This window comes from Heptranchias perlo, chromosome 14, assembly GCF_035084215.1.
Source record: "Heptranchias perlo isolate sHepPer1 chromosome 14, sHepPer1.hap1, whole genome shotgun sequence".
Lineage (NCBI taxonomy): Eukaryota > Metazoa > Chordata > Chondrichthyes > Hexanchiformes > Hexanchidae > Heptranchias > Heptranchias perlo.
The window spans coordinates 29,614,883-29,759,061 of NC_090338.1; the positions used below are offsets into that span (position 1 = coordinate 29,614,883).

The window sequence follows — 144,179 nt, forward strand, 5'->3', positions numbered from 1 at the left end:
CACAGTCCGGACCTATCCGCCCAATCAGAGACCAGGCACCTCTGCCCAATCAGGGACCAAGCACCTCCGTCCAATCAGAGACCAGGCGCCTCCGTCCAATCAGAGACCAGGCGCCTCCGCCCAATCAGAAACCAGGCTCCTCCGCCCAATCAGAGACCAGGCACCTCCGCTCAATCAGAGATGAGGGGCCCATACATAGTGCCAGCCAAAACTAATGAGAGCTGCAAGATGTACAATTGGAATGTAATAATTTGTTAAACCCTGCTGAGGATTCAATGGAGAGAGGAGAGGAGGGAGGAGGGGGTAGGAGGGGGAGGAGAGCTTTAATTAAACTGTTCCCTATCCTCAAATTCGCACTGACTGATTTGGCAGCTGTTTTGCATTTTTGACTCAATTTAAATATTCTGATTGCACACAATTTATTTCTGTTTGAATCAGAGTCATTAAGCTGATTCAACAAAAAAGTTGATTGGAATCGTTCCCATCAGATAATTTTTAATAAAATATAACAAGACTGGTCTGCTCAATCCTAGTGCAACTTAAGAAACACATTTCATAAATTATATAAATATCAGCCAATATAACATTACATTGTTACAGTTATCCATTGTATTGTACATTTGTTCTGTTTGTTATTTACCCTGAATAATGTTTTCTAAAATGATGTTTTATTTAAAGTTGTGATTTCTTTTTACGGTGGTGCACACAGCCTTTATATTGGTGCACAAACCCAAATTCATTCCGCACATGGCTGAAAAAAATTAGAGGGAACCTTGTCGTGGGGGCTTCTTTATTGTATCAACATCTACCCGATTCCAAATTGACTTTCCTGTTCTGAATACCCCGTTATTGTACCTACCCATCCCAAAGCATCCAACTGTAATCGTCTTGTCCTGAAGATGCCCTCCTCTGATCTAGATTCTACCCTCCTTATGTTATCTATCACTCTCTACCTCTCGTCCCGTTTTTTCTGCATGTCTCTTGTGGGCATTTACCACAGTACTGTAAATTGAACGTTATTCACTTATGATACATTTTACAGTTTTTAAGTCACTGTCGTATTATATTCCCCAATAATAAATGTAATTAATATCACATTATCCATTTTGTTTCATCTGTGGAGAAAGCACAAATAATTATTTCTTCCGCTTCAGTTTCTTTGGAGACTTGGAGTAGAACACCCTACACAATCTTGACTTGATGTCTCAGCTGTCTGCCTTCTTGGATGCTCTGTACTTTGCTACCAATTAACATCCCCCATTGGATGGCTGTAGACCCATAGGGTCAAAGTCATCCCAAATGTGGAACTAACTTTGTGTAAGGCAACTTGATTTTAAAACTTCTTTGCAGTACTGACTGAAAAGAAGGTGGAACCAGCTTCATCACAGCAGCTCCATAATCAGGCAGATTTCAACAAAATTTAAAGAAACTTTACCGAATTGTAAAGAAAACAATCGATTTGGATCTCAAATCTCACAGACATAAAATAGGACATAGTCCCATAATTGTATAATAATTCACCAAATTCTTTTGACCTCTTCTTGTACAATTAACAGTGGTACTATGCTTAGAAAACACAATGATTGAAATGCTTATATTAAACGACCGGGGCCACAAAGGCTGAATCATAAGCAAAATATTGGGGATGCTGGAAATCTGAAATAAAAGCAGAAAATGCTGCAGAAGCTCAGCAAGGGAGGCAGCATCTGTGGAGAAAGAAACAGAGTTAACATTTCAAGTCGAAGTCCTTTTGTCAGTTCTTCGACTTGAAACATTAACTCTGTTTCTTTCTCCACAGATGCTGCCTCCCTTACTGAGCTTCTCCAGCATTTTCTGTTTTTACTACAAAGGGTGAATGCGGCTTCAGTTTTGTGAAAAAAGAGGAAATGGAGCCAGCTGCAGTTTGCATGTTGCAGAGTGCAACACACTTAAAGAGACAGTACACTAAAACTAAAGAAAAATCCAATAGCTTGTAACAGTAGGAGAGACAGAATCTTCCCTTTTCACTTTTTCTCCTGTTTTAAATCATTTATCCATTATCTCTGGACTCTATTTTCAATCTCCAATGTTTCCTACTTAATTCAATTTTGTACCAATTTAAAATCTCATGTGGGTAAGACCACTTATCAGGTTTGTATTGGCTCTCCTGTTTAAAAATGTTCTCCTTCTCCTCCTTTGCTGGAAGGATGGGGTATAGTGAATGAAAAGAGGGTACTGGGGAACCAGACGGGAGTTCTAGTCTCTTTCTCGGTTCACTTTCTAGAACTTCTACGACTGCCTCTCTCCCTTCTGTTCTTTTACTCTAACACGCTTTGGGTTTGCTTAAATGATTCTTTGACTTCTACGACTTCCATTTCGCAGTCCTCATCCAAGCCGTCAAAATCTACTTTATTCTCATCATTGGCTCCTTGTGTCATTGTGTTGTCTTGGAACGATAGTTCACAGCCTCCTCTGCCAACCCTTCCCCGTCTACCTCGTTTCCATCACCACCCACTTGGGTCATTGTACATATACTATCTCTCTTAATTCTCAACTGTTCTTGGAATCATTGTATCTGTTTCTGTTGTTGGGTAGTCAGGAAGGTTATTCAATTATATAATTTTTGTTCCAACGCTCCCGGTTTTTGGAGAGTCATGGTCCGATTTCCCTCATTGTTTCTCTGCCAGGGGGCCGCTACATTACTCCGGCAGTCTATGGCGTAATGATTCACTTTCGTTATGCCTTCTGTTCCTCCATGACTCCTCGCATTAGAGCAGCCACCACAGCCCCTTGTCAGCCCAATTTGCCCCGTAACTCCTGAATCATTAACTTACACCATGTGTGATCTACCGAATTTATGGGTCGACACATAATCTCCCTTAAAGCCCCTCTACAGTCGGCGAGTTCTGACTCTAGTCTCCCATTTTTCTCTATAAGTTTATCTTTCTCTTGTAATATTTTCTGACTCTGTAGTCCCTGTGCTGTTGTAGTTTTAGCCACCAGCTGCAAACTCTCTAGCATAGTCATGACATCAGTTCTTTCAACCTCTCGTTTTCGCCTGACTGTCTCTTAATTTCCCTGTCTTTTTCATCTGACTGTTTATTAATTTCCCTGTCTTTTTCATCTGACTGTCTCTTAGTTTCCTCTAACTGTTTCCTATTTTCCTCTTTTAATTGTTTAACATGTTCCTCACTCTTAAGTGCACACAAGTTGGCCACCCACATATGGGTCCTTTGAACAACTCTAACCTTCATCTTTTTATTTCGAACTTGACCCTTAACCCATTCTACGGCCATCTCATAAGCCTCATCCTTCTCCCACATTTTGGAGATTAATTCTAAAGGTTCCTCGGACCCCTTTAGTTTCTTTTTCAGTTTCTTTTCTAACATTTCGTGGACACTTGCCATGATAACTTATACTAAAACAAAACCTCACTTCTGGAATTTGAACACTTCGTGTCTTTTGTGATCAAAATTAAAATTATTTTAGATGCTTGATTTTATGGCAACACGAAACATTGATTAGTCACGTCCTGCCGCAGTCGCCATTGTGTAACAGATTCGGACCTGATACCAAATGATAATCAATGTCTCATTTATTAATAGTTAAATTAAACATATAAAAGTATCAAATATTAGGCAACAAAGATCAAAACAATATTACCCCATTTCGATCTCTGGGCAGAGTTCATAATTAAGTTGGTGACGTGGCCGTTTTAAGTTTTCCCACAGTGAAGTAGTCTTCTGATCGTCATGTGTTCTTCTGACAGCTGGGCGATCTTCACTGTTTCTTCTATCCTGAGCTCAAACGATGCTGGTTTTTTATGTAACCCCTGGCAAGAACCTCAAACATTGTATGGAACAATATTCATAAGACCCTTATAGATTAACAAAATGGTTTTTCAAAGAATTCAAGATGGTCAGCTTGTTTTAACATTACTCTCATCTAACCACAAGACCCTTTGCAAGGTAGTTTTTCAAGGTGGCCAGTTTGTTTGACTGCACTCGTCTAGCTATCTCGTCATGGTCCTGATCTTATCGTTATCTTTGGATTATTGTTCTGCTCTTTGGGTCATTGTTCCTCTTTTACCACATAGCTGCTTTGCCCCACAATGAGGGTAACAAGGGTCAGTCACTAGTCAAAGGTTAACAGTTTACAATTTAGCAAAATAAGCTGCACACTCAGCAAAATATGCAGCACAGTCTGCAGAGCATGATGGTTAGTAGCATTAAGAAAAAGATGTCAATTTTTCCCTATTTCCAATATTCTTACACTTTGCTACTCCTAACTGGAATGTTAAGCAGGCTCATTTGTATTTTGAACAGTCAGTAGCCAATCAGGTTATGAATAATTTCAAAGGTGTGATTGGAATTCCTCATTTTCAGAATAAATGACTTTTTAATGTATTTTTTTGTATTCAGGTTCTCAGGACAGTTTCCCTACATAATCATCTTTCCCAGATGTGGTGGTTTCAAATCTTCTGTTTTTGTGAAGGAAACGTGAAGGATGTAGTCCCACAATCATACATGTGGCCTTTCTCCTGCCCAGACAAGAGTACATGCTGTGAGGCCTATGGCATCACGGACTAGGCTGGATCAGTACTGGACTATGCCCAACAATTTCCTCCTCTCTCTGATATGCTCTACTATGAATGGAAATCTAAAGCCAAAATCTGCAATAAACACATGCCAAGGAAGTAAATGATATATATTTAAAATTTCATGCCTATTTTCAGACGTTCTTCCAAAGTCCCAATTCATTGCCAAGACTGAAGATCAAAGGGCTTGAAAACGGAATCATTTGGTTGAAACAAGGACAAGATTAACAGAAGAACAACTGTTTAGTATTCCAAAACCTGATTATTTATTAATTAATTCATACATATAAAAGATATTAAACTGTCATCTCTCACGTCTTTGTCAAAAAACAAACAGTGGAAACCATATGTGTATATTCGCGCCAGACAAGTGCCAGGCAATGACCATCTCCAACAAGAGAGAGTCTAACCACCTCCCCACCTCCCCTTGACATTCAACGGCATTACCATCGCCGAATCCCCCACCATCAACATCCTGGGGGTCACCATTGACCAGAAAATTAACTGGACCAGCCACATAAATACTGTGGCTACAAGAGCAGGTCAGAGGCTGGGTATTCTGCAGAGAGTGACTCACCTCCTGACTCCCCAAAGCCTTTTCACAAGGCACAAGTCAGGAGTGTGATGGAATACTCTCCACTTGCCTGGATGAGTGCAGCTCCAACAACACTCAAGAAGCTCGACACCATCCAGGACAAAGCAGCCCGCTTGATTGGCACCCCATCCACCACCGTAAACATTCACTCCCTTCACCACCGGCGCACAGTGGCTGCAGTGTGTACCATCCATTCTGCAGCGAGTGACTCACCTCCTGACTGCTGCAACTCGCCAAGGCTTCTTCGACAGCACCTCCTAAACCCGCAACCTCTACCACCTAGAAGAACAAGAGCAGCAGGTACATGGGAACAACACCACCTGCACATTCCCCTCCAAGTCACACACCATCCCGACTTGGAAATATATCGCCGTTCCTTCATCGTCGCTGGGTCAAAATCCTGGAACTCCCTTCCTAACAGCACTGTGGGAGAACCTTCACCACACGGGCTGCAGCGGTTCAAGAAGGCGGCTCACCACCACCTTCTCAAGGGCAATTAGGGATGGGCAATAAATGCCGGCCTCGCCAGCGACGCCCACATCCCATGAACGAATAAAAAAAAATGTTTACTGCACCAGTCACTTGGAATCTTGGGCTGACAGTGTTACAGTTGACTTCGGAACAACCATGAGAACAGAATTCAATTGTAAATTGGCCTTTTCCAGTTCACTTTCATTATACAGAATGCCTGGCAAAGAAATAGGAACATAGAAACAGGAGTAGGCCATTCAGCCTCTTGAGCCCATTCTGCCATTCAATGAGATCATGGCTGATTTGTATCCTAACTCCATCCACCTGTCTTGGCTCCATATCCCTAATACCCTTGACTTGCAAAAATCTATCAACCTCAGATATAAAATTATTAATGAGTTAGCATCTACTGCATTTTGTGGGAGAGTGTTCCACACTTCTGTCACCATTTGTGTGAAGAAGTGTTACCTAACTTTTATCCTGAATGGCCTGGCTCTGATTTTAAGGTTATATCCTCTTGTCCTAGACTCCCCAACCAGTGAAAAAAGTTTCTCCCTATCAACCCTATCAATTCCTTTCAAAATCCTAAAGACCTCAATCAAATCACCCCTTAACCTTCTATATTCCAGGGTATACATGCCTAGTTTACGTAATTTCTCCTCATAATCTAATCCTTGGAGCCCTGGTAGCATTCTGGTGGATCTGCCATCACAAATTGGATTGTATCAATCTGAAAACACTAAACATATTCCTTAATTATATGTGTTTTTTTAAAGCTCACTGAAAGTTTAGTCACTTTTTGTACCCCTAATAACTTATTGTAAACATTTAAAAGAGTGAATATCATGTGGCTGATTGGAAGCAGATTGTTTGTTTTTCTATTTTTCACCTCTTGTCTCATTTCTAAAAGGAGCGGCTCGTGCTGGGGTTTGTTTCTGCCATCAGTGGCGGCCAATTCTTCATCCAAATCACCTCATCCTTTGCATGCGAGCCCAGACAGAGAATGTTGGAAGGCTATTTGAACCATTGAGGGCATTACTGGAAAGCCAATTTCTGTTCTCACCTGATCTCAAATACATATGTTTTCCATCCAGAATCAGAAGCAGTAACTTGGCCCAAACATCTTCAGCTGATTCCTCAATGACCTTCCCTCTGTAAGATCAGGAATAGGGTTGCTTTTTTGACGATTCTATAGCATCCAGCTCCATTCACAATTCTTCCGATAATGGAACAGCTCACGGCAGCCTATAGCAGGATCTGGACAAGCTCCAGCCTTGGGCTCACAAGTGGCAGGTAATATTCGGCCAGACAATGGCCATCTTCATAATGTATTGCATATAGTCTAAGGAGATTCACTTACACTTTAGATTTTTTTTTATTCATTCATGGGATGTGGGATTCACTGGCAAGGCCAGCATTTATTGCCCATCCCTAATTGCCCTTGAGAAGGTGATGGTGAACTGCCTTCTTGAACTGCTGCAGTCCATGTGGTAAAGGTTCCCCACAGTGCTATTAGGTAGGGAGTTCCAGGATTTTGACTCAACGACGATGAAGGAACGGCGATATATTTCCAAGTCAGGATGGTGTGTGACTTGGAGGGGAACGTGCAGGTGGTGTTGTTCCCATGCGCCTGCTGCCCTTGCCCTCCTAGGTGGTAGAGGTTGTGGGTTTGAGAAGTGCTGTCGAAGAAGTCTTGGTGAGTTGCTGCAGTGCATCTTGTAGATGGTACAAACTGCAGCAACGGTGCGCCGGTGGTGGAATGAATGTAGGTTTAAGGTGGTGGATGGGGTCTCAAACAAGCGAGCCGCTTTGTCCTGGATGGTGTCGAGCTTCTCGAATGTTGTTGGATCTGCACTCATCCAGGCAAGTGGAGAGTATTTCATCACCCTCCCGTCTTGTGCCTTGTAGATGGTGGAAAGGCTTTGGGGAGTCAGGAAGTGAATCACTCGCTGCAGAATACCCAGCCTCTGACCTGCTCTTGTAGCCGTGGTATTTATGTGGCTGATCCAGTTAAGTTTCTGGTCAATGGTGACCCCCAGGATGTTGATGATGGGGGATTCAGCAATGGTAATGCCGTTGAATGTCAAGGGGAGGTGGTTAGACTCTCTCTTGTTGGAGATGGTCATTGCCTGCCACTTGTCTGGCGCGAATGTTACTTGCCACTTATCAGCCCAAGCTTGGATGTTGGCCAGGTCTTGCTGCATGCGGGCATGGACTACTTCATTATCTGAGGGGTTGTGAATGGAACTGAACACTGTGCAATCATCAGCAAACATCCCCACTTCTGACCTTACGATGGAAGGAAGGTCATTGATGAAGCAGCTGAAGATAGTTGGGCCTAGGACACTGCCGTGAGGAACGCCTGCAGCAATGTCCTGGAGCTGAGATGATTGGCCTCCAACAACCACTACCATCTTCCTTTGTGCTAGGTATGACTCCAGCCACTGGAGAGTTTTCCCCCTGATTCCCATTGACTTCAATTTTACTAGGGTTCCTTGATGCCACACTTGGTCAAATGCTGCCTTCATGTCAAGGGCAGTCACTCTCACTTCACCTCTGGAATTCAGCTCTTTTGTCCATGTTTGGACCAAGGCTGTAATGAGGTCTGGAGCCGCGTGGTCCTAGCAGAACCAAAACTGAGCATCGGTGAGCAGGTTATTGGTGAGTAAGTGCCGCTTGATAGCACCGTCGACGACACCTTCTATCACTTTACTGATGATTGAGAATAGACTGATAGGGTGGTAATTAGCTGGATTGGATTTGTCCTGCTTTTTGTGGACAGGTCATACCTGGGCAATTTTCCACTTTGTCGGGTAGATGCCAGTGTTGTAGCTTTACTGGAACAGCTGAACAAAGAAAAATGTTGACAGTTCCAACATCTACTTTCTTCTTTTTGATCTGTGACACTTTAATGGTCTCATCTGTCCATGTGATCCCGCCAGCACCTGATAGCATTTTCTTTGGATTGGAGGTGGAGTAATTTAGGGTCGCTGTAGACCGGAAATCCCACACCTGACTGGTTCTCCACTGCTGGAATAAAGGGAAATTGGGTCTAGCTGCAGCAGTTCAACGGTAACTGCAGCTTAAGAGGCCAGAAGCATTAGAAGGGAGAAAGACAGCTCAAGTAACAATTCCAATAGCTGAAGGGGGAGCAACTTAAGGAGATTATAATGGCCAAAACCCTGAGATTTTCGAAAGCTGTGGTAGAGGTCATGTTAACTGAGATTAAGGCAAGAGAGAAATGCTCTTTTGCACCCAGAAAAGGAAGCCCCAGGAAAGGGATGCTCAGGCAATTTTGAGGGAGGTAGTTCTAGCAGGCAGAACCATCAGAACCATCCCACAAATGGCCATTCAGTGCCATTAACTTTTTAGTAACCCACCTGGTTGGCCAAGATTAGTTAAGGTATGAGTGTCCATGCAGATGCTGGAAGCATGACTGGCCTCCACACCATTCACGATCACATAATATAAAAGAGATGAATGAGACAGTTATTAAGTACAAAATATCTTCAACAACACCTGCACTCATAGACACACATACCTCTCCTACCATTCCATTCCTTTGTCACATATCATTTTTCCTGCAGTGTTTCAGTAAAAAGTGTGAAGTGTAGAAATTGCTGCATTGACTACACCTGAAAGAATCACAATGGAATGTTTGGATACACCTGAGTGAAACAAAAGTATCTAAATCATTGACGCTTTCAGCCTCCATCCTGAGATAATGGAAAGGAGTCATCAGCCATGGTGGAGTGGGTACCCCTGGTCTTCTATCAACCATCCTGACACACTGCTCTGGCTGAGCATTGCAAATATCCTGGATTGTCTGAAAACAAAAGAATCATGGCTGTTTCCTGGATAGCATATATTGATATGCATCACTCACTATCTGCACATTCTTCAGTGAATGAAATTCCTTTCTGTTCTTGAAATTGATGGCTCTTTCAGATGGGGCCTTTATTGCCACATGGGTAAGATCAATGGCACACTGCACTTGGTGAAATCCAGCCACTCGAAAGAAATTGATTGCTCTCTCTCTTTCCGCTTTGCTACGTCCATGGGCACCTGTCACCTGTGTAACACACCAATGCATTGCTGATTGACTGAAGTGATTAATGTCACCAGAGGCTGCTCAGAAACATCTGGTTGCATAAAAATCTACTGCTGTTGTTGCCTTTACAGCCATTGATAAGGCTGTGCCCCTAGTGGAAAGAGGCTGCATATCAGGTTCGAACAGCTGTCATGTCTCAGTTACTGTATCTGGGGGAAAAACACAACCTCCTCAGTTACTGCCTATAAAAGAAACCAGAGAGGACCTTCGTGATTTGTAGACCCTATGGAGTGGATATGGGCTGGGTATTGCCTGTGTGCCTGATGTACACTTTCCTGGCTTCCATCCTTTCCTCCTCCATGTCCTTGTAATCATCCTCTTCAAAGGACAAGAACAATGGAATCCCAAGGAAATCCATCGTTTTCTTAAACAAAACTCTCTTTAAATTGCCAGCAAAATTCAGCAAATACTTTTCAATACAGAAATCCTGCAGCTTTTAAGTACTGTAAATTATTTCTAGCAAAAGTACTGTTGCAGGATCACTACCCAGTATGACCCATGACCTTCCCGATTCTCTCCCACCTCTAAGACATTGACCCAACACTGCCAGCTTTGGTTTCCAGAGTTAAGTCATGGGTGGTAAATCAGGGAAATCCTGTGAACAACTAAGAAATGTTCTCCCACCTTCATCTGCATTTGTTGAGACAGGCAGATCAGGTTACACTGGGGTCAAGGGAGGGAAATCGTGCTGACCATTTTTGGGGGAGTTGTTTCAGTGGAAGGCCTCTCCATAAGAACGTAAGAAATAAGAGCTGGAGTAGGCCATTCGGCCACTCGAGCCTGAACCGGCATTCAATAAGATTGTGGATGATCTTCGACCTCAACTCCACTTTCCTGCCTGATCCCCTTGATTCCCTTAGAGTCCAAAAATCTATCGATCTCAGTCTTGAATATACTCAACGAATGAGCATTCACAGGCCTCTGGGGTAGAGAATTCCAAATATTTACGGCCCTTTGAGTGAAGAAATTCCTCCTCATCTCAGTCCTAAATATCTGACTCCTTATCCTGAGAAGGTTTGGAACTGTCCCTAGTTCTAGACACTCCAGCCAGGGGAAACATCCTCTCAGCATCTACCCTGTCAAGCCTCTTAGAATCTTATATGTTTCAATGAGATCACCTGTCATTCTTTTAAACTTCAGAGAGTTTAGGCCCATTCTACTCAGTCTTTCCTCATAGGACAACCCTCTCATCCCAGGAATCAATCCAATGAACCGCCGTTGCACTGCCTCCAAGGCAAGTATATCCATTCCATCTTACTTGCCAGACTGCCTCTATAACACTAGAAAACTGGAAGCTTCAACAAGGAAAATCCAGGCCATCATAGCAAGGAAAACAACTGGTCAGGCATGAATAGAGAATATAAGGTTCGATAGATATTCTAAAGTTTTGTTTGATTTGCCTTTAGGGAACAGTGAGAAACTTTAAGAACATAAGAAACAATCAAGGATGGGAAAATGTTATTCAGTCCATCGAGCGTATTCCTCTAGTATCTCAATTCACTTTGCTTAGTATTTAATTGTATCTTGAACCCATCTAATGTCTTTAATTCCACTAGTAGATAATTCCAAATATTTATCATTTTGAATATTTTTTTTCTGAGTTCTGTTTTAAGTTTACTTTTCACTAATTTAAATTTCTGTTCTCTTGTTCTACTAGCCTGACAAACCTTAAAGTAATATTCTGGGTTCACGTATCACGGCCATTTCATACTTTATATACCTCACTAGACTGTAGAGTTTTTGCCTCTCTAATCTTTCCTCATAGTTCATTCACTTTACATTTGAGATCATTCTTGGTGTACCCTTTCTAATGCATGGAGTCTCTCCGAAAGTGTGATGATCAGGATTGCACATGTAAATCAAGTTATTGGACAGAGCTGCTGAATGGCAAATATACACCAGCTTTCCTACCACAACAAAATAAATGCTTCCACTTGCTATTGAAGACTGCTCAACATGGTATTAACGGCTATTCAGAAACTATAGAGACAAAAAGTAAAAAGGGTAAATTCTGGAAATCGAAAATAAAAGCTGAAAATGTTGGACACACAAAACAGGCCCGTCATATTCTGAAACTAAAACATAAAAGACATTTCAGGCGCAGAACCTTTTGGTAAGAGTTCACAAATATCATCTCTTGAGTAGAAGGGTACGGTAGCATAGTGGTTATGTTACTGGACATGTTACTGGACTAGTAATCCAGAGGCCTAGACTAATAATCTTGGAAGCATAAGTTCAAATCCCGCCATGGTAGCTGGGGAATTTAAATTCAATTAATTAAATAAAATCTGGAATTAAAATACTAGTATCAGTAATGGTGGCCATGAAACTACCGGATTGTCGTAAAAACCCACCTGGTTCACTAATGTCCTTCAGAGAAGGAAACCTGCTGTCCTTACCCAGTCTGGCTTATATGTGACTCCAGACCCACAGCAATGTGGTTGATTCTGAAATGCCCTAGCAAGCCACTCAGTTGTACAATCTCGCTAAAAAAAAGTCATATTAAGAATAAAACCGGACGGACTACCTGGCATCTGACCACTAGGCACCGGACACGACAAAGGCAAACCAAGTCCAGTCAACCCTGCAAAGTCCTCCTCACTAACATCTGGGGACTTGTACCAAAATTGGGAGAGCTGTCCCACAGACTAGTCAAGCAACAGCCTGACATAGCCATACTCACAAAATCATACTTTTCAGCCAACATCCCAGACTCTTCCATCACCATCCCTGGGTATGTCCTGTCCCACCGGCAGCAGTACAGTGATATACAGTCAGGAGGGGGTGGCCCTGGGAGCCCTCAACATTGACTCTGGACCCCATGAAATCTCATGGCATCAGATCAAACATGGGCAAGGAAACCTCCTGCTGCTTACCACCTACTGCCCTCCCTCAGCTAATGAATCAGTCCTCCTCCATGTTGAGCACCACTTGAAGGAAGCACTGAGGGTAGCAAGGGCACAGAATGTACTCTGGGTGGGGGACTTCAATGTCCATCGCCAAGAGTGGCTCGATAGCACCACTGCTGGCCGAGTCCTGAAGGACATAGCTGCCAGACTGGGCCCGCGGCAGGTGGTGAGCGAACCAACACGAGGGAAAAACTTACTTGACCTCGTCCTCGCCAATCTATCTGTTGCAAATGCATCTGTCCATGACAGTATTGGTAGGAGTGACCACCGCACAGTCCTCATGGAGACGAAGTCCCGTCTTCGCACTGAGGACACCATCCAACGTGTTGTGTGGCACTATCACCCGTGCCAAATGGGATAGATTCAGAACAGATCTAGCAGCTCAAAACTGGGCACCCATGAGGCACTGTGGGCCATCAGCAGCAGCAGATTTGTATCCAAGCACAATCTATAACCTCATGGACTGGCATATTCCTCACTCCACCATTACCAACAAGTCAGGGGATTAACCCTGGTTCAAAGATGAGTGTAGAAGAGCATGCCAGGAGCAGCACCAGGCGTACCTAAAAATGAGGTGCCAACCTGGTGAAGCTACCACACAGGACTATATGCATGCTAAACAACGGAAGCAAGACGCTATAGACAAGGCTGAGCGATTCCACAACCAACGGATCAGATCAAAGCTCTGGAGTCCTGCCACATCCAGTCGTGAATGGTGGTGGACAATTAAACAACTAATGGGAGGGGGTGGCTCTGTAAACATCCCCATCCTGAATGATGGCGGAGTCCAGCATGTGAGTGCAAAAGACAAGGCTGAAGCGTTTGCAACCATCTTCAGCCAGAAGTGCCGAGTGGATGATCCATCTTGGCATCCTCCCGATATCCCCACCATCAACAGAAGCCAGTCTTCAGCCAATTCGATTCACTCCACGTGATATCAAGAAACAGCTGAGTGCACTGGATACAGCAAAGGCTATGGGCCCCGACAACATCCTGGCTGTAGTGCTGAAGACTTGTGCTCCAGAACTAGCTGCGCCTCGAGCCAAGCTGTTCCACTACAGCTACAACATTGGCATCTACCCGACAATGTGGAAAATTGCCCAGCTTTGTCCTGTCAATAAGAAGCAGGACAAATCCAATCTGGCCAATTACCGCCCCATCAGTCTACTCTCAATAATCAGCAAAGTGATGGAAGGTGTTGTTGACGGTGCTATCAAGCGGCACTTACTCACCAAGAACCTGCTCACCGATGCTCAGTTTGGGTTCCACCAGGGCCACTCGGCTCCAGACCTCATTACAGCCTTGGTCCAAATATGGACAAAAGAGCTGAATTCCAGAGGTGAGGTGAGAGTGACTACCCTTGACATCAAGGCAGCATTTGACCGAGTGTGGCACCAAGGAGCCCTAATAAAATTGAAGTCAATGGGAATCAGGGGGAAAACTCTCCAGTGGCTGGAGTCATACCAAGCACAAAGGAAGATGGTAGTGGTTGTTGGAGGCCAATCATCTCAGCCCCAGGATATTGCTGCAGGAGTTCCTCCGGGCAGTGTCCTAGGCCCAACCATCTTCAGCTGCTTCATCAATGACCTTCCCTCCATCATAAGGTCAGAAATAGGGATGTTCGCTGATGATTGCACAGTGTTTAGTTCCATTCCCAACCCCTCAGATAATGAAGCAGTCCGTGCCCGCATGAAGCAAGACTTGGACAACATCCAGGCTTGGGCTGATAAGTGGCAAGTAACATTCGCGCCAGACAAGTGCCAGGCAATGACCATCTCCAACAAGAGTCTAACCACCTCCCATTGACATTCAATGGCATTACCATCACCGAATCCCCCACCATCAACATCCTGGGGGTGACCAGAAACTTAACTGGACCAGCCATATAAATACTGTGGCTACAAGAGCAGGTCAGAGGCTGGGTATTCTGCGGCGAATGACTCAACTCCTGACTCCCCAAAGCCTTTCCACCATCTACAAGGCACAAGTCAGGAGTGTGATGGAATACTCTCCACTTGCTTGGATGAATGCAGCTCCAACAACACTCAAGAAGCTCAACACCATCCAGGACAAAGCAGCCCACTTGATTGGCACCCCATCCACCACCAAAAACATTCACACCCTTCACCACCGGCGCAGTGTCTGCAGTGTGCAACATCCACAGGATGCACTGCAGCAACTCACCAAGGCTTCTTCCACAGCACCTCCCAAACCCGCGACCTCTACCACCTAGAAGGACAAGAGCAGCAGGTACATGGGAACAACACCACCTGCACATTCCCCTCCAAGTCACACAACATCCCGACTTGGAAATATATCGCCGTTCCTTCATCGTCGCTGGGTCAAAATCCTGGAACTCCCTTCCTAACAGCACTGTGGGAGAACCGTCACCACACGGACTGCAGTGGTTCAAGGTGGCGGCTCACCACCACCTTCTCAAGGGCAATTAGGGATGGGCAATAAATGCCGGCACGGCAATCGACGCCCACATCCCGTGAACGAATAATAAAAAAGATGGAGTTTGATGGTGGGGATGGGGGGGGGGGGCAATGTCATGTTCCACTCATGAAATGCATTCTTTCAATTTAAGGGATTGAGTGCACGGACTCAAAACAATTTTACAGCACAGAATTTACCAGTCTGTTTACACTTATTATGATTCATGAAATAAAAAAAATAAAGCCTCTGTTTGCCGCGGCCGGCGGGGAGCGGTCGCTCGGGACCGCCCGCCTCACTCCCGCGGTCTACTCCGCACCCGGGTGGCCCTGGGGAAGGAGCACGCGGTGTCCGCCTGAGGCCGCAGGGACTGGAGTGCGCGCTGGACACGGGTGATACTGTTATTATTTTAATTTGCAAAGTTTCCTTTGTTTTTACAGTTTAGTTCCTTGTTAGCTGTGCAACACCTTTCGTTTGTTTGGGTTTTTGTTTTGTTCGATGACTCTCTGCGGGGCAACGCCCCTCATGGGTTTGATTGACAACAGACATCGCTCCTCCACCTCCGCGCGCTGCTGACGTCACGCGCCGTGACGTGGCGGGTGGGGACTCGACGACGACAACAACAACATGGAGGAGGAGGCGGCGGGAATGGCAATGGTCGGTCACTACTTGGCGGCGGTCCTGCTGGCGGTGACTGTTTTCTTCCTGACCCTCTACCTCATGAACCGAAAGGGTCGGAGCGGGGGCAGGCTCCCCGCCGGCCCGCCGTGCTGGCCTCTCATCGGTTCGCTGTCGACCATGGCCTTTAAGTCGAGCTCAGGGGCCCAGCTCCCTCCGCATCTGCTGCTCACCGCCATGGGCAAGGCTTACGGCAACGTTTCCAGCATGTACCTGGGCAGCCGGCTCCTGGTCGTGCTGAATGGCTTCGAGATGGTTAGAGATGCCCTGCAGCGCAATGCCGAGGTGTTCTCCGACCGACCTACCATTCCTTTGATCACCATCATAACTCAGCGCAAAGGTTAGAGAGAGTACAACTCGATTGAGTGCCAGTGGATGACAGAATACCAACCGGTTAAATAGAGAGAGTGCCAGTGGATGACAGAATACCAACCGGTTAAATAGAGAGAGTGCCAGTGGATGACAGAATACCAACCGTTTAAATAGAGTGCCAGTGGATGACAGAATACCAACCGGTTAAATAGAGTGCCAGTGGATGACAGAATACCAACCGGTTAAATAGAGAGAGTGCTAGTGGATGACAGAATACCAACCAGTTAAATAGAGAGAGTGCCAATGGATGACAGAATACCAACCAGTTAAATAGAGAGAGTACTAATGGATGACAGAATACCAACCAGTTAAATAGAGAGAGTGCCAATGGATGACAGAATACCAACCAGTTAGATAGAGAGAGTGCTAGTGGATGACAGAATACCAACCAGTTAAATAGAGAGTGCCAGCGGATGACAGAATACTAACATAGGAACAGGAGTAGGCCATTCAGCCTCTCGAGCCTGCTCCACCATTTGATAAAATTATGGCTGATCTGTGATCTAACTCCATATACCTGCCTTTGGTCCATATCCCTTAATACCTTTGGTTGGCAAAAAGCTGTCTCTATCAAATTTAAAATTAGCAATTGAGCTAGCATCAATTGCCTTTTGCGGAAGAAAGTTCCAAACTTGTACTACCCTTTGTGTGTAGAAGTGTTTTCTAATCGGTTAAATAGAGAGAGTGCCAGTGGATGATAGAATACCAACCAGTTAAATAGAGAGAGTGCCAGTGGATGATAGAATACCAACCAGTTAAATAGAGAGAGTGCCAGTGGATGACAGACTACCAACCGGTTGAATAGAGTGCCAGTGGCTGACAGAATACCAACCGGTTGAATAGAGTGCCAGTGGATGACAGAATACCAACCAGTTAAATAGAGAGAGTGCCAGTGGATGATAGAATACCAACCAGTTAAATAGAGAGAGTGCCAGTGGATGACAGACTACCAACCGGTTGAATAGAGTGCCAGTGGCTGACAGAATACCAACCGGTTGAATAGAGTGCCAGTGGATGACAGAATACCAACCAGTTAAATAGAGAGAGTGCCAATGGATGACAGAATACCAACTGGTTAAATAGAGAGAGTGCCAGTGGATGACAGACTACCAACCGGTTAAATAGAGTGCCAGTGGATGACAGAATACTAACAGGTTTATTATCAAGAGAGTGTCAGTGGATGAGAGTACCAACTGGCTAAAAATTGAGAGAGCACCATTGGATGAGCGAGTGCAAAATGGTTAAATATAGGGAGTAATTCAGTCTTTGGTTCAGATGACTTAAATTACGTTTGTGCCTCAGGATATCCAAATCCTAAATTGACTGGATGTCAGTTTTGTAATCCACACCCACCTATTCATTATCTGCATACATGTTTTGGACCAGTATGTGCACAAATGGTAGAACTGAGTCCATACGGAAGCCCTATAACAGACATAAGCATGCAGACAAAGTAGAGTGCCACATCAAGGTGTGTATATGGTGTGGGGAAGCTGCCCCTAATATGTTGAATGTTTGGCATTGCGTGCAGATGAAATGCCATGCATTATTACAAAATATATATGTGATTTAAATGGACATGATAGGAAGAGGTGCAATTTCTCAACAAAAAAAGCAAAAAGATAGTCCATTTTTCTCTGCAATTAATGACTTGTTAACAAAATTGCATTCTCAAAAAGCCCACATTTTTATAGCTGCATGTTCCCTTGATTTTGTTATTGGCTTTGTAATTAGAGAAAAATTCTTATTTTTCTTTAATAGAAGAATTTCACTCCATTGTGTCATTTGCAGTTATGTAATTTTAATAAAAATAGTCATAAAGAACCTTGTATATCATTTCACATTCCAAATACAGACAAGGGATTAATGTTTTCCAAATTCTGAACATCTACATCGCCACCTGACTTCTAAAACAGTTTGCCAAGATGTTTGTGCACTTTTTATGCAGTATGCTATTTGGCCATTGGCTCTTTGGGGAGTAGTTGAGGGAAGAAAGGAAAGAAACAGTGAAACAAGAGAAACAAAAAGAGACTAAAAATGATAACAAAGGAAACTGAGGGGGAATGTTATAAATGTTGCATTACTTGATTTTCCCTGCAAGCTGAGCTTTTCCTCTCAGCTTTGCCAACGTGGGGAGGTACTAAGTGGAAAGCCAAGCATTTCCTAACTGGGAAAGACTGAAATTTGAAGACTGAAGAAAGTTTCCTAACTGGGAAAGGCTGAAACCAGGCTGAATATAGAAAGTTCAGAGGGGAAGTGAAAAAGGAAATAAGAGGGGCAAAGAGAGAGTATGAGAATAGACAGGCAGCAAACAAAAGTCTCTATAGGCATATAACAGTAAACGGGTAGTAAGAGGAGGGGTGGGGCTGATCAGGAACCAAAAAGGAGATCAACTCATGGAGGTAGAGGGCATAGCCGAGGTACTAAACGAATACTCTTTACCAAGGAAGAAGATGCTGCCAGAGTCTTAGGAAAGGAAGATATAGTTGAGCTACTGGATGGGCTAACAATTGATAAAGAGGAGGTACTGGAAAGGCTAGCTGTACTTAAAAGTAGATAAGTCACCCGGTCCGGATGGGATGCATCCTAGGTTGCTGAGGGAAGTGAGGGTGGAAATTGCTGCGGTACTGGCCATAATCTTCCAAACATCTTTAGATATGGGGTGGTGCCAGAGGACTGGAGAATTGCAAATGTTACACCCTTGTTCAAAAAAGGGTGTAAGGATAAACCTAGCAACTACAAGCCAGTCAGTTTAACCTCGGTGGTGGGGAAACTTTTAGAAATGATACAGAATTAGCAGTCATTTGGACAAGTGTGGATTGATTAGAGAAAGCCAGCACGGATTTGTTAAAGGTAAATTGTGTTTAATTAACTTCAGAGTTTTTTGATGAGGTAATAGAGATGGTAGATGAGGGCAATGCGGTTGATGTGTACATGGACTTTCAAAAGGCGTTTGATAAAGTGCTGCATAATAGGCTTGTCATCAAGATTGAAGCACATGGAATAAAGGGGGCAGTAGCAGCATGGATACAAAATTGGCTAAGTAAGAGGAAAGCAGAGAGTAGTGGTGACCGGTTGTTTTTTGGACTGGAGAGAGCTGTTCCCCAGGGGTCGGTACTAGGACCACTGCTTTTCTTGATATATATTAATGACTGACTTGGGCGTACAGGGCACAATTTCCAAATTTGCAGATGACACAAAACTTGGAAGTGTAGTGAACTTTGAGGAGGATAGTGATCGACTTCAAGAGAATAGAGACAGGCTGCTGGAGTGGGCGGACACGTGGTTGATGAAATTTAATGCAGAAAAATACGAAGTGATACATTTTGGTAGGAAGAAGAGGAGAAGCAATATAAACTAGAGGCCACAACTCTAAAAGGGATACAGGAACAGAGAGATCTGGGGGTATATGTGCACAAATTGTTGAAAGTGGCAGGGCAGATTGAGAAAGCGGTTAAAAAAGCATACAGGATATTGGGCTTTATAAATAGAGGCATAGAGTACAAAAGCAAGGAAGTCATGATGAATCTTTATAAAACACTGGTTCGATCACAACTGGAGAATTGTGGGCACTGCACTTTAGGAAGAATGTGAAGACCTTAGAGAGGGTGCAGAAAAGATTTACTAGAATGATTCCAGGGATGAGGGACTTTAGTTACGTTGATAGACTGGAGAAGCTAGGTTTGTTCTTCTTAGAAGAGAGAAGGTTGAGAGGAGATTTGATAGAGGTATTTAAAATCATGAAGGGTCTAGACAGAGAAGATAGAGAGAAACTGTTCCCATTGGCGGAAGGGTCAAGAACCAAAGGACATAGATTTAAGATGATTGACAAAAGAACCAAGGGTGACATGAGGAAAAACTTTTTAGGCAGCGAGTGGTTAGGATCTGGAATGCACTGCCAGGGGGGTTGGTGGAGGCAGAGTCAATCGTGGCTTTCAAAAGGGAACTGGATAAGTACTTGAAAGGAAAAAACTTGCAGGGCTACGGGGATTGGGCGGGGCAGTGGGACTAGCTGGATTGCTCTTGCATTGAGCCGGTACAGACTCGATGGGACGAATGGTCTACTTCCTGCTGTAACCTTTCTATGAGTCTGTGATTCTAAGGGTTACTTCTAGTGGCATATTTGCACCTCTGTTCCTATGTATGCAGGAGGTCTGAAATGAAAACAGAAAATGCCAGAAACACTGTCAGTCTGCCAGTTCTGAAAAGATTATTAAGGGTTGCAGCAGAAAATACTTTACGCTTCAATTAAATAGCATAATTGAAGCCACGAAACACGAGAACAGTGAGCACTGTTAACTTAAAAAGACAGAAAAAACTGGGAGGTAGAGAGACAACACAAGAAGAGGTCCCCAAGGAAAAAAAACAGCAAAAGCCCAACCAAAAAACCCAAAACGTAAAAAAGAAAATAAAAACTCCAGTGGCCTCCCCACAAAAACCCAAAGGGAAAATAAGTTGCCCTCACCCACCTCCTGCCTCAAAAAGTATTGACTGGTTCCTGAAAAAATCAAAATTGTAAAAGACTAGAGCTGTGTAAAATCACAGGGTAATTTACAGGACAGATTAGAATCAATTTCTTGTGAAACTAATTCTGTAATGACTTGGTGTAATAATGATTTGAAAGCACTTTGTTTCACAGTACTGTGGGGGCAGATTCCAGTCATAGCAAGAACTATTGCTCCATCTAGTAGACACACGAGTCACGAGCCGTGTCACTGCTCAGCCAGGTTGCTGAGTGCGGTGTCTGACAGAGGTTGGCTCTCCCCCTGTGGTTAGAAAAAAAAGGTGGAAAGTCTGCCTCCTCACACAGCATTGTGGCTTTGATCAAATAAGTAATTGGGAGAGGGTGAAGGTATGGGGATGGTGAGAAAGCATGTTGGAAATAAAGGGTGTTACATTGTGCTCGTATAGAATTGTTTTGTTTCATGCTACGATGGCACAGCTTGGTGCACCAACATGCCCCACAACGGAGTGTTAAGTCATATTGTTATAGTTTGGGCTTTCTCCTATTTTGCACTCATAGCAGAAAGTCTTTTTCCATAAGCAGACTGAGTCTCCTACAAATCAAAATCTGTGCGGTTAGGCATGGGATAGCATGTCATGGGACTTGATTATATAATTTAGGTGACACTTCTGCGCAGTACTGAAGGAGTGCTATATTATCGGAGGTGCCATCTTTTGGTCAAGATGTTAAACTGAGGTCATGTCTGCCTGCACAGGTGCACTTATAAAGGTCCCACGGAACTATTTGAAGAAGAGCAGGGAATTCTCCCAGTGACCAGTCCTTTATTTCTCAATATAGACCTGCTGTATTTTTGTGGAGTCAGGAGGAGGGCTATTGCTCTCTCTGGCTCCACAGAGACAAAAGTATAAAGAAGTTACTGACGTTTTTGTGGGCAGCCTCTAGCAGTCCCTATTATGGTCCGCTGTAGACCTGGAAAATCCGAGTGGCACGTGCTCTTTCCAGCTGATGACATATTTCGAGCAGGGTCCTAAAACAGGCAGTGGGACCCTAATTTGCATATTCAAGGTGCCTAAATGCAAGTTTCTGGCAGACGCCCTGGATACTTGAAGTTGCTGGCTTTGAATTTGGCAGCCAGTGCAGTTCAAGGGGGGCAGATTGAACACGAGAAATTGTGGCCTTAAATTGGCACCCTACCTCCCCCTGGCCCCCCGCAACAAACACATATTTGATGCCCCTAAAAATGGGTGCGACGAGGACCAATTTCATCCTCACTATTTTCCCAAATTATTCCCAACATGCACGGGACAGGTTATATCTATAAAAACTCTTTTAAAAGATAATCGGATAATAAAAGTTTTTGCAGCAATCCACCCTTTCTGATGCATGGGCTACCTTTAATAAATATTGATGCCATTCTTGAGATAATTTCATCTGTTGGAACACCTCCAGTTCCTGCCCCTCAACATGTTGTGAGTAACTTAATGTCTGAACTCACATGTTGTCTAGTGTGAGGTCAGTCACACTAGACAACAGTCTAGTTGTCTGCAGTTCACCCTATCCAGGATCCCGTGATCAGTTGTATTCTGCAACATATTTTGAAGGGATTCCTCTGACGCCTCGCAATTTTGAGCCCATCATTCCTCCATATGGAAAGTTCTTCATCACAGAGATGACGAGCAGAGACCATATGCTTCCTTTTAGACAAGGAGGGTGAATCGTAAATAATCACCCTGAGCTGCTGTTATGCACCTGCCAGCAAAGTTCAAGGCTGCACTGAAGGAGGCCTGAGAGCAGCTTGCCTGCCCATCTTCTCGTCCAGTACTGGTTGGTAGCAAGGGCAGACCCAAGAAAGGAGAAGAGAAAATGGATTAACAACAACAATAACGCCTTTAACATAGTAAAATGTCCCAAGGCGCTTCACAGCAGCGATTATCGAACAAAATGTGACACCAAGCCACATGAGATATTAGGACAGGTGACCAAAAGCTTGGTCACAGAGGTAGGTTTTTAAGGAGTGTCTTAAAGGAGGAGAGAGAGGTGGGGAAGCAGAGAGGTTTAGGGAGGGAATTCCAGAGCTTAGGGCATGGGCAGCTGAAGGCATGGCCGCCAATGGTGAGTGATTAAAATCAGGGATGCGCAAGAGGCCAGAATTGGAGAAGTGTGGAGATATCAGATATAGGGCTGATGGAGGGACGAGGCCATGGAGGGATTTGAAAACAAGGATGAGAATTTTAAAATTGCGCTGTTGCCAGACCGGGAACCAATATAGGTCAGCGAGCACAGGGGTGATGGGAGAACAGGACTTGGTGCGAGTTAGGATCCGGGCAACAGAGCTTTGGATGAGCTCAAGTTTACGGAGAGTGCAAGATGGGAGGCTGGCCAGGAGAGCATTGGAATAGTCAAGTCTAGAGGTAACAAAGGCATGGATGAGGGTTTCAGCAGCAGATGAGCTGAGGCAAGGGCAGAGACGGGCAGTCTTGGTGGTACTTATTCATAGTTATACTACAGTGCCATAAGATGCAGTGGATTTGCAGTTATAAAACACTTGTATTCTGAGGTATGAACAGTTATTTGTAGTTTTACTCTACTTTGGAATCTGAGGTTGACTGAGTTGTTTGTTGCTATTGTGTAAGCTGGAAGTAATACTGATGATGTCCCATGATCTCCAGTCACACGGTATCATGAACATTACCGGAATTTTAATGGGTCTGGAGCTACAAATGTTATAGTACCAAAAAACACAGTATAATGGAATTGTTAACTGTTGCATGATGAGATACTGGAAAGCACTTCATGATTCATGATATCAGGAAACTTGTAACTTGCTTGCCCTTCCAGCTTGTGAATTGCCTCTTCCTAAATCATTAGTGAATATTTTCTTGAGGCCTATTGGTCAGCATTCTGTATGCATTAAAGAGGAAGTCCATTCAACTGAAAAGTCACGTAATCAAGTGTTATAAAGGGGAGATACATGTATACTTAATGGCCTCAGTTGGCCCTTGTTCCTGTGTTTTATACCTTTAAAGCTGTATTTTACAGCTCAGTTTTACCATTTTGGGTAGGACACCCCTTCTGTAACATGCAGTCCCACTCCAGTGATTACATGATTGTGGATTGCTGGGACCAACCTACTGTTCTCATTCATAGTGTCATTAAAGAAAAGCTTTTTTCACAAAATGTCTGTTCCCAAGTTCCCTTTAAACAGCAGTTTTAAAACAGAACATGATGAAGTGCAACTGAGAGATACTAATCAGTGCACAGGCATCTGGCTTCAGAACATTTATGCTTATGTAACTGTTTAGAATTATGTAATCATTTAGAAGAATGCAAGTGCTCTTTAAAGTAATAAATAAGTGCTCATATGTGATTATTTTCAGGAATAGTCTTTGCACCATATGGTTTGGTCTGGAAGCAACAAAGAAGATTTTCCCTCTCGACTTTGAGACACTTTGGTTTTGGGAAACTTGATCTAGAGCCTAAAATCATAGAGGAACTGCAGTTTGTGAAGTCAGAGTTTTCTAAAGCAGTGGGGACAGCCTTCTCTCCTTTTCATATCATTAATAATGCTGTGTCTAACATCATTTGCTCAATGTGCTTTGGAAAACGTTTTGACTACGATGATGAGGAATTTAGAACCATGCTGAGTCTGATTGTCCGAGGGATGAAATTAGCATCAAACAGCCCTGCAATGCTCATCAATGTATTCCCTTTACTTCAGTATTTACCCTTTGGACCTTTCAAGGAGGTTATCCAAATAGTAAGAGATGTAACCTCATTCCTGAAAAACATCATTGCTCAGCACCGAAAGACTATGGACCCTGAAAACCCACGTGATTTCATTGATTTTTATCTGAAGGAAGTAGACCGTGAAATACAAAGAAACCAAAATACGAGCTTCAGTGAAGATTATTTATTTTATATAATTGGGGATCTCTTTGTTGCAGGGACAGACACAACATCCAACACTGTGTTGTGGGCTATTCTCTTCATGGCTACATATCCAGAAGTTCAAGGTACAAAATTAATTAGACATGCATAATAAAGGGAATCATCAGGGTAGGATTTGTAAATATTGGCATGGGTGGAAAGAGTGGTGCATTATATTTGTTATGTGCAAGTAACACAATGATGCTTTTCAACACACATATGAAAACTTGCCCAACTATTTTTCAAGGGTGATGATGCTCTTTGAAATATACAATTGTAAGTACCCAAAGGTGGTACAGTGCATTGACAATCCTCTGTGCCATGAGTTACATGATATGCTTGCTATTTTCCCTACAAATTGTTTTCAAACTCTAGAGCAAAGATCTTAAAATGGACATTTGGTGTTTCCCATTGAAAGAGAGGAACAGTGAAAGAGTGAGCCAGATACTGACTGCTTGAGCTCTGCTATTGGCTTTCTGAAAAGTGGCATTAATGGAGTCCAAATCACCACCATCCTTTGATGATGGAATGATAGGGAACCTTACAGAACAGGAGAAAACTGAATATATTTTAAGAAATAGGAGGGGAGAGAGGACAGAAATTATTAGGAGCTAATTTAGATTTGTCCTAACCACTAAAGGAAAGTTTGAACAATTTATGAATATCACCTGAACTTTAAATCCAGTCCAAGAATGTAACAAAGTTAATTTCTCCATTCCAAAAAAAATGTACAAAATTTGCAGGACCTATTTTTAAAAAAATATTTTGTTGAACTTGGTGAGAGGAATCTGAGAAGCAAGCTGACGAATGGGACCAGATAGGAGAGCTGACAGGATTTGGAGACTCATAGAATGGGACAGCATTGACTGTTGTGTCATGACAACTGAACTGCAATGATTGGTCAAGCCATTTGCCCAGCGGTGTTGCATTTATTTTACTGATGTGCATTGTTTAGAGACTTAATTCTTTAAAGAGCAAATATAATTGTCTGGATTTCCATATAATCCCAAATATTATGCCCAAAGACGATAACAATCACCCTCGGTTGTCCTATTTTAAGCTCTGGAATTGTTTGTTAGAGTCCTTCTAGCTGTTAAAAACAGACATGCTATGTAGAACTTCTTTTTATCATCATGAAGTTCTACTCCAGCAGTTCTGTCATGAATTATAATGCTGCTCTCAATCATCGCTCCCATTCATAATCTAACTGGAACAGAATTTTATGACATCATACACAAAATATCTGCTCCCAAACTATCTCTAGCCAAATATTCTAATGCAAGGTAGGATGGAATGTTCTGTGAACATACCCTTATTTCCTCTTTTTTGTAGAAAGGGTTCACAGAGAGATCAGTGCTGTTGTTGGTGAGTCCAGGCCTCCTTCCCTCAAAGACAAACTTCATATGCCCTTCACAGAAGCAACATTAATGGAAATACAGCGGATGACCACGGTGGTTCCACTTGCCATACCACATATGGCATCAGAAACAGTTGGTAAGGGTGCTGCTGAATTAACAATTATTACATAAGAAGGTTCAAATGCATGCTGCTAAAAGTATAAATGAAAGATCCGCCAGGTTTTATGCTGGAATAGGGACAGAGTTAACTAAATAATGCTCTGTGTGCCACACTTTTACATTGTTAATCTGACTGAAACTGACAAGGCACAAACAAAATGATGATTACAAGACTGTCTCCGTTTCTCTTTCTCACTCTCTGGCCCCGATTTTAATACCTGGCAGAAACTGGGCAAGGGGAGGCAGTTAAAATGAGGGCAGCGACTTACCCCCTCTGATCCCACTGCCTTCCCGCCGTGTCCCAATATTAACTTGCTCTTTTGAGCAGACGAGCGGGACACCCACAGGAAGGCACCAGGGTTCTTTATATATGCAGATTGGGTCTGATGATATAATCGGGACCTGATCTGTAATTTTAGTTGGAGCCCTGAGTGGGGGAGCAGCGACGGCTTCTCCAGCAGGCTAGACCTGCTGGGAGGTGGATCGTGGGCCAGAAGAGGGCCCAGCAAGATAGGTTTTAAAATTTTATTTTAGATTTCTTTGTGGGCCAGGAGGAGCAGGAGTGCTACTCCGGGCCCCACAAGGAAACCTCGATCCCTCCCGCCCTGATCGCATCCAGTGCCCCCTCACCACTTATGTGACTGCTGGGACCATTCCCACGGTTCCTTGGTTGCGGCCCCCTGTTGCCAAATTGCCGCTTCCGCTCGCTGGCCAGGTAGTGGATCTGGGCAATGAAAATTTATGGAAATGAGGCCCGGCCATTAAGAATTTTTTGAAAATTATGGAAAAGGTTCTGGAGGGAGGTCAGAAAATGGCAGGATGCCTCATCATCTAGTCCACAATATATTAAAAAAGATACGCTAGATCGTGGTTCCTGTGTGCAGTGCTCTCGCATCTCGCTTCCTGGACTATGCTTTGGGATCACTTTTTGATTGGCTGAAATAAGATTCCCAGGCCTTCGCCTTCACGCCACGTGAGAGGAGGTGAGAAGGCCCGAAACTGCAGGTAAGTGTCTTTCTGGCACAGCTTATGGGCCCGGAGGAGCAGGAATGCTTCCCCCAGGCACAACAAGCCTACCTGCAGTGACCCCCCGATGATCGCAGACATAGCCCCCCCCCCCCCCACGATCTCTGCTCCTCCTAAACCATCGCAGACCCCACACCCCCCAAACGATCACAGACACCCACACCGACCTCCGACCCCCCCACCCCCCAATGATCGGGGGACCCCCCCCCCCCCAACAATCACAGAACCCGGTCAAAATCATGCCCCATAACTCTAACCAGATCTACCTGTAACTATGAGGCCTACACATATCTACCAAGTCTGAATCAATCAATTAGGTTGATTGAAATATTTTCAAACTCCTTACAGTGGCCAATTTTTCTCAGTGATTGAAATTTCTAATGTCCAAAATAAAGTGTGTAACATAATAAAGACGTAAAAATGCATATTTCAGAATTAAACTTACCTATAAAATTGTAGTTTGAGCCTTTTTACAGCTTCATTAATGTATTTACCACAGGGCCTTAGCCTCTCTCAAAAGCTTTGGCATGAAGTTGATATTTTGCCCCAGACTATCACTCTGTCAGCTTCAGGAAGATGGCAATCTGAGCGTGTGAAGAATTTCCCATCATGCATCAGTGGGATAACCGGCATTTTGCTCGATGCCTGAACGGGTATATTTCCTCAGTGTGGGAAAGAATTTTTGAGTTTCTTTCTAAATTTCTTGAAAGCTAGCTGCAGAATGAATTTTTCTGGTAAATATTTAGTTATTTATTTAGCTCAGGGGGACAGACAGAGAGAACTCGTGATATTTCTTTGTCTTAAGCTTTGTTTTTCCAAAGAACAAATGAATATATTTTGGAATCTTGCCAGGTAAACACAAAGGTTTTAATTACCATTGCCTATGTTTTCTTGATAGATAATGTGAACATTCCAATTAGTTCCATCTCATAGAATCATAGAAAGGTTACAGCCGGAAGGAGGCCATTCGGTCTATTGAGTCCGTGCCGGCTCTATGCAAAAGCAATGCAGCTAGTCCCACTTCCCTGCCATATCCCCATAGCCCTGCAACTTTTTTCCTTTCAAGTACTTATCCAATTCCCTTTTGAAAGCCATGATCGAATCTGCCTCCACCAACCTCTCTGGCAGTGCATTCCAGATCCTAACCACTAACTGTGTGAAAAAGTTTTTCCGCATGTCACCTTTGGTTCTTTTGCCAATCACCTTATATCTATGACCTCTGGTTCTTGACCCTTCCGCCAAAGGGAACAGTTTCTCTCTATCTACTCTGTCTAGACCCTTCATGATTTTGAATACCTCTATCAAATCATCTCTCAACTTCTCTCTTCCAAGGAGAACAAACCCAGCTTTTCCAGTCTATCTACATAACTAAAGTCTCTCATCCCTGGAATCATTCCAGTAAATCTCTTCTGCACCCTCTCTAAGGCCTTTACCTCTTTCCTAAAGTGCATTGCCCAGAACTGGACACAATACTCCAGATGTGGCCAAACCAGTGTTTTTGTAAAGGTTCACCATGACTTCCTTGCTTTGTACTCTATGCCTCTATTTATAAATGTAAGGAATCTTACACCACCAGGTTATAGTCCCAACAGTTTTATTTGAAAATCACAAGCTTTCGGAGCTTTCCTCCTTCGTCAGGTGTGACGAAGGAGGAAAGCTCCGAAAGCTTGTGATTTTCAAATAAAACTGTTGGACTATAACCTGGTGTTGTAAGATTCCTTACATTAGTCCACCCCAGTCCGTCACCGGCATCTCCACATCTATTTATAAAGCTCAGGATCCCGTATGCTTTTTTAACCACTTTCTCAACCTGCCCCACCACCTTCAACGATTTGTATACAAATACCCTCAGATCTCTCTGTTCCTGTATCCCTTTTAGAATTGTGCCCTTTAGTTTATATTGCCTCTCCTCATTCTTCCTACCGAAATGTATCACTTCACATTTTTCTGCATTAAATTCCATCTGCCATGTGTCCACCCATGCCACCAGCCTGTTTATAACCTCTTGAAGCCTATCACTATCCTCCTCACTGTTCACTACACTTCCAAGTTTTGTGTCATCTGCAAATTTGGAAATTGTGCCCTGTACACCCAAGTCCAAGTCATTAATATATATCAAGAAAAGCAGTGGTCCTAGCACCGACCCCTGGGGAACACCACTGTACACCTCCGTCCAGTCCGAAAAACAGTCGTTCATCACTGCTTTCTGTTTCCTCTTACATAGCCAATTCTGTATCCATGCTGCTACTGCCCATTTTATTCCATGGGCTTCAATCTTGATGACAAGCCTATCAATGTTACTTTATCAAACGCCTTTTGAAAGTCCATATACACCACATCAACTACATTGCCCTCGTCAGCCCTCTCTGTTACCTCTTCGAAAAAACTCTATCAAGTTAGTTAAACACAATTTGCCTTTAACAAATCCGTACTGGTTTTCCCTAATCAATCCACACTTGTCCAAGTGACTGCTAATTCTGTCCTGGATTATCGTTTCTAAAAGTTTCCCCACCACCGAGGTTAAACTGACTGGACTGTAGTTGCTGGGTTTATCCTTACACCGTTTTTTGAACAATGGTGTAACATTTGCAGTTCTCCAGTCCTCTGACACCACCCCCGTATCTAAGGATGTTTGGAAGATTATGGCCAGTATCCCTGCAATTTCCACTCTCACTTCCCTCAGCAACCTAGGGTGCATCCCATCCGGACCGGATGACTTATCTACTTTAAGTACAGCTAGCCTTTCTAGTACCTCCTCTTTATCAATTTTTAGCCCATCCAGTATCTCAACTACATTTTCCTTTACTGGGACTCTGGCATCTTCTTCCTTGGTAAAGACAGTTGCAAAGTACTCATTTAGTACCTCAGCCATGCCCTCTGCCTCCATGAGTAGATCTCCTTTTTGGTCCGTAATCAGTCCCACCCCTCCTCTTACTACCCGTTTACTGTTTACATGCCTTTGGAAGACTTTTGGATTCCCTTTTATATTGGCCGCCAGTCTATTCTCATATTCTCTTTGCCCTCTTATTTCCTTTTTCACTTCCCCTCTGAACTTTCTATATTCAGACTGGTTCTCACTTGTGTTATCAACCTGATATCTGTCATACGCCCCTTTTTTCTGCTTCATCATACCCTCTATCTCTTTTGTCATCCAGGGAGTTCTGGCTTTAGTTGCCCTACCTTTCTCCCTCATGGGAATGTACCTAGACTGTACCCGAACCATCTCCTCCTTAAAGGGCGCCCATTGTTCAATTACAGTTTTGCCTGCCAATCTTTGATTCCAATTTACCTGGGCCAGATCTGTTCGCATCCCACTGAAATTGGCTGTCCTCCAATTGAGTATTTTTACTTTAGAGTGGTCCTTGTCCTTTTCCATAGCTATTCTAAACATTATGACACTATCGCTGTTCCCTAAATTTTCCCCCACTGACACTTGCTCCACTTGGCCTGCCTCATTCCCCAGATCCAGATCCAGCAAATCCTCGTTGGGCCGGAAACTTACTGATCAAGAAAGTTCTCCTGAACACACTTCAAAAATTCCTCCCCCTCTGTGCCCCTTATATTATTACTATCCCAGTCTATATTAGGATAGTTGAAGTCCCCCGTTATCACTACTCTATGGCTTTTGCACCTCTCTGTAATTTCCTTGCAAATTTGCTCCTCTAAATCCTTCCCACTAGTTGGTGGCCTACAGAATACACCCAGTAGTGTACCAACTTATGTATCACATGCAGTGTGTTTGCAAAAATGATATGCTTCTTGTATTCTACAGTACTTTTTACTGCCCAACACCCATTGCCCAACTCCTAACTATTTCTAACTGCCAACTGCTCTGCAGGTGCCCACTACCCATCCTTCACACTGCTCACTCAACTCTCAACTACCCACTGCCCCAATACTAACTACCCATCCCTCAATTACTTACTACCCCAATACTCATTACCTTCCTTCAAGTCAAAAGCAAAATACTACGGATGCTGGGAATCTGAAATAAAAACAGAAAATGCTGGAAATACTCAGCAAGTGAGGCAGCATCTGTGGAGAAAGAAACAGTGTTAACGCTTCAGGTTGATGACCCTTCATCAGAACCTTCCTTCAAGTACTAATTACTCCCTTCCCAGTTACTCACTACCCAACAAATTTGCCCTAGCTATGCACCCAAATTCACCATCCCACATCCCACCCAACGTGCTCACTATACCAAACCCCACAATATTCTCTACTTCCTCTATTACTTACTGTGCTCTCCTGCCTCTTCACTACTCACTTCTCCCAAATCCTAACTTCTTTCCTCCTTGACTACTCATCACCGTCCCGAAACTATACACTGTTACCCACAACTGCTCACTTTGAGTCCTCTTGACTGCTCCCACATCCCCTCTTGAATCCTTATAAACCCAGCCCCTCTTTCCCAAGCAATGTATCCGCTCATTTATCATAATGCTACATGACTTGCTCTCATATAAACAGTTTCCTCCAACTTCTGAAGAACAATGTCACAGGAGATCAATTAGTCATATATTAAAAACCATATGTCAATATATCACATTTTGTTCCAGTCTTAAAATGCTGACTACATCTCAAACAGAAACTGACAATCAGATTCTAGTCTCTACACATCCCTGACCAAACAACAATTAAACTTTTTCTGCAATACTAGTATCTGCTAGTATGTAACTAGTATCAGACTCAAAAGACTGATGTGACTTTGTTGCTCATTAGCATCGCTCATTAATGGTGTCATTAATGAGGGCCATGTTTTAAACAGTATGGGAACCAATCTAGGGCCAGTACCTTTATTCTCAGCAAGCATTAGCATTGAACTGCTTGGAACATGGACAAAAGAGCTGAATTCCAGAGGTGAGGTGAGAGTGACTGCCCTTGACATCAAGGCAGTATTTGACCGAGTGTGGCACCAAGGAGCCCTAGTAAAATTGAAGTCAATGGGAATCAGGGGAAAAACTCTCCAGTGGCTGGAGTCATACCTAGCACAAAGGAAGATGGTAGTGGTTGTTGGAGGCCAATCATCTCAGCCCCAGGACATTGCTGCAGGAGTTCCTCAGGGCAGTGTCCTAGGCCCAACCATCTTCAGCTGCTTCATCAATGACCTTCCCTCCATCATAAGGTCAGAAATGGGGATGCTCGCTGATGATTGCACAGTGTTCAGTTCCATTCGCAACCCCTCAAATAATGAAGCAGTCCGAGCCCACGTGCAGCAAGACCTGGACAACATCCAGGCTTGGGCTGATGAGTGGCAAATAACATTCGCGCCAGACAAGTGCCAGGCAATGACCATCTCCAACAGGAGAGAGTCTAACCACCTCCCCTTGACATTCAACGGCATTAGCATCGCCGAATCCCCCACCATCAACATGCTGGGGGTCACCATTGATCAAAAACTTAACTGGACCAGCCATATAAATACTGTGGCTACGAGAGCAGGTCAGAGGCTGGGTATTCTGCGGCGAGTGACTCACCTCCTGACTCCCCAAAGCCTTTCCACCATCGACAAGGCACAAGTCAGGAGTGTGATGGAATACTCTCCACTTGCCTGGATGAATGCAGTTCCAACAACATTCAAGAAGCTCAACACCATCCAGGACAAAGCAGCCCACTTGATTGGGACCCCATCCACCAGCCTAAACATTCACTCTCTTCACCACTGGTGCACAGTGGCTGCAATGTGTACCATCCACAGGATGCACTGCAGCAACTCGCCAAGGCTTCTTCGACAGCACCTCCCAAACCCGCGACCTCTACCACCTAGAAGGACAAGAGCAGCAGGCACGTGGGAACAACACCACCTGCACGTTTACCTCCAAGTCACACACCATCCCGACTTGGAAATATATCGCCGTTCCTTCATCGTCGCTGGGTCAAAATCCTGGAACTCCCTTCCTAACAGCACTGTGGGTGAACCTTCACCACACGGACTGTTGCGGTTCAAGAAGGCAGCTCACCACCACCTTCTCAAGGGCAATTAGGGATGGGCAATAAATGCCGGCCTCGCCAGCAACGCCCACATCCCATGAACGAATAAAAAAAAAACACTCCAGAATGCATTGGGCCATCTCATAACCAATATCACAGGAACAACTGAAGAGGGAAGCAGAGGAAAAAATGAGGGTGGGAAAACGAATAAAATCTAAAAGCTCTCAAATACATTGAAGAAAATGCAAAGAATGTACTGAAACCAGAAATAAAACAATTTTAATTTATAAGTATATGAAGTATTAAACTGACAGGGTCAGGGAAGATGGGACTAAAAAAGTAAAATCAGATTGAATTCAAGTTCTGCTACTAATCACTCTCTTTCATGTTTGATGTTAATTTGTATTTGACTTTTTTTCCAGGCTTTAAAGATTACACTATACCCAAGGGAAGTATAGTGGTTGCAAATCTGTGGTCAGTGCACAGAGATCCAAGCATGTGGGAGCAACCTGATGAATTTAATCCTTCTCGTTTCTTGGATGCAGATGGAAATATTGTGAAAAATGAAGCATTTATGCCTTTTGGAATAGGTAAAGTTCATTTTTTTGTGTAATGTTCCCTTTTTAAATTTTGTTTTCCTAATTTTTTTAATTTGAGCTCACTGCCATTAATCAGCTAAGGAGCCAGGTGGCAACTTGTTTGTAGCCATCTGTGAATGCTACTCCAATGCTCAGTGCTTGGAATTTGCATGAGTTGCAAGTAGACTGACACCTCTGTCGATACATTTAAGATATCCAGACTTAATACTGCAGGCCCCCATGTTGCAACTTGTGCCCTCAGCTACCATGCTTTAGTATTCTCTCTCCACCTCTTGACTTCCCTCTCCTCCTTAAAACCCACCTCTTTGACCAAGAGAGGACTGAAGCACAGAGCGGGCATCGCAAATAGAACCGAGTGGGAACTTGAGAATTTGGTGAGAGTGGGACTCTGGTAAAGTAGTGGGTGAATTGAAATTAAAATTTAGTTTAAAATTTAACTTAGAACTTTAAAATTTTAAAAGAAACTGCAAATTAGTAACGGTTAACAGAAACTGCAAGTCAGTGACAGTTTACAGTTAACAGTCAATCAGCTGTAGGTGATTGCCTGAATAGAGGGTAATTACTGGAAGCTGATTGAGCAGTTGTAACTGCTGTTCTCAAAAGGTGTATAAAGTATCTGCTGAAGCACAAAGTGGGCATCGCAAAGAGAGTGGATCGTGAACCAAGTGGGAACTTGAGAATTTGATGAGAGTGGGAATTAGTGGGGGCGGGGGGGGGGGGGGGGGGGGAGTGCTAAATTTAAAAAAGCGATAAAAAAACAAAACAGACTAAAAAGTAATTACCTGTAAATAAATAGATAATTTAGTCAAGAGAAGAGGCGTTGAGCACCAGGGGAGGAGCCCCAGGTATCAGTACAAAAGCAGGAGTGGAGTGGAGTTGAGAGAAGCAGCGCTGAGCACCAGGGGAGGAGCCCCATTCACTAAGAACAGAGAGAGTGACATTGCAGTGATGTCTCAGTAAACAGAGAGGAGGCACTCTGGGAGACCCTGAATAAAAGGGTAGGGTAAAAGGGGTAAGTAAACAGTAAGTAAATTAATAATAGAATAAAGGGAGTTTAGAAAAAAAAAGTTTCTAAATATAATGGATGGGCAGCTGAGACCCATTGCCTGCAATTCCTGCGTCATGTGGGAACTTCAGGAGGCTTCACGTATCCTGGAGGGCCACATGTGCAGGAAATGCCTCCAGTTGCTCGAGATCAAGCTGAGGGTTTCTGAGCTTGAGGGGCAGCTGGAGTCACTGCAGAGCATAAGGGAGACTGACGGTTTCCTGGATCGTACGTTCCAGGAGGGTTCACCCTGCAGCCACAGAGAGTTCAGGATAGCAAGTGGGGGGCCATCTGAAAGGGTAGGAAGAGGCGGACAGTGTAGGAATCTTCTGGGTGTGTGGCATTCTCAAATCGGTATTCAGAATACCAGTGAGGGTGACGACACCTTGAAGGAGTGCAGTCCAAAGGACTGCACAGGGGGGCACAGTGAAGTGTAGAAGTGTAGTAGTCAGGGGATTCGATAGTCAGAGGGACAGACAGGCGTTTATGTGACCGCCAACATGAGTTCTGCATGGTGTGTTGCCTCCCTGGTGCCAGGGTAAAGGACATCATGGAGAGGGTGCAGAACATTCTGCGGGGAGAAGGGGAACAGCCAGAAGTCGTGGTCCGTGTGGGTACCAACGACATAGGAAAGAAAAGGGATGAGGTCCTGTGGTCAGAGTTTCAGGAGTTGGGGAAGAAGTTAAAAAGCAGGACCTCAAAGGTAGTAATCTCTGGATTACTCCCAGTGCCACGCGTTAGTGAGTACAGAAATAGGAAGATAATGTGTGGCTAGAGACATGGTGCAAGAGGGAGGGCTTCAGATTCTTGGGGTGTTGGGACCAGTTCTAGGGCAGGAGCGACCTGTTCAAGACGGACTGGGTTGCACCTTAACAGAGCTGGGACCAATGTCCTCGTGGGGAAGTTCACTACTGCTGTGGGGGAGGATTTAAACTAATTTTGCAGTGGGGGGGTGGGCACCAGGATGTAGCATTAGAAAGGAGAAACAAGGTGCACAAAGATTTGGGAGAGACAGATAGCACTAGAGTAAGAAATAGTACAGTATTAGGTAGGATCAAACTAAGAGAGATTACGAGAAGGTCTAAGATAGGTTTAGAGTGCATGTGTGCAAGCGCACAAAGTGTGCTAAATAAGATTGGTGAGCTGCAGGTGCAAATAGCCACATGGGAATATGATATAGTGGGGATAACGGAAAACTGGCTTAAAAAAGGGCATGATTGGGTACTAAATATTCCTGGATACAAGGTGTTCAGGAAAAAAAGGAGGGGGGTGGCAGTACTGATTAAGGAGAATATTGCAGTGCTGAAGAGAGAGGATGTCCTTGAGGGGTCAAGGACAGAATCTATTTGGTTAGAGTTAAGAAACAATAGAGGCGCCATTACACTACTGGGTGTATTCTATAGGCCACCAACTAGTGGGAAGAATACAGAGCACATTTGCAGGAAAATTACAGAGAGGTGCAATAACTTTAGAGCAGTGATAATGGAGGACTTCAATTATCCTAATGGAACTGAGATAGTGATAGTGTAAAAAGCAAAGAGGGGGAGGAATTTCTGAAGTGTTCAGGAGAACTTTCTTGATCAATATGTTTCCGGCCCAACGATGAAGGAGGCGTTGCTGGATCTAGTTCTGGGGAATGAAATGGGTCAACTGGAGCAAATGTCAGTGGGGGAACATTTAGGGAACAGTGATCATAGTATCATAAGGTTTAGATTAGTTATGGAAAAGGACAAGGAGTAATCTAGAGTAAAAATACTTAATTGGAGGAGGGCCAATTTCAGTGGGTTGAGAACGGATCTGGCCCGGGTAAATTGGAATCAAAGATTGGCAGGCAAAACTTTAATCGAACAATGGGTGGCTTTTAAGGAGGAGACGGTTCAGGTACATTCCCATGAGGAGGAAAGATAGGGCAACCAAAGCTAGAGCTCCCTGGATGACGAAAGAGTCAGAGAGTAAGATAAAGCAGAAAAAGGGGGCATATGACAGATGTCAGGTTGATAATACAAGTGAGAACCAGGCTGAATATAGAACGTACAAAAGGAGAAATGAAAAAGGAAATAAGGGAGACAAAGAAAGAGTATGAGAATTGACTGGTGGCCAACATAAAAAGGAATCCAAAAGTCTTCTACAGGCATAAAAACGGGAAGTGGGTAGTAAGAGGAAGGCTGGGGCCGATTAGGGTCCAAAAAAAGAGATCTACTCATGGAGGCAGAGGGCATGGCTGAGGTACTAATTAATACTTTGCATCTGTCTTTACCAAGGAAGAAGATGCTGCCAAAGTCACAGTAAAAGAGGAGGTAGTTGAGATACTGGATGGGCTAAAAATTGATAAAGAGGAGGTACTAGAAAGGCTATCTGTACTTAAAGTAGATAAGTCATCCGGTCCGGATGGGATGCATCCCAGGTTGCTGAGGGAAGTAAGGGTGGAAATTGCAGAGGTGCCGTCCATAATTTTCCAATTCTCCTTAGATATGGGGGTGGTGCCAGAGGACTGGAGAATTGCAAATGTCACACCCTTGTTCAAAAAAGGGTGTAAGGATAAACCCGTCAATTACAGTCCAGTCAGTTTAACTTCGGTGGTGGGGATGCTTTCAGAAACGATAATCTGGGACAAAATTAATAGCCACTTGGACAAGTGTGGATTAATAAAGGGAAGCCAGCATGGATTTGTTAAAGGCAAATCGTGTTTAACTAACTTGATTGAGTTTTTTGATGAGGTAACAGAGAGGATTGATGAGGGCAGTGCAGTTGATGCATGTATGGACTTTCATAAGGCGTTTGATAAAGTGCCACAGAATAGGTTTGTCAGCAAAATTGAAGCCCATGCAATAAACAGGTCAGTGGCAGCATGGCTATTACAGAAACAAGGCTTAAAGAGAGGCAGGATTGGCAGCTCAACATTCCTGGTTAAAGGGTTTTCAGACGAGATAGAGAAGGGGATAAAAAAGGGAGGGGGGATGGCAATTTTGGTTCATAAAATAATTACAGCTGTGAGGAGGGATGATATGTTAGAAGGATCTTCAAATGAGGCCATATGGGTTGAGCTAAGGAACAAAAAAGGGACAGTCACACTACTGGGAGTGTACTATAGACACCCAAACAGTCAGAGGGAAATAGAAGAGCAACTATGTAGGCAAATTTCCGAGAAGTGCAACACAGTAGGGCGGTAATAGGGGATTTCACCCTAATATTAACTGGGACACAAACAGTGTGAAGGGTATAGAGGACACAAAGTTCTTAAACTAAATTCAGGAGAACTTTTTTAGCCAGTACATAACAAGCCAACAAGAGAGGGGGCAGTTCTGGATTTAGTTTTAGGAAATGAGGCTGGGCAGGTGGAAGGAGTATCAATGGGAGAGCATTTTTGTAGTAGTGATCATAATTCAGTTAGTCTTAGCATAGTTATGGAAAAGGACAAAGATGGAACAGAAGTTAAAGTTCTCAATTGGGGAAAGGCCAATTTTACTGAACTAAAAAGTGATTTAGCAAAAGTGGACTGGAAACAGCTACTTAAAGTCAATGTCAGAGCAGTGGGAGCATTCAAGGGGAAGATTCAAGGGGTGCAGAATAAACATGTTCCCACAAAGAAAAAGGGTGGGGCTGCCAAATCTCGAGCCCCTTGGATGTCAAGGAGCATACAGGGTAAGATAAGGCAGAAAAGGAAAGTTTATGTCAAACACCGAGAACTCAATACTACAGAAAGCCTAGAGGAATATAAAAAGTGCAGGGGTGAAATTAAAAAGGAAATTAGGAAAGCAAAGAGAGGGCATGAAAAAATATTGACAAGTAAAATCAAGGAAAACTCAAAGATGTTTTATAAATACATTAAGAGCAAGAGGATAACTAAGGAAAGAGTAGGGCCCATTAGAGACCAAAAAGGTAACCTATATGTGGAGGTGGAAGATGTTGGTATGGTTCTTAATGAATACTTTGCGTCCGTCTTCACAAAAGAGAGGGACGATGCAGACATTGTAGTTAAGGAGGAAGAGTGAGTAATATTGGATGGGATAAACTTAGTGAGAGAGGAAGTATTAAGGGATTAGCATCTTTGAAAGTAGATAAATCACCAGGGCCAGATGAAATGTATCCCAGACTGTTAAGAGAAGCCAGGGAGGAAATAGCGGAGGCTCTGACCATCATTTTCCAATCCTCACTGGATACAGGCGTGGCACCGGAGGATTGGAGGACTGCTAACGTTGTACCATTGCTAAAAGGGACCGAGGGACAGACCGAGTAATTACAGGCCAGTCAGTCTAACCTCGGTGGTGGGCAAATTATTGGAATCAGTTCTGAGGGACAGGATAAACCGTCACTTAGAAAGGCACGGAGTAATCAAGGACAGTCAGCATGGATTTGTTAAGGGAAGGTCGTATCTGACTAACTTGATTGAATTTTTTGAGGCGGTATCAAGGAGGGTCGATGAGACTAGAGCATTTGATGTAGTCTACTTGGATTTTAGCAAGGCTTTTGACAAGGTCCCACATGGCAGACTGGTCAAAAAAGTAAAAGCTCATGGGATCCAAGGGAGAGTGGCAAGTTGGATCCAAAATTGGCTCAGTGGCAGGAAGCAAAGGGTAATGGTCGACGGGTTTTTTAATAACTGGAAGGCTGTTTTCTGTGGGAAAGTACTGGGTCCCTTGCTTTTTGTGATATACATTAATTATTTGGACTTAAATATAGGGGGCATGATTAAGAAGTTGGCAGATGATACAAAAATTGACCGTGTGGTTGATAGTGAGTAGGAAAGCTGTAGACTGCAGGAAGATATCAATGGAGTGGTCAGGTGGGCAGAAAAGTGGCAAATGGGAATTTAATCCGGAGAAGTGTGAGGTAATGCATTTGGGGAGGGCAAACAAGGCAAGGGAATACACAATAAATGGGAGGATACTGAAAGGTGTAGAGGAAGTGAGGGACCTTGGAGTGCATGTCCACAGATTCCTGAAGGTAGCAGGACAGGTAGATAAGGTGGTTAAGAAGGCATATGGAATACTTTCCTTTATTAGCCAAGGCATAGAATAAAAGAGCAGGGAGATTATGCTGGAAATGTATAAAACACTGGTTAAGCCACAGCTTTAGTACTGTGTACAGTTCTGGTCACCACATTACAGGAAGGATATAATTGCACTAGAGAGGGTACAGAGGAGGTTTACGAGGATGTTGCCAGGACTGGAGAATTTTAGCTATGAGGAAAGATTGGATAGGCTGGGGTTGTTCTCTTTGGAACAGAGGAGGCTGAGGGGTGATTTAATTAAGGTGTACCAAATTATGAGGGGCCTAGATAGAGTGGATAGGAAGGACCTATTGCCCTTAGCAGAGAGGTCAATAACCAGGGGACATAGATTTAAAGTGATTGGTAGAAGGATTAGAGGGGAGCTGAGGAAAAAATGTTTTCACGCAGAGGGTGGTAGCGGTCTAGAACTCACTGCCTGAAAGGGTGGTAGAGGTAGAAACCCTCAACTCATTTTAAAAGGACCTGGATGTGCACCTAAAGTGCAGTGTCCTACAAGGCTACGGACCAATTGCTGGAAAGTGGGATTAAGCTGGTGGACATGATGGGCCAAATGGCCTCCTTCAGTGCCTTAAATTTTCTATCATTCTAGGGATACGAAATTGGCTAAGTGCCAGGAAACAGACTGTAATAGTGAACGGTTGTTTTTTGGACTGGAGGAAGGTATGCAATGGTGTTCCCCAGGGGTCGATTCTAGGACCACTGCTTTTTTTGAGATATTAATGACTTGGACTTGGGTGTACAGGGCACAATTTAAAAATTTGCAGATGATGCAAAACTTGGAAGTGTAGTAAATAGTGAGGAGGATAGTAATAGACTTCAAGAAGACATAGACAGGCTGGTGGAATGGGCGGACACATGACACATGAAATTTAATGCAGAGAAGTGCAAAGTGATACATTTTGGCAGGAGGAATGAGGAGAGGCAATATAAACTAAATGGTACATTTCTAAAGGGCGATGGAGGAACAGAGAGATCGGGGGGTAAATGTGCACAAATCTTTGAAGGTGGCAGGAGAGGATGAGAAAGTAGTTAAAGAAGCATACGGGATCCTGGGCTTTATAAATAGAGGCACAGAGTACAAAAGTAAGGAAGTTATGTTGAACCTTTATAAAACACTGGTTCGGCCACAACTGGAGTATTATGTCCAATTCTGGGTACTGCACTTTAGAAAATGTGAAGGCCTTGGAGACGGTGCAGAAAAGATTTACTAGAATGGTTTCAGGATTGAGGGACTTCAGTTAGGTAGATAGACTGGAGAAGCTGGGATTGTTCTCCTTAGAGCAGAGAAGGTTAAGAGGAGATTTGATAGAAGAGTTCAAAATCATGAGGGGTCTAGACAGAGTAGATAGAGAGAAACTCTTCCCATTAGCGGAAGGGTCGTGTACCAGACGACACAGATTTAAGGTGATTGGTAAAAGAACCAAAGGCGGCATGAAGAAAAACTTTTTTACGCAGCGAGTAATTATGATCTGAAATGTGCTGCCTATAAGGGTGGTGGAAGCAGATTCAATTGTGGCTTTCAAAAAGGAATTGGATAAATACTTGAAGGGAAAGAGCTACGGGGAAAGAGCAGGGGAGTGGGACTAACTGGATTGATCTTACAAAGAGCCAACACAGGCTCGATGGGCCGAATGGCCTTCTTCTGTGCTGCAACCATTCTATGATTGTAAGCTTTTATTCATCCTTCCCAATGTCTCCTTCTTTGGCTTGGGGTCAATTTTTTGATTACACTTTTGTGAAATGCCTCGGGACGTTTTTCTATGTTAAATGCACGTTATTGTTAATTGAATGAAATATCTCTGATTATTCATTGTAAATTCACCATATGTCACTCTAATTAGGGGACTCATCACTATAGAATCATATAGCACAGAAGGGGGTCATTTGGCCCATTGTGTCTGTGCAGGCTCTTTGAAAGAGCTATCCAATTAGCCCCACTCCCCTGCTCTTTCCCCATAGCCCTGCAAATTTCTCTAGGCACTGCATTCCAGATCATAACTCACTGCGTAAAAATATTTCTCCTAATTTCCCCCCGGATTTTTTTGGCAATCATCTTAAATCTGTGTCCTTTGGTTACTGATCCTCCTGCCAGTGGAAACAGTTTCTCCCCATCTACTATATCAAAACGCCTCATAATTTTGAACTCCTCTATCAAACCCTCAACCTTCTATGCTCCAAGGAGAACAATCCCAGCTTCTCTAGTCTTTCCACATAACTGAAATCCCTCATCCCTGGTACCTTTCTGGTAAATCTCCTCTGCATACTCTCCAAGGCCTTGACATCCTTGCTAAAATGTGATGCCCAGAATTGGACACAATAATCAATGAGGCCTAACCAGTGATTTAAAGGTTTACCATAACTTCCTTGGTTTTGTACTCCATACCTCTGCTTGTAAAGCCAAGGATCCCATAGCTTTTTTTAAAAAAAATGCAGTTTTATCAGTTTGTCCTGCCACCTTCAAAGATTTGTGTATGTGACCCCCCCCCCCAGATCTCTGTTCCTGCACCCCCTTTAAAATTGTACCAGTTTATATTGCCTCTCCCCTTGCATTTTTCCTTCCAAAATGCATCTCTTCACACTTGTCTACATTAAATTTCATCTGCCATCTGTCTGCCATTTCCCCACTCTGTCTATGTCCTCCTGAAGTTTGCTGCTATCCTCCTCACAGTTTACTACATTTCCAAGCTGTGTAATATACAAACTTTGAAATTATGCCCCCTATACCCAACTCCAGTCATTGATGTATATCAAAAAGAGCAGTGGTCCCAATAACGACTCCTGGGGGACACCACTGTATACTTCCCTCTAGTCTGTTAAACAACCATTCACCACTACTCTATCCTTTCTGTCTCTTAGCCAACAATTGCTTCAAAAACTGCATTTTGAAGGAGTTGGTGATTTGGGAATAAATATTAATGATTTGGTTCTGCAGGAATTGAATGGTATTTTCATTGTACATAGTCTCAGCTTTAGCAACAGGCATGAAGACAGTCATCCATACTTGGCAGTAGTATCACTTTAAGATGTGAATTCAAGACTCCTTTCATAGACTGCAGCATAAAGCAGTCCAGTACAGAGGAACAATGGGGACGCCTCAATCCAGTGGAACATTCTACCATGTCTGTACTCCTTTCTGCTTTCAGTTTCAGCAAATGAACAGCTGTGTGTGTCTTTATAATGACAGTGGGTTTCATTTAGTCATCAAGGAAAATGTGAAACCAGGCTTTATAAAGTAGTGCCAATTCATTAAGTCAGTACCAAACTGTATTCACGATCAATTATATAATTGAGAAGCTGTACTTGTTTCAATTGCCTTGCCATTCTATATGGTATAAAAGGGAAATATTATATACTTGCCAGTGTTTGTCAGTCCTTCCTTGTTCCTGTATTTTAAAACTGCTGACCAGAGGCAGCCTGTGAGCAGACATTTTGTCTAGAGATTCCCCTCCAGTTACATCACAAGGTTCTACTACAGCGGTTGTACTCATAATACAGTCTGGGGACCACTTGCAGTGTATATCCTTTTCATCTGCACAGCCCTCAGTAGACTTGCTACTCCATATGCCTTCACCACCTTACTGATGGGGGATGTTCATTGAGTTGGTCTTGGGTGCTTTTCTCTCTCCCTTTCTTGCTGTCCAGCAAAAGGCGGCAAGGAAATGTTAAGGTATAGAACTATGCCAGCTTTCCGTACAGTAACTGAATATTATAGGGAGAAAAAAACTAATGGGGCCAGAAATCGAGCAGAGCGGCGAGGCAACGCTCACCGCAGCTCCTGTGAATTAACGAAAATACTTACTGCGGGCTCTGTAGCGCAAATTGCTTGAATTTAAACTTTAAACAAAATGTGTGCAATCAACCCAGCCTCCGCACAGCATGAGTTGCCGTGCGGCTGGAAAAGTCTGAGAGGAGAAGACACACCCACAAAATCTGTCAGTAAGAGAAGTCTCGCCCACAGATTCAGGCTGCATTGCTCAAGCAGGCTTCATTCATTTAAAGTTAGTATTCTGCCTGTCACTGTAAATAAACATTTTACATTTTTTTTTAATAAAAAGCCAAAGAAATAATTGAATTAAATTAGAGACAGAAGGGAAAAGTAAAAAAATAAATAATTTTGACTTTAAAAAAATTTAATGACCAAGAACTATTAAAATAAGGCATAATATGAGACTCCACATTTTTAAAAAAGTTAATTTTTAGTTGTTTGGCAATCATTAAGACTTACTGTTAAAAGTTAGTTTAGACCGGATATTTTTAAGCATACCCGTTTGGTGGCGTGATTAGTTACTTTCCAGCTGGGCAGATAAGCAAGTTGGTGCTTTTTCAATGATTTCTCTGATTGCAACATGTGATGGCCTTTTAATTTGAAGCTGTCATCTTGCCTGCAAATCACTAGGAGCAAGTTCACGATTTCTGTGTTTTACTGCGCATGTACAAACACAGGAACTTGCTCCTTCAATTCACCACTAAAAACTGAGCGCTGTTGAGCTCCTCCGTTATTAAGGGAGCGATTTCTGGCCCTAATGATCCTATAGTCTCATTTCCTGTGGGGAATGCATTTGACTAGAGACAGTAGAAGTGCTGTGTTACGATCCAAGTCCATTGTATTTTAGTGGAGCCGAGACACAGATTCCATGCCACTAGTGCCTGCACTTCAGTTGCCAACTGACCGGTGTGACACATGAGTAAAATCAGAAGCTCATTGTGGGGAATTAGACCCATCTCCCCATTCTGTTGTACAACACATTGTAGTGTTTGAGAGAATGGCCCTCGAATAACACATTGGTTGAGGTTGTGGCCCTTGACAAAAAGTTAGCAATGCTGCACTACAATGTCACCTTGGATAGAGAAAAGTGGGCTTTGAGGTTTTGGGCATAAAAAGTGGTTAGTTTGACAGATTATTTTGTTTTCTTCACCTGGTTATACAGTAGATGGGGAGTAGTGCTGTGTTATGAAAGGAATCCAATGCATTTCAGTAGAGATGGGAGTGGAGCTATATTTTAATATAAGTGTGATGGGGAGTGATGCTGTGCTATGATACAATTCCAATGCATTTTGTATTGATCGGTTCTGTGTCTTTTTGATTAGGAAAGCGAATCTGTATGGGAGAACAGATGGCAAAGATGGAACTGTTCCTTATCTTCAGCACCCTCCTGCAGTCATTCTGCTTCAAACTTCCTGAAGATTGTGATGCACCAAACATGATCGGCAAGTTTGGTCTCACTTTGTCTCCACATCCTTTTAAAATCATTCCCGTCAGTCGATAAATGGCTTGTTGGAACGGGTCACAGTCTTCAATTCTGCAATAGTAAAAAAAAAGGCAATGAATCTCAAAATATTGGATATCTCCTACATTCCCTAGATGTTATGGCCATTATAACTCAGACACAGTCAGTACTATGTTGACAGTTTATTTTGCATAAGATGCTAATCTCTAGCTTGTCTGTTATTTGTAAGATGTCTGCAATATCCATAGCTCAAACGTATCACCAATGGTGTTGCTTTGCTGCTGCCTTCAATTAACAAAACAGCTATGATAAACTCCAAAAAGCATCCAAACTCATTCCATGATAGTATATTTATTGTTCCTGTGCAGAAAATGGCTATACAACACTAGAAAGTTTCCTATTTCCTGTCTTGGATCTGACATCTCTACTTAAGTCAATCAAGATTGTATCATAAGATTATGCTGGGCACTAATCTGTGAGTCATGCAAGTTTCTGTTCCATTTTATGTATTTTATTCTTCAAGACTGTCTACAATTTACAATGAACACGTGGAGCATGCAGTGCAAACTCAACGGGAGTTGTACAGTTTTTATGCCTTTGTGAACATGATTGGCTTCATCATTCAGTGGTTATTCAAGGACAGGCATAGGTTCATGTAAATGTAAATCACTGGGCTGTAGGGTGAAGCATATTCTCCATTGTATTTACCGTTTTGCATTTCACTGAAAGAAAGAAATGACCATTAGCTACAGAGCCAGTTGCTGTCGTCTTTTTTCACTTTGAAAATCCTTTTCCCTCCCACTAGCTAAGTGGCTCAGTACCATGGCTCAAGAAGCAGTGTATTCTAAAACGTATGTAATATGCAGATCATATTTATATTTGGTACCAACATTAAGTCCATCTTGCCTGAATACAGCTTTCAAAAATAGTGGAATCATGTGGCAGCACTGATCAATCACTTATGAACTTGTTGCAGATGTGGATAGTGATTTTTTATTTATTTTTTTTAAAAAACAAAAGGATCTTGGACATTTTTTTTTAGGTAATACTTCAGGTGAGGTAGATTTGCCCCAGCCTTTATATAGGTGACATTACAAATGTTTATTTTGAGATGTGTTTTGTTGCTTGGAATTAACTTAACATTGTTGGAACATTTAATCCTTGTCCATTAATTTTTAATGGAACAATGTTAGAATTGTCTTTTTTGCAAGATGCTGAATAATGTAAGATTTCCTGTGCACACAGTAATGGTCCTTGTCTTTTTTGATGCAGATGTATTATTTTTGATCTTGTTGAATGCAGGTTTCTTCAAGAATATTTTGCTAAATCATATGGTGTAAATTAGGTTCCCTGCTTTCTTAAATACTGCTGTTACTGAATTATTCAGGACTGTGGACTCTAATTATGGTGCATTTCTCCCTTCAACAAGACTACTGAGGGATATAAGTGTCTCATTTGTGATTGGTCATTGTCCTCATTGTAGCCTTAGGGAAGCTAAACCTAAATGTAAGTAGGGATCACAGCTTTAGTCTCCCTATGAAAGAATTTTCCCCAATAGGGTCCCTCAGAAAAAGGGTCTTACCATTAGGAACAGTATTAAAAAGGATCAAATAAATAATGCCTTTTTTTAATATGAAAAATGTTGCTATCAGGGAAGGGACCTCACCACCATGACCTTTTGTTTGTTTTTTTAAAAAGTAGCTTTCACGATCAAGATCCATTTTAGGAGGGGGGAAAACAGGTTTTACTTTTTTTTTAAATTGTAAGAACCAAATAGTGTCTCAATGCCTTTTAAATAGACACCATCAAAAGACATTAACATTATAGCCTAGAAATTCCTGGAAGTGAAAGTGCTTGCACCAGTGAAAAACTGAGGAAGGAGGGTGGGATGCTGGAAAAATCACAAGTTCAGAAACTCACTAGATTCATGCCTGTTCATCCTTAAATTTTCCTGATCTGATTAAATGCCCATAATGTATTGTCTTGCATAGAATGAGAGAGACTTTTGTTGCATAGTCTCCATCAATGCAAATAAGCAGAATTGATTAGCCATCAAAATTCTTATTTTCCTGCCCATTCTACAATGCACTCAGATCACCAATTTAAAAATGAGCATTAAAGGCCTGTCAAGAAGGATCCCTTGAAGCTGTCACCAAAAAAAAGCTTTTGTACTTAGCTTATTGTGGAGCCAGGAGGAACAAGAGTCTGAGCCAGCCAAATTCACTCCTCTTCAGTGACCAAGGAGCTGCCTCTGGCACCCACAGCTGACCAGTATGAAACCAATGAGGCCAGCAGACGAGTTTGTCACGGTCCTGCCACCAGCCTCATTAGATGCATACAGTGTGCACTGCACAGGGATCATACCCTGATTCAGGGCTTGGCCAACTTGGCCAAGCTGAATCCACCCAATTCATTTGAACATTAAGATTTACTTACACTTTCTAATGCATCTTAGTTAAACCAGTCAAAACAATTAAATGCAACCTTTCACTCAAGCATTCATCTATTCAACACATCAAACTAATAACATAACAGGCAGAGGTCAACAACCACAGCAGTGCTAGCTTACAATGTCACTAACAGAGACCTGAGGAAAACCCCTTCCCCTTAGCTTACCAACAAAGCAAGCTCATGATTTGAATTCTCGCAGGACATTTCACTATAGAACCTGAGGCTCACAGCATCTGTAACTGGAAATTGTACTTACTACCAATGTACTAAGTATAATGAGTCATGTTAGGAATAAGTACACTATCTGAGATAGAAAACTGCATCAATTTCAATACTAATGATGTACAACTGTTGCAGAATCAACATGACCAGTGAGGTCCACCATTTTGATGTAATACCAATAGCCACAGGTATCTTCTCATTACTTCTCACCAGATACTATGCTTTATTAACAGTCCTCACTATCAGCCAGATTATCTCTTCCAGAACCTTCACCCTGAATCTCAATTCCAACCTAAACAGAAATTTCTACAACCTCACAACATACTCAACTGAAACTCTTCCTGTTCTACATTTAAATAATATTAAGGTGAGTGACATCTGACCGGGTTAAACCAAAAAAGAACAATTGGCCAATCCGCTGTCTGGCATTGAGCAACAGTAATGACCTGCCCAATCAAAGTTCTCGGATCTTATTGCACTGCAATTTAACTCTTTTGCTAATCTGTCTCATTTCTTCCACCTCCTTTCCCCAGTATCTGCCTCATGTATCGTCACCCAGCTTGTGCTGATAGTCCATACTGGAATGTAGGATGAGTACATCAAGAGTTCACACCTGAACTGCACTCCAATCAGAAAATATGTCCCACTATCCAAATTGTGGAGCCACTTAGCCATGTTTTTGGTGCATGAAGTATATTGCATAGGTCAATGCCACTTGACATATCAAATGACAATAACCCCGCTTGTGTGGGAAAGAAGGTAACACTCATGGATCAGGGGCCTTTATATAATGGGAGAGTAGGACACTATGTACAATGCTAGTGTGTCATGCTGACATTTTCATACATGTGCTATGCCCGTGGATTCCCAAAAATCAAAGCAATCTGGGTTTTACTCCATAATTAAATGAAGAAGAGTCTTGCTAGTGTCACTTTGGCTCAGTTGGTATAACTTTAAACTCTGCCTCGGAAGGCTGAGGGTTCAAATCCCACTCCAGAATTTGTACCACATAATCTAGACAGACACTGCAGTACTGAAGGAGTGCTACATTTTTGGAGGTGCCGCCTTTTAGATGAGATGTTAAAAAGAGGTCTCAGCTGCAATGCAGGTGGAAGTAAAAGATCTCATGCCATGATCCGAAAAAGAGCAGGGAGTTATTCTAGGATTCGGCCAACATTCCTTCCTAATCCAACATTGCCATAAACTACATGAATGGTCATTCATTTCATTTGTAGTTTGTGGGTCCTTGCTGTGTGAAAATAAGCTGCTGTGTTTGCCTGAAACAGACTACACTTCAAGAAATAATTCCCTGTCTGTGAAGTGCTATGTAGCACCCTGAAGATGTGAAAGGTGCTCTAGGAATTCAGGATCTTCCTTACTCTCTGTAGTATCTTTTTCTTTAACAAAGTTCTCAAAAAAAAAGGTTCCAGTGATTAGACATGTCAACTCCATGAAACACGCAGCTTTTAAGCAGAAATGATTGTACTTATGCCGACATTGCAGGACTACACACCCAGCTGCCTGCTTAAAGTATAGAATCAGGACCCACCAAGTTTTTCTGCTCCATTCGTTAGAAGCGACCTCCAGCTTTGCATTTTTTTTCTGTGCACTTGACCAGAGCATCTGGAGGGTGTAATCAAAGCAGGTGTGAAATGGAGAGACAGCTTGTAGCATAAAGATGGGCCCTCAGTAATAATCCAACAACAAATCACCACGGGGACTGCAGTGCAAAACACCTCCTCAGGCAGTGCAACCTCCAAGTCCCCTTCAACACAGAATGAAAGCTGCAATTGAAGGGAGGAGATTGAGATGTGATCTGATCGAGATGTTTAAAATGTTAAAAGGATCTAATAGGGTAGATACAGAGAAACTATTTCCTCTGATGGGGGAATCAAGTACAAGGGGACATAACCTTAAAATTAGAGCTAGGCCATTCAGTGGTGAAATCAGGAAGCACACTTTCACACAAAGGGTAGTAGAAATTTGGAACTCTCTTCCCCCAAAAGGCTGTGGATGCTGGGACATTTGGAGCTGTCAAGACTGATAGATTTTTGTTAGGTAATGGTATCAAGAGATATGGAGCAAAGGTGGGAAAATGGAGTTGCGTTGCAGATCAACCATTACCTAATTGAATGACAGAGCAGGCTTGGGCGTCTGAATGGCCTATCTTGTTTCTAATGTACCTAGGGGACTATTATATCACAACTAAAAGCCTCAAAAAGAGCCAGGCTGAAGAGTGACATGAATAAACCGATTGCTTTATTTGCTGTCCCCTCCTCTCCTCTCTAGAAGGTGCTGACTTGTGGTGGAGGTTTCCAAAACACTGCCAGCCATCAAGTACTTCAACTAAATGGCCACTCTTCAAATGTGAACCCAGATGGTGAATGTCAACAGGGTATTATACCACGAGTGGTATCACAGCTTAGTCCAGTCATGTCATCACATGGCATCCAAGTAATGTATACAGACTTTTCAGCAGGACTCACTGGATAGTGATCAGGAGTTGCATCTCTGGCAAAGTTTTCCCTCCCTAATCCAGGGTACTGAGACTAAATGTGGCCCCGCCACAGCTGGTCTGGTGCAAATGAGCCAATTCAGCCACACATTTACCAAATGAGTCAGCAGAAGAACCAAACCCATCACTGTGAAAACCATAGGAGCCATTCTGCATGGAACCCAAGATTAGCATTTACGCCTCGTGAAATTGTACTGGGGGTAACTCCATCTCTCATGTGTAGCACTGCCTCACACCTGACTCTTAGCATCATGTCCCATTGGGATACTTACAACCAAATCAACTTTGAACAAGTGAACAGAATAAAATCCTTTGTTCTGCCAAACATGTCCTCGGATTCTATACTCAGCGCAGTCTCATTTCTGGTAGGCTTATTCTGCAGGGTGCACATCTGTTTGGCTGCATCCAAACATCTTGTCAGTGTTCCCTGAAACATTTTAGGATAAGTTTAATTTCATTTTCCAAACTTTTGCTTCCGATGGAGGTGACCTTTATAGGACGGGAAAGGGAAATCTGCAACACTACTTCAAATTAAATCATGACAAGAGAGAGGAGGATAGGTTCAATCTAGCAAAAAGTAAATTCAGGATGAAGTGAGAAAATTGTTGTTTGCACAACCAGGACTCAACCTGAGGAATTTTTCTTTTATTCATTATTGGGATGTGGGCGTCACTGGCAAGGCTGGCATTTATTGCCCATTAATGGTTGCCCTGAGAAGGTGATGATGGGCCACCTTCTTGAACCGCTGCAGTAGTCGACACTGCTCCCCCACTCAGGCCTCAGGTTGAAATTGCAGATCGGGTGCTGATGACATAATTGGACCCATCTTCTTATTTAAAGTAGGACCCTGCTTCCTTCCTGCGGGTGTCCAGCTTGCCTGCTCAAAAGAGCAGGCTAATATCGGAACACAGCAGGAAGGCTGCGGGACCAGAGGGGGTAAGTGACTTGCATTATTTTAACTCCCCCCCCACCCCCCCCCACCCCGCCCAGTTTCTGCCAGGTGGGAGCAGTTAAAATTGGGGCCACTGCCTCAGCAAGACCACTGATCTGCTTAGGATCAGAGTGTGGCAACGTTGAGATCTTTAAATCTCTGCCTCAAAGACTTTCAATCTGATCCCCTAGCATGTTGAAGATGGACAATAGAGCCTCTTGCAGATTGGAGCCTAAGACCTCTACATCAGTAGTATGAGCATTCATGAGAGATATGCTCACTGTGCTTAGGATCCAATTTACAGATGGCTTTTCCATGATAAATTTGGACATGGGAATTTATAATTGCAAAGTTGACACAAAGGTGTGACAACAGCAAAAAAAAGGTTTTATAGGCAGGAAGATTGTTGTACTTCTCATAACATTTTTATGGATAATTGTTTTATTTGTTTGCTGCATCAGAGCTAACTATTTTTACTTTAAAAATAAATATATATCTTAATTTTGCCTTTGAATTATTTTTGTGAAAGCTAATGACATGCAGAAAGTATGATAAGTGTCACAGTGAAGTCAATCTCATTATTACAACTTGTGAAGGACTGTCATTTGAATCTGTCTTATTGAGGCCGAGGTTCTTTGTTGACTGCAGTAGAGCTACTGCCGAATCAGGGAAGAAGTTCATTATCATGAGAGATTTATAATGAATTTTCTCCAGTGAGATTCTGCTGTGTAAAACTGTAATTTGGACTGTAAACACCATCAAGCATCTAATATAAGTCAGCCTGCCCAGAAGAGGAAAGAATGAGCTTAACTAATTTCAAAAACAACAAGGGAAAAAATGTACAGGGCTATGGGGAAAGAGCAGGGTAGTGGGATTAGTTGGATAGCTCTTTCAAAGAGCTGGCACAGGCACGATGGGCCAAATGGCCTCCTTCTGCACTGTACCATACTATGATACTATGTTGTTTGTATTGATTGCTTTAAATGGTTGTTTTAACATCAACTGATACTAAAACTGGAATTAATTTAGAACTTAAATATTAAAATTAAAATTCTTAGTTTGTTATTTTTTGTTCTGAAATTCAATTTTAAATAACATTCTTGAGCCATCTGTGGTTCAGTTTTAATCCCTGCACATTTAAGATTTGAAATATATACATTTGCGACCAACGGAAACAACCAGACATGCAAAAAAAGTAGAAACCTGCTCTGCGGGTTCCTATTTCATGGGTCCCAGCAGCCCTCCAAATGCCATTATACAAGTAACCATTACCCTTATGTATACCCGGATAGTGAATATCAGCTTGTAATTCAATTATGGAATAGATCACAGTTGAGCCTGATCCCAACCTAACCAGATGTCCACACATGTGACCTATCCAGCACGGGTCACTGAATTTTAATTTTTTTCCTCTATGGCCAAGGGACCCAAAGGCCAACTGTCGTGCTTCGTGACTGGTCCAGCTGAGATTCAGTTGTCAGCACTGACCGGTTATAGTATTGCTCAGTACCACACCCAGTAGTGCATCTAACCATGTGCATCACTAATTCTGTGAAGAAAATTTCAATAACAAGCCATTTCTCTGGTCAAGCATAAATTATTGCTTCCGTATCCTTACTTCACACCCTCTCTAAAACAGGATTGAATGCACTGGACCGTTACTGAGCAAGGGTTTTTGGTGAAAAAGTCCACTAGGTATCACTGGGACCAATGCAGTTTATAATTTATTCATAGATAACTGGCCTGGTGAATCAGAACCATATGTCATTTTTGTCATGGTGATGTTATTTCCAACTGATGTGACAGTGTGATTTGATGTAATGTATATCATCATGTAGCATCTTGCAAACCAGAAAAAGGTTAATCAAACACTTCTATCATGAGATTGGGTCCCCTTTAATATTTAACTAATACATTATTAATTAACCACACAAATTTATTTCTCTAAATTTCATTTTACCTTTTGGAAATCCCAGCCTTAATGGATGGACAAAACCATGAAACAAAGAGCACATTTGAGCAGAAAAGAGTTTGGATAACTTCAGACATCAAACACAGGAAGCATAAAAGGAGCTGTATTTGATACCTAATTTTAACATATAATCTTTTTCAATAAGTATATGTCTTCCACTTGACTCTTCAAAGAAAAAATATAACCATTTAAATTAGTTGTGTGGTAATTATAACCCATATTTCGTGTTTATATATGCTTTGTAGGTTAAAACATCTTTTATGTGCAAAACACTATGATCAGTCTGGAGCAGCAAATAGATACTAGGGATGAAAGTTGGTTCATTTCATTTAATTACTTAATGAAGCACAATTTCTTGAGTTCTAAAACTTTCATTCCCCCTCAGGAGACAGACTGAAACTGTCAACAACTTTTTGATAATGATATTCAATAAAGTATAGCACTCGAGTAAGTCCCATCAGAGTTTGCATACAACTTTAGGGATGTGGTAAAGTGTCAGCTGAAATATTGCCAAAATTATCTGACTTCCTTTCATGTGCACTTAGAAAATATGCAATAAACAAACAAGACTTGAGGGCGCCATAATGGCTCAGTGATTTTTGTGGCTCATGTTAATATAGCCTTTTGCCAGGAGGGGGTGCTGTTTGCAGCTCTCTTGGATGCTCAGCGTTCCTCTGGTCTAGTTTGAGAGAATATAGAGTGTTCTGTGTTTACACTTCCTTCTCCGAAGGAAAAAAATACTTGCAGCCAGTTTTTCTCTTGTTTCAGCCTTGCCACTCACTATGATTGTACTGTACATGTCTCCAGTCCCTCTTTATCACTGTCTGAACCAATGAACTACCTGATGGGCAAGTAGGCCAGAAAGATGAGAAAATAGTGGTGTAAAATTCTGTTTCACAACAGCACTTTGCTATGCTACATTGTGTATCCTTATTTCACACCCTCCCTGGAACAGGATTGAATGCACTGGACCATTACTGAGCAAGGGTTTTTGGTGAAAAAGTCCACTAGGTATCACTGGGACCAATGCAGTTTATAATTTATTCATAGATATCTGGCCTGGTGAATCAGTAATTAAAACAATTGAAAAAGTAAAACTGAAGACAAGGTGAATCAAGAGATAATGATGAGGCGAGGCCAAGCTTGGGCTATAAAAGCCTGTAGGAGGAAGTGACAACTGAAGGAGATATGGGGGCAAGTTTCAACTTCACTGCCTGGGTGGTAATGTGGTGGAGCAGACCACCTGCCCGTTACAGAACTCATCCAATTGTCATCACATATCAATGAGATGACAAATGGATGAATTTATAACAGGCAGACAGTCTGCTTCACCACCTTAATGCCCAGGCGGTGAGGTTGAAAATGATGCCCAGCGCTCTCCACTGACTTGAGTTCTTTATAAATTTATGATTTTACGAACAGAAGAACATAAGATAGAGGAGCAGGAGTAGGCCATACGGGCCCTCGAGCCTGCTCCGCCGTTCAATTAGATCATGGCTGATCTTCTAACTCAACTCCACTCTTCTGCCCAATCCCCATATCCCTGATTCCCCTAGAGTCCAAAAATCTATCTATCTCAGCCTTGAACATATTCAACGACTCAGCATCCACAGCCCTCTGGGGTAGAGAATTCCAAAGATTCACAACCCTCTGAGTGAAGAAATACCTTATCATCTCAATCTTAAATGGCTGACCCTTTATCCTGAGACTATGCCCCCTAGTTCTAGACTCTCCAGCCAGGGGAAACAACCTCTCAGCAGCTACCCTTTCAAGCCCCCTCAGAATCTTGTATGTTTCAATGAGATCACCTCTCATTCTTCTAAACTCCAGAGAGTATAGGCCCATTCTACTCAATCTCTCCTCATAGGACAATCCTCTCATCCCAGGAAGCAATCTAGTGAACCTTCGTTGTACTGCCTCTAAGGCAAGTATATCCTTCCTTAGATAAGAAGACCAAAACTGTACACAATACTCCAGGTGAGATCTCACCAAAGCCCTGTACAATTTTAATAAGTCTTCCTTACTCTTGTACACCTTGTATACCTTGCAATAAAGGCCAACATGCCATTTGCCTTCCTAATTGCTTGCTGTATCTGCATGCTACCTTTTTGTGTTTCTTGTACGAGGACACCCAGATCTCTCTGAACACCAACATTTAATAGTTTCTCACCATTTAAGAAATGTTCTATTTTTCTATTCTTCCTAACAAAGTGAATAACTTGATTTAGTTAACAGCTTAACTGTGCGTGAACATCTATCCAATAGCGATCATAACATGATTGAGTTCAATGTAGTGTTTGAAAGGGAAAAAAGTGAATCAGCTGCTAAGATTCTAGACTTGGGTAAGGCCGACGTCAATGGGATGAGACAGAGACTGTCCACAGTAAATTGGGTAAAACGACTGATGATCAGTGGGAAATGTTTAAAGAAACATTTAACGTGATACAGAATCGGTTTATACCCCTGAGGGACAAGAACTCTACTTGCCAAAAAAAACAGCCATGGACAATTAAAGAGGTAAGGGACGGTATAAGACATAAGGAAAGGGCATACAAAAAGGCAAAAAATGGCACAGATCCTGGCGAATGGGAAAGATACAAAGATCAACAAAGAGTCACAAAACAGATAGTAAGAGCTACAAAAAGAGAGTATGAAAAGAAACTTGCAAGGGATATCAAAACCAATACGAAGAACTTTTATAGTTACATTAGGAAAAAGAGGGTGGTCAGGAGCAGTGTTGGCCCCTTAAAAACTGAAAGTGGGGATATTGTCATTGACAATGGGGAAATGGCGAAAATGTTGAACGATTTCTTTGCGCCAGTATTTACAGTAGAAAAAGAGGCTAGCATGCCGGAAATCCCAAGAAAACTAATATTGAATCGGGGACAGGGACTCGATAAAATTAACATAAGTAAAGCAACAGTAATGAAGAAAATAATAGCACTAAAGAGTGACAAATCCCCAGGACCAGATGGTTTCCATCCCAGGGTTTTAAAGGAAGTAGGTGAGCAGATTGCAGATGCCCTAACTATAATCTTTCAAAGTTCTCCAGATTCAGGAACTGTCCCTCTAGATTGGAAAATTGCACGTCACTCGCTTTTTAAGAAAGGAGAGAGAGGGAAACCGGGGAATCATAGATCAGTTAGCCTAACATCTGTTGTGGGGAAAATGCTGGAGTCTATAATTAAGGATAGGGTGACTGAACACCTCGAGAATTTTCAGTTAATCAGAGAGAGCCAGCATGGATTTGTGAAAGGTAGGTCGTGCCTGACAAACCTGATTGAATTTTTTGAAAAGGTGACTAAAGTAGCAGACAGGGGAATGTCAATGGATGTTATTTATATGGACTTCCAGAAGGCATTTGATAAGGTCCTGCATAAGAGACTGTTAGCTAAGATAGAAGCCCATGGAATCGAGGGAAAAGTACGGACTTGGTTAGGAAGTTGGCTGAGCGAAAGGCGACGGAGAGTAGGGATAATGGGTAGGTACTCACATTGGCAGGATGTGACTAGCGGAATCCCGCAGGGATCTGTCTTGGAGCCTCAATTATTCACAATATTTATTAATGACTTAGATGAAGGCATAGAAAGTCTCATGTCTAAGTTTGCCGATGACACAAAGATTGGTGGCATTGTAAGCAGTGGAGATGAAAACATAAAATTACAAAGTGATATTGATAGATTAGGTGAATGGGCAAAACTGTGGCAAATGGAATTCAATGTAAACAAATGTGAGGTCATCCACTTTGGATCAAAAAAGGATAGAACAGGGTACTCTCTAAATGGTAAAAAGTTAAAAACAGTGCATGTCCAAAGGGACTTAGGGGTTCAGGTACGTAGATCATTGAAGTGTCATGAACAGGTGCAGAAAATAATCAATAAGGCTAATGGAATGCTGGCCTTTATATCTAGAGGACTGGAGTACAAGGGGGCAGAAGTTATGCTGCAGCTATACAAAACCCTGGTTGCTCCGCACCTGGAGTACTGTGAGCAGTTCTGGGCACTGCACCTTTGGAAGGACATATTGGCCTTGGAGGGAGTGCAGCGTAGGTTTACTAGAATGATACCCGGACTTCAAGGGTTAAGTTACGAGGAGAGATTACACAAATTGGGGTTGTATTCTCTGGAGTTTCGAAGGTTAAGGGGTGATCTGATCGAAGTTTATAAGATATTAAGGGGAACAGATAGGGTGGATAGAGAGAAACCATTTCCACTGGTTGGGGATTTTAGGAGTAGGGGGCACAGTCTAAAAATTAGAGCCAGACCTTTCAGGAGCGAGATTAGAAAACATTTCTGCACACAAAGGGTGGTAGAAGTTTGGAACTCTCTTCCGCAAACGGCAATTGATACTAGCTCAATTGCTAAATTTAAATCTGAGATAGATAGCTTTTTGGCAACCAAAGGTATTAAGGGATATGGGCCAAAGGCAGGTATATGGAGTTAGATCACAGATCAGCCATGATCTTATCAAATGGCGGAGCAGGCACAAGGGGCTGAATGGCCTACTCTTGTTTCTATTTTCCTATGTTCCTATAACCTCACAATTCCCCACATTATACTCCATCTGCCATCTTCTTGCTCACTCACCTAACCTGTCTATATCCCTTTGCAGACACTTTGGCCCTGATATTAGCAGGGTGGCAGCAGGGGGGTGATTGGGCATGTGGGTAACCAGCCCAATGAAATCTGTCCATTCCCCACGCGATCGTGGGTCAATTGGAGCCACTTAACGTGGCTTCTGGGTTTGCCGTCCGAAAGCTGCGCAGCAGGCGGACTGCGCACCCGCATTACAGGCTGTCCGCTAGAGGTGCTCTACTTAAATGGGCAGTCCGCCAATGGCTGCTCCTGGGGCAAACACACACAGCACAATGGAGCAGCTCAGGGGAAAGGCTGCTCCTAGATTTAGTGATGCCTCACTCCAGGTGCTACTGGATGGAGTGAGGAGGAAGAGGGATGTCTTCTACCCGGCAGACAAGAGGAAGTGGCCTGCCTCTGCCACCAAGAAGGCCTGGCTCGAGGTGGCAGAGGAGGTCATCAGCAGCAGCACCATCTCCTGCACCTGGATCCAGTGCAGGAAGCGCTTCAATGACCTAACTAGATCAGCTAAAGCAAGTACACTTACTGATTCTCCTACATACCGTCGTCCACATCACCACCCCCACCCCCCAACTTATTCTTCACTGCCAACTCTACTCTATCACCTCACACCCACCGAAAGCTCATCCTCAACTTATCTGCACTTCCTCACCTCCCCATTACTCACTCCATCACTACCACTCAACCCAATCCTCATACAATGTCATGGCTCTGTCTTATACTCACCCTCTGATGCATCTCTTTCACGGTCAGCCGCAACCAAACCAATGCATTCATCAGTTGCCACATCACCATCACTCACTCATACATCTGTACTTTCTCTCCTTATAGGAGAAGAGAGCCCAGAATGCATGGGAGAGGGCGAGGACCGGAGGGAAGCCGCAACAGATAGTTGTCCTCATAGACACGGAGCAGGAGGCGCTGGAGCTGAGCCGGACCCTCAAGCGCCTGTCCGTCAGGGACGCCGAGACTGGCACCCAACAAACGTCTGGTGACAGAACTTTAACATTCAGCACACACAATATGAATTGATGTTAACATGCCTCGCCACCTTCAGCACCTCAGTATGCTCATCGCAACATGACACATCTGTGATGACACATCTGTGATCATGCTTAATATTGCCTTCTGTCCTCTTACAGGGCCTTCAGTGACCGCTGTGACGGCAGAGGGCAACTCCTAGAGGACCTGCCAGCCTCTGAGGGTGCACCGTCATGTCTCAGCAAGCCATCCACCAGCGCAGATACACACACCTCGGTGGGTCCCAGTCCGCAGTTAGTTGGGGTCGCACATGGTGAGTTACCACACACGTGAGCACGAGCAGACACTGGTGGCAGAGACAACTGTGGAGAGTCTGCGTCAGTGCGAGCACTCTTCTCCAGGCTTTGCTCAGCTGGACGCAGCACATTTGCAAGGTGCTGGAACAGGTGCCACTCTCCACAATCACGCAGAGGATGGAGGAGTCCAACTCCTGCATGATTGGAATGGTGGCACAAATACGGGAGGGAATCTCTGAGATAGTGTCGCAGGTAAGTGCGGGAATGTCTGCGATGGAGGGAAGGCTAGCCTCCATGGAGCTTCAAGCACAGTTCACAAATGAGTCCATTCAGGCCCTGACAACGGCCATTCGGACTCAGGGTGAGCAACATTCTGCCACCTTAAACAGGCGGGCAGATACACAAGCACTGGCCTTACAAGGCATCACACATGTCCTCCAAACTTGTCCAGCAGAGCGGTAGGACTGGTGTGGGCCTGGCCCAGGGGACATGGAAGTGGGGACACCACTCAAAGCGCCCCCACGTCTCACCCGTTGCCCCCTTCTCAACCAGTACCCGCAATGCTGCCTCCTCTCCAGGTTGCTGAGTCTTCCCCTGCACAGGTGCAGGTGGAGCAGTCTTTGGAGGGGCCCTCACGGGCACCAAAACCCAGAAGGCATAGGCCCAAAGCACCTAATCGGTCAGGGTATGAACAAGAGCAACCTGCCACTACCTTTGCTGCAGCCACAGGGGATGCACCTTGTAGAAGTAGCCGGAAGCGAAAGGCGAAAGTTTTGTAAGTACGAAGGGGGTGCACAAGGGTGTTTGACAGTTCGTCATGTTTTTTATTTATGTTTGCTTTTTGTTAAACTCACATTAAATATTATTATTGCCATCACTACTGCCAAGTCTTGGCCATGCTTGACTGGCTTCTGTAATAAGGCCCTTTCATGAGGTTCACCATGAACGCCGACACTTGATGCCACCCATTGGGTCACTCTACAGTGGCTGTATGTGTAGTTGCAGGACTGTTTTGTGCGGGGTTGGGGGGGGGCTGGTGTGGCCGCTGCTCTGTCCAGGTGGTGAGAACTGGACTCTTCACACTGTCTGAAGTTCGGAGAACCATTCACATATCAGTAACTCCCTGTCTCACGAGCAGCCAGGTGAGCCGCTGTTCTGCCCATGGGTTGCTCCTGCTCCTCCTCCACCCCCTCCTCCTCTTCCTCCGCCTCTTCCTCCTCAATGTGGGTGGCAGATGTGGATGGGGTCTCCTCAAGCGGCACCCCTCTCTGTTGTGCAGGGCAACACACTATAATGTGTCCCACTCTGTCTGGTGCGTATTGAAGCGCTCCCCCAGAACGATCAAGGTACCTGAAGTGCATCATGAGCAGCCCTATAGCATACTTAATTGTAGATCTGGTAGTGATGTGGCTGTCGTTGTATTGAGGCTGTTGGTCGGTGATGGGGTTCCTCAGAGGTGTCATGAGCCACGTGTGCAGCGGGTATCCCTTGTCCCCGAGGAGCCAGCCCTTACGGGTGTTCGGTGCGTGGAAGAGGGGCAGGATGTTGGATTCCCGGATGATGAAGGAATCCTGGCAGCTGCCAGGGTATCTGGCGCACACGTGAAGGAATCTCTTGCGGTGGTTACAAACGAGCTGAGTGTTGATGGAGTGATAGCCCTTCCTGTTGATGAACAGTCCTGGCTCTGTGGAGGTGCTCGTATTGCTATATGGGTGCAATCGATTACACCCTGCACACGTGGGAAGCCAGCCACAGCATGGAATCCCACTGCCCTCTCCATCTGGCTGAGATCGTCCATGGGGAAGTTGACGTAGTGCAAGGCCCTGCGAAACAAGCCATCGGTGACCTACCTTATGCACTTGTGTGCAGACGACTGAGAGACCCCGGCGATGTCCCCAGTGGCACCCTGGAATGATCTGGAGGCGAAGAAGTTGAGGGCAGTGGTGACTTTGACAGTGACAGGTAAGGAGATGCTGCTCGGCCCAGCCGGGAGCAGCTCGGTATGAAGGAGGCTGCAGATGTCTGTGACTACCTGGCGACTGAATCTGAGGCTCCGTATGCACTGTTCCTCAGAGAGGTCCAGGTAGCTGAGCCCCAGTCTGTAGACCCTGTTGCAAGGGTAGTGCCTCTTGCGACATCGCTCTCTCTGTTGTTGCCCTCTGCTCTTGTGCAGGTGCCTGTGGCGCAGCACTGTGTTGTGGAGCTCCATGTGGCGGAGATGGATGCATGCCTGGCAAGGCGGATGAAGTGATGAATGCAGCCATGGCGCCCCCCCCCCCCCCCCCATCCAGACCGTGTGAGTTTGAGGGATCCGCAAAGTAGTTAAATACGTTTACACAGCAGAGTTTTGGGTGGAAAGTAAGAATTTTGAGTGAAAACACAAAGGTTTGCAGCCAAAACTTTGTCTGAAGTGACAGAGTGTCCTGCTACAATAAATGACGTTTTCTCTCCACCTGTCAAATAAGCATTTGCATTTCCCACTGGCTGCTGGCTGAAACACGTCTGTTGCGATAGGGAGTGTTTCCTACAGCACGAGAAACACACTGAGGATGCTTTAAATTCTCACCCCTGTCAAAATGTTACTCAATCAAGTAGTTCAAGTATGTAAATTATCACCCCGCCAGCTTTACTTGCCGGTGGGATTCCCGCATTCAGGAGGCGCATGCAGGTCTGGACGCGTCACTGGGGAACCCAGAAGTCAGCGGGTTGGAGCCGGGCTCAGAACCCGCTCGGCATTTTAGCGATTTTCGGAGCCCCCAATGCACCTGCTCCATCACCCAAAAATCAGCCCCTTTATGTCCTCCTCATAGCTTACTTTCCAACCTAGCTTTGTATCATCAGCAAACTTGGATACGTTACACTTGGTCCCTTCATCTAAGTCATTAATATAGATTATAAATAGCTGAGGCCCAAGCACTGATCCTTGCGGCACTCCGCTAGTTACAGCCTGCCAACCTGAGAATGACCCGTTTATCCCTACTCTCTGTTTTCTGTCCGTTAACCAATCCTCTATCCATGTTAATATATTACCCCCAACCCCATGAGCCTTTATCTTGCGTAACAACCTTCTATGTGGCACCTTATCAAATTTAACAGGCATACACAGAACATCAAATTATCAATACTCAGAATAGATGATAGCCCCTACCATACGTGAACACACATACTAAGAGCATTGCTGCACTGCACTGTTAAAATATTCATGATGTGAAATGCATTAGATGCAGAGAAATCTGCAAGAATTTCTTTTTAGAACCAGCTCCGATTGTAATAGTAAATATGAAGGCATGCTTTTTATTATGGCAGTGATTGGTTTAGTGCTTGGCTTTGTCTTGTACTAAAACTATAGCTGGCATGGTACGCCCCTTGATATCAACGACTCATTTTACTTGTTATTGTTTAATCAGCATGTGTTTGAGTAAAACCTAAGGATATGATTTTTCTCACCAGCCATTGCTAATTCCTGATGTTACCCCAAAGAGCAGAACTAAGAAGTAACATTGCATTTATAAATTTATATTTTTGGTGCTCATCAACAACAACTTGTATTTATATAGCATTTTGAAAAAAATCCCAGAGCACTTTACAGTCAGAGAATGAAGTGGACACAGTACGAGGGAAAGGAATAGGTAGAATGTTAAGGGGCAGGGCTGAAAGAGCGGTTCAACAGAAAAGTATTTAATAGGCTTTTGTTAAGAGGGAGGAATGGCATAAACTGAAAGAATGTTGGGAGGTAGTTCCAGAGGGCAGGGGCATGGAGGCTGAAGGAACAGCCACAAATGTTGGAGTGAAGACGATGGAGAAAGTGGAACAGACCAGTATCAGGAGTGAAAAGTGTGAGCGGGGATATGGGTTTGAAGGAAGTCGTTGAAGTAGGGTGGGGAAATGCCATGGAGGCATTTGCAGGTGAGAATAATGGACCTTAAATTGATTCATAGGGTACAAGCAATCAATGATGCCTAGTAAAGATTGACGGAATGGAAGTGTGGGGCTTTGAGTAGGTAAGAATAGAGGCAGCAGCATTCTGCATATGTTGCAGTTTGCAGAAGTGGAGGACAGTTGGCTGGTAGAGCATTAGAGAAGTCAAGTCTGAGGATAGTAAAGGTGCAGATTAGCGTATCTGTGGCAGTGGCGACGGAGGGGTAGAGGCAGACAAGTTTGCAAAGGTGGAAGAAGGCAGTCTTGGTGATGGAGCAGCATGCCCAGGTTTGCACTGAGCCTGCGATGGCATTTAGGGAGGTGGATGGAATTAAAATCAAGAGGCACATAGGTGCTAATAGAAGCCAAAAAAGAATAACTTTGCTTGGAGAAATTTTGACACATCCAAGACTTAATATTAGACAGACAGTTTGAAAGTTGAGCAATGAAAGTTGAGTCCTGGTGAATGGAACATGTTTTCACATTTTGTCCCCATTTTCACAACAAAGTGCTTCCAGGTAAAGTAAAGCGTGTATTAGGTGCTGAATTCTCGCTCTGCTTCAACAACATACCTTATCTCCAACCTCAAGAGTGTTCCCTGTTGCACCATTCTAATATTTCCATCTCTCACACCAACCATGGTTTTATTACTTGTCTGAGTGAGATGGTCAGTTTGTGCTGAATTATGATGAATTTGTTTTGCTGTGTTCAAGCACATTCCACAGTGGACAGAAATCCGTCCCATCTGTATGGGCTGGATTCTGCCGAGGTCATAGAGGTGAAAGGATTGTGTGCTAACCTACTGTTCATCTATTCTGAAGGTGGTATTTTAGGATTCATGATGTTACAGCTCGCAGAAGCGGCCCAGGGTCTTCACTACGCCTATTTCCTGTTCAATTTTTAAGATTTTTATTTATATGTAAGTATTGGGGGAGGGGCAAAAGTACAGAGTGTGAATGCAATAGACTTTTCAAACTTAAATATTGTATGTAAATAACTGTTTTATATTTTATTCTGCCAAATTAATCAATCCATAATAAAACCATTATTTCTTTGGAAAATATGCTTTCCTTAATGTTCTATGAGTGAAATTTAAAATTATGTTTTAATATACTGTTAGAATAATAGAATCATAGAATGGTTACAGCACAGAAGGAGGCCATTCAGCCCATCTTTGTGAGAGCATTCCAGGTAGTCCCACTGCCCCGGTCTTTCCCCGTAGCCCTGCAAATTTTTTCCCTTCAAGTATTTATCCAGTTCCTTTTTGAAAGCCACGATTGAATCTGCTTCCACCTCCTTTCAGGCAGCGCATTCCAGATCCTGTCGCCTTTGGTTCTTTTGCCTATCTCCTTAAATCTGTGTCCTCTGGTTCTCGACCCTTCCACTAATGGGAACAGTTTCTCTTTATTTACTTTATCCAAACCCTTCTTGATTTTGAACACTTCGATCAAATCTCCTGTCAAGCTTCTCTGCTCTAAGGAGAACAACCATAGCTTCTCCAGTCTTTCCACGTAACTGAAGTCCTCCATCCCTGGAACGATTCTAATAAATCTTTTCTGCACCCTCTTGAAGGCCTTCACACCCTTCCTAAAGTGCAATGCCCAGAATTGGACACAATACTCCAGTTGTGGCCGAACCAGTTTTATAAAGGTTCAACATAACTTCCTTGCTATTGTACTCTATGCCTCTATTTATAAATGATGCAGAGATGCCGGTGATGGACTGGGGTGGACAAATGTACGGAGTCGTACAACACCAGGTTATAGTCCGACAGCTTTATTTGAAATCACAAGCTTTCGGAGCTTTGCTCCTTCGTCACCTGACGAAGGAGCAAAGCTCCGAAAGCTTGTGATTTCAAATAAAGCTGTCGGACTATAACCTGGTGTTGTACGACTCCGTCTATTTATAAAGCCCAGGATCCCATATGCTTTTTTAACCACTTTCTCAACCTGTCCTGCCACCTTCAAAGATTTGTGCACATATACCTGTTCCTGCACCCCCTTTAGAATTGTACCATTTAGTTTATATTGCCTCTCCTCATTTTTCCTGCCAAAATGTATCACTTCGCACTTGTCTGCGTTAAATTTCATCTGCCACGTGTCCGCCCATTCCACCAGCCTGACTATATCCTCTTGAAGTCTATTACTATCCTCCTCACTGTTTACTACACTCCCAAGTTTTGTGTCATCTGCAAATTTTAAAATTGTGCCCTAAACACCCAAGTCCAAGTCGTTAATATATATCCAAAATATATGTATATCAAAAAAAGCAGTGGTCCTGGTACCGACATCTGGGGAGCAAGTGATCAGCTATATGATGCCATATTAATATTCACACAATGAATTAACAACAATTACAATAAATATGAACTTTCAATCTTACTAAACACCATAATAGTCCAGTTAAAACATTCTTTTACTATTTTGTTACTTGATCATTTTATTAATTTATTTTATTAGCCATTATAAATCCATTCTGGTACAATCTGTATCCATTGTGATACAACTGTGCATCACTTTCTTTATCTTCCACTTTTCTCCCCATTTCCCTTGAAGCTACAGTACGGGTACGGTAGCATAGTGGTTATGTTACTCGACTAGTAATCCAGAGGCCTGGACTAAAAATCCAGAGTCATGAGTTCAAATCCCGCCATGGCATCTGGCAAATTTAAATTCAATTAATTAAATAAAAATCTGGAATTAAAATACCAGTATCGGTAATGGTAGCCATGAAACTACCGGATTGTTGTAAAAACCTATCTGGTTCACTAATGTCCTTACCCGGTCTGGCCTAAATGTGACTCCAGACCCACAGCAATGTGGTTGATTCTTAATTGCCCTCTGAAATGGCCTAGCAAGCCACTCAGTTGTAAAATCTCACTACGAAAAGTCATAACAAGAATAAAACCGGACAGACCACTAGGCACGGGACACAACAAGGGCAAACCAAGCCCAGTCGACCCTGCAAAGTCCTCCTCACTAACATCTGGGGACTTGTGCCAAAATTGGGAGAGCTGTCCCACAGACTAGTCAAGCAACAGCCTGACATAGCCATACTCACAGAATCATACCTTTCAGCCAATGTCCCAGACTCTTCCATCACCATCCCTGGGTATGTCCTGTCCCACCAGCAGGACAGACCCACCAGAGGTGGCGGTATAATGATATACAGTCAGGAGGGAGAGGCCCTGGGAGTCCTCAACATTGACTCTGGACCCCATGAAATCTCATGGCATCAGGTCAAACATGGGCAAGGAAACCTCCTGCTGATTACCACCTACCATCCTCCCTCAGCTGATGAATCAGTCCTCCTCCATGTTGAGCACCACTTGGAGGAAGCACTGAGGGTAGCAAGGGCACAAAATGTACTCTGGTGGGGGACTTCAATGTCCATCACCAAGAGTGGCTCGGTAGCACCATTGCTGGCCGAGTCCTGAAGGACATAGCTGCCAGACTGGGCCTGCGACAGGTGGTGAGTGAACCAACACGAGGGAAAAACTTACTTGACCTCACGACAGTATTGGTAGGAGTGACCACCGCACAGTCCTCGTGGAGACGAAGTCCCGTCTTCGCACCGAGGACACCATCCAATGTGTTGTGTGGCACTACCACCGTGCTAAATGGGATAGATTCAGATCGAGCAGCTCAAAACTGGGCATCCATGAGGCGCTGTGGGCCATCAGCAGCAGAATTGTATTCCAGCACAATCTGTAACCTCATGACCCGGCATATTCTCACTCTACCATTATCAACAAGCCAGGGGATCAACCCTGGTTCAACGAGGAGTGTAGAAGGGCATGCCAGGAGCAGCACCAGGCGTACGTAAAAATGAGGTGCCAACCTGGTGAAGCGACAACTCAGGACTACATGCATGCTAAACAGCGGAAGCAACATGCCACAGACAGAGCTAAGCGATTCCACAACCAACGGATCAGATCAAAGCTCTGCAGTCGTGAATGGTGGTAGATAATTAAACAACTAATGGGAGGAGGAGGCTCTGCAAACATCCCCATCCTCAATGATGGCGGAGTCCAGCACGTGAGTGCAAAAGACAAGGCTGAAGCATTTGCAACCATCTTCAGCCAGAAGTGCCGAGTGGATGATACATCTCGGCCTCCTGCCAAAATCCCCACCATCACAGAAGCCAGTCTTCAGCCAATTCGATTCACTCCACGTGATATCAAGAAACAGCTGAGTGCACTGGATACAGCAAAGGCTATGGGCCCGAAAACATCCCAGCTGTAGTGCTGAAGACTTGTGCTGCAGAACTAGCTGCCCCTCTAGCCAAGCTGTTCCAGTACAGCTACAACACTGGCATCTACCCGACAATGTGGAAAATTGCCCAGGTATGTCCTGTCCACAAACAGCACGACAAATCCAATCCGGCCAATTACCGCCCTATCAGTCTACTCTCAATCATCAGCAAAGTGATGGAAGGTGTCGTCGACAGTGCTATCAAGCGGCACTTACTCACCAATAACCTGCTCACCGATGCTCAGTTTGGGTTCCACCAGGACCACTCAGCTCCAGACCTCATTACAGCCTTGGTCCAAACATGACAAAAGAGCTGAATTCCAGAGGTGAGGTGAGAGTGACTGCCCTTGACATCAAGGCAGCATTTGACCGAGTGTGGCACCAAGGAGCCCTAGTAAAATTGAAGTCAATGGGAATCGGGGAAAGCTCTCCAGTGGCTGGAGTCATACCTAGCACAAAGGAAGATGGTAGTGGTTGTTGGAGGCCAATCATCTCAGCCCCTGGGCATTGCTGCAGGAGTTCCTCAGGGCAGTGTCCTAGGCCCAACCATCTTCAGCTGCTTCATCAATGACCTTCCCTCCATCATAAGGTCAGAAATGGGGATGTTCGCTGATGATTGCACAGTGTTCAGTTCCATTCGCAACCCCTCAAATAATGAAGCAGTCCGAGCCTGCATGCAGCAAGACCTGGACAACATCCAGGCTTGGGCTGATAAGTGGCAAGTAACATTCGCGCCAGATAAGTGCCAGGCAATGACCATCTCCAACAGGAGAGAGTCTAACCACCTCCCCTGGACATTCAACGGCATTACCATCGTCGAATCCCCCACCATCAACATCCTGGGGGTCACCATTGACCAGAAACTTAACTGGACCAGCCATATAAATACTGTGGCTACGAGAGCAGGTCAGAGGCCGGGTATTCTGTGGCGAGTGACTCACCTCCTGACTCCCCAAAGCCTTTCCGCCATCTACAAGGCACAAGTCAGGAGTGTGATGGAATACTGTCCACTTGCTTGGAAGAGTGCAGCTCCAACAACACTCAAGAAGCTCGACACCATCCAAGATAAAGCAGCCCGCTTGATTGGCACCCCATCCACCACACTAAACATTCACTCCTTTCACCACCGGCGCACTGTGGTTGCAGTGTGTACCATCCACAGGATGCACTGCAGCAACTCGCCAAGGCTTCTTTGACAGCACCTCCCAAACCCGACCTCTATCATCTAGAAGGACAAGGGCAGCAGGTGCATGGGAACAACACCACCTGCACGTTCCCCTCCAAGTCACACACCATCCCGACTTGGAAATATATCGCCATTCCTTCATTGTTGCTGGGTCAAAATCCTGGAACTCCCTTCCTAACAGCACTGTCGGAGAACCGTCACCACACGGACTGCAGCGGTTCAAGAAGGCGGCTCACCACCACCTTCTCAAGGGCAATTAGGGATGGGCAATAAATGCCAGCCTCGCCAGCGACGCCCACATCCCATGAACGAATTTTAAAAAAAGATACCGACCAGTAGTAGCTACAGTTTTACTGGCACCAGCTGCCTGGTTGTACCTCACCCAAATGCTAATAGAACTGTTAATAAGGAATCGGAGGTGTTACTGGTCATAATTACAATGGTTTGATCTTTCCAGTGCATGTAGCAAAATATATAGGAGAATCACCATGAAATGACAGAAAAATAACTGTGATCTAACCAGACTCATTTACTTTCCAATATTTGAGATGTTTATTCCTTATTTTTTTCTGTGCAATGCGCAAGTGCCAACATCGGAAAAATATGGAGAAATTGAACTGCCTCACTACCATTCTTTTATTTCCCTTTCCTTTTACTCTGCTCTTTCATTCTTGGTTTCTGTTTCATTCTTATTTCTTTTTTGTCTCATCTTTCTGCTATTTGTCTTTCCTTCTCCTGTCTCTCTCTTGCTGCTTGTTCTTTCCCCTTTTGACATGATCTCTGTAGTTGTCTCTATATCTATTTCAGTCTCACTCTTTCCTTATTTTCTCTCTGTCTAGCTGATCACTTGCTCTGTCCGTTTCATTCCCTTTCTCTTCAACTCCATCTGTGTCACTCATTCTCTTCCCCTCTCATGCATTTCTAGCTTCTTTCTTTCTCACTTCCTGTTCCCTTCTCTTGTTTTTTACTCCTCCCTCTTTCTGTCTCCACGTACCTAAATTTCAGACACACCTGGGATCTCAGTGCTCTCCACTGACTTGAGTTCTTTATAAATTTATGAATTTAAGAGCAGAAGAACATAAGATAGAGGAGCAGGAGTAGGCCATATGGCCCCTCGAGACTGCTCCGCCATTCAATCAGATCATCGCTGATCTTCGACCTCAACTCCATTTTCCTGTCCGATCCCCAAATCCCTTGATTCCTTTAGAGTCCAAAAATCTATCTATCTCAGGCTTAAATATACTCAACGACTCAGCATCCACTGCCCTGTGGGGTAGAGAATTCCAAAGATTCACAACCCTCTAAGTGAAGAAATTCCTCTTCATATAAGTCTTATAGGGCCGACCCCTTATCCTGTGACTATGCCCCCTAGTTCTAGACTCTCCAGCCAGGGGAAACAACCTCTCAGCATCTACCCTGTCAAGCCTCCTCAGAATCTTATATGTTTCAATGAGATCACCTCTCATTCTTCTAAACTCCAGAGAGTATAGGCCCATTCTACTCAACCTCTCCTCATAGGACAACCCTCTCATCCCAAGAATTAATCTAGTGAACCTTTGTTGCACCGCCTCTAAGGCAAGTATATCCTTCCTTAGATATTAGAATTTATATTTAGACCGCTTAAATACAATTGAGAACAAGTTGGATTGGAGCCAATGCACAGTAATTTGTCTCTGGGGGCCTATTTTCTATCTGACACACATTTTCTGTCAGCTTTTTCCTATTTTTGTCTTTATCTCTCACTCTGTATCTTTCCCTTTCTTTTTCTTCCTATTGCTTTAACACTCCCATGCTCACCAGAGATGACATCTGCCTATATTTAGAGTTGTTTTGCATCCATATTGAAAATCCCCTACGATTTTGGTCAAAGAATGTGGGCTGTTACAGCTCCAAATAGAAGGTTTTTTTTAAACTTGGTTACAGTATTCGTTAAAACATTTAACTGTATGACTCAGTAGTGATGTTAATGTTTAAAAAATAGTTTTAGAAAGATTTCTATATCTTACTTGTGAAAGACAGTCACTGTAAATGCTGGCGTCGATTTAAAAATAGTATTATGGTTATTCAGGGAGTGTTCTATTTACACCACTCTCTTAAAACTTGTTCTTTTTAAGAACACAGGTTCCTTCACTCTCAATAACCGTGTATGTCGGTACTCCCAGTTGTCACTGATGCTTCGATGACATATTGGAAATCCCTAGGGCAGGAGTTGCATGTGAAGGGACATAAACTGTTACAGCTCCAAATAGACAGTCATGGGGTTAGATAAAACTTTTCACTCAAGACTCAGTATGCCATTAATACTTTATTCAAATATTGCTTAAAAATACTAGCGATGCTCCCACGCACTGAATTTTTTACTTCTGCTGTGTCACCATGGGACAGTGTCGGGCGCCTCCCAATGAGGAGGACAATCAGAGGGAAAGTCACATCCTAGCTACTTAACTGAACGTGCTAGCAGTTGATTTAAGATCGGTACTTAGGAGAGGCCTGGGAATAGGTCACCCACCCAACCCTGTTGACCAAGGTGAAATGAAGCAGAGAGACCTAAGAAAGAGGAAGGAGTGGAAATACTTTAAAAAGAGGAAGTTTCACCCTGAATTAGAAAAAAATGTAACATGTGAGGGCAAAGTAATGAACTTTTAGGCTGTGTTTTTAAAATATTAGCTGGTACCACTTAATCCTGGAACCTAAAAGTTTTGCCTAAAAAAAATTGACATTTATCATGGTGACTTCTAATATGGCTTCCAAACCAGGCACTTTGGAGGGGTTGCTTGAGAAAAGCACAAGTAATGTATTTATTTTCACAGGTACCCATACTAAGTTAACATTTTTTTTAAAATCCAGAACTTTCAAAGCTATATGAGGGATATAGATTTAAACATTAAGGTTATGAGTGAGTTATAGTCAGATTCAGCTTGTGGAAACAAAAATTGTATTTCCATGAGGGAGGAAGGGGAGGAAGGCTTTGAGTGTTCTGTACTGTTTGTTCTTTTTAAATGCAAAAATAGATGTTACAACCATTGGGTGATGTCATTAAAAGCCACAATGACAATGTGCCGAGTAATTCCTCAGCTGCCAACCCACGTAGGTGCATCAAATCCAGACTGACTGTTTTTTGGGTTTGTCTGTAGTCTTCCTCAAAAGCTTTTTCACCTTGCTTTGTGAGAATTCAGAGAACATGTGTGCATGAGTTGTCTAAGCATGATACTGTAGGTAGTTTCTAAAGAGGTTTTGTAAAGGTCACAATGGGGCTGAAGTTCTTGTCTTTTCTAATTTTAGAAAATAAGTAGACTGCTGTTGTACTATTTTTTACTCATATATACCTTTTTGCTAAAATTAGCAACAACAGGAATTTCAGCCCACTGTTCCTTAAGAGACATAGTTCCAGTTGGTTCTGACTCATGTTTGTTTAAGAGGCAATTTTTGACAAATGCTATATTCTGGTAGAGAAAGGGACTTTTTATTTGCATTTGCACACCAACAATGAGTACATACCTATGTCACACCAGGGAAGTTTGGAATAAGTGCACTTCCAAAGCTTGAAGGCACCAACAGATATCTCCAGCCCCCTCTCGCCTTCTTCCCAGCTATATGATCGCACCGTTGGATTAAGAGTGACCCACATACCAGTCTCATAACTGGCGGTCCCTCAGAGTTTCTTAGTGTATTAAGATATTTCAACTTTACATGATCATTGAGATTTGTGTTATGAGACTGGTAAATAATGTTTTGTTTCTGTGCAAATCCTTATTGTGTTGTTATACCTATTTATTGTCAAGCCCTCCCCTTACACAAGAGAACCCATTTGTGCTTCCGTAGGTTAATCTTGTTGGTTTCAGCTGTAGCCAGTAAAACAGATCTTGCTTTCAATTAGAGTAAATTGGTAGTTGGCATAAATAGTAATTGGATTAATTGGACTAAATGATGGGTTATATACAGAATAACACATGTTCAGGGGAAGAAGTACAGTATGTATTTATGGTCCTGACCCGGTCTTTGAACCCCTCTGTCACCTGCAGGCCTCGAACCAAAATAGATTCCTTGCCCTTCCCCCAATACTTATCTGTAATTCAGCCCCTGATTGCTGGTTATTTTAGATAATATGTACCAATACTCCTCCCCCCTTCCTGCCTCCCTCATGCGAAATGGCTGACGAAGTGTCAGGCTGGCAGTAATAAATAACAGCTGGTGTATAATGTCCTAGACCCCCTAGAAGAATGAGTATCTAGTAGGTGAGGGATGCTAAACTTCCAAAAAATCCTGGACATATATTTTACTGTATCACTTTTCAGTTCTTTTATTTGCTGTCAACCCAATGCCCCAGTTATACTGTGGTGCAGTATCAGTTTTTTTTAAACTGATATGAATGGGCAGCCACAGTTGCAATGTCTGCTTATGTCAAGTGGAGGCAGAGCTCCAATCATAGGCATTTAACAAATCCAAGCAGCCCTGCTCATTACGCCCTTCCGTACCTTGTTTGAGTGACCGTCATTCATGTGTGGAGCTTGCCGGTGAATATCAGCAGGCTATTAAACTACAGAGCGAATTGCAGCTGAGCCCAAAACTGCCTGAAAGCCATATACATGCATTCCAGTATGGGTCACTGGATAACGAACTGAAGCAAGAACTTGAGCTGATTTTCCCATCTCTTATCCCTGCCCTGGCTGACATCAGTTACCTTAGCACTGACTGGGGATCAAACCAGGGAACTTCCTGGTCTGTATGGCTCCATTACGTACTGGATACATTTATGAGGCATCAAGAAGCTATGTTTAATTTTAAATAATAATATATAGTGCAATAGACAGTAATCAATAGAAGAAAACATAGGAACTGCTAGATGAAAAAAGACTAAGGTCCATCTAGTTTGCCATTTACCACCTGGTAGTCACAATGATACAACAATCATGGAGTTGTTGACTAATCATGACAATCAATCTCTATCAATTAGTCTACAACAGACTCAGACACGAGGCAAGGAAAACCCCAGTGGTGGAAATCTAAGGGAACCAGAGGTCCAAAGTCACCTGTTCTTCCCAACCGTGCTACACTTACCATAGGTCATGTCTCAAATTACTCATATACTGTATCCCAAAATATTATTTTCTGGAAGAAATCTATCTAATTTGCATTTTAATGAATCAACACTATCTATTGCAAAGAAGCATACCGACAACTGGACAACCAGGAACACTACAGACGGTTACCCGCAGATCCGACCAAAGAACACACCCACCAGCTCAACAAACTGATCAAGACCTTCGATCCAGACCTTCAAAGCATCCTACGCATTCTCATCCCACGTAATCCCCGCGTGGGAGACTTCTACTGCCTCCCAAAGATACACAAAGCCAACACACCCGGACGTCCCATCGTATCAGGCAACGGAACCCTGTGTGAGAACCTCTCTGGATACATCGAGGGCATCCTGAAACCCATCGTACAGGGAACCCCCAGCTTCTGTCGTGACACTACAGACTTCCTACAAAAACTCAGTACCCACGGACCAGTTGAACCAGGAACACTTCTCACCACGATGGACGTCTCGGCACTATACACCAGTATCCCCCACGATGACGGCATCGCTGCGACAGCATCAATACTCAACACCAACAACAGCCAATCTCCGGAAGCCATCCTACAACTCATCCGCTTCATCCTGGATCACAATGTCTTCACCTTCGATAACCAGTTCTTTACCCAAACACACGGAACAGCCATGGGGACCAAATTCGCACCCCAATACGCCAACATTTTCATGCACAAGTTCGAGCAGGACTTCTTCACTGCACAAGACCTCCAACCAACACTATACACCAGATACATCGACAACATTTTCTTTCTATGGACCCACGGCAAGGAATCACTAAAGAGACTACACGATAACATCAACAAGTTCCATCCCACCATCAAGCTCACCATGGACTACTCCTCAGAATCAGTTTCTTTCTTGGACACACGAATCTCCATCAAAGACGGGCACCTCAGCACCTCACTCTACCGCAAGCCCACGGACAACCTCACGATGCTCCACTTTTCCAGCTTCCACCCTAACCACGTCAAAGAGGCCATCCCCTATGGACAGGCCCTGCGAATACACAGGGTCTGCTCAGACGAGGAGGAACGCGATGGACACCTACAGACGCTGAAAGACGCCCTAGTAAGAACGGGATATGACGCTCGACTCATCGATCGACAGTTCCGACGGGCCACAGCAAAAAATCGCATAGACCTCCTCAGGAGACTAACACGGGACGCAACCAACAGAGTACCCTTTGTCGTCCAGTACTTCCCCGGAGCGGAGAAACTACGCCATGTTCTCCGCAGCCTTCAACATGTCATCAATGAGGACAAACACCTCGCTATGGCCATCCCCACACCTCCACTACTCGCCTTTAAACAGCCACCCAACCTCAAACAGACCATCGTTCGCAGCAAACTACCTAGCTTTCAAGAGAACAGCGTCCACGACGCCACACAACCCTGCCACGGTAACCTCTGCAAGACATGCCAGATCATCGACACAGATACCACCATCACACGAGATGACACCACCCACCAGGTGCATGGTTCATACTCCTGTGACTCAGCCAACGTTGTCTACCTCATACGTTGCAGGAAAGGATGCCCCAGAGCATGGTACATTGGCGAGACCATGCAGACGCTGCGACAACGGATGAACGGACACCGCGCAACAATCGCCAAACAGGAGGGTTCCCTCCCAGTCGGGGAACACTTCAGCAGTCATGGACATTCATCCACCGACCTTCGGGTAAGCGTACTCCAAGGCGGCCTTCGAGACACACGACAACGCAAAATCGTCGAGCAGAAATTGATAGCCAAGTTCCGCACCCATGAGGACGGCCTCAACCGGGATCTTGGGTTCATGTCACGCTACACGTTACCCCACCAGCGAACAAATGTTATCTGTTTTTAATATAATGGGTCATTTGCTGGCTCTCTCTGCCTTCCGGATGTTTCTGCCTCTCTCTGTGTTTTTTTTTTCTCTGTTTTTTTTTCCCTGTTTGTTTTTTTGTTGAATGTGTATTCGGAGGTTCTGCAGGTAACACCTCTCTGTCTGAACACGGTGATTGCCTTGGCAACGGGCAGTTGCAGGGGCAGTCTGTAAACACCATGTATTATTGTTCAATATGTATAAATGCGTAGGCTTCAAGGAGATCTTGAAACATTTGCCTGAGGAAGGAGAAAATCTCCGAAAGCTTGTGAATTTAAAATAAAATTGCTGGACTATAACTTGGTGTTGTAAAATTGTTTACAATTGTCAACCCCAGTCCATCACCGGCATCTCCACTTTATGAACCCATATTGGCTATCTTTTATCATTTAATTTCTAACCAGATGGTCCATGGTCTTATCCTTCATAAGGGTTTCCATAACTTTACCCACAATGGACGTCAAACTCACTGGTCTATAGTTTCCTGGGTCACTTTTGGCACCTTTTTAAAAATAGGAGTAACATCTGCCTTTCTTCAGTCTCTAGGCACCTCTCCAGTATTCAGTGATTTCTGGACTATTTGTGCTACTTCTTTATGAGCTGCTTGGTAGTGTCGTTAACCAAGCAGGAGTTCCTTTAAGCTTAGTACCTTTGCTTTGCACGGGTACACATTGGTCCATTGCATTCGGAATAACCTCCTTGAAGTACTGAAGGAGTGCTATACTGTCGGAGGTGCCATCTTTTGGATGAGATGTTACACCGTGATTCAGTCTACCCTCTCAGGTGGATATATAAGACCCCTGACACTATTCGAAGAAGAGCAAAGAATTTTTTCTGCCCCTTTTGGCTAACATATATCCCTCAACCAACACCGCCAAAAAAAATGTTGATCGGTCATTTATCTCATTGCTGTTTATGGGACCTTGCTGTGCATAAATTGGCTGTCGCGTTTCCCTACATTACAACAGTGACTATGCTTCAAAAGTAATTAATTGGCTGTGAAACAGTTTGAGGTCACGAAAAGCATTGTATAAATGTAAGTTTTTCTTTTGTCCACTCCACTAGCCATATTCAAACTTGCCAGGCCCACTTTCAAGCTCACAAAGTTGGTCCTCTTAAAATTTGGCACTTTTGTTTGGGTTTTAATAACCTCACCAATTCTTGTAATGTTAAATGATCACTAGTACTTAAAGCCTCACCCACCTTTGTGTTGGATTGTCCCTATTACTCATAATCAAATCCATGTTTTCTCCCCTTGTTCGCTCTTTTACAAACTGAGTCATAATACAGCCTTCCATTAACTTTAGAAATCCCCTCCCTGTCTTACCAATAGTTACGTTATTGTCCCAGTTAATTTCTGGTAAGTTAAAATTTCCAACTCCTATGCAGTTGGTCCTTCCTTATCTCATCCCACAGTCCCACATCAAGGTTTTCACCCTGGCCCGGGGGTGTACAGCATACTCCCACTAATAGTTTATCTCTGTTACTATCTATTAATTCTACCCAAAGTGATTCTGTGTCTGCCCTTTCATTTTATATATCCTCTCACATTTGTGCCTCAATACTGGAGTTTATAAATACTGCCACACCACTTCCTTTACTCCCGATATGGTCATAAGATCATAGGAGCAGGGGTAGGCCGTATGGCCCCTCGAGCCTGCTCCGCCATTCAATAAGATCATGGCTGATCTTTTACCTCAACTCCACTTTCCCACCCAATCCCCATATCCCTTGATCCCTTAGTGTCCAAAAATCCATTGATCTCAGTTTTGAATATACTCAAAGACTAAACATCTACAGCCCGCTGGGATAGAGAATTCCAAAGTTTCACAACCTTCTGAGTGAAGACATTCTTCCTCATCTCAGTCCTAAATGGCTTATCCTGAGACTATGACCCCTAGTTCAAGACTCTCTAGCCAGGGGAAACTTCCTCTCACCATCTACATTTCAAGCCCTCTAACAATTTAATACATTTCAATGAGATCACCTCTCATTCTTCTAAACTCCAGAGAATATAGGCCCATTCTACTCAATTTCTCCTCATAGGACAATCCTTGCATCCCAGGAATGAATCTAGTGAACCTTCATTGCATCCCCTCTAAGGCAAGTATATCCATCCTCAGGTAAGGAGTATTCCAGGGGCATGATTTTGACCCCGAACCGGGAAGGAGGTGGGGACAAATTGCAGACGGGACTCCCGGAAGTACGGGTTTCCCCGACGTCCTTACGATTTTGATATAAGGACGTCTTTTATTTTTTTTGTCAGTTTGCCCTCCGACTGACCGGCCTGATTGACAGGCTGGTCTCAGTCGGACAGGGAGAGGACCTCTTCAGGTAAGTCTTTGTTTGTATGGATTTGGGAGGGGAATTGAGGTTCATGGGTTGGTACTGGGGCATGGGTGGGCACAGGCATGGGCAGCCGCAGGGACATGGGTTGGCACAGGGCACTGGTGGGCATGGGGGTCACGGGGACGGAGTCAGTCATGGGGGGAGGGATCAGGGGTCAGTCACTGGGGGGGTGTTGGGATCGGGGGTTATCGCAGGGATCCGTGATCGTAGGGTGCGGGAATCTGGGGCCATCGCGGAGGCCCGTGATCTTTGTGGGGGGAAATCAGGTCATCGCGGGGGTCCGTGATCATTTGGGGGGGGTCCATGATCGTTGAGGGGGGGGCAGAAATCGGGGGTGGGGGGGTCCGCGATCGTTGGGTCGCTGCAGGTAGGCTTGTTGGGCCCGGGGAAAGCACTGCTGCTCCTCTGGTCTCACAACCTGTGCCAGATAGGCACTTACCTGTTAGTTTTGGGCCTTCTCACCTACTTTCACATGGTGTAAAGGAGAAGGCCCTGGAATCCCGGCCCCCAGGGGTTGAAATTGGAAACTCTGGAAAAATGGAGGCCCGCAGCCTCCTTGAAAGGTTTTAATCACCAACCTGCCTCCTGGGAGCGGGTTGGTCGCCCGCCCCTCTTCCCACTCTGGTGAAAACTGTAAGTGGGCGGGTTGGGGGCGGGTCCGAAATGGTTGCGATTTTGAATACCCCCCTCCCCCAACCCACCCATTTTTCCCTTTTAAAATCGTACCCCAGGTGGTGGTCTCACCAAAGCCCTATATAATTGCAGCAAGACTTCCTCATACTTATACTCCAACCCCCTTGCAATAAAGGCCAACATACCATTTGCTTTCCTAATTGCTTGCTGTACCTGCATGTTAACTCTCTGAGATTCGTGTACAAGGACACCCAAATCCCTCTGAATACCAACATTTAATAATCTGTCACCTTTTAACAAAAAATTCTGCATTTCCATTCTTCCTACCAAAATGGATAATTTCACATTTCCCCACATTAAACTCCATCTGCTACTTTCTTGCCCACTCACTTAACCTGTCTATATCCTTTTGCAGACTCTTTGCGTCCTCCTCACAGCTACTTTCCCACTAGCTTTATATCATCAGCAAACTTGGATACATTACACTCGGTCCCTTCATCTAGGTTGTTAATATAGATTGTAAGTAGCTGAGGCCCAAGCACCGATCCTTGCGGCAACCCATTAGTTACAACCTGCCAACCGGAAAATGACCCATTTATTCCTACTCTGCTTTCTGCTTGTCAACCAATCCTCAATCCATGCTAATATATTATCCCCAATCCCATGAGCCCTAATCTTCTGTAACAACCTCTTGTGTGGCACCTTATTGAATGCCTTTTGAAAATCCAAACGTACTACATCCACTGGATCCCCCTTATCTACTCTGCTAGTTGCACCCTCAAAAAATTCTAATAGATTTGTCAAACACAATTTCCCTTTCATAAAACCGTGTTGACTCTGCCTAATCATATTATGAGTTTCTAAGTGCCCTGTTACCATGTTACCATGTCCCTAATAATAGATTCTAGCATTTTTCCTACTACTGATGTCAGGTTAACTGGCCTATAGTTGCCTGTTTTCTCTCTCCCTCCTTTCTTGAATAGCAAGGTTACATTTGCTACCTTCCAATCCATGGGGACTGTTTTAGAATCCTTCCAGATATCTATCTTATTGATTGGAATCATTCCACCATGTCTCTGTGATGATAATGATGTCCAATCTGTCATCCCCTGCATTGGAGCTGAGCTTACATTAATGTCAGACATCTTGCATTAATGTAAGCTCAGCTCCAATGCATTTACCTTTGCCATTTACTTTATTAACATTTTTACTTTGTTTTTCTTCCACCATTGGAATTAGACTTATTAAACTTTGATTTATGTTTTCACTGCCACACTTTAAGGTTTGCTCCAATCAGAATGGGTTCTTTCTTACACCCACCACAACCATCCCTACAGCAAGTGTCAGCCTTGGCTCAGTGGCAACACGCTTACCTCTGAGTCAGAAGGTTGTGGGTTCAAGTCCCACTCCAGTGACTTGAACACATAATCTAGGCTGACACTTCAGTGCAGTTCTGAGGGAGTGCTGCGCTGTCTTTCAAATGAGATGTTAAACCAAGACCCCGTCTGCCCTCTCAGAGGGATTTAAAAGATTCCCAATGCGTAGGCTTCAAGGAGATCCTGAACATTTACCTGAGGAAGGAGGAAAGCTTGTGAATTTAAAATAAAATTGCTGGACTATAACTTGGTGTTGTAAAATTGTTTACTATTTGAAGAAGAACAGGGGAGTTCTCCAAGGCATCCTGGCACACATTTATCCCTCAACCAACAGCACTAAAACAGATTATCTAGTCATTATCTCATTGTTGTTTGTGGGACCTTGCTGTGGGCTAATTGGCTGCTGTGTTTCCTACATTACAACAGTGACAACACTTCAGAAGTACTTAATTGTTTGCAAAGCACTTTGGGATGTCCTGAGGTCATGAAAGGTGCTGTATAAATGGAAGTTAGTTTTCTTTAGTTTAAACACTCCCCCGCCATTCTATCTATCCTGCCTATCAACGCCTCTACTCTCCTTTTGTTTCGGTGAAGCCCATCCATTTTGTATTGGCTTCCCCTATTCTAAAAGGTATCCCACTGTTTGAAGAGCTGAAACCCTGATTCCCTATAGCAAAGCTTTAGCCACACGTTGGTCTGCCTATTTACCCTGTCTCTCTTCATCAGCATGTGGTACGGGTAGTATTTCAGAAAATACTACACTTGAGACCCTTCCTTTAAGCTTCCTTCCTAATGCCCTAAATTTAGCATAAAGGACCTTTGGTCTACATCTACATATGTTATCTGTTCCACCATGGACAACAACAATTGGTTCCTCACCTGCTCCCTCTAGCATTCTGTCAACCCGGGACGTCAAATCATCAACCCGAGAGGCAACATACCATTTGTTTTTCTGGGTCCAGTTTGCACAGAATTCTCTCTGTAAAACGAATAATCAAATCCTGTAACACCACAAACTTATCTGCTACTCTTTCTCTTTTTTCCTCTTTCCCTGACAAGCGGCTGGATTGCCACAGTGCATGGCACATCCTCACCTATTGCAGCCACCTTCTGATTCTCCACATCATCTCTTTCCAGAGGAGAGAAACTGTTGGGAGAGCACCAGGGATGGCCTCTCCTGCCCCACTACCCGACTTCTAACCCCTTTACTAACAGTGACCCACCCTCTAGGTACCAGGGTCTCATCTCCTACTCCGACCCCCAGAGTGATGATCTCTAATACCTCATCTATAAAAGCTTCTCCCTCCCTAATATTTTATTAGTCGCTCACTAAGACTGACCACTTCAGCCTTGAGTGCATCGACCAGCTTGCAGTTGTTGTAGATGAAACCCTCCAGAAACTGGGCCTGGAAGGCAAACATTTCACAACTTCTACAGCGCACAAAAGCTAGCAAAAAGTACATAGGTACAGAAGTAGAATATATAACAGTACACTGTACTTTTAAACACTGTATTCTACACAGCAGTGAAAGACAGAATGTTGTGAATATAGAATATTGGGAATTTCTGGGTTTTTTCCCTCTCCGCTTAAACTGCTGTTCAATAATAACAGGTTATTTTAAAATTCTTTCTCATATGTGTCTGCATGTCATTACTGATCTGTTTAATTTGATGTACCTAATTATATGGTAGCTTAGTTAAAAGAAAAGTACAAGTCAGCCCTTTGGTTATGTACAGCAGGAATGTAGATGGTTTAGAGACAGCATACAACCAGGAGCTAGAAATGGACAGTTGGGGATAAATTTTAACCCCGAAGAACGGGTGGGTTGGGGGCGGGGGGGGGCAGTGAAAATTTTAAAAGTTGGGAGCGGGAACAAATCCCGGCTCCAACGCACCGGCTTCCGCGTTTGACCCAGACGCATCTGGGTGCGCGCGCACTTCTGAAACCCGGAAGTCCCGCCGGCACTTAAAGCCGGAGGGATGAGATTTAAAGGGACAATTAAGGTATTTGAAGTAGTTAAGGGAATTAAATTTTAGTGTATTGAGGCAGACAAACGATTTTAACTGTAGCTGAACGTGTCTCCTGTGGCCTCGGAAAAATGCAATGGAAACAGAGGCGAGTTGCAGCCGGCAGCCATTTAAACCAGTGATTGACACGTGAGAAAAAGGTGAATTTTTGCAACAGGGCAATCAGTTCTCTCGGACAAACCTTTGGCTGGGAGTTCTTTGTGTTTAGACTGAGATTTCTTTGTTCACAATCAGAATTCTTGTGTTCAGCCATATTTACTTACATTTTGGATCCCCTCAAACTGATGGGGGGGGCACAATGGATTTATTCAGCAGCGCATCTGAGGAGGAGGCACATCACCATCCGTGGTAGGCACGGCGTGCTGTTCTGGGAGTTGCAGCTCCACAAAACAGAGCTGCGCCACAGGGACCTGCAGAAGAGCATAGAGGGTCTACAGGCAGAGGCTGAGCTTTCTGGCCTCTCCGAAGAGCAGTGCCTGCGAAAGCTCAGATTGAGTTGACAAGTGGTCGCAGATATCTGCAGGCTGCTTCGTGCATAGCTGCTCCCGGATGGGCCTGGTGGCCACGCATTGCCCGTCGCAGTTAAAGTCACCACTGCCCTCAATTTCTTTGCCTCCAGATCCTTCCAGGGACCACCGGTGCCATCACCAGGATCCCTCAGTCGTCTGCACATTAAGTGTATTTGATAGGTTACGGATGGCTTGTTTGCCAGGGCATCAGACTATGTCAACTTCCCCATCGATGACATCAGCCAGACTAAGACGACAGTGGGTTTTCACACACTGGCTGCACACACGTAGCAATCCGAGGACTTGCACATGAGCCAGAACTGTTCATCAACCGAAAAGGATATCATTCCATCAATGCGCAGCTGGTTTGCGACCACCGGAAGAGGTTTCTGCAGGTTTGTGCCAAATTCTCTGGCAGCTGTCACGATTCCTTCATTTTACGTGAATCCAACATTCCGGCCCTCTTCGACGCACAAAACAGACTTAAGAGCTAGCTCCTTGGAGACAAGGGATAGTCACATCACCACCAGTTCTGTCATTGAACAAACTGTAGGAATGCTCAAGATGCACTTCAGGTGCCTGGATCAATCTGGGGGAGCCCTCAGTACTCACCAGCGAAGGTGTGTAGAATAATAATCTTGTGTTGCGTCCTGCACAACATTGCTCAACAGAGAGGGTTACTGGTGGATGAGGTCTCGTATGTTCATGAAGCAGCCGCATCTGCCAACAATATTGAAGAATGAGGAGGAGAAGGAGGAGGACGATGGACAAACCATCAGCAGTGCAGCGGCTCACCTGGCTGTTCGTGATGCCAGAGAGTCACTCATACTTGATAGATTCTCATAGGGAGGTCTACAAAGTGAAGATAGTCAAGTACTCAGACATCCTGGAATGACGACGACCACCATCACCACCATCAGCACCCCCCAGGTTGCACAAAACAGTGGACAATGTGGAAAATTGCCCAGGTATGTCCTGTCCACAAAAAGCAGGACAAATCCAATCTGGCCAATTACCACCCCATCAGTCTACTCTCAATCATCAGCAAAGTGATAGAAGGTGCCGTCGACAGTGCTGTCCAGCGGCACTTACTCACTGATGCTCAGTTTGGGTTCTGCCAGGACCACTCGTCTCCAGACCTCATTACAGCCTTGGCCCAAACATGGACAAAAGAGCTGAGTTCCAGAGGTGAGTGACTGCCCTTGATATCAAGGCAGCGTTTGACTGAGTGTGGTACCAAGGAGCCCTAGTAAAATTGAAGTCAATAGGAATCGGGGAAAACTGTCCAGTGGCTGGAGTCATACCTAGCACAAAGGAAGATGGCAGTGCTGGTTGGAGGCCTATCATCTCAGCCCCAGGACATTGCTGCAGGAGTTCCTCAGGGCAGTGTCCTAGGCCCAACCATCCTCAGCTGCTTCATCAATGACCTTCCCTCCATCATAAGGTCAGAAATGGGGATGTTTGCTGATGATTGCACAGTGTTCAGTTCCATTCGCAAACCCCTCAGATAATGAAGAAGTCCGTGCCCGCATGCAGCAAGACCTGGACACCATCCAGGCTTGGGCTGATAAGTGGCAAGTAACATTCACGCCAGATAAGTGCCAGGCAATGACCATTTCCAACAAGAGAGAGTCTAACCACCTCCCCTTGACATTCAACGGCATTAACATTGCCGAATCCCTCACCATCAACATCCTGGGGGTCACCATTGACCAGAAACTTAACTGGACCAGCCACATAAATACTGTGGCGAGTGACTCACCTCCTGACTCCCCAAAGCCTTTCCACCATCGACAGGGCACAAGTCAGGAGTGTGATGGAATACCCCCCACTTGCCTGGATGAGTGCAGCTCCAACAACACTCAAGAAGCTCAACACCATCCAGGACAAAGCAGCCCGCTTGATTGGCACCCCATCCACCACCCTAAACATTCATTCCCTTCACCACTGGCACACCGTGTCTGCAGTTTGTACCATCCACAGGATGCACTGCAGCAACTCACCAAGGCTTCTTCGACAGCACCTCCCAAACCCGTGACCTCTACTGCCTAGCAGGACAAGGTCAGCAGGTACATGGGAGGTTCCCCTCCAAGTCACACACCATCCGGACTTGGAAATATATCACCGTTCCTTCATTGTCGCTGGGTCAAAATCCTGGAACTCCCTTCCTAACAGCACTGTGGGAGAACCTTCATCACACGGACTGCAGCGGTTCAAGAAGGGGGCTCACCACCACCTTCTCAAGGGCAAATAGGGAAGGGCAATAAATGCTGGCTTTGCCAGCGACGCCCACATCCCATGAACAAATTTTAAAAAGTCCTTCAACCACATATACACCTATTGTAAACGTGCCCAATCAATGGCATCAAGTCTCGCAGTTCATGATGAAGCACATGTAAGGACACTTTCACAAGAGGAACTCAAAAATGGGCAAGACGTGGCAGTGGTGGCGAGAATCATATTTGATGTGCATTTAACCAAAAACCAAATATAAATGAAAAACATGACATTCTGTCAGACATTCTTATGCATACCCTTGATGATTACAAAACCTTAGACTTCCTCTCCCTACTACTTCTACTTGGTGCAGCCCCTGAGGCTGCAGCCCCTGAGGCTGCAGCAGAGGGAGTGTCAGGTTGCTCAGATTCATGCCCTGACTGCTTAGATGCTTTCGGCCTATGAACTCTGGGTTATGGAGCCCGTGAGGACCCCGTCAATGACTGCTCCACCTGCACCTGTGCAGGGGCAGACTCGGCCATCTGGAGAGGAGGCAGCATTGCAGGTACCGGTTGAGGGGTTGGGGGGCACCAGGTGCAACATGGGAGTGCTTTGAGTGGCATCCCCACTTCTATGTCCCCTTTGGCCATCATCACGCTCCTGGGCCAGGGCCACATTACTCCTGCCACCCTGCTGGACAACAGTTTGGAGGACATGTGTGATGCCTTGTGAGGCCAGTGCTAATGTTTCTGTCTGCCTGTTTAAGGCGGCAGAGTATTGGGTACCCTGAGTCATAAGAACATAAGAAATAGGAGCAGGAGTAGGCCATACGGCCCCTCGAGCCTACTCTGCCATTCAATAAGATCATGACTGATTTTAGACCTCAACTACACTTTCCCACCCGATCCCCATATCCCTTGAGTCCGCCCAGCCATTGCCAGGGCATGAATGGACTCATTAGTGACCTGTGCATGAAACGCAATGGAGGCTGCCTTTCCCTACATCGTAGACATTCCTGCACTTACCTGCGCCACCAGTCCATTAATGCTGGAGGTGGACTCCTCCATCCTCTGCATTAACCTGGAGACTAAGTGTGACAAGTCTTCCAGTTCCTCGCAAAGGTACATCTGTACCTCTACCATTCTCCTTTTCAAGGATGGCCCTCAGGGTTCAGCATTTGGCTCCAGCTGAGCAGAGCTTGGAGAGGAATGCGCCCACCAATGTGGACTCTCCACAGCTGCCTCTGCCACCTATATCTGCTTTTGCTCACTTGCGTGTGATGACTCACCAGGTGACAACCCAACTAATTCTCTAATAGGACCCACCGAGGTGTGAGTATCTGCGCTGTTACATGGCTCGCTATAATGTGATGGTGCACCCTCAGAGGCAGGGAGCTCCTCTGAGGAATCACCCTCATCCACATCCTCACTCTTTAAAGGGCCTAGAAGAAAACATGCAACAATATTAAGAACCATCGCAGAAGTAATGTTGCGATGAGCATCCTGAGGTGTGCAACAGGTCAATCATTGATAACATCAATTCATGTATGTGAGGGATGTTAAAGTTCTGTCACCAGATGTTTGCAGGGTGCCAGTCTCGGCATCCCCGACGGCCAGGCGCTCCAACGTTCGGCTGATGCCCAAGGCCGCCTCTTCCACCTCTGTAAGGGCCACTTCTTTTATTCTATAGATCTCTGGCTGGCTGTGTTCGACAGATTCACTGCTGGATCTGTATTTTATGTTGTTCTTGACCTTACATAGCAGTACACAGGCCTGTGATGATGCAAGCTCTTCAACTTCCATAGAATCATAGAATGGTTACAGCACAGAAGGAAGCTATTTGGCCCATCAAATCCGTGCCGGCTCTCTGTGAGAGTAAACCAGCTAGTCCCACTCCCCCACCCTTTCCCCGTAGCCCTGCAAATTTTTTCCCTTCAAGTACTTATCCAGTTCCCTTTTGAAAGCCACGATTGAATCTGCCTCCACCATCCCCTCAGGCAGTGCATTCCAGATCCTAACCACTCGCTGTGTAAAAAAGTTTTTCCTCATGTCGCCTTTGTTATTTTTTGCCAATCACCTTAAATCTATGTCCTCTGGTTCTTGACTCTTTCGCCAATGGGAAGAGTTTCTCTCTATCTACTCTGTCTAGACCCTTCATGATTTTGAACACCTCTATCAAATCTCCTCTCAACCTTCTCTGCTCCAATGAGAAGAACCCCAGCTTCTCCAGTCTATCTGCGTAACTGAAGAACTCATCCCTGGAATCATTCTAGTTAATTTCTTCTGCACCCTCTCTAAGGCCCTCACATCCTTCCTAAAGTGCGGTGCCCAGAATTGGACACAATACTCCAGTTGTTACCGAACCAGTGTTTTATAAATGTTCATCATAATCTCCTTGCTTTTGTACTCCATGCCTCTATTTATAAAGCCCAGGATCCCGTATGCTTTCTTAACTGCTTTCTCAACCTGCCCTGCCACCTTCAGCGATTTGTGCACATATACCCCCAGATCTCTCTGTTCGTGCACCCCTTTTAGATTGTGCCCTTTAGTTTATATTGCCTCTCCTTGTTTTTCCTACCAAAATGTATCACTTCACATATCCACATATCCATTTAGAGTCATCATTTTCAAATATTTATCCAATTCCTTTTTAAATGATGTAGAGAGTAAATTTTATGAGTCAGTGCTCCTGGTGTGGAGCCCGGCTTGACAAGAGGGCAGATCAGACAATTAGGTGCAGAGGTCAGCGCACCCAATTCGTCACCCTCCTGATTTCCTGGTCATTATAATTAATAACTGGGAATTTGGGAGGGCTATGAATATGTTGCTCTGACCTCCTACCCTGATTATCCAATTAGCCTTCCAATTGAGCAAGGCTTTGTCACAGGAGGATTAACTTGGAAAATTAACCCTAAAATCTCAATAATCACCTGTGGCAAAGCAAATCATATTCTAAAAAGCTTCTGTGAAAAATGGGTTCCTACTTCCTCCTTTCTTTGTGTGATAATCCTGAACCTAGCATAGTATCATAGTATGTTACAGCACTGGGGAGGCCATTTGGCCCATCGTGCCTTTGCCGGCTCTTTGAAAGAGCTATCAAATTACTCCCGTTCCCCTGCTCTTTCCCCGTAGCCCTTTTTTTCCCTTCAAGTATTTATCCAATTCCCTTTTGAAAGTTACTGCTGAATCTGCTTCCACCACCCTTTCAGGCAGTACATTCCAGATCATTACAACTCGCTGTGTAAAAAAATGTTTCCTCATGTCACCCCTGGCTGTTTTGTCGGTCACCTTAAATCTGTGTCCTCTGGTTACCGACCCTTCTGCCACTGGAACCAGTTTCTCCTTATTTACTCTATAAAAACCATTCATGATTTTAAACACCTCTATCAAATCTCCCCTTAACCTTCTCTGTTCTAAGGAGAAAAACCCCAGCTTCTCCAGTCTCTCCACATAACTGAAGTCCCTCATCCCTGGTACCATTCTAGTAAATCTCTTCTACACCCTTCCTAAAGTGTGGTGCCCAGAATTGAACGCAATACTCCAGCTGGGGCCTAACCAGTGTTTTATAAAGGTTTAATTTCTCCAGTACTTTTTCTTTACTAATTTTAATTACTTTAAGTTCCTCACTCTCATTGGACCTTTGGTTCCCCACTATTTCCGGTATGTTTTTTGTGCCTTCTACAATGAAGACAGATACAAAATATTTGTTTAATGTCTCTGCCATTTTCTTATTCCCCATTATAATTTCTCCTGTCTCTGCCTCTAAGGGACCCAAGTTTACTTTTGCTAATCTCTTCCTTTTTATGTCCTTGTAGAAGCTTTTACAATCTGTTTTTATATTTCTTGCTAGTTTATTCTCATATTCAATTTTCTCCCTCGTTATCAATTTCTTGGTCATAGAATATGATTCTATTCTATGATTCCATCCTTTGCTGATTTCTAAAACTATCCCAATCCTCAGGTTTACTACTCTATTTGGCAACATTGTAAGCCTCTTTTAATCTAAAACTATCCTTAACTTCTCTAGTTAGTCACGGCTGGATCATTTTTCCGTGGTGTTTTTATTCCTCATGGGAATGTATATTTGTTGAGAATTATGAATTATTTCTTTAAATGTTTGCCTTTGCTTATCCACTGTCATATCTTTTAATCTAATTTCCCAATCAACCTTAGCCAACTCGCCCCTCGTACCTACGTAATTGGCTTTGTTTAAATTTAAGACCCTAGTTTCGGACTTAACTACATCACCCTCAAACTCAATATGAAATTCTATGATATTATGATCACTCTTCCCCAGAGGATCCTTAACACTAAGATTCTAATTAACCCTGTTTCATTACACAATGCTAGATCTAAAATAGCCTGTTCCCTAGTTGGTTCCTCGACATATTGTTCTTAAAAACTGTCTCGAATGCATTCCATGAACTCGTCCTCCAAACTACTTTTGCCAATTTGGTTTGCCCAGTCTATATGAAGATTAAAGTCCCCCATGATTATTGCAGTACCCTTGTTACATGCTCCTCTAATTTCCTGATTCAAACCCTGTCCAACACATTAACTACTGTTAGGGGGCCTATAAACGCCTCCCACCAGTGTTTTCTGCCCCTTGTTATTTCTTAGCTCCACCCATACTGATTCTACATCCTGATTTTCCAAGCTAAGATCCTTTCTCACTACTGCCTTTATCTCATCCTTTATTATCAGGGCTAACCGCCACCCCCCCCCCCCTCCTTTTCCATTTTGCCTATCTTTTCTAAAATTTATCTTTTCTACATGTAAGGAGACTTTTTTTGCATATCAGGAAATTGTATACCCTCACACCCAGCCTATTGATTGTAATGGATGGAAAATCACAGGTTGCCCCAGCGCATTTTCTCAATATGTTTGCCGACTGCATGCTAGGGACATAGAAGCAGAACATCTCCCGTGGGTTTCTGAATCCGGGTTATGTAAACACTCCTCAGTACCCTCTTTCAATTTTTTTTTGTTCTTTCCTTCACTGTCCTTTTCATTACCCTCGTTCCTAGGCACAGGCACGATGGACCGAATGGCCTCCTTCTGTGCTGCATCATTCTATGATTCTATCTGACCTATGGTATGTCTCTATGTACTCCTTCCACTTGACCATACTATTTTTGACTGCGTCGCCCCTACACTACACTTATTCCTAATGCATCCACCATATATCTGTAAGGTTTTCCCCTCCTGGCTCATTAGTTTAAATCCTCCTCCACTGCTTTATTTGCCTTCTATATGAGGACATTGGTACTGGTTCATTTTTGATGAAGCCCATCCTGTCTGTAGAACTTCTCCTGTCCCAGAACAAATCAAAATACCCTTGAAATCTGAAATCTGAAACTCTGCTTTCTACACCACTGTTAGACCCTCCCTTTCCAGCATCTTCTCCACCCACTCCTTTGTGCCCCATATCCATTCCCCCTGGAGGCAACAGACAATTTGGGACTTCTGGTTATAACTGCAGAAAAGACTAACCATCCTTTTAATGCTAGAATCCCCATAGTTCTTATTTGCCTTTTCTCAGCACTTTCATTTCTTTCCCCTGGATAGACACTTGCTCCAAAGTGTCAATATCCTTTTCTGCATCATAGGTATCCAGTACTGTATCCAACTAGCCAACAATTTCAGAGCCCCAGGAGTTTCCTGTACTGTCTCTACCTGAATCCTCAACTAATAGAAGTCGGATTTCCTCAAGTGTATAGCAGGTGGTCAAACACTGCCCTTCCTTTGCCTCGCTATTCTTCTCTAGTTGTGAGGAGACCACCTAATGCAATATGCATTCCAAGGACACTTGCCTCCTCTCATGTAACACGAAATGTCTCCAACTGTTTCTCAAGTACTGTTTCTTTGAGCTCAGTTGCTTTGAGTTACAATAGTGCTATAATTCCAAGTAATTACATAAGAGAATCTCTTTTTAAAATCTATACACTTATCAGCAACTTTCATGACTTTCTGATAAGCTCTTGGAGATTATCATAACTAAAAATGATTAAGGAGACTGCTTACTTTAACACGTGTCTTTTATCTATAACTTCAATGAAGATTGCAGACGAAGAGGGAAAATTACATGGCCTAAAGCAAGACTTAAAAGGATTTTCTCCACAGTCATATGCATATGTGGAACAGACTCCCAGCTAAAGCAATTAATGTAGCATTGATTAACACCTTTAAAATAAGCTTGATAAATATCTGATTAGGAACAGAATTGAGAGTTAGAAGGATAAGTACAGATAGAAATGATTGAATGTGACATGGATTATTATAGTTACTGAGCTGCTGCGATCATTGGATTGTCATGCCAACAGTTGTCTGGTGCATAATGAGAATGTAAATTCAATAGTGATATTGGAGCTTTGTTTTGTTTACCTTCAGGGACCGGGAGAAAGTTTGTAGTTTTTTTCCTTAGGAGATTAAATGGGTTTGGAAGAGTTCTGCAGAGAGCAAATTTTAAATGACCCGTGCAAGGAATGGTCTTAATGGGCTGATTGGCCTTTTCCTGCTTTCATGCTTTCTAATGCGGTTTTACAAAATAAGGCAGTAATTCTCTTCTCGCCATTATCATCCAGTTATCGCAATTGCACTTGTTCCAACTAGCTATGGGAAAGAGGATGATAACAGAGGCTCTTTGTGAATGCACAGGAGGGTAAATTTTGAGAAGCACAGTAGGTGCAGGTCAGAAAATCAAGAACGCAGCCTTGCATCGCTAATTTCTAGCATGCCCGATTTTCCAATGAGTGACTTGGGCAGAAATAATGAGGCCAATGAGGACTCATTTAAAGAAAAGGTTTGAGTATTGGCTACCTTACACAGGGAGCCAAGGAGGCTAGAGATATTGGATCTCGGGGGCACGGGAACCTGGGTACCTCCTTATATAGCTGGTGGGTGCCAAAGTTTCCAGCAACATGGGGCAGGTGGACACTCGAGATTTGTCCATAGTGGTGTGAGCTCCTGACAGCCCTATGCAAATGAGGTGCCCTCCCACTGACCCTACTAATTGTGGTAAGTCCGTCATGGAGGTTGCCAGCTTATCAGAGGGTGCAAATGGCACTCTTTTCCCACAACATAGCTGCCACTGAAAAAGACTCAAAGCTAGAAATCTGCCTGGATTTTTGCCCATATGTTCTCTACAAAGACTTGGGGCTCAATTTTCAAAGTGAAAAACGGGTGGGTTGGGGGCGGGGGAGGCATTGAAAATTGCCATAGTTTCAGACCAACCCCCAACCCACCTCCAACCTGACCATTTCCGGTTTCCACCAGGGCGGGAAGAGGGCTGGGCAACAAACCAGCTCCAAGGAGGCGGGTCGGGCCCTAAAACCTTTCAAGGAGACTTCGGGCCTCCATTTTTCTGGACTTCCCAATTTCAACCTCGGGGGGGCCGGGATTCCTGGGCCTTTTGTTTTATGCCTCGTGAAAGGAGGTAAGAAGGCCCGAGACTAACAGATAGGTGCCTAGAAAGGCACAGCTTGTGGACCCGGAGGAGCAGGAGTTCTTCCCCCAGGCCCAACAGGCCTACCTGCAGCGAAGCCCCCCCCCCCCGATCCTACCCCCCAAACCCCCGACCCCGATCCTTCGACCCCCACTCTGATCCTCCGCTCTCCGACCCCTGATCCTCCCCCTCAACGATCGCGGACCTCTGTGATGACCCCCGATCCCGACACCCCCTCCCCCGTGACTGACCCCTGATCCCGCCCCCCATGACTCACGAGCCCGTGCCAACCTATGCCCACCCACACCAACCTGTGCCCACCCATTCCCCTGTGCCCACCCATGCCGCCTCGTGCCCCCCCCCCCCCCCCACATCCATATGAACAAAGATTTACCTGCAGACTTACCTGAACGCGTCCTCTCCCTGGCTGGTCTCCCGTCCGACTAAGACCAGCCTGTCAGTCAAGCCAGTCACTCGGACGGGAAACCAACAAAAAAAAGATTTCCTACGTCAAAATCGTAAGGACGTCCAGGAAACCCTTACTAATAGGTTTCCCGTCCTAAATTTGACCCCCCACCCTGCACCCTTCCCGGCTCGGTTTTAATAGTGAGACCTTGGTCACTATTTCTCATGGTTCAGAGTATGTTCCAAACTCAAATTAAAATAGTTTATGCATGAGACACATCTTATGCAGAATTTTTTTTCTGTTTACATTATGTAGATAAGCACAGAAAATATTTTGGTATCCTTTGGACATCAATGAGACCACGTATTTAAATCAGAAACCTGGCCTATGAGCCAGTTTAAAACTCCATTTCCCAGAAGCCAATGGTGTTGGTTCCATATAATTGTTCATGTTTTGGTTAACCTTGCTGCACCTGGCTGAGTCATGACCAGTCAGAGGGGTTCTCCTGTGCTACAGAAAAGAGATTTCTAGCTTTGAGTCTTTTTCAGTGGCAGCTGTGCTGTGGGAAAAGAGTGGTTTTTGCACCGTTATCACTGAAGCACAGGCCTATCTTCTCTGACACTTGGGAAGTCCCTTTGCTGGGTGAAACTTTTACTTGAAAAATAATGTAGGCTGGATATTAAAGAGGTGCTTGAGTTGGCAATAGGTCTCGCAAAACGTCTTACCATGTTTACACCGAGAAGAGAGCAATGACATGATTATGCCAGCCATAGCACTGGTCATATCCAACATCACAAATCCATTATCTTTTTTAGAATTCAATTGTTGTCTTCAATGTTTACATATCTGGATGAATCATAGTATATATAAAATCATATGGTGCTCAGAATACAAACAGGAATATTGATTGACAAGATTTCTACTCAAAATGTTAACTTGTCTTTTTGCTCTACAGATGCTGGCTGTATGCTGTGTATTTCCAAAATGTTTTGTTTCTGTTTTGGAATATAGATAGCAGTGGACAGTTTGGTAGTGCTACATGTGGACAGGTTTGGGATTGCATTTTGGCAGGAAACTATAAGCTGAGAAGCAGAGGTAGGATTGGGGTGTAGCTCACCTGGTGGACAGACAGTTTAAGCTTTTTGATGGTATTTGGACTTGATATGTTTCCAGTTGCTGGTACAACTGGGGTGTTTCTTGTTCAGAATTGTCAAATGTCTGTCTGGTCTACACATTTATAGCTGGAAGTGGAAGGACGACCTTGTCGCAGTATAGGTGGGGTAAACATCTTCTCACTGTTAATGAGAACTGTGTGAGTTTAAGTGTTGCAGGTAATTGTGTCTGCTGGGCAGTACAAATTTATTATCTTTGCCTTGGCTTTAATAAAAACTTGCAATAAAAACTAAGGTAAATAAATAAAGCAAGTAAATAGAAGTGTCACAACCATATTAAAATACTCTCCGACCTAAGTGTGTGCAAACAGTAACTCTTCCAAGATACTTTGTCTTGTTCCTTTCATAAATTGACTTACTATTGAATGTGTTTTAAAAACCAATAAAGCTTAATTAAAAATAAATACACGGGGACCAAGTGATGCGGTTGGTTTGCCATGGTTCTGTCACCTCTCTTGAATCCAGCTCAGACATGATTGGATGAAAGTCTTCTCTCTCTGATGGTAATAAAAGTCTCAACGAGTTTCTAGTTGGCCCAGAGCACAAATACCCCCCAAATTTGGCCATAATTAGCAAGCTGACTCAGAGAAGCCACAATGATCTTTGATTCTAGGCCCATCGTTTTGGCTGCCTCTATTCTGATATCAGGAATGTCTGTCTAAGTCTACAACTATGTCTACATATGTCTATGACTATGTCTATGATGACTATGTCTATGATGTCTATGTCTATGATGTCTATGCCTGCTTATATACATGTCTAAATCTATATCTAGGTCTACATCTATATTTATATCTATGACTGGGAAATTCCACAGGTTTCCGCTGCACTTCTAGCAAAGTAACGCCAATGGAACGGGAGCAGGTCTAAGGAATTTTCCAGGCTATATGTATATCTATATGTACATCTATATCTATCCTGCTCTTCAATTGATCTGATTTGTTCTGACATCCTCCAGTTCCACATTCCAACTAGTCTGATTGGTTAGTACTGATAACCTCCAATCCCACCGAAAAAAGTTGATTTTCTTGTAATGTAATAAAAATGGCATGTTTAACCTACATTTCCAGTCTGTTACATTTCAAGTGTCACACTCAAATTTCTTTGTCACATTTATAAAAGAAATTGTCTAAAGAAACAAAAGTAATTATTTGGAATGTATGGAGAAACTCTTTCAGAACAGAAGCTACCGGAGCCAATTTTTATTATTGGCAGATGTTGGGCAGAGCGATCGCACCATCTGCCTGATGTCCTCGGTGAGAGGCCTGAGCCATTTTGATGGTTGGGCCTCATTTGGATCTGACTGTTGAGCTATGAGCCCTGAAATACACTCACAGGCAGTTATCAATGGGGGAGGGGGAACTGAAAACCTGGCAGCTCCTCCACGGAGCTGAGTCAGAAGTCAAGAGACTAAAATAAAGTGAGGTACCTATCCCAGACGAACTTCAAAATCAAGTATTAAAAGAACTGGCAAGTGGAATCAGTCAAATTTTGATGAATATCTAGGAAGGAATATCTAAAGGAAATACTAAATATTGCAATTTTACCAAGGGACAGAAGAGAGGCAAATGTTGCAATTTATACAAAGGGACAGAAGAGTAACTCAGGGAACTATCGACCTGTGAACTGCCATTAGTAGTTGGGAAATAATTTTTTTAAATTCTGAAAGTGGGAAGAGTGAAACTTCGGGAGAAATACAGAATGATAAAAAAAACGTTGCTTGACAAATCTACTAGGGTTGTTTGAGGATACAACTGAGTTATTTGATAAGGGGAACTCAATAGGTTTGATTTACCAAGGCTTTAGCAAAGCCTTTGATAAAGTACCACATAGGAAATTACTTTACAAAGTATAAAGGGATGGAATAGGAAGGAAGCTTTTGAAGTGGATAACCAACTGGTTGAGTCACATGATGCAAAGATTAGTTGTTAAGGGAGCAGCATCTATGATGAAAGAATTGGCTATCAGGGTACTGCAGGGATCAGTTCTAGGACTTTCAAAGTATATTAATGATTTGAAGGTAGGGACTATAACAAAGCTTTCCAAGTTTGTTGATGATACCAAATTGGGAAAGGTTGTAAATAGAGAACAAGCAGACCAGTTGTAGTGGGATTTGGATAGGCTGGGGGATTAGGCCAAAAAGTGGGAGATGTTGCTTAATGTAAATAAGTGCAAAACTGCAGAGAAATGCAAAGCTAGGCAAGGGAAACAAATGTAGGAATGCAAAATCAATGGGAACTCTCTATTGATTTTACATTCATTGATAACAGGTGAGGAATCTGAGGGTTTCAGTATAAAACACCTGTAAATCATCAGAAACGTGTATAGCAGTGGTAAAAAAGGTAGCAACAACTTACTTTATCTAGTGTCTTAAACAGAAGAACACCACGAGGTGCATTACAAAGGGAAAACTAAAAAGAATGGATGCCTAGCGACTGTGGAAGAGTTAGTAAAGGTGACCGAAATCTTGGTCAAAAATGGTTTTTAAAAAGACATTTAAAGGCAGCGGAGAAGTAGATAGGGAAAGAGGTTTAGGGAGGAAGTTCCAGAGAGTAGGACTGAGGCTGCTGAAGGCACTGCCACCAATGGTGAGGCAATTGGGATGTGAGGGTTGCATAGAAGGCCAGAGTCAGAGGCTGAAGGGTGTAGGAGGCAGGTGGAGGTAGCATAGGTAGGGTTGGTTGAGGGATTTGAAGATGAGGACGAAAAGTTTAAATTTAATGCATGAGGGCAGTGATAGATCATTGAGAATAGGAGTAATGGGCAAATGGGACATTGTGCAGGTCAGTATACAGACAGCTGAGTTTCGAATGATTTGGAGTGTATGAAGGGAGGAGGATAGAAGGAACAAGTCTCGAGGTCACTAAAGCATGGATAAGGGTTTCTACAGCAGTGAGAGTGTGGTAGGGATGAAGGCAGCTGGTGTTATGGAGGTGGAAGTAAATTTGAACATGTGGCCAGGGAGATTGAAGCAATCAGTGACAAGGAAGCAGAGTTTATGACGGGGTCAAAAAACAATGGCTTGAGTCTTCTCAATATTCATTTGGATAAATTTTGACTCAACCATGACTCAATTGTAAGTTTTGCGATCTGACAGCACAGCATATTATAGGCAATAGAGTCTTAGAATATATAGCTACATCCGAGGAAGTGATAATTAGCTTATACAAGGCTTGTCTTCTGCCAACTTGAGTATTGTGTACAATCCTAGGCATTAAACCAGAGGGGGACATCTTGGCCCTAGAAGGAGTACAAAGAAGGGTAATTAAGTGATAAATGGGATTGGGCACCTGAATTATGAGAAAAATTCATTGAATCCAAAAATGATAAGGAACACACAATCTACATGATGAGATTTCTCAGGTTTTCGGATTGTGACGTTAAATATTACTATTAGGTGTTATAGTGATCTTTTTCAAGCTGCATCTGAACTTTCCCTAAGTATGTTGTTAAAGTATTCATGGAAAATAAAATAAATTAATAGTGTTAATTTAGAAGTTGAAGTAAAATTCAATCACAATAGCAACTTGCATTTATACAATGCCTTTAATATAATAAAATGTCCCAAAACACTTAATAGAATCAAAAACAGGCACCAAGCAGTCATGGGAGCAGAGTTAGGGGAGGCGTCTGAAGAGATGGTCAAAGAGCTAGGTTTTGAAAAGTCTTTTGAAGGAGGTAGAGAGATAGCAAGGTGCAGAGGTTTAGAGAGAACATTCCATCGATGGGGCCAAAACAACGAAAGGCTCTGCAACTGATGGCGAAGCAGTGGAAAGGCGGATGCAAAAGAGGCCAGAGTCAGAAGAACAGAGGGCAAGTGCTGGCACTTAGTGCTGTCTTGATTTTCTGAGAACAGGCTCTCTTGATTTTATGACCTACATTCATTATATTAACCAGAAGGTTAGCAAGCTAGAAATTATTGTTGTGATACTAGGGAATGACCGATAACTATGTGTGAAATTCTCTTGCCACTGTTTTAGCAGAGACATTAACCCTATTTAAAATAAATTGGTTTATGCTTGAGCTAGACTAGCAGACAGAGAAATGGCATATAAAAGTGTTAAGCATTTGTCTGCTAATTTCAGCACAATCATTTCTAGGCTTATCTTTATCATTATAATTAATTTACAAAGTCAAACAGGAGAGATGTAAATGATTTCATAATGCTTTATCTGCTGGCCCATGATACACTTTGATTATGTGTTACTTTCAGTGAATATGAGATGTAAAATGTTTTACTTCAATAGTTTGCAATAGAATATTTTGGCACTTTAACACATTAGGGCATTTTTTTTATCTTTAGTGCTCCTGGTGCAGAGCTCATGCAACTGGGTTGCTAAAGCTGAAAATGTGTCCTATTGTTTGGATCAATGAACATTGAGTTCACGTTTACCCTTATTACAGTAATGAAAATGGAATAACTTGATTGATGAAATATGCATGCAATGTTTAAAGCAGGCAGGTACATAGGGGCAACATTAATACTCCAAAGTGAATGCCCGCACTGAAAATTTTAAACATAATGGCCAGGATATCCCACCTACCCCCCCTGCCAATTTTTAAATTGATCCGAGGCAGGAAAATACAGTGATTGACTTGGGGACTTGTTCTTCTATCTCCATGCCATATACTGCAGCCTTCCACTGGCAGCATCCCAGGCCGGTGGCGAACAGTATGCCCAAATATGGGTGGTGCGTGTACGGAAACTAAATGCAAATCAGGGAAATTCCATGATTTCTGTCCTCTGAACACTCGGTGTAAGGGATGCCAGTTAGCTCCAGACTTCCAGCATTCCAATGGTGGCGGATGGGGGTCCCGAATATTTTTCAGCATGTAAGATTTATGTATTTTGACCTGACACCAGTTGGTTATAGTGATGATCTTTTATTTGAACATAAGCAAGGATCATTACATGCAAGTATTTAAACGGTAATTATCAGAAAACAAGGAATCATATTAACCCGTTGTCCTCTGGGTAGAGATCATAATTTTTGGTCCTGTTTGTCTAACTTCTTTCTTCTTTCTAATGTCTTCTACAACTTCTAACTTCATCTTCCTTTCTTCTCTCCAACTAAGTCTTTTCGGGGTTGGCTTCTTATACACCGAATTAACCCCTAGCCCCCCTTCTTACTGCAGCAAATTTAAGCCACTCATGGATGGTTCCCTTATTAATACTAGGGGCCCATCCATTGTTCTGGAATATAGTTGCTTAATGACAAATTCAGACATATAGGCCCATCCACTGTTTCACAGTTTTTGCCACAGATAGCATGTTGTGTCTTTTTAAACAATATTATTGCACTAAGGCTGGTTCTTGTAGTTTTTCACCCATAACCCCACTAAGTCTAATTCTTTGAATTTCTCATACATATGTGTGGAAACTATATTTCCTAACAGCATGTTTGGCCTGTGCAGTTGCTCTCAGAGCAATGAAGTGCACAAAACTTAAGGTAAGTTCAAAAGTTTTACAAAATATTTAAATGGTCCTGAGACTGGAATATTGTTTGGAGTCAAGGGTGCATCTCTGTGGCGAGCAGAGGTTCAGACCTTCACCCCCACCCTCTCTGAAGATATGCTTCAAAGACAGAAAGGCAGAAGACTTCGGACGATAGACTTATTAACATACAAACATATGAACAATGACGGACAGGAAAAGACCCCCTTGTTACATTCAGCCTGACCCACACAATTGTGATAGCTTGTGCATCACAATATATACACTCCCTACCCCACCCGAAACCATGTTCCACTTCAGCTCACTTGCTGTAAAATCTGATTCTCAGCCTAAAAAAATACAATTGTTTGAAATTATCTGAATAATGGATTCTTCAGTTTACATCATTCATGTTTTCTGGGAGTAATGAGTTGTAATGAGATTATTTTTAACATTTTAGCGGTGTACAAAATTGATTTTTAAAAAATGAATTTAATCCGATTTGAAGTGTTTTTAAGCAGCTTCGGGATGGACCATTCTGATGTCAATCCAGCAGGTGTCTTTCTGCATTGACAAGAAATTTGATGATGAGAGTTAACAAATAAAGAACATTTATTACTTAAAAGGGGGGATGCAACTGCATCAGGACTGGCATAAGAACAATACAAAAACGAGATAAACAGACTAAGAGGGCTCCCAATTCAATTTCGCTCTTTTGCCAAAATGCTACTGTGCAGCTTTAAGCAGCTACCTTTGTGCTGTCAAAGATTTAAAAAGTACCGAAATATTTCAAATGTTGTGTTATTTTGTCAAGGAATACATAGAACTATCCATATTAATGTTTGGCAATTATTGGCAATTAGTTTATGCTGAAAAAACAACACCATTCAGGACCATGAGAGGATTAATCCAGACCAATCAGTCCCTTTACAGAACAAATTTTAAGCGGGGTTTTCATGTACACAGAAATCTTGTGACAGCTGGAAGCCCTGAAGAGAAAGCAAGGAGAAAAAAGAGATATAAATATGCATAGAGCGAGACGTTTATATATAGCACAACACACACGGAAAGTTAGAGAGAGCTCTTCTGGGAATGTACTTTCTTCTTTTCAATGGCGATCTTTTTCATATTTGCATACAATACATGATAGTTGATGTTTCACTTAGCATTTGGGCTGCAGTCATCTGCAACACTTTCCAAACTAGCACAAACCCAGATCTTTCTACTGTTCTTAGTAATACAGTTCTACACCTTCACTTTCTCTTTGTTGTTATTGAAAATGACGCATTTACAGATTATTTTTTCTTTTTTGGTGCTCATCAAGATGAGGGATGCGGGTAATGGGGAATAGAGCTTGTCCCACTTCAGGTACCCAGTGCCAGCATCAAGTACTCCCAACTCAGGTACAGCACAACCAGATGCAGATAGAGTACCCTCCGTTCTATCTCAACAGCATGTCTCAGCCTCAACCTCAGAAGAACATCCTCTATTGCACCAGTGTGACTTTTTTTTAACTAGCCACATCCTGTGGCCTTTCTGAATGAGATTGCCAATTAGTGCCAAATTAAGAACAGCTTTGTGCTTAGGCCCATGCTCACTAGGAACTGAATTAAGACTGCGCAACCTTATCTCATGTAGGACCTTTACAACCGGCAGACAGAGTAGACTTTCATCCCAACAATCTGGGCTGGATTTTAATCCAGTTTCCAGAGGTGAAAGGCCAGTGTCCAATTCACTGCAATGAACAATTTTCCACAGAGTACTTTTAAACAAAGGTGGAATTGATCATATAAAAAAGTGTGGTCCTCAGGAACAGTATGGTCCTAAAATTCCTGGGGCTGTAGAGGGCATACGCTGCATTTATGCTAGGGGCGAGGGGCATGGAATATGGCTGACTCTGCTGGGATTCAGTCCCATTTAGTTTGGACCTTTAAATTCTGGTCAGGAAGGTTGTCAGCGGATCTCCCACCACCACCCCCCCCCCCCCACCATGTCAAGGGAGCATGCTGGGCAGAGTATCCAGGCTTCCTTGGGGATTTCTTCCATTTACACTCAGTTGAGTGGCATCGGTTGAGACCTGGTGTGAGTCCCTTTGAGGCCTTCTAAAGGCTCCAAACCTTCACTACAGTAAGGTAATCAATTCCCTAGTTGGAATGGCTCCAGTGGGAGCTGAAGAGTTCAAAAGAAAATTTCTTTGCCCCGTTAGGGCCTTCGGAGGACTGCACTCTTCCTTAGAGGAGTGGAGCAGCTCAGGCTGAGGTGGCTGCCGCTGATGTGCCCTTGCAGACACTGGTGGACTGCCTCAGCTATGCAAATTACCCCCCCCCCCCCCCTTGAGTTTAGGGCAGGATCTCTGGTCTTGGGCAAGGGCAGGAGGGACTCTAATCTGCTGCACTTAATGAGGCAGAGCTGGACCACAGGAATTTCCAGGTTTATTTTTTTATTGAAGGTTTATTCATTGTCTCTTGTTAAAGAGAGGACATTTTTACACAAGTGTGTTGGCAAAGCCTCTTTCCTTTGCCAAACACTTTAAATGATGATGCAATTCACATCAAAACATGCTATTCAATGGAAAAACATTATTGTGCCTCTTACAAATGATGCTGTCATAACAAAAATGATGTGAGGCTCTTTTCTGGCTCTTCTTCCTCCCTGTTGACAAAAATTATTATTGTCAAATGTACTTAAACCCTCATCCCCAAAATTAATTCAGTATCTGAGAAATCTGGAAAGTACTCAGAATAGAGTTACATGGATTGTTGGGCAGAGATGTATTAATCTGCGAGTTTTCTGGTCATTTTGTTCTTCCCTTTCTCTCCTGAATGTGGTCATTTATGTTGGCAGTAGCAGTATTCTACTATCTCACCTAATTATCCATTCTTCAACAGTGAGTGTCTGTGGGAGAAATCATAGCCAACCCCAGTGCTGTCAGTACCTACTTTTTGCAGGAGATGTCGTTGGATAGCAACCAGGAATGGAACCCTTGGATGTTTCTCCCCAAGGACACCAAAGCCAGTTTTAGTACTTCCACCAGTGTCCTGGCGGAGATTAAATCCGGAGTGTTCCTAATCTATACTGCTCAGTATCACACCGTATAATGCATTCGCCTGCCAAGCCATTGTGGAAGCCTGTGACTACAACTTTAACCAGACAAAATTAATCTTTAAAACTAAGAAATAAGTAAAGCCCATCTTTGGATAAATGAGAAGGCAGGAAAGAACTGCAACATAACACAAAGGATCGGCAGCAAATGAGTGAACACAGAGAGACGAGCGTTGAAGAATGAGAGGCAAAGAGATAAGAAATATCCCATTACTTGCAAGCTGACAAGATCGCTTTGTTTCTCAGCCACCTGGAAGCTGGAGAGTAGATCCCTCAAATTCCCTTCCCTCCCCCAACCAGCAGGAAGTTCCAGGGGTGTTATATAGGAATCCATAGACGTCAATGGAGGGGAAGAAGATGGCAAGTGCCAACTGTTATTCCCATAGACACAAAATGAGTCACAACTATATACATACATGTGGAGTAGATTGTACACAGAAATTGAAAAACAGAAACTTAACTTTTTGTGCTTTTTTTGAAACTCAACTCTTACGGGACTTGTTGACATTGTAGGAAAAACCTGGCTTCCTGTTTAAACTCTGAAAGGTACTGGAAGGTATGAGTAACTTCAGATCTTGGTCGACTTGAAAGGTAAATTGTGGTTGTAGGTTTCTCACTTTTTTTTCTCTAACGCAGATGAAGTTTAAAATCTTTGTAACACTGCCTTCTGTTGAAGAGAATGTGAGATTGTTATCGGAGTGCCTGGGCTGTTACAAAATTTACACTTTGTGAACAGGTCAGAAAGATCAAATACAATTAGCTGGGTGTTTGATCTGACATTGTTCGCTTTATACATGTGGTAGATGTTGGAAAGATTTCTAAGGAAGGCATCATAGGCAGTTTTACATATACCACTATCAAAAACAAAAACAAAAAATAAAAAATTCCTTTTTTTAGAGGTACCAAACCTTGCATCTGTCTTTTGTGTGCTGTCAATATTTTTGAATTACACTAGCTTTGATATCATCCTTTGTTGATTACTGCCAGCTCAGTTTTCTAATCAATGATCAAACACTTTTAGACATTCAAAACGAATGAGAACATCATCTCTGGTAAAGGTGGTCAATTGGAACCGAATGGATCTTGAAAACCAAAGCAATTTTTTATGCATGAATCTTTTCCTCACCAAGTGCAAATGTCCTTCCCATTCCCAACATTCTTTAGAATCATGTTTTGTGGCATTTAGAACTGCCCACCTCATCACTCTCCAACCACTTCATCAGATGGGGATATAACATTTTACACCATTCTGCCTACATCCATCTGTTAATGGTGGTTTCTTGTTAGTGAAATATCCAGAGGATATCTCATAGTCTACCCTGGCATCTGATAAATATAGCACCATCAGTGAGCTTGACCACAGAACCCATGAGTGGTGGCACTGAAGTATGCTGTATATGAGAAGGAAAGCCCTCTATTTGGCCTTTATACTCCTCTTACATATCTCACTCTGCCATATACTCTCTGCAGCCAAGAGAGCAGGCAGACAACCCTCTTTTAGACCTGCGCTAATGTTGCTCTTTAGGCAGTTAATTTGGAGATGTATGACAGTGGCTTGGCGATGACTCTCTCTCCCTTCCATTTTATCTCTCTCACTGTGGGGAGGTGACTGGCCCTCTACAAGCACCTCTTCTCATTGGCATGGCAGAGATTGAAAGTTGAGCAGAACAGGCCATCAAGCATGCAGCCCTCAGCTCCGTATTTCCATGGGTTTGTGCACTAATGTATTCCATGGCCCTGAAGTATTCTATTTGCAGTGTAATAAAGCTTCAGTGGAAATAAATCAATTTAAATTAGTAATGTTTGCAGATTTTAAGGAAAGAAAATAAGTCAAAACTACTTTATGACGTCACTTTGTCATTATAGACGTGGGATTTTTATTTCTCACCACCAGTGTGATGTTAACTGATATTCCACTGCCCACGGCAGCATTACAATGCTTAAATAAACACTCTGATGTCACGGTAGCTCCCCTTGTGAGATACATTACAATTGAACCTCCCTCAGTAAATGCAGCATATGGTGTAGCACTGAGCCACACAGACAATGATTCAATCTTTGGTCTGTGTTGAGTTTGTTGATTTTGCTGGTGGTGGTACAATATTAATCCCCATGTTGGGGAATAAAAAATCAATCCGGGTTCCTGCTCCTGATTCCTATGCAGCAAACCCGGCAGTGTGGAAAGTGTTGAGGACATGATCAGGCTTATCTGTGAAAGTCACCACAGTTAGATAACCGTGCAATACTCACTGGCCAGGAATTTAGAAAGAAATAATTGTTAATGGGGTGAGGTACTGAAGTACTGCCAATACACATGAAACTTCCTCCCAGCAAAATTCACTGGAGGTGAAATTGGTCTTGGGCACTGGTGCAAAATGGGCGAAAGCGAATTGGCAGCCCACTTTACACTCTGTCCGATTTTCCTTTCCATTGAAGTCTGTTGTCCTTTATGTTTATTCAGCTTTTCAAATTCTTTCATTTGAAACTAAAAACAATTGAATTGGTTTTCACAGGGACTGCTGTCTGTGTGTTTCTGGCTAACCACCTCAGCATTGCATTCATTGAATTGATAAATAGTGATTTACTATTGCCAGGAATTTCCTCAGGCATTCTCCCATTCCACCGTCGTAACATTGACAGAAGTTCAGCAGAAGCCCCATTTACGCATGTGAATGGAGAATATGTTTCATCCCTATTTTTCATTACTACAGTACTTCACTGCTTTCTGAAGTAAGCAGATCGGCTAATCTTACAATTATGGTTCTTCAGACACTTACAATTTTGCAACTGGTGTGTAGGTTTCCAATAAAATAATAAAATAGAACGACCAGATACTGCAGTGTAGTGATCTATCCCGTTATTCTACAGGCTTCCATTATTTGTACAGTATTATGCTTAAATGTGCAAAATTTATATTTGAGCTCCTATTTGCTGTGGATTTGCTGTCATTGGGCTCAGATCTACATAAATGATGCACAATCTACACTTCAGGAGTATCTGAAGATCAGACTCATTGAAATTGTCTGCTCTTCTTTTGTTACATGGGAGTTGCGCGACTGAACTGCCAATTGATATTTAAATGATAGGTTAATGTTTTGGACAGTGTTCCTCAGAAGGACAATGCCCAAAAACACTAACCCATCTTTCTCCCTCCCCAGATGCTGACTGACGTGCTGAGTGTGTCCAGCATTTTCTATTATTGTTTCAGGTGCTGTTTGATGGTGTTCACCTGTCATGCACCATAAAGGGGTTAAGATCCGGTCTCACATTCATGTGTTATGTTCCTGATTTCAATCCAAGCCATCGGCGGGGGCGGGGGCGGGGGCGGAGCATAAATGAGGCACTTTCTTTACATAGTTGGAGAAAGAAATCTGAAAGCAGGTCTCTTTCCTGGACCTTTGAGATTGCTGGTTACAGAGTAATAGGAGGATAGAGCAGATGAATGCGTGGCTGCAAAGGTGGTGCAAGGGGGAGGGCTTTAGATTCCTGGGGCATTGGGACTGGTTCTGGGGGAGGTGGGACCTGTACAAGCGGGACGGGTTGCATTTCAACAGGGCTGAGACCAATATCCTTGCGGGGAGGGTTGCTAGTGCTGTCGGGGAGGGTTTAACTAGCTTGGCAGGGCGATAGGAACCTGAGTGTGGATTCAGATGGGATAAAGTCAGAACTGGAAATGGAAGGCTGAAAATTAGTGAGTGAGTCTGGAAGGCAGAGGGAACAAAGGTTAGAAAATAAATAACAGAGGAGTTTGGCAGACCTTAAATGTATTTACCTCAATGCAAGGAGCATAGGAAATAAGGCGGATGAGTTGAGGGCACAGATAGACACGGGACAGGATGATATCTTAACTATTACAGAAACATGGCTTAAAGAGGGGCAGGACTAGCAGCTCAACTTCCCTGGTTACAGGGTTTTCAGACGCAATAAAGAGGGGCATAAAAAAGGAGGGGGGGGGTGGCAATTTTGGTTGAGGAAACAATTACAGTTGTGATGGGGGATGATATTTTAGAAGGAGCATCAAATTAGGCCTTAAGGGTTGAGCTAAAGAACAAAAAAGGGGCAGTCACACTACCGGGAGTGTACTATAGACCCCAAAACGGTCAGAGGGAGATAGAGGAGCAAATATGTGGGCAAATTTCTGAGAAGTGCAAAAACAATAGGGCAGTAATAGTAGGGGATTTCAACTATCCTAATACAAACAGTGTGAATAGTATAGAGGGCGCAGAATTCTTAAATGGCATACAGGAGAATTTTTTTAGCCAGTATATAGCAAGCCCAACGAGAGGGGGGGCAGTTCTGGATTTAGTTCTAGGAAATGAAGAGGGGCAGGTGGAAGAAGTAGCAGTAGGAGAGCATTTTGGTGATAGTGATCATAATACAGTTAGTTTTAGCATAGTTATGGAAAAGGACAAAGACAGAACAGGAGTTAAAGTTTTCAATTGGGGAAAGGCCAATTTTACTAAACTGAGAAGTGATTTAGCAGAAGTAAACTGGAAACAGCTATTTGAAGGTAAATCAGTGTCAGAGCAGTGGGAGACATTCAAAGGGGTGATTCAAGGGGTTCAGGTTAAACACGTTCCCATAAAGAAAAAGGGAGGGGCTGCCAAATCTAGAGCCTCCTGGATGTCAAGAAGCATTCAGTGTGAGATAAAGCAGAAAAAGAAAGCCTATGATAGACACCGGGAACTCAATGCTACGGAAAGCTTTGAGGAGTATACAAAGTGCAGGGGTGAAGTTAAAAAGGAAATTAGGAAAACAAAGAGAGGGCATGAAAAAATATTAGCAGGTAAAATCAAAGAAAACCCAAAGATGTTTTATAAATATATTAAGAGCAAAAGGATAACTAAGGAAAGAGTAGGGCCTATTAGAGACCAAAAAGGTAAACTATGTGTGGAGGCGGAAGATGTGGGTGTGGTTCTTAATGAATACTTTGTATCTGTCTTCAAAAAGGAGAGGGAAGATGCAGGGATTGAAGTTAAGGAGGAGGAGGAGTGTGAAATATTGGATGGGATAAACATAGCCTGAGAAGAAGTATTAAGGGGATTAGCATCTTTGAAAGTGGATAAATCACCAGGGCCAGATGAAATGTATCCCAGGCTGTTAAAAGAAGCCAGGGAGGAAATAGCGGAGGCTTTAACAATCATTTTCCAAACTTCACTGGATATAGGCATAGTGCTGGAGGATTGGGGGACTGCTAACATTGTACTTTTGTTTAAAAAGGGAGCGAAGGATAGATCGAGTAATTACAGGCCAGTCAGCCTAACCTCGATGGTGGGCAAATTATTGGAATCAATTCTGAGGGACAGGATAAACTGTCACTTAGAAAGGCACGGACTAATCAAGGACAATCAGCAGGGATTTGTTAAGGGGAAGTTGTGATTGACTAACTTGATTGAATTTTTCGAAGAGGTGACAAGGAGGATCAATGAGGGTAGCACAATTGATGTAGTCTACATCGATTTTAGCAAGGCTTTTGACAAGGTCCTGCATGGCAGACTGGTCAAAAAAGTACAAGCTCATGGGATCCAAGGGAATGTGGCAAATTGGATCCAAAATTGGCTCAGTGGCAGGAAGCAAAGGGTAATGGTCGACGGGTGTTTTTGCGACTGGAAGGCTGTTTCCAATGGGGGCCGCAGGGCTCGGTACTAGGTCCTTTGCTTTTTGTGGTATACATTAACGATTTGGACTTAAACATAGGGGACATGATTAAGAAATTTGCGGGTGACACAAAGGTAGGCCGTGTGGTTGATAGTGAGGAGGAAAGCAATAGACTGCAGGAAGATATCAATGGACTGGTCAGATGGGCAGAAAAGTGTCAAATGGAGTTCAATCCAGAAAAGTGTGAGGTAATGCATTTGGGGAGAGCATCAAGGCAAGGGAATACACAATAGATGGGAGGATACTGAGAGGTGTAGAGGAAGTGAGGGACCTTGGAGTGCATGTCCACAGATCCCTGAAGGTAGCAGGACACGTGGATAAGGTGGTTAAGAAGGCATATGGAATGCTTTCCTTTATTAGCCGAGGCATAGAATATAAAAGCAGGGATGTTATGCTGGAACTATATAAAACTAATTAGGCCACAGCTTGAGTACTGCGCACAGTTCTGGTCACTACATTACAGGAAGGATGTAATTGCACTAGAGAGGGTGCAGAGGAGATTTACGAGGATGTTGCCAGGACTGGAGAATTTTAGCTATGAGGACTGATTGGATAGGCTGGGCTTGTTTTCCTTGGAACAGAGGAGGCTGAGGGGTGATTTGATTGAGGTGTACAAATTATGAGGGGCCTAGATAGAGTGGATAGGAAGGACCTATTTCCCTTAGCGGAGGGGTCAATAACCAGGGGGGCATAGATTTAAAGTGATTGGTAGAAGGATTAGAGCGGAAATGAGAAGTGTTTTCACTCAGAGGACGGTGGGGTCCGGAACTCACTGCCTGAGAGGGTGGTAGAGGCAGAAACCCTCAACTCATTTTAAAAATACCTCGATGTGCACCTGAAGAGCCATGACCTGCAGGACTACGGACCAAATGCGGGAAAGTGGGATTAGGCTGGTTGGCTCGTTTCTCAGCCGGCGCGGACATGATGGGCTGAATGGCCTCCTTCTGTGCTGTAAATTTTCTATGATTCTATGATTCTAGAGTAACATTGGCGTAGAGCCAGAGAAGGTTTCCTGCCTGCCATTTCTGCCAGGAAATGGTGCATGGCACAAGCTGAGCCAAGCAAGGGCGAGATGCAAAACAAATATTAAAAATACAACAAGATTATGTGTTTTCAATTTAGTCCAAAAATACCGTGAGTTAAGCATGTCTGTGGTTCTGCAGTTGTCTATAATTCTACTTTCAAATGTGTATCATCAGCACAAATTAACAGGAAATCATCCTTATATACGAGAAAGAAATAATGTCATTAAACCTGAAATAGTTCATCATACTCACAGGGTCTTTTCTTTTTCTTGTTAAAGGCAGAAAGGTGCCACAGTGCAGTGGGGTCTGTAACGTCTTGTGCTATGGAGTGGTGGTGGATGGGTTGGTGCCCACAGCCACTGTACTGTTGAGGAAGTGGTGAATGGAGGAAAGAACAAGAAAGAGTTAAAACTGGAGGGAGAGCCACCCATGACCACTTCATAAACCTCCCAGATGCTGGCTACAGAAAGACATTGATAGAGGTCTGGGAACCAGTTACCCACCTGTCTTTCCAGCTGGATATGGAATAGATCATAATAAAACATACTGTAAAAAATTATTTTCCCCCTATTTTAACTTTTTTTCTGCCTCAATACCACACTGTTTTCCAACTAAGTCATATCAATTTTTTCCAAGTGTTTGCCAAAACCAATTTGGAACCAGGTACCAAGATGCACTAGAGTGTTAACTTCTGAGTAGCATGGGTTTACTTTGAGAGTAACATAGGATGTTAGTTTCTCAGTGATGGAGAGTAAAATGCACAATGAGTTTGAACATTGTCCCCTGGGATTGAAGCCAATAACATCTTGGAGAATATCTTAATTGCAATCTAACCACAGTGTCTGACAGACAGGTTCTACATGCTAGTAAATCTCATTTGCTGACATTTGGCTCGCAATCCAATGTAGCAAAATGTGATTTGCTGTCAGTCTTTATTAATAATGAACTATTAACTCAAATCTCAAGGTGTTTAAGCGGTTTCAAATTGAAAAAAAGGGACAAGCTTGTAAATAATGTAAAACTGTGGCGGAGTGGACCCTGTCCTACTGTGCAAAACCTATGTAAAGATTTTATGTCAGTCTAATACTCAGAAGACTTAACAGTAAGTTATTATAAGGACAATCACCTGGAAATTCCACGGAGGTTCTCTGGTGGGAGATGAGGAAACCCCGTGGGAAATGGCATAAACAGCAAGAAAATGAACACGTACACCATTTCCCTGAGGTTTCTGCCGATCTCACGCTGAAGTTATGGCAGGAGATCAGGAGAACCCCATGGAATTTCAGGGCCACTGTCTTCAATCCCAGCGAGAGAGAAGAGCCAAAACTATAGTCTGCCATTTTGGTTGATGATGCTATGTGCAAGCAATGGAGCTATATTTTTTCATTACTTAATTGGCAAGGCCACATTTATTGCACTCTTTACCCATCTCTAGTTACCCTGAGGAGGTCGTGGTGGGCCTTCTTCTTGAAGCACTGCCATCTTTGTAGTGGTGGTGCTCCCACAATGGGGTTAAGTAGGGAATTTTAGGATATTTACCCAGTAACAATGAAAGAACAGTGATATATGTACAAGTCAGGTGTGTGACTTGGAGGGGAACTTGGAGATGATGGTGTTCCCAGGACATTGCTGCTGTTGTTTGTCTTGGTGGTAGCAGTTGCAAAGAAGGGAAGTGCTGTTGAAGTAACCTTTGCGAGTGGCAGTGCATCCTATAGATTGTGCATACTGCAGCCACAGTGCATCAGTGGTGCAGGGCATGGATATTGAGTCCAGCGGCAGGAGTGCTGATCAAATGAACTGCTCTGTCCTGGATGGTGTTGAGCTGCGTGAATATTGTTGCAGCTGCATATAACCAGGCAAGTGGTGAATATTCCATTATACTCCTAACTTGAGCCTTGGAGATAATAGGTATGCTTTGAGGGGTCAGGAGGTGAATTAATTAAGCTCTTAGTCAATGATGACTCCCAAGACGTTGATGGTGGGGGATTTGGCAACGGTGGTACCGTTGAATGAGAAATAGCTTTCTCTTGTATGAGATGTTCATTACTTTGCACTTGTGTGGTGTGAATGTTACCTACCAATTGTTACTCCAAGCCTGGATATTATCCAGGTCCTGCTGTAGGCTGGCTTGGGCTGATTCATTATCGAATAAGTTGTGAAACGAGCTGAATATTGTTGAATCATCAGCAAACAACCCCACACCTGGCCTTATGATGAAGTAGCTGAAGATGCTTCCTTGAGGAATTCCTGCAGTGATGTCCTGGGGCTGTGATGACTGACCACTGATAACCACAACTATCTTCCTTTATGTCAGTATAGTTCCAGCTACTGGAGGATTTTCCCTTTGCCCCCATTGACCTCAGTTTTGCTGGAGCCTCTTTGGTGCCATACTTGATTGGATATTGCCTTGATGTTGAAGACAGCCACTCGCACCTCCCCTATGGCATCCATGTCAGGATCAAGGATGTGATGAGGTCTGGAGCTGAAAGGTTCTGGCAGAATCTGAACTAAGTGTCAGTGACTGGATTATTGGTGAATGGATGTTGCTCGTTAGCACTACTGATAATTCCTTCCATCGCTTTACTGATGATTGAGAAGAAGCTAATAGGATGGTAATTGGTCTGATTAGATTTATTCTGTTATTTTGTGGCTAGGAAACACCTTGCACATTGTCAGGTAGATGCCAGTGTCATAGCTGTACTGGAACAGCTTGGAAAGAGTAGGGGTTTAGCTCTAGTGCACAGGTCTTCAGCACCACAGCTGGGATGTTATCAGGGTCCATAACCATTGCTGCTTCTTAATATTATATGGAGTGAACCAAATTGGCTGGATACTGTTGTCTAGGATGGTGGTGACCTCAGGGAGAGGCCAAGTAAGATAATCAACTTGGCACTTTTGGTTGAATACATGTCAACCCTGTCGCTTGCACTCAGGTACTAAGCTCCACAATACTTGTGAATGGGGATATTCATGGAGTGGCAGGCTCCTTTCCCTGAATGGTGTTAGTAAACCAGTTGGGGTTTTTATGACAATCTAGAAGCTTTAACATTTTTTTGGTGCCTGCTTATAAATTATCAATTGTAAACAATTTTACAACACCAAGTTATAGTCCAACGATTTTATTTTTAATCCCACAAGCTTTCGGGGGCTTTCCCCTTCCTCAGGCGGTGTGGAAAGGTCACCGCCTGAGGAAGGGGAAAGCCCCCGAAAGCTTGTGGGATTAAAAATAAAATCGTTGGACTATAACTTGGTGTTGTAAAATTGTTTACAATTGTTAACCCCAGTCCATCACCGGCATCTCCACATTATAAATTATCAGGCTAATTGAATTGTATTTCACAAGTTGCTATGGTGGGATTATAAATTATCATACCCATTTACACACATGGTGCTGGCAAGCAAACACAAAATATTTGACAAGCACTTCTTGATGAAGACTATGCAGTTTTAAGACCAAACACTATTGGTGGCTCAGCAGATTTAGGCAATGAGTAAAGGGGTGTTAATGTTAATCCCAATTCTTTTTAACTGGTTGATTTTTTTAAAAGGGGCCCTGATGGTCAGATTTCTGCTTTCAATTGCCTCAGCTAAGTATTTTATATTCTACAATGGAATTTTCCCTTTGACTAATTAAAAAACATTTCCTTTATAGAATTGTTTAAAAAGCTCATTACATCTCTTTGAAATGTAGCTGTTTGCATAATCTTTAACCTGTATATATGGAATTGTACTAGACAGCCATCTGGTTTCTCTCATTCTCTGTTTCCCAATGTATCTAAATGCTTCCAAATTGTGTTTTATGTGTGTCTCTTTTGCTACATAGAAAATGATGGATGAAAGTTTATTGATGAGTTCTTAAATAAATTTAAATTTGGGAGCAATATAGACAATTGGGATAAAATTCTTTCTGTGAGGTTAGAATGCTGACCTCTTAACTTTGTAACGGCAATCAAATACAGCACAGACACAAGGGTCAAATCTCCTCTCAAGATGGGAACTGAGTTCAAATCCAGTATGGACAGAGAGTGGATGAAAGTGTTAGGTTGGTTTAGTGGTAGTACTTTTGCCTTTGAGTTAGAAGTTACTGGGTTCAAGCCCAACTCCAGAAGTTAAGCCTATGATCTAGGGATTGCTGCATTGTTGGAAGTGATGTCTTTTGGATGAGATGTTTAAACTGAGGCCCTGTCTATCTGCTCCTGTGGACGTAAAAGATATCATGGCACTATTTGAAGATGAGCAGGAAAGTTTTCCTGGTGTCCTGGCTAACATTTACCCCTCAACCAACATCAGTGAAAGAGATGATCTGGCCGTTTATCTCATTGCTGTTTCTGGGATGTTGCTGAGGACTAATTGGCTGCCGCTTTTGCCTTCATAACTGCACTTCAAAAGTAATTAATTGGCTGTAAAGGGAAGTCGTGAAGATGTGAAAGACGCTATATAAATTCAAGTTCTTACTTTCTGTCTCTGTTGGACTGGGTAGCACAGAGTGTAAGAACACTCTGCTTTACCTCTGGAAGCTGGATCCAAATTCAGCATATGCAGTCTCATTATTCTGATGACTTGACAAGGGTCTTAATTGAATGAATTAAATTTTGGACAACTTCAACCCAAATCCCAGTCTATGTAAGTCTGAAAGACAGAAGTACCCACAATTCATTCTGATGGACAGTTCTATTAAACCCAAGAAAAGTACTAGAGAATTCAGAATTTGCAACTGCAATCAAATGCAGTACAGACACATGGGTCAAAAGTCACCTCTCAAGATGGGAACTGAGTTCAAATCCAGAATGGACACAGTCCATAAATCCGACATCACTTCCGATGGAAAATGCTGTGGGGGTGGGATTAAGTAACCGCATTAAGTAGCATAGCCCCCATTCATGCCACTTCACCCAAGCCACTTCCAAACTTTGCCAAAAATAATAGGGATGAAATTCAATTTCAGCGGGAGTGCAAAATGGGCAGTAGCAAACACAATGGAAAGGAGAGTCGGGCAGGGTGTATAATGGGTGGCTAATTTGTCACCACTGTTTTGTACCCCTGCCGAAGTTAAGTTTCACCCCCAATGGATCTGATCTTCATCTAATTTTGGTGTAAATCCGTTCTAAATGGTTAAGAATTGGTGCAAATCCCACTTACAAGTTCAAGTATTAATGACATTCAGTTCTTTGGTGTAAGCTTATTTGCATAACTATTCACAGTAACAGGTTCTGGCTCAGATGGATCTAGGGAGCAGACTAGTGGTGGGAGAGGAAAACTGTGTGTAAGTCAAATTTAAAGGAATGGGGCCATTAGAGGATAACATTTCTGGTCGTGTTTGGAAAGCCTCCAAAGATATCTCAACCTATTTTCAGGTTTTGCCAAGGCTGATAGGACAGGAGACTAAGAAGTGGCAGGCAAAAATGAAGGGAAAGGAACTCCAGGGGCGAATTCCCATACTGTTTTCGGTGTCATTTCAGTGTATAATCAGGACGTGTAACTGTTTTTGGCTGCAAATGGGACGGAACCCATTTATATCAGTTTTCCACCTCAAATAAGATTGTCCCTGAAATTCCTCACGCTTTTTGAACCCTTCCCGTTATCTGCCCACTGAGTTCGGAATGACCTAACTTAAATAAATTATAATGAAGACCAGCGGCACTGCAGTTTTCTGCTATTACACTCACAAAGCACACAGTGGAAATTAGAATGAGAATTATAAAATGCAGCTGTTGCCAGGGTCAGCTGAGACAGCTGGAAGTGAACCTGAAGAGTGTGGAGAGTTTCAGTAGCTGGGATTTTCACCCTTATTCACAAACTCACAGTGAGGGCTCCTCAGGAACATGGATGGCATTCTGTAAGGACATACTCTTATATGTCATTATCATGGAGGAGGAGGATGCATCCCACCAGATATTACCCTGCGCCCTATAAAATATAACGGCAATACAGGTCCTACGAGGGCCTTACTGAGGAGATATGTATCAGCAGAGTGCTCATCCCCAAAGAGGAATGGGGCAGCTCTTCTACCTACTGTACGAGGACATGCTGCCATGGTTATCTGCTCACACTGCTTTCTCAGTTCCTATGAAAGTGACTATCACATCAAATGTTAAGATACCATTGCTGTAAAATGGGCAACCACCCCACATGATTTTCCTTTCCATTGAGGGAGTGAGGTGGTCCTCCTCTATTGGCAACTAGCACCTACCAGAGAGCTGTTGCTGGCTGCATCCCTGGAACTTGTTCCTGAGCAGCATAGTGTTGCCTCCTACATTCCACTGGCATGATGCTCCTGCTCCTCCTGGCCCACAAGGAAATCTAAAATTAAATTTAATGACTTACCTGTCGGGTCCTTTTTACCCTGCCCTGACGGGAGGTGGCCCATCACTGCTCCCCCTAGGATTACATCCAAACATGTTCATTGGCACAATTCAATTTTCTTCCTAAAACAGTAGTGTTTTGGGAACTTTGTGTGACATTTAGAGTCTTCTTTCACTTGTTACGCCTGTTCCCAACTTACGTATTGAGTTAGGTCCCAAATTAAAATAATGGCCCAAAATTCTGGGGGCTGGAGAGGCGGCTTCATGGTGCAATGTCCGCATGAGATTACATGACTTGTCAGGGTTACATCCCTTTCTGGACCTATTGAAAAGTCTGGCAGACATAATCCACCGTACATGAGGGAAATGCTTTATGTGATGTATTTCCCTCAGTTACATCCTTAACAAGGCTGGATGCCAGAGAATGCATGTAAGTCCATTGAGTCCAGCGTTGCTAGGGCAGTGTGGAGGTGAAGGAAGAGTTTTAAAAGCTATAGGCCAGTTTTACAATGCAATAAATTACAGAGCTGAAATCAGCAGAAGAAAGAAGAAAAGGAAACTTCTTGAAATATGGACCCGGAACTGAGCCCTGTGGGCCGTGGATGTTGCAGTAATGTTCCTTACCCCCTGCTCAAGGGGTGCCCCAGTTGCATTGGAAATGTGTGGGTGACCTCGCAGACCATGCATATTCATGTGACTCCAAGATTTCCAATGTCGTAACTAGAACATTGTTTGGAAGTATAATTTTTTTTTAAAGATTTGATTTAAATTTGCTACCCCAGCTTAGTGCCAAAGTTGAAAAGTGCAGGGACTTGGATTCCAGAACCTCAATAACATTGTGTCACTACTCAGTGTTCCAGCTCTCCAAAAATGAATCCAGACAGACTGTAATGAAAGCACACATTCTGATGCACAGAAAAAAAAACTATTTCTGTTGGGAAAAATAAATCTAATTGCAACAATAGGTCAATTTAAACTTCAATTTTCAAAGAAAGAACATGAAAAGTTGGGGATTGGCCCATAAATATGATTCTTGCAAGCCTTTGCTGGAGTATTCCTTTACCCATGTAACAACATTAACCGCACAATGTCATTCACTCTATGTGAAGCTTGTCGGCCCATTTCCGACAGATTTAATAAATGCAAATCCTTTCTTTCTATTAGGTATTACACACTTGTGTGCGGATTATTTGTTCTGTCCCTCACACAATTGATTGCTTTAGTGTCGAAGAAAATCTTTCAGTTGTGAATAATAAAGGGTACAGACTGTATCAGAAATTCTTTGGCATACCTGTTTTTGTTTGGTGGGAAGTGGGAGAGAAGCAACCCAAAAGAGCCATGCCACTGTAGGAGTTTGGATAGCTGAAAAAAAACTTTTACTCCTTGTTATTTTACATGATTGTGTGACAATGGGATGGAATCTCTTCCATGTACTATGCAGATGAAAATTCCACTAATAGCACGAGGGAACGCAAACTGCCTGAGAGAGCAGCAGCACCCATTCTAAAACAAAACTCTCACCAAGAATCGTGAAATGTACCTTTTAAAGCTTCCCCATGCATACCCATAGTTTTGTGAATCTGTAAAGAAATTTAACAAGACAGAATAAGAAAAACAATTCCAAGGTAGCTAAGGAAACAATGAGCATAGGTAATACAGTTTCTAAGTGCAGTATAATTACAGCAATGACCTCGACAACTCAGGAATGTGGAATGTAAACCGCATACAGTAAGTGGGATTAGGAAGCTGGAGGATTTCAGGTCAAAGGAGATAAACAGATGAAACTCAGTGTTCAAGGTGTTCTTAGATTGAACAAGCAGAGACTACAACTGCATCTTTCAATATGCAATATAAGTGCACATGTGGCACCAAGTATAAAGGTGCATAGCTTCAAGCGCCTTCCCTCACCCTACACACACATTCAGACATGTCTTCATTTTCATATTAAGCATTAAAATTGCTCTTTTATAAGGCACCGTCTCTATCCAAAAGTTTTTGGCAAATTTTTTTTTTGTGTGGGGAGAGAGGAGAAGCATTAGAGCTGTGCCTCATTTTGTTATCACACACAGGTAACGGGGAGTGATTTACATCATCAGGTTGTGTACTTTTAAACAAATGAAAATGAACAATATTTTGTGAAGATGGTGCTCCCTTTAATATATGAAAGCCGGCTCTTTTTCTTGAAAGAGGGTGCTGAAGAAATGGGATAAAAATAGAAAAATGTTTAATTGTAGGGAGGAGGGATTCATGGTTTGGTGATACTAGATATTGATATGCAAATGATTTGTGCTGCACAGTAGTAGGATATGCTTTTGTATCCAAACATGTCCTCATCTTGGCTGTAATTCCTCCCAACTATTCTAATATGCTTCCTAGAAACTTACTGAAGAGGAGCTGTAAATGGGATGGAAAGCAGGACTTGAAGATATAGATTAACAGCCTATCTTCTTAGGTCTGGTATTGGTTGAATGTGCCCTTAAGTTAATGGATTTTATAGATTTTATTTGGAAAGGGGAGTCACACCATCAAATATTTTTTTTTAAAAGTTACTATGCATCATAATTAACATTTAACATCTTTTTATTCAGTCAGTTTATTTTATTCAGCTTAAACAGCAAGTGCTGATGATATCGTGGTTTGAAGGAGGTTGACTATTATAGGTCTGAACTATTACCAGTAGCGATACAATCATCAACCCAGCGGTGATTCACCATCCAACGGCTGTGTTAATTGAGCCCCCTCACATCATAACTCTTCAAAGTAAACACCACTACAATATTCCCAGAGCACAAGCCTTTTGGAGAAAAAAAGATGCTTTTATATTGTCTTTGGACAATGGCTCCCATCTTGGGCAGCCAGTGGCCACATCAAAATAAATTTGCCAGGATGTATATGACTGATACCAAATTTGGGGTAAAATGTGGAAGGTTTGCAGAGTGGGCAGATAAATGGCAAATTAAACTCAGTATAGCAAAGTGTGAGATGGTTCATTTGGGTAGAAGGATTAATGAGGCCACTTATTCCTGGGAAGGCAAGAAACTAAATGGGATAGAGAAACAAAGGGGTCTAAGAACACAGATACATAAATCGCTAAAAATAGCAATGCAAGTTGATAAAGCCAGAAAGAGTGCAAACAAAGTACAGGGATTCATTTCTAGAGGAATATAGTACATAAGCAGGAAGATAATGTAATATTTTTTATAGAACCTTGGCTAGGCCACAGCTTGGAGTATTATGTGCAGTTCTGGTCTTTAAACTACAAAAAAAGGATATTGAAACACTGGAGAAAATGCAAAAAAGATTTACAGGTTGTTACCAGAAGTGAGACTATGCAACAATCAGGAAAGACTGAGTAGGCTGGAAAAGAGAAGACTAAGGGGAGACCTGATAGAGGTCTTTAAAATTATGAAAGGTTTCGATAGGGTGGATGTGGAGAAACTATTTCCACTTGTGAGTGAGTCCAGAACAAGGGGGCATAAATATAAGATAGTCACTAACAGATCAAAAAAAGAATTTAGGAGGAATTTCTTTACACAGAGTGTGGTGAGAATGTGGAACTTGCTACCATATGGAGTGGTTGAAGCAGACATTGATGTATTTAAGGGAGACTTCATGCATGCATGAGACAGAACGGAATGAGGAGGTATGGGGGCAGGGGGAGTTTAGATAATTAGAGTGGGAGGAGGCTGGTGTGGAATATAAACACCAGCATAGATCAGTTGGGTCGAATGGCCCGTTTCTGTGTTGTAGATTTTATATCATTCTAATCAACATTCTAACTGGTTTGCAGATCTCTGGGAGTTAAGCCTTTGTAAACTCAATCCAACCATTTTAGCAATAGTATACCATGAATTAAAATAAAATCCCTGACAGGTCATTCCCAAAATGTTACACAGTTATGCCCTGTCTGTGCCCTTTACCTCACTCATAGATGCCTGGTTTCCTGGATGTGCCTTTCACTTGACATCCTGTACACTGCACATTGGGAAATTGTGTGCAAGAAGTCCCTGCCCCAATTCGTGTGCATTAATAGAGCTCCCTCCTGTTTGGACAAGAGCTTCTGATACTCATCCCAGTCTCAACCAAAAATATGAACTGTGCGATTTATAGGCAGAGATCAGAGAGGACTGATCTCTGCTGAATTCCCCGTTCCATTATGCCCTGTCTATGCCTGTTTTCAAAGATCAAAATGGGATGTCTAATCTAATATTGATATAACTAGTCATTTCATGGTATTTCTGTTAAAGCATGTAATGCATGCCTAGTTATTATTTCAAAGTGTTTATGATTTTTACATGATGTTGTTGTACACCATTCATTCCAGGTGATGTTCTTGGCATTTACCCATCGGTCAGTGTGCCCAAATGGTTGAAAATTAATAACCAGTCTATTTTGAACAATGAACTTTTGTATATTTTAATCATAAGATTAATTTGAATACTATGGTGACCCTCACAGCGCTGCTATAAACAGTCAATATCATTATGAACGCAGTTACTGTTTACATAACACAAGTTCAGTTTGTTTCAATCATTTGTGCTCCATGCATCGTGTGTCCAGCAAACTGCCACTTTTAAAACAAACATGTTGCAAGACTGATGATGTTATCAGCATGACAATTGTGTCAATATCAAATCCAAGTGCTAAATGGAATAATACATGATGATTGGAGTGTGGTTATTGAAGTCACATGTCCATTAACCAAAGCATAAAAACAAACAATTACAGACATAAATGAATCTCCCATATGTTGTCATTCTTCAAATTCAAGACGTACCAGTCTTCAGTTACAAGTGCAATTACATGAGGGTCACATACTCAGAAAGCCCTTCTCTGTTCTATATCCATTCAAATAATAAATCATGTCAGCACTCCTAGGGGGCAAAAAAAATCAATAGGGCCTATTATTGGGCGCGGTTAGCGTGATCCGCTATTAACCCGCGCCCAGTGGCCCCTGTGCAGGCAGGACGAGAACTTCGTCCAGTCTCAGTACTCATCGTTAATCTACGGAGAAATCCAGCCCTTGCACGTCAATTCAATGCAATTCGCACTTTCCACCAGCAGGGGGAGCTCCAATCTCTTAAAGGGAGGATGTCTCTTCAAATCTCTTACAGGTAGCCGGTACTTGTTATTTGCTAGAAATAACAGTCTGCCGTCTGCCGTCTGCACGGAGTCTGAACGGAGATCAGACATCGCACATGTAAAACACAAAAGCAAGTCCCGTCCCTATGTTTACATACGGATGAATTATGTTAAAACATTGAATAAACGTTGTGCACTACTAAATCCCACATCCTCCAATCCGCATGCCAGACCTCACCAATCAGCTGATCTGAGTTGGTACCAGGCCTGCAAGGGTCTGTGCACCAAGGTTCTCTGCTGATGCATTAGAGGCCTTGGTGCATTAGCAGGACAGAAGTAGGGACATCCTATATCCGCTGGGGGGGGAGGGGGGAAGAGGCCCTCCCAATATATGGCCACAAGGCAGTGGGAGTTAGCGGGGGACGAAGTCAATGCCAGGCGCACAGCACCACGAACATGGATGCAGTGCAGGAAGAAGTTCAATGCTTTGACACGAGTGGTCAAGGTCAGCGAGGTCAACTGTCAAGTGGCATCTCCTACCAATTGCACCACTAGCCGCATCCACTGCTCCATGCACTACACCCCCCATCACCCACATACCAACAAACTCTTTCCATCAGTACTCAATTCTTCCAATCAGATGCTTCCTCTCACCCTTACACATTACCATTGTTGCAAACCGCCCACGCACAACTCACAGGCCACACACACTGGCAGCTATTCAACATGACAGACACATCACCCAGACACTCGTCCTGCTTTCTTGCAGAAGAAGGTGACACATAACAAGAGGCAGCAAGTGGCAGTGGCATTTAGCCCCTCGAGCCTGTTCCGCCATTCAATGAGATCATGGTGGACCTGTGACCTAACTCCATATACCCGTCTTAGCCCCATATCCCATAATACCCTTGGTTCACAGAAATCTATCAATCTCAGATTTAGAATTCACAGTTGAGTTGGCATCAACTGCTGTTTGCAGACGAGCGTTCCAAACTTCTCCCACTCTTTGTGTGTAGAAGCGTTTCCTAACTTCGCTTCTGCGTGTCCTGGCTCTAAATGTTAGGCTATGTCCCCTAGTCCTAGTATTCAAGTATAGGAGACCTCCAAAAATAGGTACAAATGTATCAGCAGCCAGAAGCAATAATCCAGCCACTAACCCGTAAATCCTGCATGATCCCTTTAAATAGCGCTGGTGGGGGTCATCCAGGCACTCTAAGACATGTTCAGATGGTCATGGTTAAGACTGTGCGTTGAGTTGAGCATTAATTGCCAAAATGGTGTCTATCACTTTAAATTAGCGATGCACACTGATTGTATCCATTTTCTCCTTAGTTTACATGCTTCCGGCATTCGGTATTTGCGCATGCGCTAACTCCAAAACCAAGTTGGCATCCGGCGCATGTCACGCTGGGAATGTGCATGCGCAGCCAAGACGCCACCTTGGATGTTCGAGCGGCCACGTAGCGCTGAAACAATGGGCTCCACACGGCCCAATTTAGCGCCCCTAATGTTCTATAATGTCACGCCCTTTCCATCAGCTTCCTCTTCACCCAATGCCATGATCTATTCATTCAAGAACATCTCGGTATACTTGTCCCTTTAGGACCTCCTGAAATCACAATGCTGAGGTTGCTTTCAAAAATTATTTTTTTCCAGGTTGCCTGGTCTGACCTTAGAAGGAGATGTTACAATTGAAGTCAGTGTACCTTGATTAGAAAAAAGAGACAATTAGGCCGGATTCCCAATACTGATCACTATCCATTGCCCCTGCTGGAGGTTCGCACATGTGGACACCAAGCGAGGTCAGCATCAGGCCCAGCAGTAATGCCCTACACGCTTGAATAGACTGCTAGCACACGCCATTAAACCTACAGGAATAATGACCAATGGGGCAAATAACACATCATACAAACAGAATGCAGATAGGAAAGCATCAAATTACTAGAAGGAAAGGATTCCTGGTTGTGTCTGAAACAGCTCATTTGCAGGAATATCGCTAACGCGTTATGTGGCTTGTGCTATTTTATTTTATTTTTTTCAAAATTCAATCTGTACGCTCCCACCAATGTAACCACTGCTTAGATTTTCAGCATCCCTAGTGACATGGGAGATTTTATTCACCTGTTTGACTTTTTCAGTCCAGGATCCATGAAACCCAGAATAAGGGGACACATTTTGTTTGTGGATCCTAGAGTGTCTTCCTGACATCTGGTGAACTCCTTAACCAAACCTACAAAAATAGCTCATTGGCTGTGAAGCACTTTGGGAAGTTCTGAGTCCATGAAAGGCGCTACATAAATGCAAGTACTTTCTTAATCAATCAGGCGTCCAAGAAACATACAATGGGATAGATTTTGACTTTGCGTGATAATGTAAAACATTGAAGGTAATTGGCAGCCCTTTTTACATCTCTCCCGATTTTTATTTCAATTAAAGTCAGGTTATTTATTTGAGAAATAATCTGCCGCTGATTCCCAGGAGGTGTTTATATTTGTGAAGGTATATACCTTCCTCTTTTTATTAAGGTTATTTTCTTTACCCAGGTCGTGCATCAACTGCAGCCAAGAAGGCAAGTGACGACCTCCCATGCTTCTCCCTGTGCTACTCTGTAGTCAGGCACCAGGAGGTGTACATGAGGAGCAGAGCGAACATAAGGAGAACATAAGAAATAGGAGCAGGAGTAGGCCATTCAGCCCCTCGAGCCTGCTCCGCCATTCAATAAGATCATGGCTGATCTTCGACCTCAACTCCACTTTCCCGCTGGATCCCCATATCCCTTGATTCCCCCGAGAGTCCAAAAATCTATCTATCTCAGTCTTGAACATATTAAACGATTCAGCATCTATAGCCCTCTGGGGTAGAGAATTCCAAAGATTCATAATCCTCTGAGTGAAGAAATTCCTCCTCATCTCAGTCTTAAATGGCCGACCCTTATCCTGAGACTATGCCGCCTTGTTCTAGACTCTCCAGCCAGGGGAAACAACCTCTCAGCATCTACCCTGCCAAGCCCCCTCAGAATCTTGTATGTTTCAATGAGGTCACCTCTCATTCTTCTCAATTCCAGGGAGTATAGGCCCATTCTACTCAATCTCTCCTCATAGGACAACCCTCTCATCCCAGGATTTAATCTAGTGAACCTTCGTTGCACCGCCTCTAAGGCAAATATATCCTTCCTTAGATAAGGAGACCAAAACTGTACACAGTACTCCAGGTGAGGTCTCACCAAAGCCCTGTACAATTGCAGCAAGTGATTGTTTATCTTTTAGTTTTTCCTCCCTTCTTCTCATGAAGAGCTTCCAGATACCCCCTCTGCCCCTCTCTACAGCAGCTTGGCTGTGACCAGTCACATAGTGAAGCAGTGGACAGTGAGCACAAACATCCAATATTTATAATATAAATGTTTACATTTTACCTACTGCTATATGGAGTTATTCTCCTGTTAGACATTTAATCGGTTTCTTCAGACAGTGCTTTACGAAGACAAATAATAATTTTAAATCAATACAAGTTCAGTCTACTGTAACATACAGTAACAACATTCAGAAAGACATTGATTGTAACCTAACTCTTTGAAGGTCAGAGTAAAATGTCAACCAGGTGTGTGACCATGTGTTCACAACCAGTGACTGACTGCACAGCAGACAAATGATGAAGTGTATTATAACAGTCAAGCCATCCATCCAGTCAATGATAACACCTGTCTGCCATACTGTTTACACCATGAAACTGTAGACAAAAGCAAACTTTCTCATGGTAGTGAAACAGTTTTTCTTCTTGAAAAACTTAAAAAAAATAATTTTTGTTTTTCATAATGGTGGAGTAGTACCCGGCACGCTCTCTCCCCCCACTCTGATTTAGAGAGACAAATACTGTTGGTTTGGAGGCATTACCTAGATTCTTTGTGGTATCACAAAAAGAACAAGGGGGTGCAGGTTCAGTTTCTCTTCCCTTTACCTCACCCAGCTGCTGAGTTCATGGTCTCAGCCAAACTATTGTAGGAGATGCCAAGTAGAGTTCAAGTATGTCCTCATAGGGAGGGGGAAAGAAAGATGGGAGGAAGGAAAGAAAGAAGCATTTAGGTATCATCTTTCATGTCCTCAGAATATCCCAAAATGCTTCACAGCCAATTTATTATTTTTGAAGTGCAGTCATTGCTGTTATATAGGCAAATACAGCAATGTGCCACTAACAGCAAATGAGGTAAATGATCAGTTAATCTGTTTTGGTGATGTTGTAAGGGCTCTCCCTGGAATGACTCAGAGCTCACAAAATGGTGCACACAGCTCTCTTGTATAGATTTAGAAACGCACATAATTAATCACAGAACTTTCCCTCACAAGTTCTCACATAGTTATTAGAAATCAGAGATCTTCCCCTCAAAAAACAGGATGTGCTGTTCTCACATGGACACTAGACATCAGAGATCTTCCCATCAGAAACATGTACACTTCTCACATGGACACTAGACATCAGAGATCTTCCCATCAGAAACATGTACACTTCTCACATGGACACTAGACATCAGAGATCTTCCCATCAGAAACATATACACTTCTCACATGGACACTAGACATCAGAGATCTTCCCATCAGAAACATGTACACTTCTCACATGGACACTAGACATCAGAGATCTTCCCATCAGAAACATGTACACCTCTCACATGGACACTAGACATCAGAGATCTTCCCATCAGAAACATGTACACTTCTCACATGGACACTAGACATCAGAGATCTTCCCATCAGAAACATATACACTTCTCACATGGACACTAGACATCAGAGATCTTCCCATCAGAAACATGTACACTTCTCACATGGACACTAGACATCAGAGATCTTCCCATCAGAAACATGTACACCTCTCACATGGACACTAGACATCAGAGATCTTCCCATCAGAAACATGTACACTTCTCACATGGACACTAGATATCAGAGATCCCAAAAGCATGGCACCTGAACATCTCTCACACCAATTTTAGAAATCAGAAACCTGCATCTAAGAGGCATGGGGTAAGCTACATTTTTTTGAACATGCAAAACCATTTACATTGTGTTAGCCTTCACAAGCGTGACGTTTGAACTTTTTCCACGCATTTACAATTGATGCCATGGGATTTATGTCACAGTGCAGGTGAAAACCACTCTCTCCTCCTCGAGTTTAAAATTATTCAGTTCATTTCAGAAACTTATCGAGTCAACTACATAAATAAAGGGGTCAAAACAGAACAGAATGTCGACATGAGGGTAGAGAATTCACACAAAGATTGAAAACTTTTTTTTCAATGACCTAATTCTTCACTTGTTCTTTTTCCATACTTACTATTTTTGTTTAAATTTAATTGCAATTATCTGTATGTATCTTTTTTTCTTTTCCTTTTAATTTGAATTTTCCTTTTATATTTCTCCTGCTTCTTTCATCCTTTTGTTCTCTTTCCAATATTCAACAGTTCTAAAGAAATATTTTGGGTAAGGTTCACAGAAACATTTTGTGCCAGCATTTTGAAGAATGTTATATTAAGTATGAATATGAAACTTACCTGCCTGTGTAAGATGAACCGTAAAGCTATACTGTGCCAATTCTGCCGGGAAGGGGGGGCGATAAATTAGAACACCACGATCGGCCTTGGTGTCCCCAGGTTAAAGAGTGGAAAAATCAACCAAGGTTCCTACTCCTGATCACGATCCAGTGATCCGTGCTGAAAAGTGAGCTCGTATGGACATTGGCTGAGGATAGCACTGCACTCTTCATAATCGGCTAATACTCACTGATGGGGCCTAAGCATGAAGAGTGGTGACTTGAGGAAAATACTGGAGGAAAAAGTCATACTTGGGAATAAATCACCACTTCAAGGGGAGAGTGGGGGAGAAAACTGAGTGAAAAAATTGGGAGGGGGAGAGTTTGAAATTTCTTGAAACCACTGGTGGTCTAAGGGTTAAAGAGGGACTCTTGCACATCTGTGCGCCTTTGAATTATCTCTATATATATTTTCTCTCATGGCAAGAGTGGAAATGGATGCCGTTAGTAGTTAGAGCTATTTTCCTGGCAGACATTGGTTAGTGGCCCAAACCTAGGTAGTTTGATAGGCATCTATTTCCCTTGGTAGTCTATTGAGAAGCTGCCCAATCCCTCCCCAATTACCAGGTGCTCACTTTCCTGATTTATCCAGCATTTATCCAAGCAATCCATTGTAACCCAGCACTGGAATATACATGTGTTGTCCAAGGTGATATTGCAGGCTGATTCATCTGGGGGAGGATAAGGTATCTTCATTCAGCCCCCACTATTGCTGAGGTGAGTACAGGCCAGTTTTCTCCAGTGCCCAAGGGAGCTCAATGCGATGAGCATGATCAGGATTAGATATCCAGACTTGGCTTCAGAAATAGCCTAGATTAGTTGGACTTTCAAAGACAATTCCCTGAGAAGCCCAGATTTTCATGTAGTTACTCAAAGATGAACATAGATTACTGCTCTTCTAAACAGTTTGTTCAAGCCCAAATAAAACTATGAGTCAGTGGTTACCTTACTGCACCAGTTTTAAAAGTCTCATTTTAGTCTCATCATCATTGCTATAATAGGAAGACAACGATAAAATCTTATCAGGTAACATTACAAATTATAAAAATCCAAGCCATCCATCTCTACTCACCTTAATCAATTGGGAACAAAACAGATAAAATCACTAATTATTTTCAATCATAATTTCCTGCTGTCCTGCTGATGCTTTCCCATCAAGTTATATTATGTCTGTGTGTGTATTTTGTTCTCAACATGCACCAGGATCCAATCTTTACTCTGCCAAACTGTAAGTCACCAACTTTAGCATTTTCAGATATCTGATCTCAGAACAATTGCTAGTTAGGAATTCAAACAAGGCCAAGCTCCAATAATCAGAGTAAAATATTTACTGTGTACATTTATGTGTTCATTCGCAGGCTTTTTAAATCCTTTCTGATTTTCTGTTTCACCGTTTTATTTTTGGCAGAAAGGGTTCTTTACACCACAAACTGTTATTAAAAGGTCTTAGAACTAAATGAAACTCATTTCAGTTATTTCATATGAGACATGTGTTATAAGCAGGACAGCTTGTGGGGGATGAGGGTTATAACAGTGCCCAGTATGCATGCAGTAAGCGTCCGTTATGCCTATGGCTTCTCAGTGTGCTAAAGCATTTATTCTCACAATCGATTCATGAAGCCTTTTGCCTTCAACAGGAAAGAGACCCCTGCAGCTGACCCAGTGGCTTTGGTATGTGGGTTTTCATCTCTGTCATTTCCTTGCCCTCTACCCCACGTTTCAAAGAGACCATGAAGAAGATCCATTGAGCCGAGGGAAACCACAGAATGGAGGTGAGGCAGAAAACAATGGCAAGGTGTGAGTGGTGTTGATGTGGCAGGTGTCGGCAAAGAAGTGTAACGGTGGTGATGAGCTTCCTCCACAAAGAGGAAATAATATTGCATTACGAACTAGTCCAGACAACCATCCACTCACCTCCAAGCAGCCAGTTATGGAGTAATATCGCCAGGGTTTTGGGAACAGGTTGTCTGCCCAACCTATCAACAGCAAAGTGGTGCATAGCTCAAGGAGAGAAAATAAAACATTTTTTTAAAAATAGAACCCTAATAAGAACAACCTTGCTGCTCTCCATGCATTTGTACTAATGAGGTTTCCCTATATATGCACAATAAAACATGCCTTCTGCATTATGTGTTTCATTCCACAAACATGACAGCCCCATAAAGTTATGAATACTACTGGCATGGAGGTGTTGTAGAAAGATTTGTCATGAAAGAAAGAAACCCCCTAAAGTATCAATGATTTTCAACATTCTAATTTATTCAGTGGAATTCAAACATTCTGGCCACTTGGTAACTGTAGTTGGAGAACATTTTTAATGTCATTTCTAATGCAGATGATTGTCACTTTGTCAGATACGGAAACAGTCACTGACATCCTGAGAATTTATAGAAGTGATGGAGTGGGCCTGTTGAAATACCTACTTATATTGCCTGGGGAGGGTTGCCTCTGAACTCATGAGTGACACAGTCACAAGGGATTTGTGTAGGTGATCCGCACCAGTGAATATAAATAGGTCTTTCACACTGATCCATTGTATATTCTGCTTTTATATGGTGGAATGCATTGTTCAATCCATCAGTTAATACCTTTGAGATATAATTTTAGTAAGACTTTCTTCTATTCATGTATGGGCATTAGATTGCTATCTAAATTTAAAGCGCTATGTAGATCATATCTCACAAGTTACATGGCTTGACTTCTCAACCATCCCAATAGAGGTGCCATTACACTACTGGGTGTATTCTACAGGCCACCAACTAGTGGGAAGGAGGTTGAGGAGCAAATTTGCAGGGAAATTACAAAGAGGTGCAAAGGCCATAGAGTTGTGATAACGGGGAACTTCAACTACCTAATATGGACTGGGATAGTAATAATATAAGGGGCAAAGAGGGGGAGCAATTGTTGAAGTGTATTCAGGAGAACTTTCTTGACCAGTACGTTTTTGGCCCAACGAGGAAGGAGGAATTGCTGGACTTGGTTCTGGGGAATGAGATGGGCTAAGTGGAGGAAGTTTCATTGGGGAGCATTTAGGGGACAGTGATCATAGTATCATAAGGTTTAGAATAGCTATGGAAAAGGACATGGACCACTCTAAAGTAAAAATACTCAATTGGAGGAGGGCCAAATTCAGTGGGATGAGAATCGATCCGGTCCGGGTAAATTGGAATCAAAGATTGGAAGGCAAAAGTATAATTGAACAATGTGCGGCCTTTAAGGAGGAGATGGTTCAGGTACATTCCCATGAGGGAGAAAGGTAGGGCAACTAAAGCCAGAACTCCCTGGATGACAAAAGAATTAGAGTGTAAGATGAAGCAGAAAAAAGGGGCGTATGACAGATGCCAGGTTGATAACACAAGTGAGAACCAGGCTAAATATAGAAAATTCAGAGGGGAAGTGAAAAAGGAAACAAGAGGGACAAAGAGAGAATATTAGAATAGACTGGAGGCCAACATAAAAGGGAATTCAAAGGTCTTCTATAGGCATGTAAACAGACAACAGGTAGTAAGAGGAAGGGTGGGGGCCAATTACGGACTAAAAAGGAGATCTACTCATGGAGGCTGAGGGCATGGCCGAGCTACTAAATGAGTACTTTGCATCTGTCTTTACCAAGGAAGAAGATGCTGCTAGAGTCTCAGTAAAGGAAGATGTAGTTGAGATACTGGATGGGCTAAAAATTGATAAAGAGGAGGTACTAGAAAGGCTAGCTGTACTTAAAGTAGATAAGTCACCCAGTCCGGATGGGATGCATCCTAGGTTGCTGAGGGAAGTAAAGATGGAAATTGCAGAGGTACTGGCCATAATCTTCCAAACATCCTTAAATACAGGGGTGGTGCCAGAGGATTGGAGAATTGCAATTGTTATACCCTTGTTCAAAAAAAGGTGTAAGGATAAACCCAGTAACTACAGGCTAGTCAGTTTAACCTCAGTTGTGGGGAAACTTTCAGAAACAATAATCCGGGACAGAATTAGCAGTCACTTGGTCAAGTGTAGATTAATCACGGAAAGCCAGCACGGAAAGGCGAATCATGTTTAACTAACTTGATACCGTTTTTTGATGAGGGAACAGAGAGGGTAGATGAGGGCAATACGGTTGATGTGGTGTATATGGACTTTCAAAAGGCGTTTGATAAAGTGCCGCATAATAGGCTTGTCATCAAAATTGAAGCCCATAGAATAAAGGGAGCAGTAGCAACATGGATACAAAATTGGCTAAGTAACAGGAAGCAGAGGGCAGTGGTGAACGGTTGTTTTTCAGACTGGAGGGAGGTGTACAGTGGTGTTCCCCAGGGGTCAGTACTAGGACCACTGCTTTTCTTGATATATATTAATGATTTGGACTTGGGTGTACAGGGTACAATTTCCAAATTTGCAGTTGACACAAAACTTGGAAGTGTAGTGAACAGTGAGGATAGTGTTGGACTTCAAGAGGATATAGAGAGGCTGGTGAAATGGGCAAACACGTGGCAGATGAAATTTAACGCAGAAAAATGCGAAGTGATGCATTTTGGTAGGAAGAACGAGGAGAGGCACAATGAATTAGAGGGCACAATTCTAAAAAGGGGTACAGGAACAGAGAGATCTGGGGGTATATGTGCACAAATTGTTGAAGGTGGTAGGGCAGGTTGAGAAAACAGTTAAGAAAGCAGAGGGAATCCTGGGCTTTATAAATAGAGGCAAAGGGTACAAAAGCAAGTTAGTCATGATGAACCTTTATAAAACACTGGTTCGACCACATCTGGAGTATTGTGTCTATTCCTGGGCACCGCACTTCAGGAAAGATGTGAAGGCCTTAAAGAGGGTGCAGAAAAGATTTACTAGAATGATTCCAGGGATGAGGGACTTTAGTTACATGGATAGACTGGAGAAGCTGGGTTTGTTCTCCTTGGAACAGAGAAGATTGAGAGGAGATTTGATAGAGGTATTTAAAATCATGAAGGGTCTAGACAGAGTAGATGGAGAGAAACGGTTTCTATTGGTGGAAGGGTCAAGAACCAGAGGACTTGGATTTAAGGTGATTGGCAAAAGAATCAAAGGTGACATGAGGAAAATTTTTTTTACACAGCGAGTGGTTGGGATCTGGAATGCACTGCCAGAGGGGTTGGTGGAGGCAGATTCAATCGTAGCTTTCAAAAGAGAACTGGATAAGTACTTGAAAGGAAAAAATTTGCAGGGATACGGGGAAAGGGAGGTGGAGTGGGACGAGCTGGATTGCTCTTGCATAGAGCCGGTACGGATTCGATGGACCATATGGCCTCCTTCCGTGCTGTAACCTTTCTATGATTCTATGACAACACCACAGTCACCAATGAAGTCTAGCGATGTTGTGTCCTGTAAGATCTAAGGTACTTTTCAAGTACACTATGTCCATATTTATTGGCATGGCACACTAGCACAGGGTGTTGAAGTGACATTGATAATGCACGGGAGATGGAAAATAAGTTCACGTCTATACTTCTGCACTTCTGCACGTGGTGATTTGCGATCTCAGCTGTATCACTGTGGGGGAAGGTGCACAATAAAGGTCAAGCATTCTGAAAAGTAACAAAAGAAATTAAATTTATGTTATGCTAAACCTTTATAAAACACTGGTTAGGCCTCAGCTGGAGTATTGTGTTCAATTCTGGGCACCACACTTTAGGAAGGATGTCAAGGCCTTAGAGAGGTTGCAGAAGAGATTTACGAGAATGGTACCAAGGATGAGGGACTTCAGTTATGTGGAGAGACTGGAGAAATTGGGGTTGTTCTCCTTAGAACAGAGAAGGTTAAGGAGAGATTTGATAGAGGTGTTCAAGATCATGAATGGTTTTGATAGAGTAAATAAGGAGAAATTGTTTCCAGTGGCAGAAAGGTAGGTAACCAGAGGACACAGATTTAAGGTGACCGACAAAAGAGCCAGAGGCGACATGAGGTAACATTTTTTTTCGCAGCGAGTTGTAATGATCTGGAATGCACTGTCTGAAAGGGTGGTGGAAGCAGATTCAATAGTAACTGTCAAAAGAGAATTGGATAAATACTTGAAGGGGAAAAATTTACAGGTCATTGGGGAAAGAGCAGGGGAATGGGACTAATTGGATAGCTCTTTCAAAGAGCCGGCACAGGCACGATGAGCCGAATGGCCTTCTCCTGTGTTGTACCTACTATGATACTATGGTGATATATGCTTTTCATGGCCTCAGGACACCCCAAAGTGTTTCACAGCCAATTAATTATTTTTGGAAGTGTCGTCACTGTTGTTTTGTAGGCAAACTGGGCAGTCAGTTTGTACACCGCTGTCCGATAAACAGCAATGAGATGAATGGCCAGTTAACTTGTTGTTGGTTGAAGGATGAATGTTCGCCAGGACACTGGGAGAACTCTCTACTCTTCTTTCAAAGGATGACACATGCGGCATGATTTTATCAGGGAGCCAGGAAGGGGGCGAGGAGGGGGGAATTCCTGACGGGAAACCCGGAAGTACTGGTTTTCTGGACGACCTTACAATTTTGACGTAAGGACGTCTTTTTTTTTGCTGATCTCCCACCCGACAGGCCAGCCTGATCGACAGGCTGGCTCTCAGTCGGACAGGAGAAGATGAAGGCAGAGGATGCGAGCAGGTAAGGCTTAGATGGGTGGGGGGTAATCAGGGGGCTCAGTCATCAGGGGGCACAGTTGTCAGAGGTCATTGGGGGGCTCAGTCATTGGGGTCATTGGTGGGCTCAGTCATCGGGGGGGCTCAGTCATCAGAGGTCTCAGTCATCGGGGGACTCGGTCATCGGGGTGCTCAGACATTGAGGGTCTTCGGGGGCTCAGTCATCAGGGGGCGTCGGGTGGCTCAGTCATCAGAGGGATGGGGTCGGGGGTCATCACGGAGATCGGAGATCACAGGGGAGGTCGGAGAACGTGGGGGGGTCGGAGATTGTGGGGGGGGTCGGAGATCGTAGGGGGGCCACAGATCATGGGGGGGGGGTCGGAGATTGTGAGGGAGGGGGTTGGGGATCGTGAGGAGGGGTTGGAGATCGTGGGGAGGGGTCACTGCAGGTAAGCTTGTTGGGCCTGAGGGAAGCACCACTGCTCCTCCTGGTCCATAAGCTGTGCTATAAAGGCACTTACCTGTTGTTTTGGGCCTTCTCACCTCCTCTCACGTGGTGTGAAGTAGAAGTCCTGGGAATCCTGGCCCCCAGGAGTTAAAAACAAAACATCTGTTAAGATGGAGGACCACAGCCTCCTTGAAAGCTTTTAATGACCAACACGCCTCCTAAGAGTGAGTTGGTTGCCCCCCCTCATCCCGCTTCCATTAAAACCGGAAATGGGCGGATTGGAGGCTGGTTTTAGATTTTTAACATTTTTACTGCCCCTCCCCACCCGTTTTTCCAAGTTAAAATCATGCCCATGATCTTTTACATCCACATGAACAGGCAGATAAGGCCTTGATTGAACGTATCAATTGGAAAATGGAAAGAAAGGGAGAAAGTCACATCCAGAATCTTCTCATAGCTCCAGAATCAGTCCCAGCATCAGGAAGAGGCCTGGGAGCAGAATGCTTGCCAATTCTGCTGAAAAGGATGATGGTGTAGGAGAAGATGATGGGAAGAAAAGTAATGTTCAGATAACGGAAAATATATTTGATAATGCCCATTGAATAAAGCTTGTATACACCCTGTTACCAAATATGTATCTTAAAGAATAGTGTGAAGTAGTGGAAGAATTCGTAGGCTGATTAACACTCCGACAGACCACAACGTGAACACTCCTTGGCTGTACATGACCATAATCATCTTTATACCAGCCAACAGGGTGGTTAATCCCATATGGCGGGAAGAGTTTTATGGGCTCCCAGAACTCATATGATGAAGGAGGGGAGAGGGGAACCTACACCCACACCCGCACCTATCGGATGTGAGTATCCCACTGGATGTCAACCCAGAATTCAGAAGCGAAGCTCCAGCCTCTAATCACTAGAACTGTCTGGAGCAGAGTTCGACCCATGCACCATCTGACTCAGAGGCAGGAATTTCCTTCACTAAGCCAAAGATTTGCAGTGTTTAAAAGATAGAAATTTAGATATTTTTGATTCAATCAAGTCAGCTATACTCAGCCAACAAGCCATTTACTTTGATTTGCAACATTATTTGCAGAAAGTAGTGGTGTGTTGCATTCTCGGTGGGCTATTGCATTTTTAGGGTACTTTTTCACCCCCCTTTCAGAAAATCCATATGTTAAAAGGGTACCATCACCGTGAATAGTTTTGACAATTTTGTTTTTTAAAAGTTGCTTGGAAAGAGAAGAACTGTGCATTGTTTCCATAAAAATGTGTTAAACAAATATTTTGTATCTGTCTTCACAGCAGAAGACACAAAAAGCCTACCAAAAATAGTGGGGAACCAAGGGGTAAATAAGAGAGAGGAACTTAAAACAATTAATATCGTTAGAGAAAAAGTACTGAACAAACTAATGGGACTAAAATCCGACAAATCCCCTGGACCTGATGGCCTACATCCTAGCGTTCTATAAAAGGTGGCTGCAGAAATAGCAGATGCATTGGTTATGATTTTCCAAAATTCTCTAGCTTCTGGAACAGTCCCAGTGGACTGGAAGGTAGCAAATGTTACCCCACTATTCAAGAAGGGAGGGAGAGAGAAAACAGGGAACTATAGGCCAGTTAGCCTGACATCAGTCGTCAGGAACATGCTGGAATCCATTATTAAGGAAGTAGTAACGGGGCACTTAGAAAATCACAATATGCTTAGGCAGAGTCAACATGGTTGAAAGGGAAATCATGTTTGACAAATTTATTGGTTTTTTTGAAGATGTAACTAGCAGGGTAGATAAAGGGGAACCAGTGGATGTCGTACATTTGGATTTTCAAAAGGCATTTAATAAGGTGCCGCATAAAAGGTTGTTACACAAGGTAAGGGCTCATGGGGTTGGGTGTTATATATTAGCATGGATAGAGGATTGGTTAAAGGACGGAAAACAGAGAGTAGAGATAAATGGGTCATTCTCAGGTTGGCAGGCTGTAACTAGTGGGGTGCCGCAAGGATCGGTGCTTGGGCCTCAGCTATTTACAATCTATATTAATGACTTAGATGAAGGGACCAAGTGTAATGCATCCAAGTTTGCTGACGATACAATGCTAGGTGGGAAAGTAAGCTGTGAGGAAGGATGCAAAGAGTCTGCAAAGGGACATAGACAGATTAAGTGAGTGGGCGAGAAGGTGGCAGATGGAGTATAATGTGGGGAAATGTGAGGTTATTCACTTTGGTTGGAAGAATAGAAAAACAGAATCTTTTTAAATGGTTAGAAACTATTAAATGTTGGTGTTCAGAGAGACTTGGGTGTCCTCATACAAGAAACACAAAAGGTTAGTATGCAGGTACAGCAGGCAATTAAGAAAGCAAATGGTGTGTTGGCCTTTATTGGAAGGGGGTTGGAGTACAAGAGTAAGGAAGTCTTACTACAGTTGTACAGGGCTTTAGTGCGACCTCACCTGGAGTACTGTGTACAGATTTGGTCTCCTTGTCTAAGGAAGGATATACTTGCCTTGGATGCGGAACAACGAATGTTCAATAGATTAATTCCTGAGATGAGAGGGTTGTCCTATGAGGAGAAGTTGAGTAGAATGGGCCTATTCTCTCTGGAGTTTAGAAGAAGAGAGGTGATCTCATTGAAACATATAAGATTATTAGGGGGCTTGACAGGGTAGATGCTGAGAGATTGTTTCCCCTGGCTAGAGAGTCTAGAACTAGGGGGCAAAGTCACAGGATAAGGGGTCGGCCATTCAAGACTAAGATGAGGAGGACCTGTTTTATATTATCTTGACACGTTTCCTGCCCATCAACCAGCCAGATTCACAGGCTGGCTGGCTGTTGGGCTGGAAACCAGCTGGGGAGCGGATGGCAGGTAAGTCCAACATCGCGGGGTAGCGGGGGGAGGAGAATCAGACCGCACAGAGGGGAATCGGACATCGCGGGGGGGGGGGGGCATATCGGACATCACAGGGGGGAATCGGACATCGCGCGGGGGGGGGGATATCGGACATCGCGGGGGGGGCGGTATCGTACATCACAAGGGGGAATCGGACATCGCCAGGGGGGGAAATCGGACTAAGCTTTTCACAGTAGTGGTTTGGCATTTTTGAATTAAATCATGATGGGTTGGAATATAAACAGGATAACAAATAGGTTTTACTGTACAAAACACAAATCTTAGCCATTTGGAGGAAATGAATAAGTATATAGGGCAGTGTATTCTGGCAGGTAATGCCTATTTTTAAGTTCTTGCCCCATTATTAATTTGCCCAGCTTTTTTTTGTTCTCCCCTTATCATGCATCATTATTCTTTAGACGATGAGGCAGCCAGCAAACTTTCTCCGGGTCTCTACCAGTACTGCTTGGAAACCAGCTACTAACAGTTGCACGAGGACAACTGGGATGAATTGCCTTCATGTTTTAGCCACCTCCCTCTGCCAAGAACTTCCTCAGACTTCATAGACAAAATGAGAAACTCATGGTGAGGGGGACTGTGGAGCTAATGCCAATTTTAAATGATGGGTTAGTATTAGACCTGTATTTGGCTATCACAATTTGACCAGAAAGAAGTTACACTGAACAGTCTCAGTACTTTCTCTCCTAGATCCCAGGCAATGGGGAAACATAGATCTGGACATTTAAATCTGGACTTTAAATGCTCCTTCAGATGGCTGGACTTTGAGCTCTGATGTTCTTCTGATGTTCAACTAGGAATTCAAATTTTATGTTGAAAATGCCACACAGGTAACTTTTCCTTCTACAGTTACCTGTGCGGCATTTTGTTCTTCATACCAACCATCCTTGGGGCCGTTCTACTATCCAATCCCTAAGACCTTGCGTTTTCTAAGGGAAGGACCACGTAATATATTGAATGTCTCCCCCATATGCATTATTTTGTTCTCATTATGGGTTATGGAAAGAAATCCACTCGTTTCATGCAGAAGCAGCCTGAGAAGTTGATTGTAATCTCATTCCTCGTCCTTCTATTGCAAGCAGTTTATTAAATCGAACATCGGTGGGGGTTTGGGGGGGTGGCCGATCCCAAGGTGTTTAAAAGGTAATCTTGGTAGGCCGAGGGAAAGCACTCCTATTCCTCTTGGCCAACAAGCAGTGCAATAAAGGCGCTTACCTCATGGATCTGGCCCTCCCTCGCCTCCTTTCATCTGCTGGGTTTCCCAACGTCCAGGAAACTCGGCCTGCAGAAGTTGAAAATAAAACATTAGTTAAAATGGAGGCACACAACCTCCTTAAAATAGTTTACTGACACCGCCTCCTGAGAGCGGATTGGTCACCCACCCCCCGAGGTGCCTCTGCTAAAACCGGAAGTGGGCGGGTTACAGGTGGGTTGGGGTCGGGTTTCCCATTTTAACATTTTTTAACCCTCCCCTGGGGGCTTAAAACTACCCCCCATGAGCTTGAGCCCCACTCCAGAAACATGCACCATGTAATCCAGGCTGACATTTCAGTGTAGCACTAAGGGACTGCAGCACAGTTGGAGGTGCCATCTTTTGAATGAGACATTAAACTGAGGCCTGGCCTGCACCCCCAGGTGGAGGTAAAAACATTCCATCGCCGGAACTTTCAGCTTTGGCACAGGCTTAAAATGGCGATGTCGGATCGGTGGTGTGTATAACCGGTGGCCGCTCTAATATCGCCATTTTACACCACTGTTAAAGTTAAAAGCTCTGCCTCAAAGCACTATTTGAAGAAGAGCTGGGGAGTTCTCCTAGTGTCCTGCCTAACATTTATCCCTCAACCAATATCACTGAAACAGATGAAGTGGTCATTTTTCTGATTGCTGTTTGTGGGACTTTGCTGTGCACAAATTAGCAGATGGGTCTCCCCACATTACAATACACTTCAAAAGGTACATCATTGGCTGTGAAGCACTTTGGGGTGTCCTGAGGTGGTGAAAGGTCCTATATAAATGGAGTTCTTTGTAACTAAACTGTGCTACAGCTGATACCAGACATGAAATTTAATAAATATTTGATTTCTTAGTGCTCATGCATTGAGCTGACCTCAATGAACACATATTCAAAAATGAAAACTGGGTGTTATAATGTTGTTAAGATCAGTGGGTAACCAAGAAAAGATTTCAGAGCTTAAAATGTGATATTTAATGTTTAGCCATTCTCAACTGGCTGTTGTCATTCATACAAACACCTCCAGGTCAGAGGGAACAGTTGAGGAACTTCCTGTACTTGCCTCTAGATACAAACCTACACCATTATTGATACAAGTGTCACTAGCTGAAGCACTGGCTAGGAGGAGTTACTGTACTTATAGATAACGGGCCTGATTCCCTGATTGGGTGCTCCCAGTGAAGAGAAGTATTTGTAGGGAGCACGAATCGAAAAATCATACAGCGCCTGATTTTTTTGTCCATTTAAATTAATAAACAGAGGATTGTGCAATGCGAGCCCATGATCTCCTGACTAATGCTCCCTGCAAATGACACTCCACACCGGGAGCACTAATCAGGGAATTAGCCCTCATAATTCCCTTTCAACTGAGCATGTATGTTAATAAATATAGGTCAGCAGCATCAGACTGCCTGCATTTGGTGTTACATTTTCAATTTCACTCAGACAGGCCTTATTGATAGCTCGTGTAGTAGACAATATAATTCTGAGGTTGAGGTTGTGACACAGTTTTTGGACAGAGAAGAAGGAGTTTTATTTGTCACCTGAATGTGATTTGAGAGCACTTGATTCTGGCATTGCATCCCTGGCATGAAAAAAGTGTTCTAAATCCCAGCACTAATATTCCTCGGCTTCATAAAGCTTAACAAAAGTGATTTCTAAATCAAGTATATGTAAAACTGAAAAAAATAAAGTCACATTTCTTCTAAGATCTTTTCTCAGTCCATTGCAAAAACCGAAGGTTGAGGAGTGGAAAGATTTTACAAACATTGTAGGAAAATTGTATGAATTAGATGGAATCGGAGATCAAGGTGAATTTCCTCAGAGCTCACCTGGCTCCGCCATCCTCACTTCACTGGAAATGCAGCTAAAATCCCATTTACGCACATGCACAGGGTTTCCGACGCACTGCCAGCGAAATAGGCAGCGGGGCTGGAGCAACTTGAGGGAAATTTGCCCCAAAGTTTTATGTGCCACCGGATAAAATCACAGCCAATGTTTTACCCCAGGAGAAGGCAAATTCAAAGCAATAGCTGCAGCTTGCTGGCGTGACATCACAACACAACTTTTCTCCATAATGTTTGGAAAGAATCTTTTGTAGCACATGATTTGACTCAGACTTTGCTGATGTTTTATAACCGGATAACGTTACCAACACACACATTTATGCACGAGTGGAAAAGTTCAAGGTAGCTGGCTCGAGTCACAACGTAGCCTGGTGCTCCGAAGCTGCCGACTACATTTAGAGCATGTTTTATCCTTTTTCAACCATGGACACACAATGGAGCCTTGCAAAAGCAGAGTGTTTCACTTTAGGGAATGGCGTGGTTGGAGGGGGGAAGAAATGGAAGGCCTTTTGCTACAGATGGTTGATGGCATTCAGGGAGAAGTCTGTCGCCGAGACTGCGCTAAAAGTTCCAAACAGAAAGGGAGAAGATGCAAGAGAGGAAGCCACTAAGAATTACAGAAATAAAAACAGAAAGAGGCCATTCATCCCATCACACCTGTGCTGGTGCTATGGATTGAAACTCGGACATTTTTGGTTTGTACGGCACACCAGATGTGCAATGACCCACTGAGCCATCATGGGGAAACAAGAAGGGGTCAATGCGGAGAGATCAATACCATTTGTGTATAAAATGTGTGAGTTCAGCGTTTGATGTCCGTTACAAAATATCTAAAGCTCATATTGTGTTTGAAATATAATTTTGGATAATATACTGAACTTCAAAAATAGAATAACAGTGTGGGCTACTGCGTGCCTAACTTGTTCCTCATTTTGAATAGAGTTAGTGAATAGTTTACAAATTATGGCACTTTTCTTTCTTGCATAACCATTTATAATGTTATTTTTTCTTTCTTTGAATTTGCACTACAAAGAAGTTCAGGATCCATTGAAGCGGTACTGTGTGATTACTTTCTGCTTCAAAGATATTCTGAATTGGAGCCGTGCTTGGTGAGTTGCACTAAGTGCCAAATGTAACTAGAAATATTATGGCAGGATAGGAAGCCCAGTGGTAGAACACATTGGAGCACCAACACAGTGCACAAGGTAGTGGTGGGGGCAGCTTTAAATTCTCCATTCCACTAGGTTGTAATTTTGGAATGGCGTCAAGTAAAGTTAATCCTGCCTCCCCATCAGGTTGGGGGAGGGGGGCTGAAAATCGTAATTCAGATGAAATGGGGGGTTGCCCAGAGTCTCAGTTGTGTACCTCATATTGGTTGAAACAGTGGCACTGGCAGAGGCTTGGGAACTTGGCCACAGGCAGTGTGAGACCAGAGGGATTAAGTGGAAAATAGAGGGATTTATACCTTCACAAAAATGAACGCACTGCTTGATCTGAGGGGTGGCAGCAAGGCATTTTGTGCCATTTCTGGTGCCAACAGTGATTCACAAGTCAGTCAATTGACCAAGAGGTTCAGATGTGGTGATAAATCACCAGATCAAAACTCAAGTGGTTTATGAACCCCACCTGAACTGGAGGTGGAATCACTTCCTGTTATATACTCTACTCATTATTATATTTTGGGATGAATTTATGAGCTCATCAAAATGAAAAATGTTAGTGCTGTGGAATGGAACATTTTTTTCCACAATTTTTAATCTCTCTGTGTCGGTATAATGCTCTCCCAAGTGAGATATAGCACAGCCAGCTGCAGGGCAAACTCTCTCTACTCTGCCCCAACATTGTGCCTTAAAACTCTAATCTCAGAAGAGCACCCTCCATTGCACCAGTGTGAATTTTTCCAACTTCCCTTTCGGCCTCTCTGAGTGGCATCATCAGTTTAATACCAGATTAATGAGAAGTTTTATGCTGTACACCAAAGCTCACCAGAAATTGGGTTGAACTCATTTAATGTAGGACCCTTACAGCAATCAGTCCAGTTTATTGAGAAGAATCCCAGCTCCTCCAGGTCCCATAAGTAAGTCAGGACAGCTGATCAAATCATCAACAGTGTCCAGCAGTGCTGCATGGCTTAAGTGTCTGGCACAGAGGATTGACTTGACTTGATTTCAATTTACTCTTGGCAGGCATCTCATCTTGGAGTCAATTTGACCCCAAACAGACCCCATTTTCTTCAACCAAAGGAAATGGATTTGAACCTTCACTAAGTTGACAGCAGGCACTGCTAATTCTTCTCAGTAGCATTGGGAGTATGTAGTAATTTTGCCTGATTCGTGCTGTGTGGATATGATGGGGGAGAATTTCAACTGCCGCCCGCCTAATTCTCACTTCAAAAACAAGCAGCCAACAGTGGAAAATCATGGGGGAGGGGGTGGCATCGGCACCTCGACCACCCCTTGGATGGCCAAGACCTGCCTGATGCAATTTTCAAGTAGATCAGTAAATGGGAGCACAGCATACAACACCAACAACAATGACAACAACATCTTGCATCTATATAATGATTTTAACATAGTAAAACGCCTAAGGCACGTCACAAGAGTGTAATCAGGCAAAAATTGAAACCGAGCCAAAGGAGATATTAGGACAGGTGACCAAATGTTTGGACAAAGAGGTAGGTTTTAAGAAGCGTCTTAAAGGAGGATAGAGAGTTAGAGAGGTTTGGGGAGGGAATTCCAGAGCTTAGGGCATAGACGGCTGATGGCACAGCCAGCAATGGTGGGGCGAAGGAAGTGGGGTTGCATAATGTTCACAAATTAGATGATACATTGTTTTATAATTATAGGATGTTACAGGTAATGCACAATGTTCTATTTTATGTTTAAATATGTCTGTTCCCTCAAGGCCTAATAGCTATAAATAAACACAGCCTGAGGTCAATCAGAGTTTAATTGCTATTTGGTGATTGAAGTTTGTATATTGAAAGGTGTTTGTGTATTTCTAGCTCCAGGTCAGAAACAAAAACCAACATAAATGGCTACCTTTAATATATATATATATACCGGCACTCAAGTAAATCGCAAGGTGGGGAGGAGTTCAACAGGTTTCCACTGGTGGGAAGCGAGGAAGCCCGGGGCAGCAAAGGCCCAGATTTTATCCCTATTGTGCCTGGTGGATTACTCCTGCTCTTCCTGGCCCCACAAGGAAAGACTTTTTTATTTACCTTTTCGGGGCTCCACTGGATGTCTGGTAGATTTCACTGGTAAGAGTGCAATCAGTAGTCGCTCTGGCCAGTAGGCCGTCCAAATTGCCTCGGGGTCCTTTCTGAGTCACAGGACCCTGATTAGCATATATTAACGAGGCATCTGCTTGGCTCAGGTGAACGCCTCAACCGCCCGGCATTAAAATCTCCTCGGTTCGGTTAATCAGAGCCACTCAATTTTAACTACCGTTCCGCTCGGTTTCCACCGAGGGACAGGGGGAGTTAAAATCCCCCCTTTTAGTTTTCATACAACAGCCTGGACACACAGAGCAATTAAGAACCACAACTTAAGAAGCTGCAATTTAGAAAGAGAAAGTACAACGTTCGAACAAATTCATTAATAACAAAACCTGATGAGCTTTTCATTAGATCTCAGGGTCCAAATAGTGGAATTTAGTCAGAGGATCCAGGCCAGCAGTAAGATGGTAATTACATTGTTTTTCAATTCCATAATGAGCAAAATTAAAATTCATATGAATATTCAGGCTTTTACAGTACATAAATATTCAAGCCATCTGTAGGTTTAGAGAGAAAATCCTGCACATGACTAGTGCCCTTTTATAAAATGGCAACAGCCTTTCAAGTGATCTTCACATTATACCTTCCTGCCTCTTGATGCATTTGGACAGTGTTGCCGCAGTCAACATCTGCAAAGGTTTATTGTAATCCTTTAAAGGCTGCATTCCGCTTGCATGTAAACTGTAAACTTTCCTATCTGTTGGTTGATATTTCTGACTAAACTGTGGTGTAAAGAGAATGAGAGTTGAAGAGTTGTGGGATGCGATTTGTTTCCTGTTTGTGGTGATGATCATAACTCACTGGCAACTGGCCTGTGAGTTATCAGGTCAGCCAATTCGTGGGATGTAAATCATCTCCCACAATTCCTCATGTACAGAACACATGATACACGAGGAACTACTCATCTCAAAGACACTGGGGTCGATAATGTGTTATTGAGCACGGAGGCCTGAGGCCTATCACACATATGATGGGTTCTGTTCCACCACCCCCCCTCCCCCCGCCCACGCACCCGCAATATGGACCCAAAGTGTTGCCAAAGCTCAGAGCCTGTACATAAATTGTGTAGAAGGCTCATTAAGACCGTAAATGTTATGCAAATGTAGGAGGCTCTCTACAATGCTATTGGAGCTCCAAAGTAATGCTCCGGATACAAAGCATCCATTCACAAAGAGTGCTGATGGGATGGACTGCATCAGAAAATTAAAATTTTAATGCACAGTACCCCTTTCCTTCTTGTAGAATCTTGGAAGGAGGCCATTCGACCCATCATGCCTGCGCCAGCTCTTTGGAAAAGCTATCCAATTAGTCCCACACCCCTGCCCTTTCCCCATAACCCAGCACATTTTTCCCCTTCAAGTATTTATCCAATTCCCCTTCTGAAGGTCGCTATTGAATCTGCTTCCACCATCTTTTTAGGCAGTACATTCCAGATCATAACAACTCACTACAGGGCAACCCTTTCTTTTTTGACCCCCTTTTTGGCCTTCAACAGCCAACTATCTACAAGGGCCAGAACAAGAGGGCACAATCTTAAAATTAGAGCTGGGCTACTTAGGAGTGAAATCAGGAAGCACTTTTCAAACAAAGAGTAATGGAAATCGAGAACTCTCTCTTCCAAAAAGCTGTGGATGCTGGGTCAATTGAGATTTCCAAGACTAAGATCAATAGATTTTTACTAGGTAAGGGCGTCAAGGTATTTAGAGCAAAAGCGCATAAATGGAGTTGCGATACCGATCAGTCATGATCTAATTGAATGGCGGAACAGGCTCAAGGGGCTTAAGTTCCCATCACATTTGCAGCCCAAAATAAATAAAACATCCTTCATTGGAGCTAGCACCTGACATTCTGGCCCCGGCACCAGTGACAACTTCCAGCATATTGTACCTACAAGCAGGAATGCCAGAACAATATTTAAATGAGCTGAATCTACATTATGATGCAAGGTCAGCTAATATGAGTACAGATTGCATTATTGGCCCCACACTCTCCTTGAAGGGATCATTGACACATGAATAAAGAGATTTGTGGCATGCTCAGTTTACAGTTTGGACAAGGAATTACCTGCTTGGGAACTTTGCTGCTGTGTTTGCCACCATATCAAGTCCAAGTTGCAACAGGTACCGTGTTGACAATGTATCCTTTTAATTTGTAAAATAAGATTTTCTTTCAACGTAGATGAAATACTACATTTGTGAAGCTAGACACAATCAATAATTTAATATCATATTGCTATTCATGTCAGTCTTTGCATATTGGAATATTGGATGCAAAAGATTGCACACCCATTGCAATGCCCACCCAATTTTTCATCCATTAATTTAAATGGACCTAAATTTAGGCACACCATATAACTGGTAAATTATCCTCCAATCCCAATATTCCAATATACGCAAAAGTGCT

The 144,179-nt window shown here is 43.3% G+C and overlaps 1 protein-coding gene and 1 long non-coding RNA gene across 3 annotated transcripts; both read left to right on the forward strand.

The window, feature by feature from the left end:
* The first annotated feature begins 15,695 nt into the window (after positions 1–15,695).
* Positions 15,696–51,517, forward strand: cyp2u1 (cytochrome P450, family 2, subfamily U, polypeptide 1). Its single transcript, XM_067996173.1, has 5 exons — positions 15,696–16,116; positions 23,991–24,626; positions 25,873–26,034; positions 33,437–33,604; positions 44,758–51,517. The coding sequence occupies exons 1-5, from the start codon at positions 15,726–15,728 to the stop codon at positions 44,934–44,936; spliced, it is 1,536 nt and encodes a 511-aa protein (XP_067852274.1). The 5' UTR covers positions 15,696–15,725; the 3' UTR covers positions 44,937–51,517.
* A 6,447-nt stretch (positions 51,518–57,964) lies between these two features.
* Positions 57,965–63,839, forward strand: LOC137332097 (uncharacterized). Of its 2 annotated transcripts, XR_010965580.1 has the most exons (3): positions 57,965–58,877; positions 60,730–60,822; positions 63,600–63,839. It is a non-coding gene; the product is annotated as an uncharacterized lncRNA (long non-coding RNA). The 2 variants fall into 2 exon arrangements; XR_010965579.1 differs by lacking the exon at positions 57,965–58,877 and having other exon boundaries at positions 59,733–60,822.
* The last annotated feature ends 80,340 nt before the right edge of the window (positions 63,840–144,179 follow it).

Coding starts and splice junctions, on each gene's coding strand:
- cyp2u1 (XM_067996173.1), top strand. CDS start 15,726: ATGGAGGAGGAGGCGGCGGGAATGGCAATGGTCGGTCACTACTTGGCG. Junction 24,627..25,872: donor TACATATCCAGAAGTTCAAG/GTACAAAATTAA, acceptor TCTTTTTTGTAG/AAAGGGTTCACAGAGAGATC. Junction 26,035..33,436: donor TATGGCATCAGAAACAGTTG/GTAAGGGTGCTG, acceptor CTTTTTTTCCAG/GCTTTAAAGATTACACTATA.